Here is a 144,179-nt window from a genome sequence, read left to right as displayed (position 1 = left end):
CATTAAGGTAGAAAAAGACCACTAAGATCACCCAGTCCATCCGTCAACCCAACCCCACCATGCTCACTAACCACGTCCCTCAGTGCTACATCTCCACGATTCTTGGACACCTCCAGGGACAGCAACTCCACCACCTCCCTGGGCAGCCTGTTCTGATGCCTCACCACTTTTTCTGAGAATAAAATTTTCCTTATATCCAACCTGCACCTCCCCTGGCACAACTTGAGGCCATTTCCACTCATCCTATTGCTGATATCTGGCAGAAGAGGCCAATGCCCACTTCGCCACAGTCTCCTTTCAGGTAGTTATAGCGAGCTGTAAGGTCTCCCCTGAGCCTCCCCTTCTCCAGACTGAACAATCCCAGCTCCCCTTGGTTGCTCCTGAACTAGTCCACAGCTCAAGAAAGATACTGAATGATCTTAGGGCATTCAGAGAAAATGCCACGATAAATAATTGTTCACAGCAAGAATACCTAAGCAGTTCCCATCTGAGGTTCTGTGGAACAGGCTAGGTAGAAAGCTAGGTAGAAGAGGATGGCCTGCCCCAGAGAAAGTAGATATTTCTGCAGCTATCACAGCCTAAAGGTGTCTGTGCTGCAGAGATGTGGCAAAGGAATAGCAATAATAATGGTGGAGATCAAACACATCCGAGCTGTGGAGCCTAATGTTAGGAGCTATGAGGGTAGTTAGGCACTGGCACAGGTTGCCCAGAGAGGTGGCGGACTCCCCACCTTGGATATACTCAAGATCAGGCTGGACAGAGCTCTGAGCAACTTGATCGAGCTGTAGGTGTCCCTGTTCAGTGCAGGGGAGTTGGACTAAATGGCCTTTAAGGGTTCCTTCCAATGCAAATGATTGCATGGTTCTATGACTCTCATGTGGTGGAAGGGATTTATAAGACCGGGGCAGATCAGCTACATTCAGAGATCCGGCTGGTCATCCTAAGGTCCTTCAGGAAGAAAAAATTGATGTTCCCAGAGAGTCATCTAACATCCAAACAGACATCTAAAATCAGTCCAGTCACACCTCAGAGTGCCCATTTCTTGCCTCTGGTTATAAAGAGGGTCAGTAAAGTCCCTCACAGACAGATGCCTCATGTCTGAGCAGTGACATGAAGTGTTGCTCAAAGCAACAGGCAGGTTGTAAGCACTCGAGGTGCCCTGGAAGACTTTTTCTATAACCTGTGTTTCATAGAATCCTAGAATGGCTTGCATTGGAAGGGACCTCAAGGATCATCTATTTCCAGCTCCTTCATCTAGTTTTAGTTTCACTCTGGGCTTGGCCATGTTTTATCAAGGAACTGAATGTTCTCCTGGGCTTCAGTGATCTGGCAAAGGATGGCTTGACATGGCCATCTTAACCCACTCAATGGGTCTGGCAAACCTGGTATTCAGAGAAAATATCAAAACTTGGAAAAAGACGGAGAAATAAAAACACTCCTGTAAAGACACAGGAAAGGGAAGATACAAAGGAGAAGCTGAAGGGGAATGTGAAACAACATAGACTAAAATCAAAGGAGAAAAAAGGTGGCTAGGAATCTTAATTAGCACTGGCTGGAAAGATGAGAAGAAATGAAAAATGAAACAAAGAGCAACGCTAGTGCTTGGGAGGGAGAGAGAAGGGAGATGGTGGGGAAGAAGAAGCCCAGTAAATCAACAGAAATGCAGCAGTGCGTGCCACAGAGCACTCCTTCCAGCGGGCTCAGGGAAACAGCCTCCATTAAAGTTTCATAGGGAAGGCTCAGTGGGATTTTTAATATTTCAGAAGTGTTTCTGAAGGTAGCCAGGGGGAGAGGCACCACTAGCTGCTGAAAGGCATTAAGTCTTATTATGGCTTCAGAGAGCACTGGCCTGTGTCTGGCTCAGGGATGCTTTGAGAGCACTCACGACTTGCTTCTCTCCTTCCTCTCATTAAGATGCCTCAATTTGGGACATTTTAATTGGGTTTTTGGAGGTGTTTCCTTGACTTTTCTCCCTTGTGATCTCTGGTGAGCATGGAGTGGAAGGCAAGAGCTGGGAATCGCAGGGCTGCTGAAAGTCCCTTTGGTCCCTGCAGGAGGGTGGTGGTGTCCCTGCAGGATGATGGCAATGTCCTCGCTGGGTGGCGGCAGTGTCCCTGCAGGGCGGTGGCGGTGTCTCCGCAGGGTAATGGCCGAGTCCTTGCAGATGGCAGTGCCCCTCTAGGTGATGGCAGTGTCCCCCGCAGGGTGATGATGGTTTCCCCGCTGGGCGGTGGCGGTGTCCCCGCTGGGTGGCAGCAGCGGCCCGCTGATCGCCCGTCCCTCGGCCGAGGTGAAGAAGAGCTGAAACAGTTGGCTGACACAGCGCAACTCAAACCCCGAGCAGGCAGCGGATGAGCTCCTTTCCAGGCAGCTGAGAGCCGACTGCAGGCTCTGGCTGGCACCGATGCTCCCTTTGTTGCCAAGGGGTTCATTTTGCCGCACCTCCATTTATTTTGTGCGACCACAAATTCCAGAAGCATTAAACAACTTCTTATAAATAACTCATATATATATATATATATATATATATATATCCTTGTCCTGGCCTAAGCAGTTTAAATCACTCCTACTGCCTCACCTCTGGATTGCAAAACACTTGGTGGAAGGATCCAGCTCTAGAAGCTATTGTGCCAACTAGCACTTATGTGGGTTATCCCCTTTTTACAACAAAAGCATTCAGCCCGAGGAAAGCACCCGCGTGTAGATGTGTGCCTGCACACTGGGTGACACCCTGCAGTAACAGGGGCAAAACTGCGAATTCCAGTAAATAAATACATAAAATAATAATGAAAGTAACCACTAATCAATCGTTCTTAGAAAATGTGGTCTGAAAATTTTATAATCTTAATGATTGAAATTCAAACAAGACAACAAAACTTGAAACAACCCAGCAAAGGGCACTGAATGTGTTTCAAACTCTTTTCATCATAATCTGCCTTTCAGTGAGCAGCACTGAAACCTGTTCTCCTTAACATGATTTTCTCTGTGCAGTGCTTTCCTTTAGGTACCTACAAAGGTATATCCCCTGCATCAGGGGAGGTTCAGCTTGGATACTGGGAAAAATTTCTTCTCCGAAAGAGTGGCAGTGCATTGGAGCAGGCTGCCCAGGGAGGTGGTGGAGTCACCGTCCCTGGAGGTGTTCAAGGAAGTGGATGCAGCACTGAGGGACATGGTTAGTGGGTGTGGTGGGGGGGACAAATGGTAGAACTAGATGGTCTTAGTGGTCATTTCCAACCTTAATGATTCTATGATTCTATTAGATATTTTTACCTGCCAAACAGACAAGATTTGTCACCCTGCCCATGTGACATTGCTACCACCAAGGCAGAATGGTGCCTACCACAATGGAGATGTTTTCTCTCTGATGAGCTGAGTGGTTTTAACCCAAATTGTCACCCCTGGTTTGAGATAAGCATGGTCACAGAGCTTTGTGCTGAGGCTTGGGACCAGCTCTGGGCAGCCAGGATGCAGCATTTCATGGGGCTGGATGGGTTAGAGGAGCCTGGCATCTGCACAGTGAATCTGGAGGCATGGATAGAACTAACTCCAGGTACTTGAGCGTTTACAACCACAGCAGTGGATTTAATTATCACTTTACTGGGCTTTAAGTGAGCTGTAAGACTAATCTAAATTTAACTTGCATTACAGGGTCAGTAGCCTCTTTACAAGCTTCCTCAACAGACAAGTGTCAAATTAGGGCTATATCAATAGATAAAGGCAAAAACTAAAGCCATTGATAGCCATAGATTTCCTAGCTGATATCTTTATACTCTGCTATAAAAGCCTATCTCTGTTAATTTAAGGTGAAAATTGTTGACATCTCTTTCAAACGCTACTCATTAGGAAGCAACTTGAACTAAATATAATGAGAATCAAATAAAGCATGCATTTTATTGAGGAATAACAGCATTAAGAGAGGCAGCAAAACCTGATGGTATTTACTCTTCCAGATAATTCTCCTCGTTACCTGGGGACCAGATGCTGTATGGGAGTCCCTGTGGCCGTTATGTGAGCATTCCTAAGCCACCACCATGCCCAGACAAAAGTGCTGGTGTCATCAGGATACAGCGACGTGGCTGGGCATTTATTTTACAGCAGGTTTTGGAAAATGCACTATTTTGCTGGATGTAAATACCTCCCGCCCACATGGAGCCACCCAGCAGAACTTTGTGCTCCATAAAGGGCTGGACTTTGGTAAAACCCTGTCCTTGGACTTTCTTGCATCTGAACCTGCTGACCCAGCTCAGAGGAGTTTCCAGGTTGCGGTATCTATGAAAGAAGTGGGGTGCTTCTGGATCATCTCCCTGCGATTCAGGGGACAGTGCTGAGCCCTGCAGGGACAGCCAGGCTTGGGGGAGCCCAGCTCCTGCTCTGCTGCTCCAGGAAGGCACCAGAACCCAAGGGCTGTCCATATGAATGAAACCGCATCTGGCAGCAGAAGGAAAGGAGAGGCCCCTCGATTATGTGGGTTTATCTCTTCTGGTCAGTTCTTCATAGGACAGGACCCACACTACTCAAAGCAACTGGTCCAAGCCAGGTGTCTACCACTCTGCACAGCCACCAGATAGGGTTAGGTGCCTCCAGGGGGTTCCAAACCTGGTGTCATGAAGCACCTTCAGGGGACATCCATCTTTCTCCATCACTTGCTCAGAGAGCTCAGCCTAAGAACGAGCACATTCAATTTATTAGACAGAAGTTAGTTATCTAGTGAGATGAATGCTCTGTGAAAAGCACTACCTCACAGACACAAACTGCATAGGTCCTGCAAATTAATCATCTGGTTTAGCCCCCTCTATACATAACTCTCTATGAGAATATATCTAAGCCTAGCACTCAGCATACCCAACAAAACACTATCTACTTCTTCCTATCATCTCTTTATCCATTTCATCATTCTACTTACTGTACTCTTGCCATAAATTCCTCCCTTTGCAGAACTTAGGGAAGAAGTCCTTTATTGCTTATACAATCACAGAATCCTTTGAGTTGGACAGGACCCTTAAAGTCCATCTAGACCAACCCCCTGCAAAGAACAGGGTCACCTACAGCTCCATCAGGTGCTCAGAGCCCTGTCCAGCCTGACCTTGAGTGTCTCCAGGGACAGGGCATCCACCACCTCTCTGTGTAACCTGTGCCAGTGCCTCACCACCCTGACTGTAAAAAATGCTTTCCTTATAGAACTGTTTGAGTTGGAAGGCACCCTTAAAGGGCAACTAGTCCAAATCCTCTGCAACAAACAGGGATTATCAGAGGGCTGGCACAGAGAAGATGCTGGAACTGCCTGGATCTTTGCAGAGGGGCAAACCTGGCCCTCTGGAAGAGTTGAGCTTAGGCATGGTTTCTGCCTCCTTGTTATCTGTGACTTGAAAGGAGGAGTGTTCCCTGCATGAACTCCGTGCTCCTCATCTATTTGCATTGCTGAGAAGTACTTCTTATCTTTTGGACTTTCAGACCACTGAGTTTAAAGAAATACTGGAGAGAAATTATAGCTGTTTCTGACTGAGGTACTATCTTTAGGCTTCACTGTAACTGGGTTATGAACTCCAAAATATTTTTCACATAAACTTTCTCCCCTCCAAACTATCAGCTGAAATACCGAATTTATTCCATTGACTTCAGCCAAGCACAGTGAAATGTTGTTGGTTCTGTGTTGGCTGGTCCTACGCGACAGTCTCAAACCTAGAACTAACCATGAGAATACAGACAGTCAAAGAAAATGGCTGGTGAAAATATCCTAACTGTAAACCTCTTGGTTTGTCTGCTGACCAGAAGGAGCCATTTGGCTTCTGTCAGTTTCATCACTGTTGGTATGGAGATTTTTTAATTTTTTTTTTCTTTTCAGAAAAAGAAACATCCACAACATTTCAGTCATGTGAGACACATCACCCAAGGTGAAGTGCCTCAATGTAAATTCAGCTTGAAGGGATTTAATCCCAGGCCTCAGGTAAATATTTTAGGTAAAACAAGGTGGATAAAGCCCTGCTGAGCCAGCTGACCTTGGGGAAGGCAGAGAGCATGGTTATCTGAACTTCACTTATCTGAAGTCTCCTGTTATTTGATGTGGGATTACGTTGTCCACCTCAAAATGGGAGATGGGATTCTGTGTTCCATAACCAACAGAAGGTGCGTGACCTGGTGTTCACAGTTACACCTCAGGAAGGCAAGTCACCCTCTTGAGGAGAACAAAGTGTTTTAGAAATATAAAGAAAGAAAGTTTTCCAGAAATATATGCATCTGGATGCACACATGCAGTTATGAAGGGAAGAACCACACAGAGGAAAGAAGGGTGAGATCATTTTGAGTAGGAGTTGGTGAGGTGGTATGATAGCCCCCAGGCATTCAGAGAGACTTTTGTGTCTCTAGGGTTTTTCCAAGTGCTTTCTGAGTACTTTGTAACACCAGGACACGTATTCTGGGTATTCTATGATCACATTTTATCAGTTAGTTCTTGAGAGCCTGCTGGTCCTTCGCTCTATCACAGGAGCTACCCATCCCTATCTCCATCCCAAATTCCCATGGCTATGCCCAGCAGGACAACTCCTCCCTTGGTGAGCTTGAACCCAAGATGCATCAGTGTCAGCTAAACTAGGGTATAAAAGGGCCATGGTGAGTCCTCAGAACTGGAGAGTCAGTGCCATGGCTAGCCAGAGTCCACAGTGCTAAACCTTGCCCTTGAACCGTCACTGTCCCATCTGTACTGCCCACTGCATACCATCCCTGGGATGTGCTGTGCCCTCTGCCTTGCTTGGACACTGTTTGGGAGGTTTTTGGGTTTTATTTTTTTTAATGTTATTTTTAGTCCTTCTGGGAAAACCATGAAAATGGGGCCCAAGAGGCCCATAAGTCTGTGTCTTAACGTTTGAAACCATACATTTATCGGAGTCTGGTTTTGAGAGTCTGGATTTCTGTCACAGCCACTCAACTGATGTGGTGCAGAAAAGACACTGGATAAACCAGGGGCGTCTTAGGGCTTTTCCACACAGGAAGTCAGTGAGCAGCACTCGGTCAGAACTTTGGCCCCAGTGAAGGAAGTTACATTTCTGCATGCTCAGAGACTATGCAACCAGGTGCTATGTTGGGATCTGTTACATGATGTTGTTGGGCTTTAGGTTCCCCACACAGACTATCCACCACTCCCCCATGCCTAGCTCAGTTCATTCCTCCCTTGGAAGCTGGAACTGGAAAATGTCAGCCACCCCTGCCTAATTATCTCCAGGCAGGCCCATCATCCACCCAAGGCCAAGCATGATGGAGAGGCCATTTTAGCTTTTTTTTGCTCTAAAGTGGACCTCCATGAGTGAGTGCTGCTGTACCTGGGCACCTCTCATCTCCAAGGGCATCTCAGCANGGGCACCTCTCATCTCCAAGGGCATCTCAGCAAGTGTTTCCTGGGAATGTTATGTGAGCACAGATCTGCAGCTCAGCATATATGAAAGCAGATGAGATAAGAGACAGAAGACAAGAGCTGATCAATAACACACTCATCCAGCAGTCTGAGACCAAGCCTCAGGTGGGAACCTGGACTGCAGGTGGCCAGGCAGTAGGGGATAGGCATAGAATCATAGAATCATAGAATGGCATGGGTTGGAAGGGACCTTACAGCCCATCCAACCCCCATCCCCCGCTATGGGCTGGTTTCACCCTCCAGATCAGGCTGCCAGAGCCCCACCCATGGTGAGAGGCTTCATTTCAGCAGTGGGAAACTATAACTGAGATTAACACTGAATCAGACCTGTGGTTGCACGGAGATGTCCAGCTGTCTGCACACACCGGGGATGTGCTAATTGACCCACTCAGAGCTGCACTGTGACTCAGAGTCACCAAATATGTGACTCAAACATCTAGGAAAATATGTCACTGATGGCTTAAGCTGGAGTTTGCAGCATCTCAGTAGAAAATGGTGGTGTACCTGTGGAGCTTGTAGGCCTGGTGGTTTCTCCTCAAGGCACTGCTGATACAAAGCATTAAATATATTTTTAAAAATAAATAAATAAGCATTGAAGAATTATTGCTAATCCTCTTCTGATTCGGAAAAAATATATAAATTCCAATAAAATCTTCTCACAAAAGCAGCAGTAAAAGAAACAGTACAGTGTATTTACGATTAATTTCCAGTTTATGAAAGCACCTCCTAAATGTAATGTGTGTCTGAGCTGCAGGAGAGTCGAGAAGTGAGGAAAGACAATGCCAGCACAGGGAGAGCGGATTTATACAGTGTCTGCTGGTTGCCTTTCATTTTCTGAGCAGCAGGAGATTAATGATATTGTCTCAACAACATTAATGATGCTGTAAAATCATAAGGACAAAGAGAGCCAGGATTTGATAAAAGTGAGATTTACTGCTGCATCAGTCAATTTAATTATCTTTTACTAGGCTTAAACTAAGCAGTAAGACTAATCTCCAGTTAACATGTTTTACAGGGTCTGCAGGTGCTTTACAATCCTCCTCCATTCACAAGTGTCAAATTATGGCAATATTGATAAAAGAGTGGTGTAAATGGTTGTCTAGTCAATCCCACAACCAGTTAATATCTTTTTTACTGCATTGTAAAAGCCTATTACTCTCAAGTTTTGGAGTGAAATTTGCGGACAGTAATCTGAGTCGATAATGTTTAGGAAACAAGTGCAGAGGAGATAAAGATCCACGTCCATCTGCTGTGCTCACTATAAAAGCTGCTCTCGCTTTCTCCGCTTGGGTGCTGCTGCCTGCCCTCCAGCCCTGCAAAACCACCCCAACTGGGGCTGCTGCTCCTCCTGCAGCTGCAGCAGCTCCTTGGGGAGCATGAGGTGTTGAGGGAGCACTGGTGCTCAGAGGCTGCAGGGTCTCCTTGGAGATCTCAAAAGCTGCCTGGACATGGCCCTGGGCACCATGATAGGTGATATATCTTAGACTTCCATGTGCTGCTTTTGAAAACACAAGTTCCTCGGCTGCTACACTTGATTTTGTACTCTCCATCACTTTCTGGAGCAGCTTACATTTCCACAATGTGTGTGCAAAACCCAGCTTTTTCCATCTCTTTTATGGCCACCAAGACCTACCTTCCTACAGAAACATCTCTGAGCTATAGGGAAGAAAGCATCCAGCATCAGGGACAAAGGACAAATGCTTAACCTTACACTTTTTTTCTTGATCACCAATTTTCAATGAAACTGGAGAAAGTGTAACTCACAAAACATACGCCGACTCCCAGAAAAGTACTGTTTGACATTCAGCAGCTGGAGAAAATCTAAATCTTTCCTAACCAGACCAGGCTATCTTTTTCCCTGCTCTCCAGGCAGAGGACCATCACTCTCTCTATTGCCACGTATCATTGGCAGTGAAGAAATTGATTTTCTGCAATTTATTACCAGGTCTGGTTTGAAAACTCAAGGTTGGAAATTTAGATCCCACTTTACCTTCCTTTACTTCATGCTGCTGCCTGGCTTTAAGTGCTGTGGGTTAACTTATTGCTTTGAGCCATCTTTTCTGCTTCTCAGGTGGCTCTGAAGACTATTTCTGAGATACTACAGCCTTGCTAATGCATTTTATGGTACATATTTTGAGTATAAAGTCAAGCTTCCTGTGAAACAAAATTCTGGGTGCAGGCATGCCCTATGACATTGCATTATAGTTGTTCTGGTCACAGATTTCTTAATAAGGTCCACACAGATTTCTTAATAAGGTATACACAGAATCACTGAGCCCGCTGTTTCTACAGAATGTTATTTTTAGCTTTCTCAAAATTACTGCCTACAAATAATGAGAAGAAACTGAAAATGGTTCCCTTTCCAGGCAAGCAAAAGAGGCATGCATTTTTTAACAGTTCTCTCAGAAAGTTTACAGCAAAAGAGACTAACAGAAGTCTGCTGACTTAAGTTGTGTTTGAGACACTCTGCAGTCCTGCCCTATCATCTGCTTTCTTTAGCCTCCTAATGCATGTATTACCCTAAATCCCAGCATGTATTGCCTGCTTCTGACAGCACTCGGTGGCCCCTCTCATGCTGGAAATAGAGGCTCTGGTGGAGATGTTTCCTTCTGCAGTCCAAATACCACCTCAAACCTCAGCTCAGTCCAACCCCGGGTACATCCTGGGGATGGACTGTTAGAAAATCAGACCTGATAAAATCAGGCATGTTCTGTGTGATGGGCTCGGCCAGCCTCCTTCACACAGTCTGCAATCCCAGCTGCTGCCTTCATTGGGCCCAGGCCATGGGACACCACGAGACTTCAGAGCCTGCTCCACAGCACCACAGATAGGAGCAAGCCAGAGCTCTGCTATGGCTGGAGGACGGCCTTGTGCAAAAAAGCTTTGAAAAACTGGGGGAGGAAAGGCAAACTGATCTGATCCCACCAACACCACCATCACTTCGGAGCTCCTTTGTGCAGGGAGTCTCCTAAGGAGGAATTTCCAAGTGGTGGCTTGCCCTAAATCGACAATGTTTTCAAACTTCACTGTCCATTTCTAGGAATCTCCACAAAGCCCAGGAGAAGGGTTGTTGCCCAGAGGGACTGTGGGGTCTCCTCCTTGGACATCTCCCAAGGCCACCTGGACGTGGGCCTGGGCACCCTGCTCTGGGTGTCCCTGCTGGAGCAGGGGGTGGACAAGATGACCTCCAGAGGTCCCTTCCCACCTCAACCATCCTATGATTCTGTGAAATGGGTAGGAGTGTTGTCCAAACAAGGTATCAAGATAGAGCCCCCCGAGGCAGACTTGCTCTGTCAATAAGTTCTACAAAGTGCTTGTCACTGAAGGAAACAGGGGAAAAGTCAGCCCAGGATTCTTATCCATCCAATCTTATCAGGGTGGTAAATCTGGTCTTTGATCTTTTGTCAACAACGCACAAAGTTGGAGGCAGCTGCCACCACCCTGCTCAGCGATGCAGTCATCAGGGGCTCATAAAACATTTATGAAACCTGCAATAAACAAGGCTGATAAGCTGCAGGACACTGGGTTTCGGGAGTCAGCAGCTTCTTGGGGAAGATCTTCCTCCAACTCTGAGGCTCCTTTGTTTAAATAGCAAACACATGCCACCAATTGCACCCTGCCATAAAAGTTGGGAGCAGGGAATTTACACCAGTCCTCATGCTTGCTGAATTTGCATGGCAAGTACTGGGCTTTGGCATGTGCCTTTCCCACTCACCAACTGTAGGACAGAAGGAAGAAGAGGGGAAAAAGATGTAAACTGAATAACATTCTAATTGATGAAGGAAAGAGAAAGCTATCTACGGACAGTGGGGCTGTTTCTAGTATGAGGAAGAAACAGAAGTTTGAGATGAAATATTTTTGCTGCTTTTTTTTTTTTTTTTTTTTTTCTGGTCCTGATGAATTCTCTGAGATTCTCTGGGTTCAGTCCTGTGGCTGAGCATGGGATGGCAAATAATGAAACTGCCCTTCAGCTCCCACCGTCTCCAGAAAATGATGTGACACTGGACATGTCACAGTCCCTCTCTCTCCCTTATTCATGTTATAAGGAACCAAAGCTGGGCTTCCTTACACGCTCTCTGTTGTACCACATTTATTTCCAAGAAACAAAATCTCTAATGGAAAATTAGGTGCCCCAGGTGCCCACCCTGGGATATCTCAGAAACACGACCACACTGCAATCTGCGTTGTGCTTCAGCAGAATGGAGCACAGTGTCCACCTCAGCATAAAGACCTTCCTGAGCTATAAGTTAAATAGCTTTACCACTTTGGTGACCATGTTGATCACCAACTGGGCTACTTCTTGTTCTCTGGAAAAAAATAGCTTAGAAAAAGTTGGTGTGTATTCACATCTCAAAGCCCCACTTCTGGTTAGCACCAAGGTCAAACTGTTTTCCCTTTGGTGTCATAAGAACAGAGTTTTGTGGCTAATTCCAGCTATCTTTTTTTTTTTTTCTCTCCTCCAGAGACACAAAACAACATGTGAAATATTGCTTGGGACTCAGAAACATCAAGTATTACCTTTTAAATCAACTGGCCCACACGCTTCTTGTAATTTGCTTGTGTTTTCTGTGACGACATACTCGTGAAGTTGGGGTGCACACCACTTTTGGTTCCGATAGCTTATTTCAGCTTGTTTCTTAATGAGTAATTTAAAATGTACAGACTATTCTCTACCATAACAAGATGTATTTATAGCTACATATATATTTTATTGAGTAATCCTCATGAGATAAGCAGTTGCCATGTTCTGTATTATTGTATTATTTACCAAGTAAATGACTTAGAGTTTGGTGGTAGGATTGTCTTCACTACCTGTTAATTCAGTCTTGTTTTAGGCCATTGAAGTAAGTAATAAGAACAATTGTTCAGTGCTAGTAAGAAATTTATGTCAGGGCAATTCCAAACAGCAGAGATAGATGCAAAGATACCTTAATTAAATATGTGTTATCAGCTGCTTATAGTAATAAAGTACTAATTCAATCCATGCGTATAACCACAAAGTAACTGTAATAAATTTCAGATTTGGTAATAACCCACTACTATATACCTTAATTAGGTGATAAAATAACAGTGACTGCTTAGAAATATATCAAAAATACAAGAAGTTTCTCAGCCAAAATATTTATTAGCCTGTAAGGTTTTCAGTGAAAATTGCAGGGATATCACAGAGCTGTCTGTATTTTCCAATTTGCAGTACTGACTGATTGTGACACCTGTGCCACAAAGCATTTAGGTGACTCTGTTCTCCCTGCTTCATCGCAAGGGATCTCAGGACAGAAGAATCTCCTCTCACCACAGCTTGATGTAATTAGTTGATTGATCAAACACTGTCGCTCTGTAGCACATCTGTTCTATCTAAAAAGTCTTTTAAAGGTTCACACATTACCTAACACCTCTTAGAGGGATGCAGGCAATACACGTTCTCTGTCTTATGGCTGTTTAAAGAAAATAGGTCAAATACAGCCTTTTGTGCAAACTGTGTGCCCATTGCCCTGCATAGGTGGCCTCCCAAGTGATTCTCAGTGGTCTGAAAGTGACCACAGATCATGAAATTACACTTCTCCCAGGTAACAGCAATAGGATGAGAGGAAATGGCCTCAACCTGCACCAAATTTGGGTTGGACATTAGGAAAAATTTATTTTTCAAAAGAGTGTCAATGCATTGGAACAGGCTGCCCAGGGAGGTGGTGCAGTCACTGTCCCTGGAGGTGTTTGAGAACCACGGAGATGTGGCACTGAGGGATGTGGTCAGGGGGCATGGTGGAGATGGGTTGGTGATTGGACTAGATGATCTTAGAGGTTCTTTCCAACCTTAATGATTCTGTGACTCTGTAATTCTAGGGTTTGCTCTTGGGTTTGAAAGACGGGTCTGAGATAACTAAGCTGATGAAGAAATGGGAACATCCCTCTGTGAACAGCGTGACTGCAGCCAGTCCATGCCAAGCAGGGCTTTCCACTTCCACTGGGATGTGGGATCACAACATCACATTAAATCACCCGCATGAAAAATCCCGTGTACCATGAAGGTGATCTATGCACAATGAGCAAGATGTCTAGAGACAATAATTTTAACATTGGTACAGATTCTAGACAACGAACAGCTACAGTGTGTCTTCTGAATGCAGAAGCAATGGGTGGTGCTGTGCCGTGATGCGGGGATAGCAGGTACATCCGAAGGAGGTCTGCAATGGGAACAGGAGGGCTCCTGCATGATGATGGCACAAGCACTTCCTGCACTATGACCAGGCAGTTCTGAAAAATCAGAGTGCTGTGTGACTAAGCAGTTATATGAGTCCTATAAATAGATGGGCCACTGCTATCTATTCCTCTTTTTTTTCCCCCTCTTTTCAGCTCTTCTCTCCTCCCTCTTTTTAAATAAATCAGCTACCAAAATTGCCCTTTGCTTTCCTCAGTCTCTTACTCACATCCAGACTTCCACATCTCAGTGTCTAATTTGTCTCCTTCTCTTCACATCCTGCATTATCTCAGCATTATCTTGTCTCTGATACCATTTCTCCCACTTTCTCCCCTTAAACCACCCATAGGCTTTCTTGCCTCTATCCCTCTACAATGAAGTGGGCTACACTACGGGCTGCATCGAGGCTGCTTGCTCAAAAAGCCCTATTTAAGTGTGCATTGACTGAAGAGGGTAATGTCCGTCAGCCCTGGAGGGCAGTCTGGTTTCCTTGTCAGCCTCAGCCTCAGACACGGTGCTGGCCACAATAACTGAGCTCAGCACATGTGGTAGAAATGCAGAGGTTTTTTGCACATTGTGCACTGCAGTGTACACCTACAGTACTCCCTCCTCAGGGGCAGAGATAAGCAACATGTTACACCTGGGCTATCCCCTCTTCCCATATGACTCTCAGTGGCATCACCGAGTTTCCCCACACCTCCAGAAGTTTAGTGCAGTGTGGGTCATTTTCTGCTTTGCTACATGCCAAGAGGGTCTCTGTGCAAAGTCCAAGTGAAAGTGGGTGGTTAAGGTATCCAGAATCAGTGTGGCGTGTTGTCCCACCAGGCAGCAGCCCAGATGAGTCAGGATTCACAGAGTTGCCAGAGTTTGCTCATTTAAAAGCAGAATTTGGAGATATTTGCAAAGGACTCACAGCTCTCTGTTTAGACCAGCTTGACAAGGACACACCAACCATTTTGTTCTGCTGTTGTACAGCACAAAACAGCTCCATCTTCAAGATCTAAAAGCAGATTCAGGCAAGGCTTTATACCCTGTGTGGGTACAGAAACATGCTGCGTTTTCTTAGGCACCAGAGAACCCACAGAGCAGAGAGATGCTGGCAGTGAGCTTTGTTCTTGCATTCATGAAACAGCTCTTAATTTGCCCAAATTGCTCTTTCCTGGGCACACGCTGCATTCATCTATTATTGACTGCAGTAAAAGAAGCCTTCACTGAAAATGTATATTTTACACCTAAAGATGATTGCCTGTGATGTAGTTGGTAAAATGAAGTGGAAGTACAAATGAATTACATTCATTAATGAGTAAAATTTGCTTACCACCAACTTCTGAGTAACACCAAAGATTACGGATAAATGCAACCCAAGTGATTCAGCTCTCAAAACTGCAGAGGTTTTCAGAATACGTACCCAGACTGCTGGCTGTAAGTGATGAAAAGGCTTTTGTCAGTAGCGCACAGCATTCTTTGTACCAGTTAGTTCCTAGTGATTTCATACAGCACAGAACTGTCATTTTGGTAAAACGCTGGGATTTGAACCAGCAGAGTATGCTCAACATTTTTACAGGTCTCATGAAAACGTCATACCTTTCTGTGGTTTGAAAAGAGCAGGATTATAGCCGACAGTATCCTGAGTACAGCACATGCTTCCCACTTCCCTGGCCCCATGGAAACCGTCCCCTTTAATGGGCTCTGGCCAGCTGCAATGCTCACTATGCAACACCTGATAATCTACGGAAGCTCTGCAGTGCTTTGATTAACCCAAGCAGAAGTGAGTCTGCTTGGTCTAACCAACAGGTCTGGGCTTGGTTTCATTCTGGGATTACTGCCTGCTGCTTCATGCTTGTGCCTATCAGAGCCCTTATGCCTTGTGCAGACAGCGCACAAGTTGGTGGACCATAAAATCTGCAAGGATGGAGATACAACAAAACCACTGAAACTGGGTGATGGTGGTAAATAAATATCCTTCTACTTCCCAATATCTTCTTCATAAATGTAAAAGAATAAAAGTCTGGCCTTAGTGGCTGGTCACTAGTCACAATAGAGCTTCAGAGGGCAGCCAGGCTCCATGGGCTCCTGTGTCAGAAAGAGCTCATTCTACTCTGGATGAAAATGAAGACCTTCCGGAGACTTCTCTATATGCATGAATCTTGTAAGAATTAAGCCTGAGATGTGCTTACAACAGTCAGAATTGTATTTGTTTTTGGAATCAGCTACAACCCTCCCAGCAATTTCAAAGCCGGGGCAGAAGTACTAACTGTGGCTGCAAGCTGCAGCTGGTGTGTGTTCAGGACATGCCATCAGGCGCCGAGTTCCACTCGCCCACACAATTTTACACTAGGCCTCCGACGGCTGATGTAAAACGTTGACCTCCTGATCACCCGAGCCTGCTCCTTCCTCCTCACCCCGTGTCCTCTGGGCCCACTGCTGCTGGGCTGGCAGGAGCAGGAGTGGCTCCAGGTCCCCAAGAGGCCAAGCAGTGCCCATGGGCCGTCCCGCAGTGCCAGGTATTGCTGAGCTCTGAACTGCAGCCAGCTGGCTGGCTGTCAGCACACAATCCAAACACTGGCCAAGGCTGCGCTGGCTTCAATAAAACCTTCAGGGCTGCAAAACAGGTCAGAGATCTCAAAGAATACAGCTCTACCTCAGTAATGATTAACAGGATGGTGGCAAAAGTCCCTGAGGCTTTGACTGGCTCTGTATGCACACGTGAATACACCAATGGGAAAAACGATCCCAGAGAACCCCTTTGCAGGAGCAAAGCCTCCCTCATGGTGGGCTATCCTCAGTAGATACCATGGCCGAGTGCCCCTGGTTCCTTCTGGGATCACAGAGAATGCCCCAGTGTTGCATTCAAACCAAAGAAGAGAAGCAAGGATGGGAAGTCAGGCAGGGTTGCTATTTCCCTCACTTGCAGAGTGCACCAATATGCTAGACAAGATTCCAGCCTCCAGTTCACAAATGTAAGTCTGGAGCTTTATGAATTCATAACCCCTGACTGAAAGTAGAATCTGCAAATCTGACTTGAACTGATACAACATAAACTTTGAGTGCTGTGTTACACATCAGTGCATAACCAAAAAACAAGTGGTTACCTGTGAAATTCCTTATTTACAAAGGGAAATAACTTCCCAGTTGATGGTGGATCCCATACAAATATTTGCCTTGTTCATAACTTTTACTCGTTATATTTTGAACATTGTAAAATAAGTCTAGAAAATTGTCCCATGTTTTGCAAAGTACATCATCCAATCTTTTAGGAAAATTTGTTTTTAAAAGAATACAGCTGTACTGCACTAACTGGTTATTTTTTTACATATAACTATGGATGTGTCTGTGTATATATATACTCATATAATAGGTTTATAGAGGCATGTAAGTGTGTTCTGTTGTTAGATTTACTATCAGAAAGAATAACATTCATAAAGAGATCTGAATCATTAAAAGTACCTATTGTTACTCTCCCTCTATATTAAAAAATCTTCCAAAAGGTGAAACTCTGGGGAACAAAGCATGATGGAGGCAGAATTTCCTCCTGACCCTTCTCAGCTTCCCTTTGGTCTAGCGGTCAGCTGAAGACACATGAAGAAACATCTGTGGTTCAAGCCCAGTTCTCTTTGCAGTGATTAGAGACATCAAGAGCAAGCGTAGAGTCTTACACCTGGGGAATAATAACCGCATGCATTAGTACAGGTTGGGGGCTGATCTGATGAAGAGGAGTTCTGCAGAGAAGGACCTGAGTGTTCTATTGGACAGCAGGTCAGCCATGAGTCAGTAGTGTGCCCTTGTGGCCAAGAAGGCCAACGGGATCCTGGGGTGCATTAAAAAGAGCGTGGCCAGCAGGTCAAGGGAAGTGATCCTCCTCCTCTACTCTGCCCTGGTGAGGCCACATCTGGAGTACTGTGTCCAGTTCTGGGCTCCCCAGTCCAAAAAAGACCAGGATCTCCTAGAAGGAGTCCAGCGGAGGGCCACAAAGATTATAAAGGGCCTGGAGCATCTCCCTTGTGAGGAAAGACTGAGTAACCTGGGTCTGTTCAGCCTGGGAAAAAGAAGACTGAGGGAGATCTGATTGATGTTTATAAGTATCTGAAGGTAGGTGGGAGAGAAAAGAATGAGGCCAGGCTCATTTAAGTGGTGTGTAGTGATAGGACAAGGAGCAATGGCCTAAAAGTTGAACATAGCAAGTTCCATACAAACATGCAGAAGAACTTCTTTCGGTAAGGGTGATGGAGCACTGGAACAAGCTGCCCAGAGAGGTTGTGGAGTCTTATTCTACGGAGATCTTCAAGACCCATTGGGAAGCCTATTGTGCAACCTATTGTAGGGAACCTACTTTAGCTGGAGGGTTGTACTCAATGATCTCTTGAGGTCCCTTCCAACCCCAGCAACTCTGTGCTTCTGTGATTTCTATGATTTCTGCTTGTTCTTTCTGTTGAAACTGCCCAAGCGTGGCTCTGCTCTGTGCTCCCAAGGCACCTAAAGCAGACAGTGGGGCGTTGAGAAGCATGAAGAATGCCAAGTCAGTCCCACAGCAATCAACGTTTCTTTCCTTTGTCAGGATCTTGACTGGCAATCTGATCTTTGCATGAGTTTCCTCTACCCCAAGCCAGTGTCAATAGAAAAGCAAATGGATAAAATGTAAATACACACCACAAAACTCCCGAGTTGAAGTGGATAACATTCCTTGACCTTCCCACTCATAAAGCTGCTTTACTTCCTCCTCTACAATGAAGATTAGATGTTATATAGTGTTTACATTCGTTTATATGGCTACATCCTCCAATCCTTTATTCAGCTAAGCCTCTGCCAAAGCCCAGGTGCACGTTTGAAAGGCGGTAGAAGTTGTGGCCTCCCGTTAACACCTCCTGCCCTGGCCTTCAGCCTTGCTCATGTGCTCACCTGAGACTGGAAGGCTGCTACAGAGGAAAAGACAGTGATTGCTGGGCTGGGGCAATTCAGCTCCAAAAAAGACCACTTTGTTTAGCTCAGGAAAGCAAGAGGAGGGAACAGAAATGCAGCTGAACCCAATCTCAGCATCAGACTATTTTTGTGCATATTGTTAAACCTTCTTTTGTATGCGTATAAAAGAGCAAGACAATAGCTGAAGAAGCAATCACTGGAATTGTGACTCCAGCTCTCCAAGCACTTATGCCAGTTTGAAAAAGCAGCTCTTTGGAAACAATGGGCCAATGTTGGTGAAACACTGAAGGGAAAAAACAAGCCATCCAAATTAACGGGATGCAGCCATTCCATTTGTTCTGCACTTGTCCTTAGCAGAAATACCAAGAAATTTCTTTAGTATGGCAAAATAAATTGAATACAGAAACAATTTCCTCTTTTAAATAAATAGTGTAAGAGGGAACTGATCATTAGTGTCTTAACTCTGCTTACAAGTTTATCTCTATGTAGATAAATAATTTAATTTGCTTTATGGTATTATTTAGATTAACTAGCTGGTGCTTGCATGGCACACTAAATATGTAGAACACTATAAATGTTCATATCGTAGAATATTCCGAGTTGTAAGGGACCTACAAGGATCACTGAGTCCAATCCCTGGCTCCACACAGCACTACCCAACACTCAAACCTTATGCCTGAGAATGTTGTCCAAACACTTTCTAGAAGTCATTTCATGCAGCTTGGAGTTCTTTCAGAGTATTTGACATGAAAGGTTAAAACGTTCTGGACTCCATTCTTTTCTTTGCTGAGGATCAAATGGATGTTTCAGACACCTCACTGATTACTTAAGTATTGTCCAATAATAAATGTAATAGGAAAAAAAATAATGTTGTTTCAGACAGACAATATTACATGTTCACACACCCCACATCCTCCCCTAGCCTTCCAGGAAAATCTCCAAGAAGGAGCTGAAGTCACTATAGAATTGTTTTTCAGTTACTTGCTCATTTCTGCTTTGTAATTAAAACATTTATTGACTACAACTGTGTGTTAGGTCCTCAAAGAAAAATGGGTTCAGGATCTTTCTGAAAGCAAGGCTTTAAACTTTGTAGTATCTGATTTTAGGCAACTATGAGCATATCTTCTTCCTTCCTTCCATAAGCTGTGCTTGTGTTTTCTCTGGCTGCCTGTATTTTGCATTTTTCAGCCTCTTCATCTGCTTCTTAGCAACACATTTTCAGAGTAACAGCACCCACACTTTTGCCATTACGCCTCAATATTCAGTGTGTAAGGACAAAAGAATACAGTTTTCAGTTTAGTTGACCTTTATGTCATGGTAAGAAAAGCAACTAGAGAGGAAATAACAGCATATCCAGGCACAAGAAAGAAGCAATGCTGACCACCTAGAACCAGAAACAGCACCTCTGTCTTAATTCTACGATTCTGTAGTTGCCGGAGCCTAAGGAGCATTTGGACATTGCTCGCAGACATAGGGTTTGGATTTTGCATTGTCCTGTATGGAGCCAGGAGCTGGACTCAATGATCCTTGTGGTCCTCTTCCAACTGGGGATACTCTATGATTCTGTGACTCTAATTCCTACCATGCCTCTAAGATGGTGATCTTTCCCCCTGCCTCCTTCAGATGCTACATTGTTAGAGCTCTTTGTAAGGACCAGCCTTCTGGGACACTGGGAAGGGCTCACTCAACCAGATGACGGGCTACGTCTGAGCCTTGAGGATCCTCCTGCAGAGCACAGACAGAACAGTCCCATCCAGCTCCATGTATAGCAAAGCCAGCTACAACAGGTCAGAAGAATCGTTCCCAAGAAAGACCTTTTCTTCTCCAAAATGCTCAAGCACCAATTTAATTTAAAAGGCTCAAAGTCTCTTCCCTTTTCCAATAAGACACTCACTGAAGCCCTTGGAGACATGCTTACATCACTGGTGGGTTCACATTTCCCATTTAATTCCCACTTCCACTAGTATTTAAACTGTTCTGTCACACGTTCTTCCCTTTGGTCTGACTTTATTCCGCTGTGCAGAGGTTTCATTGAAAGACCTTGGGCCTGGGTAGATTGAAAAAGGGAAGAAATTGGCTGTGCATTAAATAGAAAAGGAAAGAATCAAATGGTCCAGTTCCCTCTTTGGTATTTTACTCAGAAGCTGCTCAGTGAGAAATACAGAAGGAGTTACTAATGCTGAACCTAGGAGTGCTTCATTGCACTCTTTTTTCTAATGCAGAGGAAACAGCTGCAAGGCAGCCCGTACAAACCTTCTGGGAAGACAGGGATGTGGGTTGATGTTCATTCAGGCAGGGACTGGACTTGCACCTCCTCCACCCTCGAGGTGAGCACTAAGCACAGAGCAGGGCAGGCAAAACTGGGGAAAGCATTCGAGGAAGGTGTTGTGGTTTGGTTTGTGGTGCCACTATTGGATGGTGTCTGTAAAGACACCTTCAGCAGCAGATATCTTTCCTAGCTCTAGGAGGTAAAAAAGAGCTACCATTTGGGTATAAAAGTGTCATTTTTCTGTAGTTATACAGTGACACGTTCTATATGAGGCTGCTGCATCGTATGAACAATGACACCAGACTCGACACACCTGGAGGTTTTCCCCTGCATAACCCAGGCCCTGCATGTAGACCTGACATAGACCTTGTGTACCATAGTGTCATGGTAGCTCTGCTGTGTAAAGGGCTCTTGGCTCTTGATTTCTTCCTGAAGTGGAGATGGTAGAAAAAAGAAGCAGCAGTATTGGAGTGGATATGGATGTGGAAATGGATCCATTCCCATCTGCTTCACAGGCCCCACAGCCTGTCTTCTAAAATGGGAATTGTATGTCTACCCGTGGACTGGGAATTTAAGGTAGGTGCTTAAACACTGAATTTACCTGTAAGTGCCAGCACAGGCTCCTTGTATTTCCTTGCACACATTTGGAGCTTACAGACTGGTTTAGCCCTCAGGTGCAGCTTGACCTCCAGGTTCAGGTTCACAGGAGCCCTAGAAATGCCGTTTGTCACTCTAGGGATCTTTCCAAGGTGTTCAGCAGTTGTTCTCCAGTGCTCAATGCAGATAACTATTTAAGACTTTATTGTGCCTAGTCTGCCATGATCAGAGAAATATGTCAGCTGCAGTCACTTGTCCCTTGTTCCTAATGAGGCAACACAGAACATTTCAGCGATCGTTATTGCCCAGAGGATTTGTTGCTCGTTGTTTTTTCCTAATGCATTTCAGTAACAGTGTTTGAGCCACTTTCTCATTGAGCCTTAATGCGGTATTTCGTATTTCTTATTGGTTATTCCAGGCTGCATCAGGATGCTATGTCCTTGCTTACTCTCCTGTCCTAGAGAAACTGCTTCCTTCCTTCCACTCTGGTTTCCACTATCTGCTCTGAACCCACACTGTCATTCACGGGGATGCACTTTGTGTGCACCTTTGTGTTGCAGGGTTCACACATCTCTAAAAGATTTCCTTTGGGCTTAATGAATAGTACACACTGGCCTCACTTAGCATTTACACAGCATTAACAGACAGGAGACAGAGGATATTGCTTTATGGCTAGAAAGATACAGGGAAGGCTGACAAAGGTGATCAAAGGTACAGAGAGGCTTCTGTGCATGGAAAAAACAGGTTGAGAGAGCTCCTCAGCCTCCTGTTCCTCCCTCCCCCCAAAAAACCAGTCATGAGGATCAACTAGAGAGTTACAAAATACAATCAACACAAAGAAGATGAAGAAGGAACTACTTGTCACCTTTTCTTAGTGCAAGAACTAAAGAGATTCAAACAAAACCAGCAAGCCGCAATTTCCAGAGAAAACAAAAAGAGATTTATTTTATACAGACTGGAATTTATACAGATGCACCGTGTTTAAACGTGTAGAGCTCTCTGTGACAGAATGTATGGTAAATGTACACTGGTTCCAATCCATTTTGGACACCCTCCTGGAGAAGGAGTCTATCCCATGTACTAAGCCCCCAAAGCCCCTGAGACATAAACTGCTGCATGCTGGAACAGATTTATTTTGAAACATCTGAATATTATTATTTGGTTCTAATTTTCCTTGAGGCACTTCTGTTGGTTTTCTCCTTTGCAACAGGGCATCAGCACAACCTTAACAAAAATAAATGTCCTTCTCTCTTCAGCCACTGCTGGGGACAGGACACTGGGCTGGCTGGGGCTCGCTCAGTGCAGCCATCCCTACCTTTTCACCCTGCTTTAGCGGCAAGCAGGCCTCTTCTAAATATATTGAGAATGGCCCAGTGACTTCAGGAGCTGGGCCAGGGAACTCCCACGATACCATTTTACAGCTGCTTGACAGACTGCTAACTGCAAATAATCACGAAGTTGAAAATAGGATTGTACAGAGCTGTGCTCTTACCATCTTGTGACTGGCTGTGCTCCTTGCACCCCGAGATGCGAAGGAACAGGGAGGGGAACACAGCCCCCTCATCCTCTACTCCTGCCTCCTCAGCCTCAGCAAAAGGCAGTACGAGCTCCTTAATATATGATTTCCCCTTTGCCTCTCCATCGTCTCTTTTTCTCATCCACATGCTCCACGACATTCATGCACAATGGCCATCATGGCAGAGCAGCAGCCACTAGGCCAGCAAATTTTTAGGAGCAGGTGGCCAGTGATGTTGGGTAAGATAAAACTATTTTGTTTCTGCACAAAAACACAGCAGCTTGGAGCTGAGTGCTGTTTTCTTTCATTCTTATTTCCCCTGAAAGCAAATACTCTGCAACATCAGCAAAACGTCCATTATATTTTACCCTTGCAGCAACCTATGATCACAACTCTCGTAATCATTAAATCCACTTGAGTTTGGCCTCCAGCGCTGGCTTCTCAATCCCACTATTTAATACAAACGATAAGATGTAATCACCATCCTGCCTGAGCTGCCCCCATCACTGCTCTCAGTGCAGCTGCCAAGAAAATCACAGCACAGAAGCTCAAAAAAGCAAATGTAGCTGTTAAATGGAGGTTTGGGTGAGAGCAGCAGCTGTGAGAGCCCACAGCTATGTGACACCTCTGGAGCAGGCACAAACAGACATGGATTTGCTTCATGTAGGGTGAAGCTGTTTCTACTGCAATAGCAACCACCCAGCAGCCCCCACATGATCAGCATCATGTCCTCATTGCGGAGCGAGGCTCATCGCTTTCCGTTCCTTTTGACTAAATGGCTGCTTTGGAGCCTGTCCAGGCTGGGGCTCTCCCATACAAAGGAGATACAATGGTGGCAAGGCTGTTTTGGAGCTGCTCCAGGAGCTGTGCCTTCCTGCCTGCAACTGACTTGTGGCACTGAGGGACATGGTTAGCAGGCATGGTGGGAATGGGTTGATAGTTGGACTAGATGATCTTAGAGGTCTTTTCCAACCTCAATTATTCTATGATCCCATGGCTTCAGTACTGAGTAAGGTAATGCCTGACTCAAGCTCTTCTTCCAGCTGGAGGGTCCATAAGAGCTCTCCCTTGTGCAGGTGCTCTGTAGTCCAGCAGGCTGAGAGCCCAGCTACACCTATTTGCCCTGCAAAGTTACCTAAAAATGTTGTTGTCTCTATCTGGCTAGCTATTTTAATAACACTTACAGAGACATGATTTTCTTTGAAAGCTCTGTCTCACTGCCAGGTCAGGCTGAACTCAGACCATTCAACACAGCGGGGACACCGAGAGCTCAACTGTTCTGCATGCTCAGACCAAGCAAGGATAATCAGTAGTTGCAACAAGTAGCTTCCCAACTTGTACACACTAAGTAATGCCTAACGTGGGTCTGCCCTGAGTAGGTGTCATCTGTGTGGTCATGGGTAAAGGGCACCCTTATAAAACTGGCCCGTGTCAGCAAACCAGGAGGAGTGCTTTGGAAGAGGGAATTAGGATGTCAGATGATCTGGACTGACTGCAGAAATGGTCTGAAATCAGGAGGATTCAATTCATGCAAAATAATGTGCAGTATGGCACTCTTGAGGAAGACATCTGAGGGTCATATAGCAAGAGCTTTCAGGCAAGTAGAAGGTCCTTACAGAAAGTATAGTGAGTATATTCCGTTTCTACCAACAATGGGACAAAATAATCAGGCTTCTGCAAATACTGTGGGACACAGGAACACTTCCCAGGCTCGTGCATCACCTACAGGCTGTCATGGGATCTGGGTGTACATTCCTTTTATTTGACAATGTCTTGGTTTTGGAAGGCTGGCCAGGTGCAAGGAACAAGGAGATGTCACTGATCCCAGCAGCTTCTAGCTTCACTGCTCGCACACAGCCTGGTATAAAAAGCAATTTGCTTTTGAATTCAGGACTGTTTCCCTTGGGTACTAATGACTCAAGGGAAATTGTAGAATCCATATAAACACCACAGTAGGCCAATTGGAGGCCTTTGAAAATCAGGCTAGACAAAAAAAATATCATATCCCACTACATTCAACTTGCCTTTGACTTCGGGAAATCATGATAATGCTGGGAACTTCTCTGTTAATTCTATCAGTGCTTGGAAACCAATTACCTTGGGGCCTTAAAAATGCCATCATCAGACAGCCTAAATAGATAAACAGACATCATGAACCAGAAGGTTGGCAGGATGTATTTGGTAGAAAAGTCTTTAAAAAAGAGATTGTCTTTAATAAAAGACAATTATAACAACATGTGACCATAGCAACACCAAACAGATCTGCAGAATGGAAGAGGTAAATATTCCCTTTAGCAGATGGATAGCTCTCCTGCCTTCCATTGAAATTGTCTGCTGAAAGGCTAACATCAAAGATTTGTTCAGAAAATTGTTATCTCCGAACTCCCTGCGCACACTCATTTCCCCTGGGCCTCAGAAAAGCTTTTTTTCTTTTTACAGTGTGAGTGCTATTTCATGGGGATGCATTTGTATTAGTTTTTAGATAGCAGCCTTGGGAAATCTGCGTGATAGCAAAGCTGCCTCTTGTTCAATCCTGCAGCAATGAAGCCTGGTCTTCCCTCCCTCCTCGAGGAGATCCCAGCAGCCCACTCCTTTGAGCAGCTGTGAACAGTGTTTGGGACTCTAAATTTCTGCTTAACATCGCCAAGCTGGTGTGAAAAAAAAAAAAAAAAAAAGATCATATAAACAGGAACAGGGAATTCTAAGAGATATAAATAATATAGGTGTGTGTTTTGTTCAGTGCTACATTTGTTCCTTTTTGAAAGAAAGAGTTCATTTTCCTGTGAGAACCAGAGCCATCAGCCACGAGGCCAGGTCCACCGTTTCCACACAAGCAGAGAAAAAACTGTCCTACTAATCCCGTGGGCCTTTGGTTCAGTATTTACTTTTCCCTTTCGATTCCCTGCATGAAGTATTTTCAGGTGACCCTGTGTGGGTCAATAAATAATATATCATCCTCTAAAGAAAAAACCTAGCTACGTCAAAGGCGCCTTTCAGTCTGAAGCTGGCTGGAGTTTATCTCTTACCTTCAACTGGCAGTTTAGAAACATTATGACAATCAGATAAACAGAAATGAATAAGCACTTCGATGGTTCAATATCTCACCCCACAAGTGACAATAAAAAGCTCATAACTTTTCAAATGGCACATTTATACGCGCTGCACGCAGAGGAAGGGGACTTGCCCTGAGGAAGCAGAGTGGCAGTGCACTGCGCTGAGCCCAAGGAAGTGGCACACACTGCCCACACGCAGCTTACACAGCTGCAGCTAAAGGGAGAACCCACAGATACAGTTCTCCACTAAATGGTTAAGTCCCACTGGTAGGACTTCAGACCGTGCCTCTGCAGCAGCCAACATTTTTACTTGCAGATCTCATGAAGCCGTAGGAAAAAGGGGCTCCCTTGTTCTTACTATTTTGCTGCTGGAAGTAATGAAGGTGGGGCAGGACAAGATCAGAATCCAGAACTTGTGAACGCTCGTGCTGTCCCTCCCTGTGTCCCAAGTCTGTATCCTCCATCTGATTACCCTGAATTCTCATGAGACCTGCAATAGGAGTTTTATAAAATCTCAAGGAAATAGGTAAAGACGTTTCAAATAAAAATGGAATGGTGTGGATTTTAACAGGCTATGATCATCCCTGATGCAAGCAAGAGAGCAGGAGATCTGCAACAGCTCTGGCAGTCATGAGCTTAATTTCCCTCTCTGTGCAGATATGCTGCATACAGAAAGCAATACTTGAAGCAGAGGAGATGACAATCTCACCATGCTCCAAGAAGTGCTCCTTGGGCTTCTGCAGGAAGTATGCTGGCTGAGATTTTTGTTAGGGTAATTTCACTGGCTTCAAGGGATCTACAGCAGAAAAGCCTTTTGTCTGCATTATTGCTAAGTCATTGCTGATCCTCCTCAGCACTTCCACCTGTACGGAAGAAAATATTATACACATTTTATTAGCAAAGATGTTGATTTTCAAGGCAACCTTTTCAGGTTTCGGGTGTGGGAGAAGTTGGTGACTTCTTGAATGGCAAATGGGAACCAGTTTTTTCATGCCTAGCTCTCCTCTTGCCAAACAATGGTGTTAGTGTGACCCCAAGGCCAAGTTTCTCTCCAAACTGATGTGCAGAGCTGGGGAATGGCAGTGGGTTAAGACAAGACCACATTCTACAAGTACATGTGCCACATTGTCCATCGCTACAATACAGGAGGTGGGGATTAGAATCACAGAATTTTTAAGGTTGGAAAACACCTCCGAGATCATCAGGTACAACCCCAACCCATCCCCACCATGCCCACTGACCACGCCTCTTAGCACCACATCCACCTTGTTCTTGAACGCCTCCAGGGACGGTGACTGCACCACCTCCCTGGGCAGCCTGTGCAGAGCAGAAATTTTTTCTAATATCCAACCTGAACCTTCCCTGTCACAATTTAAGGCCATTCCCTCTCATCCTGCTGCTGTTACATGGGAGAAGAGCCCCACCCCACCTCATCACACTCTCCCTTCAGGCAGTTGTAGAGAGCGATAAGGTCTCCCCTGAGCCTCCTGTTCTCCAGACTGAACAATCCCAGCTCCCTCAGCCGCTCCCCATCAGACTTGTGCTTCAGACCCCTCACAGCTGCGTTGTCCTTCTCCAGACACATTCATCACACTAGTGATGAATACGTGTTCTCCAGGTGGTACGTTTCCAGGAGTCTCAAGTCCCATATTGATTTGCAGAAAGTACTGAGACAGCACAAGATACAGCGGGCACAGCCCCGCCCCGGCGAGGACGAGGCGGGTCAGGGTGGCACCCGCTTGCTCGGATTTGTCGCTGCGGGTTACCAGCTGCGGTGGCCTGAAGATGCCCGGCAGCCACATGCTCCCGGGGAGCGCCCGTGCCCTTTGGACCGGGGTGCGACCGCTGAGTCGGGGGGACGGCGCGCACAAAGGCGCTGGGGCGAACCACCCGGTCCGATCGGCACCTGGAGGCCCTCGGGCCGCCACCGGCTTCAAGCACGTTCCCCCGGGCCGAGGCCCGCGCCCTCGGGGCTCTTGAGGCGCGGCGGCAGCGCTGCCCGGCGGCAGCCCCGCGTTGGAGGCCGGGGCGTGGCAGCACCGCCTGCGTGGCGCCGGCTGCCGGCAGGGGGAGCCGTTGGGCCGCGGCCGGGCGGAGGCAGCCCGCAGCGCCCGGGGGCCCGGAGCCTGCCGATCCTGCGCTCGGCTGCTCGGGTTTTACCTGGCAGAGCGACGAGGGTTGTTCGCGGTCAGCGTGTACACACCCCGCGCCTTTCATTAAATCGCCTTCCTAAGCTTCATCCTGCAGTTAAAGCACGGCCACGACTGTCCTCACGCGCTCTTGTTAAGGCGATCCCAGTGCAGGGCGCTGGTGCCTGGCTGGGAGTTTCTGCTCTGCCTTGGTGAGGCCGCGTCGGGAGCACCGTGCCCAGTTCTGGCTGCCCAGTTCAAGAAAGACAGGGAACGACCGGAGAGAGCCCAGCAGAGAGCCACAAAGATGATTGGGGCCTGGAGCATCTCCCTTACGAGAAAAGGCTGAGACCTGAGGCTGTTCGGCCTGGGAAACACTGAGAAAGGATCTCATCCGTGCTTACAAGTATCTGAAGAGTGGATGCCAGTTGATGGGGCCAGGCTCTTTTCAGAAGTGCCCAGCGACAGAATGTGGGGCAGCGGGCACAAACAGGAACACAGGGAGTTCCATACTAACACAAGGAAGAACTCTTTTACTGTGAGGGGCACAGAGCACTGGAACAGGCTGCCCAGACGGGTGGTGGAGACTCCTTCTCTGCAGACATTCAAAACCTACCTGGATGTTTTCTGGTGTAATCTGCTGTAGGGAACCTGCTGTAGCAGGGGGTTGGACCTAATGAGATCCCTTCCAACCCCTATGATTTTGTGATTCTCTGAGTTGCCAGTGCCTCTGGTTCAAAAGAAGCTTGAAGAAGCTTCACGAGTCTTGGGCCCCTCAGAGCCACAGTCACCCAGGCCTTCTCCTCCGGCCCCGCCAGAAAAAGCAGGAGTTTCACGTGTGACTTCAAGCTGTTTGCAGGACACCTCCTGTCTCTCTGACATCTCTGTTGGCCTCCCTACAGCAGCAGGGACATGCTTTTGGGGTGCCAAGAGGGGTGGCGTGAGTGGCTATGGCCTTCCCCTGCAAAGAACACCAAGACAAGTAGAGCTGCCATGAAAGGAAGTAATTGGAAGGTGGTGAGGCACTGGCACAGGCTGCCCAAAGAGGCTTTGGATGCCTCATCCCTGGAGGTGTTCAAGGCCAGGCTGGATGGGGCTTTGGGCAGCCTGATCCAGTGGAAAGCATCCCTGCCTATGGCAGGGGGTTGGATCTGGATGAGCTTGAAAGTCTCTTTCAACCCAACCCATTCTCTGATCTGTGAGTCTATGAAAGGACTCAGACATGACTGTGTAATGTTATTGCTGCACACATGCACACACGTGTATGCATACTGACCGATTTGATGGAGGTGAAGGAGAATGCCAGCAGACAGAGGAAGAAAGAGAAGGGGAAGAAGAAAAATGTCAACACAGTGTTGGAAGGCAGAAAGAGAGGAAGGCAGAAAATGTTTCCCAAAAGCCAAGGTGGGTGGCCAAAACCAGATGGGCACAAGAAAGCTGTAAGGAGAACAAGAGATGGAATTTGTGAGGTGGGGCTTCCTAGGGCTTGCGGGGAGACAAGTGGCTGCGGCTGGTAGATCTGCCTCCCCAGAAGTACTTTTTTTTTTTTTTTTTGCATGGTTTTGTACCAGCATCTCCATAATGCTGCTGTTTATGAAAGCAACTGTCTTCTAGATCTGTTCTGTTCTGGTNGCGGGGAGACAAGTGGCTGCGGCTGGTAGATCTGCCTCCCCAGAAGTACTTTTTTTTTTTTTTTTTTTTTGGCTCTGCATGGTTTCTTTGGATAAAACAAGCACAGATATATCTTGAAGTGATAGGAGTATGTGAGGTCTGAAATATTGTTCTGTTACCTGAGCATAGGTCCCCATACTCCTTTTAAGACTGCACCAGCACAATAAAGGCATCAGCAAGCACTTGAGAAACCCATTTTCATTTTCAGCAACTGGGAGTCTTTTCTGGAGAATCATAAAAACTTGTTGAAGGAAAGGCCTGTAGATGTTATAATCTGTCTTTCTGCCAGTGCTGGATTATTCTTAGAGCACATTCCTATAGCTTTATTTAGTTACATTTTAAATGGTCAATAAAACAAATTTACTCTCTAATCCATCTTCCTGAAAGCTCTGCTGATATGCAGCTTAAGTTTGAGTTTTGCAGCTCCCACAAGTATTTCTTGTTCTCTTTGAGATAACTTGGGTTTAGGGTTGAGCAAAACAAGAACAAAGTAGACAGATAACTGGATTCTCAGTCTGGATTTTAAATACTGGCAAAATACTGCTGTTGTTTAAGTGCAGTCTGCTGCAATAACTAACATACAGTAACATGTGTAAAAATATTCAGTGTTGCAAATACAAGCAGTAGGAAAACGAGGAAAAAATCAATTAACTCTGACTGTCAAGCTGTTGCTTCTTTGAGGAATCGCCTATTAGCATAGAGGCTGCCCTCTGTTTAGTGCATGATGGATACTTGCCTTTGGAAAGCCCAAGAGTAAATAGGCTTGAACTTGTACGAGTTTAGGCTGGTAATCAGAATTAGAAGTGTGCTCTGAAAAGTGTCAGTCCGGGACAGAGTCTGCCTGTATGAGTAGGGAGAGAGAAACTTGAGTTGTTCTATGATGCAGCCAGAATGACTTGTGGAAAGGATTAAGAAACAGCCAGCTGTGACAGCAGGAGACTTGCTGTAGGCCTCCACTTCTGGAGTCACTCAGGTGTACTGGTTAAAGAACCAGTTTTCTTGAATAAGGAATAAAATGAAAAAGAATTGTTCCTATTCTCTTAGGAATGGAACGGAGGTCATGTGGGTGCTGGTATTTCCCAGATGCTGTTATTGTGCTCAGCAGTTTCTTCTCTGTCATTTCACAGGGTCTGTATGAAAGCAGTTTGTACAACGCCCTCTCCCCCTCCTCTCCTCCCCTTGCTTTTCCAAGCACGTGTCAGCAGCAATTGCACTTTACTGAACCCCAGGGGCCTCCCACGAGCTTCCAGCAGGGATGTGCTGCTGACAACTGGATGGATGTGTGGCCAAGAAGCTGCCGCAGAGCCCACGGGGGATGTCCCCATGCCAGTGCTCGTGCTGCCTGACCGCTAGCCTGATGCTGTCTCCACCAGCTGATGGCAGAGATGTTGCTGGCTGCAGAGGAATGTAAAGACTTGCCAGTACTGGGTCCTGTTCCAGGTTTCAAGAAAGGAGTGTGCTGTGCTGGTTACAGGCTGTTCTTCATCTGTTTATCCCCTCTGAGCAAGCTTGACCCCTTCTGCCCCTGCTGTCTCCAGTCTGTCTGTCTCCTAGTGCCTTCCTCCCCCCACACCTTTTATCCTTGGATGAACTTAGTGCTGTCAGGCATGCTAATGAAGATATTTCCTTTCCCTCCTTGCTTCTCCGTGCCAACAGGAGAAGTGTCAAAAGCAGAGGATTGAGAGGCTTTCGGCCTCTGCTCCTTGGCACCCGGCAGCTGAAATATAGCACTGCGAAAGAAGTCCTGCTCAGACATTGACCTGTGGAGCAAGCATGGGTCATTGTCTGTCGAGGTGGTCCGTGCACAGGATAGTCAATGCAGCAGGGACGTGGTGGGGCACAGCAGGATCAATGTAGGCATAAAATATCCCCAGATACTCTGATTTCTAAGAATTCTCTGGGGAACATGAGGAAAGAGAAATCAGAGCCTTATAAATTTCAAAAACATTGATGATTTGTGGTGGTGTTATGAGCCCAAGACCTCTGCTACTACATCTTGCAATATACAAAACAGTCATCTGCAAAACATTTTCTTCTAATTTAGTTCCTGGAAACAGCTGAAACACCACAGTCCTTCCACAAACAACGAGCTTGAGGCAGACCACCAGCATGGGAAAATTCAGTTCAAATGTTCTCTACACTGCAAAATTGTAAAGCCACCAAAATCCTGGTGATAGTGTAAATGAGAGCCTAAGCTACAGGTGGCAGTGGTTGGAATACGCTCAGAAGTTATAGCTACAATTCTGCTGGATAAGGTAGTGCCGTAATGCTTGCTTCATCCTTGACATCCACTAGCACTGAGTCAGTAATGGCAATTATTTAAATTTCCAGAAAAAAAAGCAACACAACAACTAAACAGCCTTTCATTAAGTCATCAGAAAGCACATTTTTCCCAGCTGAGTCGCCCCTGAATGACTGTCCTTCTGAGTAATGAGATTCCTATGCCACAGTCCCTGCTGCAGGATCCCTGCTCCGCAGATCTTTCTGCTGCCTTGCTCATCCCTTGCAGGCCTCCCAAAGGAAGCAAGGCAAAGCCTCACTGCTGGATTTCCATCAGAGCAGTCTGCTTTGTCCTCTTGCTTGTTTGAGGAAGCTCGTGGCTGACTGGGACAGTCCTTGCAGGCAAGGCTGGGCCTTTCCTCCCTGTACAGGCACCTCCTGTCCTTAAGTTTTTATTTGTGTCTCAATTTATCAGCTTTAACTCTGTGCTGACTTACTTCATGGTTGGCATTACAGGTGTACTTCATGGAACAAACTGAGCTAAAATTGTTCCGCTCCATTCCCAAGCATGAAATAGGAGAAACTACCACAGCTATCAGCATTACCAACTTCAGAGAACCTGCTTCTGGAGAAGCTTTTTCATCCCTGCTGCTGCTGGCTGACATGACTTGTGTCTAAAGAGTACTCATACTGCTTTTGAATGCTGCACAGCTTGGGCCAGCTCCTCAGCTTCAGCTCACACTTGTTCAGCAGGGAGGTCTCAGGAGCAAGTAGACCCCAGCCTTATCCTCCCTGAGACTGGTACGGTCCAAAACATCCCTATGCACAGCTTTACATCCCCGTATCCACTGCTAGCTCCTCCCTTATAACCAGAGTCACCATCCCAAGTGGCTGGGCTTGAGCTCTGAGCCAGCAGGTTCTCCCCAGCCACTCCATGACTCTCCTGGCTGACTCAGGTTGTTGCCTGGAATTCCATAAGAGTAAATTTTCCCAGCAGGGCTGCAGGCAAGGATTGGAGGACAGCCCTGGGAACTGCAGAGGAGGCTGGTTGAAGTGGCCTGGATTCAGATGACAAGGACTGGCTGTGTAGGTGAGCTGGGTGAAATGGTGCCAGTGAGTGAGGTGGCAGAAACACTGGGGATGGTGACGCGTGGGATGGTGAAAAGGAGTGTGGGGATACTGGGAGGAACAAGGGCTGCTAAGAGTTACTGGCACAGACAGCCTTCAAGTTATGTTTGCTAGCTTCTTAGTAACCTGAATGTTCTTCTACCTGAGTGGCTTCATTACATGTTTTTTTTTGCGTAATAAATTTTCTCAAATGATCTCTTGGAGTATTTCCTGCAAGGGTTGAGTGTAGTGGTCTGAGTGCTGTTTACTAGGACCAGCTTTTGAAGGGATAAGATGTGCTTTCAACTAATTGCCTGTGTGCTCAAATTCTCTCCTCGTTTCTGAGCTCATCAAGCAGTGGCCTTATCAGAAGGGCAGAAGTACTTGTTAGAGGTTTCAAAGAAATGATACAAGGAATGGACTGACATTGTTGCCACCCATACAGAAAAAAGTCTATTTCGAATAACATCATTAAAGGCTCCAGTAATTAATTACACCATATTTGGTGGTGGTGCAAGTTTTCTGAAGAAGAAGCATATGTAGAACTATTGCTTATTCCAAGTCCACAGCACTAAGCACTGCTATGCATACTCTGTTAGTACTTGTGATGTATGACTGAAGGCTAGCAGCAGCTAATGAAAGCATGGTCTTTCTGAGACAGACAGATCTCTTCCTTCTTTTTCTCTATTTTTCCCTGTGCAGTGAAAACATCAGTAGGAGTCCCACATTTCCATTAACATATATGGGCACTGCCAGAGGTTTTAAAATCTTTGCTCATCTGAAGATAGAACAAAGCACCCGGTGCTTGTCTGTAAAAGCTGCAGTAAATCCTACTAAAAGGGCACGTGTGCAATCACATAATCTCTATCTTGAGGTCCTGAAATATTCTAGAAGACTCAGACTTCTGGTCTCTTAATACAATTATCAAGGTATCTGTAACAATTCTGATTGTTCAGGAAGTTACAATTTGATCTGCATCGTCTGTTTCAGTGTTGGAAGAGTTCCAGGACATGTGTCTTACCTGGCAATACTCTCTTTTGTTTTTCTTTTTGTGTATGAATGTGTGTGTGTCGGAGGTGGGTTGGTTGGTTGTTTTCTGCTGGGGGTTGTGACTTGCGTCCTCCTAGGCAAGTGACCTAAACATCCAGTTTCAGTGAACTGCACCTACAGCAGGGATTCTTCTTTCTCACAGCATCACAAAGGCAGCTGAGCTTGGGAGGGACCTCTGGAGGACATGTCGTCCAACCCTCATTCAAGCAGAGTCAGTTGCCCATGAAAAATGTTTACTCATGAAAAACATGGAAAACATGTTTCTCTCAGATTCTCTTCCTGAAGTTTTTTTTCATTTTGCAGCAAAAATGTAAATGTTTCTTTGGGCTGGCAAGAATGGGAAGAGGAGGCATAAGCTCTTCCCTTGAGCTTTGTTTGCCTCATAGAGAACTATATGTAGCGTCAACCTCAGTGAAGTTAGAAGTACCTGTGATATATCAGCCAGTCTCCCTGAGTATACACATCTTTAATCTTACACCTGTTAAAAACAACAACAAAAACAGCAAAAACATTAATATATGGAACATCTGAGGCAAGTTAGACAAGAGATCTGGGGAATTCAAAGGTTACCTGTGATTTCACCCAAGGAAACAAAGGTTTAAGCTAAGGCAGGACTTCAAGTTGCTTGTGTCATTTGTTACTGGGTTTCCTTTCTCAGCAGACCATACTGTAATGATATTGCTCATTGAGTTCCGTGCTGAGACTTCTCTGGAAGGAGGCATTTTCAAGGACAGAATTGGCCATGATTGTGAGCAGCTGTTGCTCAGCCTTGGATTCCCCCTTGTATTTCTCTGTCTGTCCCTGCACAAGTAAATCTTGTCCGGTGCAGAAGAGATTGCTGGCTGCTCACTGAGTGTGCTCAATTTGCCCAGCATCTCATATATAACGATCTGTCCTTATTGGCATTAATAGCATTTTCCATAGAAACAAGAAGTGTACATGCTTGTTGTGAAATCACAGATGCTCCTGTTTGCTTGTTTAATGCAGCAGAGCTGCTGGCAGCCTGCATCTCACATGCATCGCATGAGCCATGCCTCTGCCATTCCCGTGTGCCTCTGGTAGGGACTTGCATTCCTGCACTGCCCATGTCCCCATGAGCAGCATCTGTGGGCTAACGGGAGGCAGCAACATGGGCACAAGGAGTGCTCTTGAGCCCCATCAGAGACCATGTGGGGTTTTCCCTTCCCAAGGGAAGGAAGGAGGAGGTGTTGTGGGAGGAGAGTGAGGCTCCCTGCACCCTTCTGCTGCCTGCCTCAGGGATGAATATGCCTGCACAGCTCTCGCATTTCTGAAGCTGCTGAGAAACTATTTCCTATTGAGTAGATGCACTTATGAAAGCAAAACTATCACCTAGATCCCTGAAAGCAGGAAGACACAAACACAATTTAAAGTCTGCCAGTTATGAGCAATGTGCTTCACACCTCCAAAGAATGCAACTCGGGGCTTATTTCTGAACCCAGGAAGCTCCAAGTAATATTTTCTGCAGCATCGTATTCCTGACAGAGCCACTGTGCGCCCCCACTCCTTGCTAATTCTTTCTGCTGGTGAAAATTATTAAAATACGGTTTTAAAAAATTCTAAGCAAATGAATGGGAAAAAAAAAAGCCGTGACATCAGCAAAACATACTAATAGACTGGTATCAAGGCTTCAGCTATGCTCTTCAAATACTGTTGACGTCAATCTGGGGCATATTTTAGCCTCGAATGCTTTGCATTTAGGAAGCTGAAGCCCATTACATATAATTGGTTCCACCTACATGTAATTTGTTGAGGAGGAAAGCAACAAGATGCAGATTCTCACCAGGACTGCAGGCACGAGGCGTGTTCCTGACAGCCTCGCAGCTCTCCTGCAGACTGGCCTAGGTGGGTGCCCATGGGGAGCAAGGAGCTGCCACTGCCTCGTGGTCCTTCCCTGCCTGCTCCAGGGGCTGGATTCACTATGCACCCCTGTACGTTCCTGTATCTTCATACTGCACGCAGTGGGTGAAGAATGCAGTTCCTGCTTGTATTTTTGGCTTGGAAGTTGAGCACATGGCATCTCAAATGTTACAGATTGCAGAAGGAAGTACTGATATTGCCCAAAAAGACCCCAGTGCCGATGCTGGCTTGATCATTCTAATCAGAAATTAGGTTTGTAGTAATAAACACTATTGCTATAGTACTTAGAGCCTTGCTACTGCCATCCCAGCAGGCAGGTCGGGAGCCCATGTGAACCAGTGGGAGGAAAGGGAGGCAGATGGGAGCATGATGCTTTCCCAGAGGAGAGGAGCAGGGGCTGCTCTTAGCCAGAGGCTTCATGCTGGGTGGCAGCTGGCAAGTGCTCTGCTTTGCCAGTGTCCCTAGCTCCCATGAGGTCAGGGCATAAATGTGTTTTGGACCACTCCAAAACCTAAAACTTCTTGAAGAAGAGTGCAAGATAGCCACAAACTCATTGGTGAATTCGATGAACCCTTTTGTTCATATGGATACAATAAAACAACTGGTATTTGCCTCCTGCAGAGCCATGGAGAGAAGGCTTGGTGTGGTATGGACCAGGGCTCTGATTTCATGTCCCCCAGGAGCTCACGGCCTTTCTGTGTCCAGCAGGAGGTGCAGGCAGGTCGGAGCTTTAAAAATGATGATAGATGTGGCACTGAGGAACATGGTTTAGTGGGCATGGTGGTGGTGGGCTGGTGGTTGGACTAGATAAGTGAGAGGTCTTTTCCAACTTCAATGATTCTATGATTCTATGAAACACGGATCTTGCAGTCTTCGGCTGCATCTGAAGAGGGAGGAATGAAGTTACATTTGTGCTGAACCTGACCTACTCAACCAAACTGCCTACTGCAGGCACTGCATTATCATATCATTGCCTTAATCTTCCCTCCTACAGACTCAGATTTCAAAAAAATTTTGAAAAACCTCTCCTGTAAGTCTTACTGAATCTTTTACATATCTGTGCCTTAAAATAAACATCCAGCTTTAGAGAGGCTGGGCTGGATCTGAGTAGCCAGTTTCTTTGGGGAAATTCTTGCTGATGCTCAGGAAGGGAACACCACCACTGCCCTCCCACCAGAGGAGATGCTCACTCTTTGGATGGGAACTTGGGTGCTGAGGTGGGGGCACCAGGCAGGAGCAGTGACCTCAGGGGCACAGAAATGTGCCCGATACGTGCCCACCCAGATGGCCCCTGTGGGCACTCACTACTGCAGCACCAGACCACTCGTCCTTTAATTAAACCTCTCGCATCATATACCTGATATAAGAACATCTCATGTGAAGTGGAAATAATACACAGAAAGCTCCCTTGAGTGCCCGAGGCACTTGCAACTCAGATTCCCAGCATCTGTCCCCGCTTTTCTCTCTGTTCCCAGCAGAACAAAATGAGCAGGGCAGGAAACAGTTCAGACACAGGGCTGCAAGTCCTGTCTGCCCAGCAACATGCAGCAAGCAGAGAAGTTTGCAGAGAGCAGCTCTCTGCATTTCCAGTACAGGCTGCTGCTCAGAGAGGCTCTGCCAGGGGAGAGCACAGCCTGCAGCTCTGCTGAGAGCTGTTTGCTCAGATCAGCCCACAGGCCTTTTTTTGCAGTCCTTGTTGTATTTCTGCCTTGAATAACAGAATCATCTGTCTTTATGTCTTTATGTCCTGGCAATTTGCAAGACATCGGTCAGTTAACTAAAATGTTAATTGACCATGAGGACCTGAGATGTGCCAGCCTGTTCTATTGCTGCCTGCAGAGCTTCTCCTCTTTGCCCTGGTGCTTCCCTGCTCCTGCTGACCCTCTAGAAGTGTTTGCCAGAGGAATAGGTCATGTTAGTCAGAGTTAGAGAGGGGAAAAGTCACTTCTGCTTGCAACAGCACACGGTCCTCAGTGCCTGGAGAGCAACGAGGAGCCCCAGTCCCATCTCTGCTGCGCAGAACTGATGCTGTCCTTCTGTCTTTCCCTCCTGTGTGTTCCTCAGATGTGCCGTGGGGCTTACATAACCCTGCTGATGCAGGCTGTGCCAGAGAGATCCTCAAATGCGGTCAGGGAGGGTTTGGGACCAGAAGGCCAAGTCACTGCCTGCTTCAAACAGGCCAACTATAGAAGAGTGTGTAAGTAATTCATACTAAATAGAAAGGTATTTGTGGTTGCAGCTACAAAATCCTTCCACAGGTCTATCATCAACTCCAGAAATAAATGATTGCCTCCTTGGCTCATTTTCCTTTGATTACAGCTATGATGTTTTGGGACATGAATACTTTTAACTCAGAAGCAAGAGCTGCGATGTGATGGGTGAGAGTAGCACCTGAAGATGTGTAGGCTGTGGCCAAGATGCTGCGCTAGGATGCAGATGCTGACTGCAATTTCAGTGACACTGTCCTCTGCACAGGGCTTGGAGATAATGCCAGCTTCCATCCGCTGGGATACTTGCTCACATAGCTGGTTCAGGATGTCTGTAGGAGTTAAACACCAGCAGAGCACTGCAGGGCAGGTTGGCCAGAGCTCTGACCCCTGTGCTGCTACCAGCATTAATATTTTCATATCAACCCAGGAACCAAAACATCCTGTGGTTAACGAGCCCTGCCCCACCTGTGGTCATTCTAATGGAAGCTTCTCAGAAAAGACCCAGCGTAAACATAATGAAAGGCTGTAAATAATCAGCAAAAATGAGCAGAGATGTGTGTTTTGATAGAGCTATTGGAGGAAGAATTTGTTTTTAATGGAAAATATACTCTAGGATGGAAAGAACAAGATTCAACCTTCCTAAAGCACAGGTCCCTCTCGACTGGAGGAAGTGCTATAATAAAAACCCAAACCAGCTGGAGAGTGTGGGAGGAAAGTGTTGTGCAGGAGACCTGGGCCTGGGCACCCTGCTCTGGGTGTCCCTGCTGGAGTTGGGATTGGGCCAGGTGAGCCCAGAGGTCCCTGCCAACCCCAACCGTTTACAGTTTTAATATCCAAAACTTGAAATGTTGAGGTCTTCTGGCTCAGGGGACCATTCCAACACTTGTATATTTTTTTCTCATATGGAATAGAAAGGAAATAAAACCTAAATAAAACCTCCTACAAGATGGTGACATCCATTTTGACTGACACAACCAGAACCAAAACTGTTACAGCGAGGACCAACATCCAAAGTCTTCAATCCAACCTACAAATCAGAAAGCGTGGTGTGCTTGTGCCTGCTTGAATTAATGCCGGGCAATTAGCACGGCCCTGCAGTAATGCTGCACGGGCACCAGCTGGGGCGATAAATTACAGCTCTGGAATTGATTTCCCCAACAAGCTGTGGCGTGCAAGCAGCACAGGCTGGGGCTGGAGGGTGGCCAGGTAGGGAAGCAATGCTGCTGCCGTGGGCTGTGGGGAAACAACGAGTGCAATTTTCAGTAACTGTTTATGAGGGAGAGAGCAATGCATTTTTGTGTTTCAGTGTAATTGGAATGAGTCCTCTTGACTTTGCCAGAGACCGTTCTTAGATGTATAATGGCTTAAAATGAATGGGCTTTGCCATAACTTCAGGCAATTATAACCAAATGTCACTTTATTTATCCTTCAGGGTGCATTTGTCAGGGGAATAATACCATGTTTTGAATTACCACTGCAGAGAGATGTGCTGACAACTGTGCTCAGATTTTTAGTACCCAATTAGCAGTGCGCTCCTCTCATTACTCGTTATCACAGATTCATTTCATTTCACAAAGAATTAGTGCAATGTTTACCAAGCCCTTCCTCCACTGACAAGCACTGTGTCCGACTGGATCAGTGTTTGGGCTGTACTGCCTCACACCAATGGTCCTGTTAGGCACACGCCGAAATAGCAATGCACTGCATTGAGCCGAGGACTGGGAATCCCATAGCAGATGGAAATCAGCACCGCCACCATTAAAGGAGGTGGAAATAAAGGAATCAGAAATAATACCAAATCAGTATCATCACAAAATTTAAAAAAAACGCAGTTTCCATCACCGCAGTGGGGCATGCAACAACAGTTATGAGCTGAAGAGACATGAATGCCTCCTGTATGGACATCTGACATCCTCTCTATATAAGGGTTGCTATGGCTGTTCTTCCACAGTGTGCAGGGCCCCAGCCCTCTGGGCTCATGCTATATAAACAGATGGCAGTTACCTGGTTTCCCCTACAATTTAAGGATAAGAAAATAACCTACCGGGACATATAAATGGATGAGAGAGGAGCAAATTTAGGAGTAGAAATTGAGAAAATTGTGGTATTATTAGCAGCAGACACCATACATCTGGTGCCTCTGAATTTCTTGGCCCTACACAGGCATCATTTTGAAGGTGAGTTTCAAGTTTAATTTTGCTTTGGAAGATAACAAAGTGGTCTTAGTGATGCACTTGGTTAACAAATGACTAATTTTTAAGCAGAGAGCTCATAGTATGCATAAATAGATAGGAAGGAGGAGGTATGGTGACTTTATTAGGGAAATGATGCTGACATTCTGTCCAAGCATCAGGGAACAAATCTCAGACCAGCACCAGAGGCGAAGAGAGAGAGAACAAGGGGAGGATGGGAACTGTCAGGGTGTCTGGAAAGGGAAGGGAATGGAGAGTGGGACCATGTGGGAGGTAGGATCTGCCCTGAGAAGCAAGTATGAGTTAGGAGGTGGGGAGTGGGTCAGATGGAACCTGGGGCTCTCACCTCTGAGAAACTGGGGCCTGTGGGGAGAGGATGGTGAATATGTGCGCGAGGTGGGAGAAGCAAGACAGATGGGAGAGGAGGTAATGGCTGATTGAGACTGACCTATGTGAGACAACAGGAAAAGTGTGGAGGCTGGAAAGGCAGCAAGAAGAGAGTACTGAGTTCAGGTAGGTAGCCTAGTTAGAAACAGTAGCAAGAGGCACCTTAAGGGAATAGCCATGTGCCCCACAGGACCAGCTGGATGTAAATTATAGGTCTGTGGTACGCAAGAGGTTACATTAAATAATAGCCATTCTTTGGCTTTAAAACTGAAAATGGAAGACAGGCTATTCTCTTAGGGTATGGCGGGAGAAGAAGAGATAATTGTCATGAACTAAGGAGAGAAAAGTTCAAACTCATAAAGAGAAAACTCCACCGTGAGGACATTCTGGCAGTGGCACAGGCACATGTTGCCCTGCAGGGTCTCCACCTCGGGCATTTTCAAGATACAAATGTAGAAATCCCCAAGATCCTGGTCTCACCATAGACACTGAACAGAATTTCGGGAAGAGTCATTATTTAGTCATTCATTAACTGACTACTCAGTTTTCCAGAGTTCAAAGCAAACAAGAGGATGGCATAGGAAAATAAGAAATAAAAACCAGCATAGGATAGTTAAGCAGGGAACCTCCCCCTCTGGCCTGGGGAATCAGAAGCTTTCTCCAAGCTCACGTTTTCTTCAGAAAGTCACTATAAAGCCCACAGGCAGCAACACACGGCTCACCTCTTTTCATACCAGACTGTTCAGAAGATCATCCTGTCTCTTGCTCTGTTAGCTCAAGTGCCTGGCACTTTCACACAGATCCAGTGTTTCCAGTCCTAGGGAGTGATAAATAATGAACACTTCTGCTGCTCCCTGTTGGCTTTTATTAAAGTCCAGAAAGCTACAAAGAAACTTCAGTGAATATTATCAAGTTTGCAAAGTCAAGCAGGCCAAGGGCAGGAATGGGAGGAAGCCTCTCTTCATCCAGCTTCCAATGCATATGCTGTGACATTTAAATAGTTGGACTGAAGCCACTGTAGCACATGAGCGCCTTAAGCCACCCCAGTGGCCTCAAGGTATTTACACGGGCTGAAAGCCTCCTGACAACCTCGCAGCCTGGCAGACTAAGGGCTCCACCAGGTGGGATCTCCTGATGCTGAAGCGTTCCTAACAGAGCCATACCAGAGCCCTAAAATCTGCGCTCCTTGTAACCCGTCAGATGAGCTGGCAGGCAAGTAACAGATTGAGCTCTGAGCTCTGCAGCTGTTGCACCAGAAACTGGTGGATGACATTCCCACAAAGCATTTCAGCTTTCACAAATGATTGATTTCTGACAAAATGCTCTCTGCTGTCAATTTCCTTCCCAGCTGTAGCTCTGAAGAGAAAACCGCACAGTGGAGCGGGAGCTGTCCCTCCGCAGAAGTGCTGTCCCCACCAGTGGTGTTTAACCTGGCCGCGGGCAGGTCAGTTCTCTCCATTACTGTGGGCTCTAACCACAGGAAGATCAGATTTGAGAAGCGTAGGCAAATTCCATGGGAGCTCGGAAGATCTCTAGCAGTGTATTGGGCCTGAGCCAGCACCTTGCTGCTATTTTTACTATGGTGGGTGCTTGGTAGGTGGCCCGCTGCACGCCCAACAAGCCGGAGCTTCTTCAAAACTCCAACTGCAGTTCCGCTGTTTGCCCAAGCAGACGGCAGGATTCCATTTTTCGACACTGAGGGAGAAGAACATGTTTCAACAGAACAAGACCCCCTCTTCTCTCTGAGCTTCTTGGGTAGCTCTGCTTCTAAAACCACGTACATGACATGAACCGAACTGCTTTTTTTTTTTCCCCCTCACAATAGTGCTCTAAAACAAGTGAACAAAAATCCCTGACACAAATTTTGCCATCAGAGAAACTGCAGATGACATCCAACCAGCTGGCCCCCACCTCCCCTGTTGGCTCTGCGTGGCGTGGAAGCAGCTGAAGGTGGGTCCCAGGGTGAGCCTTCAGCTGCCTGATCGTGAAATTAGGAACTCGGTAAATCTGCTCCGCAACCGTAGTGTTTCAGTTGGTCTTGTTCTTGAATACTATGAGGCAGCGCTAAACTTTGTATGAGATGGAGTACATGCATTGCCCACAGTGGCCAGTATGCCTCCTTGTTTACCAGTTCTAATGCAGCAAGAGAAACACTATATTTTGGTTTCGATCTTGGGCCTCTTTGAAAATAGCACAAGAGAGGCATTAGGGAAAGGCCAATATTTACATCTGGCAACCAAAACACTGTACACAACCAAACCAAACCGCAAACCCTCCCATCAGCCATTTTACAGCTCAGAATCACATTTCATTAAATCGTCTTTATTTCAATATTTTATCAAAGGCATATCCGGTTTCACAATTATGTGTGTATTTTTGTAAAGTTATCATTTTAATTTAGTTGATTACATGTTGCAGAAGGGGAGCTTTTCTCCTCGAACACCATACGTGCTTATCAAAGCCAAAAACCTAAGGGCAACAGTAAACAGGAGCAGCACTGTTCTCGAAGCCCTGCTAATTCAGTTCTGAAGCTCTACATGTCTGTTTGCAATAAGAAAACTGTTAGTGAACTGTGAATGAATTAATCATAACCACGTTTGGCTTTATTCTTCAACTCAGTTTTAATTTGAAAAATCGTTGATTTGCGTTTAGAAAGGAACAAAAAATGTTTTCAAAGAGACTATCTAAAGAAGACCGAGCTTGTCTCCCACACTTAGTATGTGAAGGCTCTTGCTGTTGATGTTGGTATTTCTGTATGAATAGCATTAATCATCCATAAACACAAATCTGCCTCACATAGGTTTGAATGTGCTGTGCAATTATGGCACGCAGAACATTTCTAAAGCTTTGACCACTGCTATTGTTAGCCCCGATAATTTTAAGAAAACGAGCATTTAATTACCCCAAAAAGTCTTTTCAGTCGTATGTAGCTGTGCATTTTCATTGTGACCCATGAGATGAATCTTTTATCTTACGTGAAGCTGCTGAAAACCTCTATTAATAAATCGAGACTGAATTGTCAAGTCTGTGTAAGAAGTTATGCTTCCAAGCTTTTATTAGGTACCTACATTAGAATGACCTCCAACCTCTTTCAAAGACACTGAGAGTATGTATGAGGGCTGCTCCGAAAGTAATGCCTCCATTTTATGTTGTTGGCCCACAATGTAGAGGGAGATGTTGGTGGTATGGCAGTAGAGGCTGAACCTTCCCACCAATATTCTGATACATGCTGTTGCTGTGTGACAGATGGCAGCACAGGGACAATCTGACAGAATGAAGTCTGACATGGGAGCGGGTATGGAGCAAAGGTGTTTCACTGAGTTCCTCCATGCAGGAAAAAATGGCACTTATTGACATTCATCGATGCTTCCTGAACATTTATGAAGACCAAGCAGTGGATGTGAGCACAGTGAGGCGGTGGGTGGTGCGTTTCAGCAGTGGTGACAGTGACAGTGGGGCACCTCCACCGGTGCAGATTGTTATGAGTATGGCGTGCAGGCTCTTGTTCATCGCTGGTGAAAGTGCAGAGCTTATGGCAGTGACTATGTTGAAAAAGAGTGTTTTGTAGCTGAGATTTTGCTCTATCAAACAGTGTTACTGTGCTCTTTGTATCTGTTGTAGTTTCCATGGAAACAGATAGGAGGCATTACTTTTGGAGTCACCTGTACGGCTTCTTTTCATTTCCGGGGATTTTTATTGTAAACACTGAAAAAGTATTCAGAATGTTAATTCCTAGTGAGACAATTAGCCTCAGGCACTTGGGTTTCAAAAGGTTTTGTTTTTAAATACACAGTCAGTGTGTGCTAGTAAAAAGGAACAGTTTGAGAATGTCCATGTTTAGACACTGCAGAGTTGAAGCATTTACACATCTACAATCAACTTACATTTGTACGAATATGTCAAAATGTTTTTTAATTCCTCCTCACGCATTAGGAGAAACATTCAGGAGCTGACAAATGTGTGGAAAATAACCCTCAAGTTGGCCCTTAGCAAGAATCAGGGATTTCCATATGATTACCTAAACCTGCACAACAGACCGATCCACCAAATGCACAGAATGCTAATGTCAACGCTGACTTCCAACCTCCACATCTCCCTTCCTATAACTAAAAAAGCAACAGCAACAGTAGGAAACCAGCACTGATATGAGCAGATCTAGAACTTCATTCACCAAAATTAGCAGTCCATGCGAAGTTCTTCAGTAAATTATTGATTACGTAGCTTCAAACCAATTTTAAACGAGGAAATAGCTTCAGCCTTAAAATTACAGAATGAGAAAAATGGCTGAAGCCGTTTGCATTGGATCCATATCCCAAGGATGAGGCAGGGGGAGAGCTGTAGTTCCGTGAGGGTCCATGTGCTCTTATGGAGCACTCAAAATGTTTGCTCTCTCAAATATTCAGGAACACAAACTTCAGTACTCGTAGCTTCTGCACTATGCTATCTGTTCTGTATCAACAAAGGTATGCAAAATATGTAACTCCTACTGAATTTAATGATTAATTGGATTTTTCTAATTGCTCTGCATGTTGACCCCTACAGTCTTTGCCAGCTCTTGAGGGAGCTAACAAGAAAAGGCAGTGTTGCTCCTAACACGTGCATGACTAGCCATGAAATATCAGAAAGTCACAGAATCATAGAATAGAATCCTAGAATCCTTAGAGTTGGAAGGGACCTTTAAAGGCCATCCAGCCCAACTCCCCTGCAATGAACAGGGAAACCACAGCTCAATCAGGTTGCTCAGGGCCTGATCCAGCCTTGCCTTGAAAGCTGCCAGGGATGGGGCATCCATCACAAGACTGGGAAACCTGTTCCAGTGCCTCACCACCCTCCCTGTAAAAGACTTTTTCCTCATACCAACCTAAATCTACTCTCTTTGAGCTTGAAGCCATTTCCCCTTGTTCTATCAGTACAGACCCTGCTAAGGAGTTTGTCCCCTTCTTTCCTATAGCTTGGCTCTAAATATTGAAAGTCCTTACTATTCAACCACTGCCAGCAGTGGGCAATGGAGTCAGAACACAGTGTAATGAAATTACCTTTGTGAGCAGATGCTAAATACCCCTCAGTGAGAAACCACCACATTGAGCATGTCACAGTGAGGATGACTTGAATGCAAAAAACTGCAAGGATGTACCTAAATCCTATATGCTGCTGTATCTGTTGCACACGAGCAGAAGAGAAAGCAGCCCATTTATGCAGCATTGTGCCCAGTCTTACTGCTAACTTTGTAAGCATTGTTTTGCAAGACAGAATTTTTACGTGCACTTCATGTATGGGCACAGTGTCAAATTCAACAGTCACTGCTATGTTAGACTACAGGCAAGAGTCCTCAGCAGAAGATTTTTGACGGTTCTCTGAAACATAATTTTCTTGAAGGGAAACACTGAAGCAGAACTGGATTTTGCAGGACTCTGCAGTGACACTCTTAGTGGCTGGAAAAGGGGAAACATAACCCCAATTTCTTACAAGGGAAAAAAAAAGGAAGACCCAGAGAACTACAGGCCGGACAGTCACACTCCTGTGTCCAGCAACACCATGGAACGGATCCTTCTGGGAACTACGCTACGGCAAGTGGAAGAAAGGGAGGTGATTTGTGACAGCCAACATGGCTTCAGAAGTGCAAATCATCCCTGACAAAACTGATGGGCTTCTATGGCTGGGTTGCAGTGTTACTGGATAAAGGAAGAGCAATTGGTATCATCTGCCTGGACTTGTGCAAAGCATTTGACATTGTACCACACAATATCCTTGTCTGCAAACTGGAGACATGGATTTAGTAGATGAATTGTGCAGTGGATAAGGAATTGGTTGAATGGTCACACTCAGAACAGTTGTGGTCAATGGCTCAATGCCCAGATGGAGATCGATGCTGTGTTGTGTTCCTCAGGGGCTGGTGTTCAGATCAGTGCTATTTAACATCTTTGTCAGTGATGTAGGCAGTGGGGTTGACTGCACTCTCAGCAAGTCTGCAGATGACACCGTGCTGAGTGGTGCAATTGACATGCAGGAGGGATGCCATCCAGAGGGGCCCAGACCGGCTGGAGACCTGGGCCTGTGCAAACCTCCTTACATTCAGCAAAACCAGGTGCGAGATCCTTCAATCCCAAGACAAATACAGATGTGTGATGAGTGGATTGAGAGAAACCCTGCAGAGAAGACTTGGGGAGAGTGGTGGACTCGACATGAGCCAGCAATGAGCCCTCACAGCCCAGAAAGCCAACCGTATCCTGGGCTGAATCCAAAGCAGCATGGCCAGCAGAGCAAGGGAGTGATCCTGCCCCTCTGCTCTGTGCTGCTGAGGCCTCACCTGGAGTACTGCCTTCAGCTCTGGGGCCTTCAGCACAAGGACAAGACCTGCTGGACCTGGTCCAGAGGAGGCCATGGAGATGAAAAGGGTAAAGGCTTTAAACTAAAAGAGAGTAGAACAAGATTAGATATAAGGAAGACATTATTTCTTCTGAAGATGGCGAGGCTCTGGCACAGGCTGCCCAGAGAAGCTGTGGATGCCCCATCCCTGAAAGCATTCAGGGCCAGGCTGGATGGGGCCCCGCACAGCCTGAGTTGGTGGGTGGCAACCAGCCCATGGCAGAGTCTTGGGACTGGATGTGCTTTAAGGTCTCTTCCAGCCCAAATCATTCAGTGATTCTGTGACACTAAGCAGCCCCAGAAAGCCATGATTTCTCATTTTCAGTGACACATAGCAGCTGTGTTTTCACATTTCCTACACTGAAGCTGACGTTTGTGTAGTTAAAGACAAACATTCATGCATTGTAACTATTATCACATATGTTCCTTAGGAAAGTTTTCCACTGAATGAACGGCTGTGGCTGCTGGTGTGTTTGCATGTATCATAGCACAAACAATAAAAGATGCCCGTGTTTAGACCTGCAGTCCTGTCGTGCAGACTGATAGTCCGTATACTACAAACTTCCTCCTATCAGCCTGCACAGCCAATTTTCTTCTCCCTCCCACCCTCCCAGATTCTTGAGTCCGGGGCTTTCTTCATCTCACTCTAATATGTATTAAAAAACTTACAATATTCTTGTTAGCTTCATATTTAAAAGTTACCAAATTTAGCCAAGAGCAATGTTCTGCTGCTTTATGTTCTTGAACAATTACTATTACTCACTGAAGCACAACAACTATCATGCATATTTTTTAAAAAATGCCAAAGTTCTTTTTTAAGCTTTTTTCTCCAAATATATACTTGCTCACAACCCCATAATGCAGAAAGAAAAACAACAGCTTAGAAACAGAGTGGCTTTTGTCTCACTTCTCCACTGGTGAATTATGAATATTCTGCATGTAGTATAATAGAAGAAAAAAGGCTAATTAGTGCTTTGATATGTAAGTGTGGAAAATAGCTCATGGTCTTCGACTGGGGTCCCTCCTCCTAATTTGCAATTCAGAAAAACTTATCAGAAAGTTACAACAAAAAAGTGAGCAACTATCACAGCTGTGCCTTTAACATAGCCTTCCTGATTTCTAAAAAAGGGAATGAAAAGGCGCAGCGGCCAGTCTCAAAGCCTTGCACATACATAGCGGTATACTTCTGTCGAATGCATGTTTCCTCCAGAAAGCTCTTGGTGGCTGCCCTGCGAGTACCATGGGACCAGTTTAACAATCTTTGTAGGTGACATGGACTGTGGGATTGAATGCACCCTCAGCAAGTTTGCAGATGACACCAAGCTGAGTGGTGCAGCTGAGAATCCAGGGAAGGGATGCCATCCAGAGGGACCTGGACAGGCTTGAGAGGTAGGCCCATGCCAATCTCAGGAAGTTCAGAAAGGCTGAGTGCAAGGTCCTGCACCTGGATCAGGGCAATCCCAAGCACAGATACAGGTTTGGCAGAGAATGGCTTGAGAGCAGCTGTGAGGAGAAGGATTTGGTGGTGTCAGTTGATGAAAGACTCAACAAGTGCGCGCTTGCAGCCCAGAATGCCAAACCATTTCCTGGGTTGCATCAAGAGAAGCATGACCAACAGGGCGAGGGAGGTGATTCTGCCCCTCTACTCCGCTCTCATGAGACCCCACCCAGAGTACTGCTTCCAGTTCTCGGGTCCTCAGCACAAGGACATCAAACTGGTGGAGTGGGTCCAGAGGAGGGCCACGAAGATGATCAGAGGGCTGGAGCACTTTCCTTATGAGGACAGGCTGAGAGAGCTGGGACTCTTCAGCCTGGAGGAGACTCTGAAGGGACCTTATAGCAGCCTTCTGGTACCTGAAGGGGCCTACAGGAAAGCTGGGGAGGGACTTTTTATAAAGGCAGGAAGCAACAGGACAGAGGGAAATGGCTTTAAACTGGAAGAGGGTAGATTTAGACTAGGTACTACAAAGACATTCTTCACTGTGAGGGAGGTGAGACACTGGAACAGGTTGCCCAGCGAGGTTGTGGATGCCCCCTCTCCCTGGAGGCATTCAAGGCCAGGCTGGATGGGGCTGTGAGCAACCTGGTCTAGAGGGAGGTGTCCCTGCCTATAGCAGGGGGGCTGGAACTGGACAACCTTAAAGGTCCCTTCCAACGCAAACCACTCTATTATTCTATGGAAATATACTTTAGTAAAATCTAGGTCCTATCAGTACTGTGCTTGGTAATCCCAGCATATTCTCTCTCCTTGGTATCTAGATCCTAATGGTTCTGTTGCTCATTCTGATAATATTGTAATATTGCCACGTTGCCATGCTAAACTCAAGCAATCTCAAAAATAATCTGAAGCTACTTTCTATAAAACAAACGTTTCATTTTCCAAATATGTTTCAGGTTCTGTAACAATGTTAGGGAGAAACACAGAATGGCTTCCAGAGTCTCTTCAAAAATACGATGAGAGGAGTACATCAGAATTGTGCCATTTATTCAATCCCATGACTTCAAGTACGTTTGCTTTTGAAGAAAACTTCCACCAGAGAGGCATAAGGATTAGAAGACAAAACAGCTCCAGCTCTTTTCAGTGCAAGAAATCCATTGATCTCCACTCTCAGGTACAGTTCACTAATTTAGCAGACCTAAAGAACAACTTAAATGGACACATAAAGGCATGATTCTTTAACAAGGAACAAAAGCCTAGAGGATGGTAGGGTGTTTTGAATACACTCTAAATCGTCCAAAACACTACAAATCTGTATTAAATGTAATATTTTACCTTTTAGGATTTTTTTTTCAATTACTTATGAAAGTACTGGATAAAAGTTCCTCTCCACATTCTCTGCACGATCTGTGCTAGGCATCCGCTCCTGGATTACCTAACCTGTGGAATGCAGATCAAAGGCATGATCCTCCTGTAATTAAAGCTCCCTGATGCTGCCAGCAGGAGTTCTATACAAAGAGCTGGGGCACAGCATCTCTGTCCTTAAAATCTCTTATGCAGAGCCAATCACAAGCCATTAGAGGGAAAGGAAGAATATCTTTCATTTGAGCTTCTGGGAAGAAAGGGGAAGATATTATTCAGTTCCTTTTAACGCTGGTGATATCTGCAAACAATCTTCCTTATATATCCAACATGTACTTAAACGAGCTCCCCCAAAAGGAACTCATCAGCCACTATAGCAGATTCTGAGGTTTAGCACACTTCACAAAGGAAGAGGCAGACTGTTTTGCAGATGTTTTGAATACAGACCAAACCAAGTTTATTTCTGCCTCATCAGACTCCATTATTAAAACCGGAAACAGATCTCAGAGCTCTCAGTAAAAGATGATGTGTGTTTGCATGGCAGTTGACCTGCATAGCTCAGCTGTAACAATCAATCAGAAGCAAAGCTCCAGCAAAATGGACAGCCCTTGAATACAGATGATGGAGAATAGTAATTTCAGTAATAATTGAGTACCTGGAGGCTTGCATGTAAAGGCACTGATGTATTATACATTTCACATCATTCTGTGAGGTTAGAGGGCTTTGAAGCCTCACAAGTTAGAGCTCCTAAAACGTTCGCATTGTATTATCAAGAGGGAAAGCAAGGAATGATTTAAGATGTATGACCTTAAGATCAACCCAGACAAACAGGAGGGGAAAAACTGAACAACTTAGACTGTAAAGCAACTCTATGAGAGCAAACAAGCTGCATCTGGATTACCTAAACTCCCAGAAAAGAAGTCGCATACTTATCTACTTATCTTGAAATACAGCTCAGTAATTTTTGCTAAACAGAAGATTTCACATATCAAAATTCCTTTTAAGAAGTTGCCTATACTGGTCACCTTCAGCCTACAGCTGAGAGACTGGACCAAATAACACAAGATGAAGTTCTTTTCATTTTAATGAATTGTGAAATTAGCTAGTGGCCTCACATTCATCAGGTTTACAAACATCACCACAAAAAAAAAAAAGTAATATAAACTTTCATGTGTATATGCACCAAGAAGAGCACATGTGATAAGAGCACATGGAAACGCTGAGACAGAGACATAGGGAGCGAGCCATGATGTCCTGGCCAGCATTAAGCTGCTGCTCCAGAAGGACGCAGACCTTCAAATCCCCATGTGCTAACAACTGAATTTCACCTGAAGAAACGCAACCAGATACACGACAAACTTCTGACAACACAATTCAAATTTTTAGGTGCATGTACGAATGATTAAGTCCCTATTCCATACAGTGAAAGGCCATGGATGTGGTCATCACAACTTCAAATGCAGCAGGGTACAATCTGTTTGTAAATAGTACATTATTCATTACAAACAGTAGAATATAGTCCAAGTGGAGGATGACTCGAAACCAAATCACAATGGATTTAGTCATCAGCTGCATCTCTGTTCCTTCTGATGTTGGACTCCAGTTCTTTGGTCAGTCACTTCTCTCTTATGCTAGCTCTGTAAATACTCTGATTTTTCATTCCTTCTGCTTCCCCTCCCAAAGTGGCAATCCTTTAGGTAACCTGGATGAATACTTTTATACAAAGGTTCTGCTTTTTAGAGGAAATGGAAGTCAAGAAGAACAGTATTTCAAAACATTCCGTACTTAAACGCATTCTCCTTCCACAGCTCAGGGCCGTCAGCCTAGCACAGGACACTCTAGATACTTAAGGTCTGAAAACACTGAAGAGCACAGAAGACAGCACACGGACCGTGAGGGCTCTGCAAAGGGTGCAGTACTTACCTTTAGAGAACATACTTTATTTAATAGAAGTTTTTGCTCCAATATACAAAATAGAGGACTGTAGTCCCAGTTAACATTTTACATAGTTACAGAGCAAATCATTTCCACCATTTACAACAACTGACAACTTTCCCAAACTCCCCACTGTATTACAGGCAAGAAAGAATCCCATACTGCTTTACATACCAACAATTATATTTTGCACTTCCCTGCTTCTTTACTTTTTCTAATGAAGTCGCAGTTTCTGATAATAGTTTAATTGAGAAATTACAATTATTTCAGCTGTAAAAAAAAAGCAAAGTGAAATATATAATTTGGAATACTATCTCAAAAACCCTACGCAAAATAAAAGTCGATGTCTTACAAAAGTACGTTGCAGCAGTAAAACCAGTGAATCAAACACAAGTGTTTGACATTTTGTTAGGGTATAAAGTATTTCGCAACCAGACTCAGCTTTGAGCTACACCACAAAAAAAAAAAAAAAAAAAAAAGAAGGACCAAACATTTATCAATTAGTAAAAAAGTAACATGACAGTTCTTTAGTTCTTTTACAGTACTGTACCTTTAGTACGCAAAGGACTTCATCCTTTAACGTGCACCATTAACCAACTGCCTCACCCTTTAGCCCTTTTCCCACAGAAAGCTGAAAAAAGGTTTTAAAATTATTTTAATTCCTTAAGAAAAATCCAATCATATTTTCTGCATCCCCCACAACATTGAAGCTTTACTTTACAATGCTGGTACTTCGATAGTTTGCTCGCTATAAATGATTTTATATAAAAGTATCCTAGCCTCGCCAGGGCTTTAGAAACTTTGAGTGTTACAAAAGCAGTTTGTTACAGTATGACAGTTGCTAAATAGCCCAATTTATTCAGTGACCCTGTTAAAGATTTGTTCAGCTGAGTGAATAGGTGAAGTCATTTCCTGAGCTAAAAGATACAGGTAAGTAAATAGTTATAGCAGCAGACAGGAGACATTCTTTCTAGAGTTTGCAACAGTATCAATAAAATAACCTTAGAAAACTACAATAAAGTACAAATCACTAGCTGAAGAGGAGTGACAAGGACATTCGAGACTTGATTGCCATCATCTGGAATGAATATCCCCTGACTTTCCAGAAGTTACATTCAGCTACTGTCAGACAAAGTACTGTTAAGTGGAAGAATGTCAAATCACAGCAGTTCACATTTATTACAGATCAGGTGTTTTGTCAAGATTTAATTCTTAATGCTATTTCATAAACCTAAAGCAAAGTAAAATCAGTCCGTTTCACCCCAAAGGTGAAAAATTCTCTTCTTTATACTACTTCTAAAGGAATGTAGTATATCTCCACTCTCATGAAATTCTAAGCCTATTTCTTTTTATTGCTTAGACACAATTTGTACTTGAGACCTTGAGTGGTTTTTGAGATAGTCACCCACGTTATTGGTAGTGTAAGTGGATCCATTTTTAGGAGAGGGAATGATATTCTGAAAATGGTTCCAATTTGCTTAGAGCGCAAGACATTAACAAACGATTAAAGAACTATCAAGACTGGTATACCACCACTGCACCATCTTTTTCTTCTGATATGCATTCTTAAAAGTCTTCCATGTATTATTTCGATCGCTTTTTTCACACGTTAATGGAAAGATAATATTCTAATTTAATTAAATAAAGTACTTCACTTAGATACCAGTTCCTCCAGAAGGAAATCTCTCTATGTTACTCGTTTTTAAAGACATTGTAGGCATTGCTTTTAGACTTTATATCAGCTCTTTTCCTAAACATTTAAACATAATTCGTTTTAATTCAAATTAATACATAAAATCCCCAATACTGGCTAGAATAAAGGACAATACACAAGATCCTAAGTTACAATAATTTATAAATAAAAAATATACTATTACAAACCAAATCTTTCCCCATACGGAGACTAAAAGCCATAATCTTGACTGATTGTTCCCGATCATACATTATAAATAACGTAAGCTTCTTCAGAGAAGCAAAACATACTTGCCTCCCTGACACTAGTTTGTGTCTTCTGTTAAACTACTACCATCAAGAAGGCAATTGGGCCCAGATACATCTTTTTGCTTACATGTGAACATTCCAGCCTCATTCTTTCAAATTTAAGCACAGGAAATTAAGTTTACGAAGAGTCCTTTACTTCTTACGTGTGAAGTCTGTATAAAATAGAGATCGCTAATGCTCCTATTGCACCAATCTGGCAGCGCTGTTAGAATCTGATTCAAATTCCACTGAAGTCCATGAAAGGTTCTCCAGTGACATTAAGAGGCTTTGAATTAGGACCACGGAGACAGTATTTCCTAACAGAAAGCTCCTGCAAGAGTGGCTGGTATCTCTTTTTGCTTACGGGATGCAGTGGATATGTGTAATCAGCATGACACCTGAGCAAATAAAATGAAAGTGATACAAAGGTTTTAAAAATCCCAAATTCTTTGCTTAGTCGTGTGCAAACTGTGCTACTGCCCCTGGAGCTTCCAGCTTTCCTTTTTTTCAGTGCTTGCTCCAATCCAAGATAGAGAAGATGTGAGGCGTAACAATCTCTCTTCAGTACAGCAGCCCCTCAATCCCGAGACTGATAGAAGAGAATGTAACCAGACTCAGAGTTCTTTGAGATGTCTGACGTCAACCCGTAGAATTCTTCAATAGCTTGTGCATCAATTTTCTGCATGTAAAATCCCAGAAATTTGATGTAAGAATATCTTATATAACATATATATCATATTAAGTTCCACTCTAGAATCTGTTTTCAAACAACTTCCACATATTATATAAATCCAAAATCCAAACCATTCTTCAATTTATTAGATTTTGGTTTCCTACCTGCCATCAGCTGCACAGATGGTAGCAGATACATAGATTTATGTACATACGTGTGTTCACTTTTAAGGATTAAGTGAACCTATGAATGCAACCATAGGTGCACTGCTTGCACAAGTTTCATATGGAATAATTTTAAAGAGAGCAATATCTCACTGAGACTTTTAATTCAGTATACAGAATGTATGTACAAAATTATCATTTCTAACCCTAAACACCGTAAGCCGATCAACTGCAGATGAGAATAATTTGAACTCATAGAATGAAGTTCAAATTTTTTTCTCAGTCCTTCATTCAATTTTGGGGGAAAGATTTAAAACATCTGGAATTGAAGAGAGTACATTCTGGTTTTCAATTTCATCATCTTTGCATACAAAAGAAACAAACTAAAAGCAAGCTACCTTGCCACATTTTAAGCCAAGGGCAACTAGGCTACAAACAATAAAAAGGTTGAAAGGTAAATCTTCCTTCACTTAGACAGACTTCATTTAATCTCATTTCCATTATAAGAATGGGAATCTTTCTCAAGAAGGAAAAAGTCATTCCAACTTAACTAATCATGGGCCTAACAGATTGCAAGATGTTTTAGATCTGTGAGGAGAAAAAATTCTTTCCTTCCTCCTTAGAAGGGCTCAGAGAAAAAAAAAAAAAAAAGAAAAACCACAAGAAATTGCCAGGTGTTACTGCTTCGGAACTGGAAAGATTGTGCTTCATGTTTGTGAAATGATATGAGATCTACCACAGCAGCTCCTCTTTTCCCTGGAGGAAAGTGAACTTTTGACCCTATCAAGGTATTTCAATTTACAGTGCATCTTGATAAGACATACAGGCAATCCTTTTACTTTCCCCAGCAACCCTGCATATTTCCATGTTTGGTATTTCCTATGTGAAAAACAATCCATAATGTGGCTTGGAGATAAGAAATTCTTACTACCCTTGACTTGTCCTGTCAATTAACACTGTAAGTCTAATACCTGTCTCACTCATTTTTCTTTTTAATTATGCAGTTCTTGTATATCACAAGGAAGAACTTAAATTATTCATTGTACAGGCTTAATTAAATTTAATAAAGGACTTGGACAGCACAATCATACTCCTGTTCCTGCATAAGTAAGACAAGGTGGAGAAAAAGACGACAGAACAAGCAAAAAACCAGAAACTGTCTAAAACACAGACTGCTCTTTCCCTCAATAAAGAATAAAACGTAACTGATGAAATAAAGTTGATGAAATCAAGACTGGTGAAGGAAATCCAGTTGTTCCAAGGTTTAGTTAAAAGCTTCTTTTCTTTTGAGTAACTTGTTAGGAATTCTTGAAATCCTAGAAGCATGGCTACTATTAGCAACAATATCATAAGCAAAAGACTTCTGTTTCAAGGACTAACTTTTAGATTTTACATGGCAACCTAACAGCTCTCAGTCTACTTTGACACTCACTGCAGCTTTTTCTGAAACCAACTAGGACGCTCCATCCAACAGATTACCAGACTGATCCATTCCAACAATTCATAGCTTCTCAGACAATACGAATAAATATCTTGCACCAAGAAATTGTTTACTCTAAGAGCGGTGGTAAAATCAGTTCACCCATACCTCTATTTGCCACATGCTCTGGCCAAAGGAACAGCTTACCAAACGAAGGTGAAAGACACTGGCAATAAAGAAGCTTATTTTAAGAAGTATAAAAAGTAAAATGCAATTCAAATTATTGTACAGTCAATCTGTAAGGCATGGCTCTGCACTCACAGTTCTTGCTCATTTGGAATGGGCGTTAGCATGACAGTCCTTTATGTCATTGAGCAGCAAGTAGGGGTGCAAGTGCTCTGGTAAGTATGAGAAAAAAATCCAGGGTTACACAAAGCTTACCTCAACAATATCATCATCAAAAAGCAACCAAAAATCGTGACTCTTCACTATTGCAATATAGTGTCCTCTGTTAGGGCCACTGTAAAATACAATTTAAAGAAGAATACAAATCATAACGCACACAAATGTACAAATATATTTCATTAAAGTGTTTTTTTTCTTGTAGAAAAGTAATATTTAACACTAATTAAAACGGCTACCAAACAATTTCCATTTGGATGTTTCTTTTCCAACTCAACTATATCTCAACTCCAACTCAAATAATTTTCACAGCAATGTCATAGAATGAGTTACAGAATCATGTCTTACCTATCTACATTTTATATACAAAGTTAAGGACTAAGCAGCACAGGCATGAAGATGTAAATGAAGGGAAGTAAAAGAGAAACAGAGATGTGAAATAAATAAATTATTCTGATCTTCATAATGACTGAACAGATCTGAAAGCATTTTATGATCTTCATAAAGAAAAACACTGGGTTCAACTACAGTCTCAATAAGATAACAGTCAAACAGATAAAGAGATAAGGAAAAAATAAAGAAAAAAACAACTGAGTTAAACTGATAATTTAAGAGATGCCACGTTCAGGCTGGACGTGACTCTGGGCAGCCTGGTCTAGTGGTTGGCAACCCTGCACTCAGCAGGGGGGTTGAGACTAGATGATCTTTGAGGTCCTTTTCAACCCAGGAAAAATTTTTTTTTAAGGAAAAATCCTTACAGCAATGAAAGGGTTTCCCATTTAAACTAAAACAGTTATAATGCAGCACTCTTCAGTTTATGGCAGACAAGAAAATTCTCCATAACTGCAATAGGAACAAAGAACTCTAAGAGCATCCCACTTTTTAGACAGATTTCAGGTAAGGAAATGATACACTTACCTGAACCTCAGAATTGAAAGTCAACAAGTACTTAATGCAGTTTTGCAACTGCCTTAACCTGCTAACAACACACAGAATTTGTACTTCTGGATTAGGGAGAAACTGTTATTAGATTTATATGATACGGGACATGTTTTATCTTTTTTTTGACATAGTTAGGCTTACACAAATACTCATACGAATACACTGTTACTGCTTTCCAAAGTGAACTATCATGGCAACAAGGCCACCTATTCCGCCAGGATTAGTGGCGCCTCCTCACAATGCTTTCCTTTCTAAGAAACTTTTCAGAGATCTTTAAATGCTGTTTGCGATTTGGGGAGTTTCTTTCCTTTTCTTCTTTTTTCTTCATTTAAAAAAAACAAGAACACTTTAGCTTTATACAAAAATCTCTTAGATAATATACCCTTATTACCTTCCGCAATGAACTACCACGGCAACAAGGTCATACATTCTGTCAGGATTGGTGGCATCTCCTGAGGTGTTAAATAAACGAAGCTCTAAAGGAAAAACTACTCTATAAGAGAGTTTCGTATATCTGTGCAGCTGATCCATGTATTTAAATCTCTTCAAATGGAGAGCTAGAATCATAGGCAGCTTTTTCACTTTCATCCTGAAAAAAACAGACAAAAAACAGCATTTCCAATATTGAGGCAAACCATTCTGCTGATATTAACAGGGAACTTATCTACTGAAGTCTTTAAAAAAAAATTTGCAAGTATTAAAAAGGTGCTCAAATCATCATCCAGGTAACAAATACTGAACTTGTCCTGCATTGCTAAACTAAAATGGGATTTTAACAATGGAGATAACTGCAAATATAATTAATACAGAAGCTAAATGAATACCTGGCAACAACCCACATAGTGATTTAGGCATAAAGGCTTGTATTAGGTTTACATAGCAAAGTTTTGGAAATGGGTGGGCTGCAGGGGTGGCCTCCGTGAGCAGAGCACAGCATTGCCCTGTGTCAGATCAGAGCCAGCTCCAGCTGCTCCAAAAGGGAGGTGCTGATGGCCAAAGCTGAGCCATGAGTGATGCTGGACACACGACTGGAGAGCAGATCTAAGGAAGGGAAGAACTGCTGCACAACAGCAACTGGGAGAGAGGAGTGAGAAATGGGAGAGAAGCAACCCTGCAGCCCCCAAGGTCAGTGTAGCAGAGCAGCAGCTCCCTGCAGTGCTGGAGAGGCTCCTGGAGGAGCAGACTGTTCCCCCACAGCTCACAGGCACCACGCAGAGCAGATCTGCACATGCAGCCATGGAGGAGCCCATGGTGCAGCAGTGGATGTGATCTGAAGGAGGTACAGCCCACGGAGAGCCCCTCCAGAGCAGCCCCAGGCCAGAGCTGCAACCCATGGAGAGGAGCCTGTGGTAGGGCTGGGGGAGCTGCCGTCCATGGGGACCTGCACTGGAGCAGTGCCTGAAGCATGGGCACCGTGGTACAGAATCATGTTGGAGCAGTGTTTGGAGAGCTAGAGCCTGTGGGAAGCCCATGCGGGATCAGTTTGGGAAGGACTGCATCCATGGGAGGGAGCCCATGTGGAGCAGGGCGGAGAGGGATCACAGAGGAGCAGCAGAGACAGGCATCAGGGACTGACCACAGCCCCATGCCCTGTGCTGCGCTGGGGGAGGTGGTACAAGAGGGTGGATAGGGGAAAGTGGTTTGTAGTTTGGTTTTAGTTTCTCGCTGCTCTAGTCTGTTAGCAATAAGCAATAAATTCCATTAATCTCCCTTGTGCCAAGTGTCTTTTGTCTGATCTCCCTGTTCTTACCTCAATGCATGAAATTTTTCAACATATTTTCTCCCCCTGTCCTGAGGAGGGGGAACAAGAGTGCAAAGCGGTGGTGTTTAGCTACCTACCAGTGTTAAACCACCACAGAAAATGCAGCTTTTAGACATACCTCCCTAGAGCTTCCCCGAGTTTCCAAAAGCAAACCTAGGCACCACTCAGCATACAGGGGAGGTAGTGCAACAAAGTTGTTCCAGAGATTCTGTTACAGTTCAATTTCCCCTTAAACTGGCCAAGTCAAACTAGCATTTCAGAAAAGGCAATACCAGTTTGTCACATTTATATTACTTCAAGTTTTCATATCAAGCTATTCATTTCACATTGCCAAGGGATACAGACAGACAACACTGTTGTTCCCCACACCTCACGCTCCCAAAACAAGATAATGCTAAGCTCCAGCACAGTAATTTTGCACAAAGGTTGCACCATTATTTTCTTGAAGTCAAAGCCTGGAAGCGATAACCTAGTTGTACTGACGGCTCGCTGGCCCCTTTCCCTAGTTTGAGGTAGTGAGATTTTGCATCAGTGCCTACAAATTCACATCAGCCAACTACAGCTGATCTGGCAACAAAGACTTTAACTCTCTGGGAGATAAACTTGCCCATACTAATAGCAACCATGCTAGAGTTCTCTGCTTCTGTGCCTTAGATCAGCATTGCACAGAATTTTATCAAACTGCCTTGAGCCATCAAAAGTAGCTCCAAAGTGTCAACAGTACAGCCCAATGAAGGTTTCAGATGTGTCTACTAAGACTGTATTTTTACAACGTCGGTAAATACGTTTGTATGGCATAATCCTTTTTCAAAAGATAAGGGACCGGGGACAAAATCCTTCCTTCCCTTTTTCTCATTAAACGTAGACTTGATAGTAACTGTGGAAACCCTGCTAGACTCAATTTTTCTCCTTTGTCTGCGAGGAAACTAGGAAATGAGAAATGCTGGAGAAGGGCTGACAGATGACAGAAGTACAGTTACTTTTTAGGATATTACTGAGATATGGATATAATTTCTGCTGATTCTTTTTGCAAAATTAAAGTTCTCTTTTAATAAAAGAATTGTGTTTGACAATAGGAGCTCTTTCAATGGCAAAGAAAGTCACCTCTGCTAGTTGAGTAGACACAATCATGGATAAACTTCATGCTATAGAGATGGAAGAAAATTATGATTGCAGTGAAACTGGTCACAATGAAAACAAGAAAAGGCTCTGTTTTGCCAGTATTTCCATACCTACAGTACAGGCTTATGTCAAGATAACTTATTGTTGGTTAGAGATCACATTACCTCCCACACAGAAGAAGAGCTAAGGCAACAGAAAACAACTGGACAGACTTTGCTTCACAAGCCCCTCATACACAGCAATTAAGCTTAGGCAACATGCGAATGCATGCTTTGCAGATAAGACATGCCAAAAGCCATGTGTTGAATCTATGGTAAACTAAATAACCAGAGCCAGTGGTATAACCAGTACGGCACGTCCCCATCTCCATGTTCCCATCACTTCAACTCATCCATAAGCTGACAAATACTTTCTCAGATTAAAAAAAAAAAATACAGTACAGTACACAAAATCAAGAGGTTTTTTTCCAAGTTGTAAGCAATATTAGACAAATATTTTACACAAAATAAACTCTAGGTTTCCATGGAGCTTCTGATGCTTTCCACGAGCACTGCCACACAGATGTTTACCACAGCTAATTAAAAACTCAGTTAAAAAGTGACATTACAAACATAATTCTGACTGAATTGGCAAAAAAAGTCTTATGAAACCGCTGCTTCCAGCAATTGTAAAAATTATTTAATTATTCAGAGGAAAATAATTGTATAGAGTCCCATAAAATCAGTGAAATTTCATCACTATCCACAATTCTTCCTTAATCACTGATAGTCTAACTTCTCTTTTTATTTTATTTTGGTCTTAAGAACATTATTTTTCTCGTTCTACAAATAAACAATAATCGAAGGCCTCCAAAAACACTCTCAGTGGATTCGCACTACTCATGGAAGGAGGCTCACTGAATTCAAGTAAGAGGAATGAAACCAAGTTACTCCTTAGAGGAAGAAGAGAGAGATCATTTAAGAGAGAAAGCACTTTCTCCTCCTGCCTCATACACACACAAACACACACAGAAATACAAGAGCATTTTCATGAAAATATTTGTGTTGTTTTTCCTTCCTTGAGTCTGACCTACCTTTTATGTGCTTCTTGCTTACTGCGACATTCTTCGCAGTAATATTTGTATTCACTACACAGAGTTTCTGTATTGCTGAAACCCCTGAAAGAAAAAAAAAAGATATTACAGAGATACAAGCTTCTTACCTGAAATACACATATAAATGCATGCAAAAAAACCCATCATTTTATTAAGTTTATGTAAACTAAAATTTTCTCAAGTCAGATGACTGTGAGCTTTTACTTTTACTTCCTTCTTTCAAGGTCAAAAAAGACAGGCAAAATATATAAGTTCAGATTTTTGCATCTACCTCAAGCAATGAGTAATTGAAGTATTTTGTTCTACATCAACAGACAGATCTAAGAAGTCTTCATCTTTGCTGCTTATCTGCAGGAAAAAAAAAAAAAAGATGAGCACATTGCAGTTTAAACCTGTTAAACTCATTCAACTCTTTTTCAGCACCGTTTTCTCCTGACAGAATATATCTTCTACCTTATAATAGCTTTCCAAAAATTGTTACAAGTGAAATGTCTTAACACGTCAGATATTTGCTAGATCTGTTTCTAATTTTGTTCAGAAAGAGGAAGATGGAGATGTATATCTGCCCAAGGAGGTAAATGTAATCAAAGAAGAAATTTCATCACAAATTCAGAAAAATGGTGATGGATGAAACCCATAGCGGTCCTGATAATCAGCAAGGTTATTTAAATGTTTATGAAATAGCTAGTGTCTCCCCTTCAGCATCTGGTAGTGTTTCTTCTTTGTACCTAGAGATACTCAATATCACTGGTGAGAATGATTATTGCCTTTTATGACTCCTACATACAAAAGTGAATGTTCGGAGAAAAGATGCCTGGTTGCAGTATTGAAAAGTTGTTCTCTGACTCAAGAGACAAGGGCACAGTTGCTAAGGGCAGCACACATGGAGAATAAAAATACAGCTGCTCAAGACAAGAACTTCTGAGAACTAATATAACTGGGGGAAAAAAAAAAGCTTATGGAGTTAAGTTAGAACCTTCTGCTAATATATGTGAGAGGACTTGAGAAAGATTCCTCTCGCTAGTCTACAGTGAATTTTTCCAAGAATGAGCGTAAATACAGAAAATGGACCACTATGCCACTACCCATCACATCCACAATATCATTAAAATGCTTCAGTTTAGACTTCCAGAAATGTTTCAAGATGGGAAAGAAAGCCCCCTGCATCTTCAGGGATGTACTACAGTTTAGGTGTACTGAGATGGAAAATTTTCCAACATAACCCATTGCAAACATGAATGGTACACAAAGGAGTCTAGCGGAAATCCTAGGGGAAGGGGACACAACCAGGACAGCTGACCTAAACTGGCCAAAAGGATATTCCATACCATAAGACATCATTGGAAAAAAAAAATTACAAAACTGAGGGGGGGTTGGCCAGGGGCTTGCAGCTGCTGCTTGGGGATTGGCTGGCTATCAGTCAGTGGGTGAGCAATTGTTTTGTGTGTGTATATATGTGTATATTTATCATTATTTCTGTCTTTCTTTTCTGTTTTAGCAAATATTTATCTCAACCTACGAATTCCACTTCTTTTTCCCCCAATTCTCTCCTCTATCCCACTGGCAAAGGTGGGAGAAAATGAAAGCCTGCACAACAACTGGCTGTTGCACATTTCAGATCATGAAGAGCCATTACATGGTTTACCAAGCGCGTTTTTTCCATTTATATTGATAGTTTAGAAATAGCTATTATTCATTTTTAATATTTCTTAGCCATTAGTATTTGAACTGCCAATTTACTCAGAGTTTTACTAAAAAAAAGAAAATTTTAAAATTAACCTCACACTCTAAGCATGCCCCCTCCTTCTCCAGAGGTTCTATCTCCAATAAACATCACTATTTTATTGTAAATCATGTAGTTATTTCCAATAAACATCAATTCCTCAGACTAAAGTAATCTTCTCTTCAATGCTATGTATTCCAACTGTACATAGAACATAAAGATGGACGTGGTCAGAAAACCTCATCATTTGCAAAATCAAGTCCCAGTCTGCTCAAAAAGTCTCGTGAGTGCTCCTAACGCAATATATGCAGCAGAACAGTGGTAAAGACATGAGGCATTCCAACATTCTAGCTAAAGGGACCACACCTTGTTCTCATACCCCGGACTTAATTTTGCACGCAGATTGCTCACCCGCAGTCTGATGGCTAATGCCAGAGACATAACTCAGAATGCTAACACAAAAATCTGTATTACTTTCTGTTTGGAATTTCACTAGCAATATGCTGTAGCTCACAGACAAAAAGGCTTTTGCAGTTGTAGGCTCCCATGTATGCTAAGACAGAAACTATTTTTCAGTGAAGCTGAAAGAAAGGGCACGATTTATTGAGAGGGAGGAAGAGAGAGAGCAGGACATAGTTAAGTTTCTGTACCGCTCCTGTAAGAGACAGCACCGAGCTTTTCCTTATTGTTACTCGTCAGCCCAAAGTAGAACTTTCTATCTTGAAGAGCTATGTGAAAGAGTAAAACCAACTGCTAAAAAAGAAAACCATTATCAGTTCAGTCTGATGCTTTTGGCCCAAGACTGTTTCCCCTTTGTCACTAACATTATTTTCTGTTTCTCTGATATTCTTCCCTGAAATTTTGAGGAAAACACTGTAAAACCAGTGAACTTCTACATTTTTTTAATCAATTATCCACAACGAAAATGCAATATTCACTTAGTCATACTTCTTATCTTTATCACAGAAGGGGAAAGAATCATGACAAGGTACAACATCAAAAGAACACAAAGACAATTTACAGTTTCCTAACTTATTTATAGTGTAGCTTGATCCAAGACAAATCTTTTTTAAGAGTCGTATCTATGTTTTTTTATACTCCACTATATTCCATGTTTAAACTGAGGATTAATCTCTAAAATAGTCAGTTAAATAAAAGGGCTAATGAGACTGTGCATCCTGGAAAGAAGCTTTTTTTTTTTTCTATAATTAGGACAATCAAAATTACAATGAAATCTTGCTAGGTTGGTTTTTAGAAAGATTGCACTGTTTTGAACTGTTAGAAGATGTTCATTCCCATGTGGAAGAAAAAATATAAAACAAAATACACCTAAGTATGCATTAAATTCCACATTTAAGTAAAAACAACAACAAACAACTAAGGTTATTGTCTTATCACTAAGAAGCACTAATTCACCTCTTGCTGTATAAGCTGCTACACAGCATTTTCAGTTACATTTCTAAAAGACTCTAAATGCCAACACCTTCAATAAGCATTAAAGCAACCATGAAAGTTCACTGTATTTGAAAATAAGACACTATTCACAGTAATATTACATACATACTATGTCTAAGTGCGTTTCTTTCTAAGTGCCTATTTTCAGGTCACTGTGTTTTAATCAGACAGAAGCTGTTATACTTAGTAGATAGACAGCTGACAAAATAGTTTCCAGATTGTAAGGGGCTGGGATACAAAAGTCCTAGCATACAAATAAACAATGTGCATTACAAAATTTTCCATCGATGATATTCTTTAAAATTCAGCTAGCCAGCTTTGAACAGATGTAGCAGATCCTGTTCAGCAACAGCTAGCACAAAAACAGAACTAAGCAATATTAGAAAAGCTCGAAACTGTGACAGGTCTGGTAACTAATAAAATAATGCTGGCAAAGAATACTTCAGCATTTTTAGATTGTGTTAAGGACTCTACGTAGATCAAAATCCTGACACGAATAATGCACAATGCCACAGTGAGGAACAGTAACGACATCAGTCCTATTAAGAGACTAGAATAAACATGTATTTCATGATAAAATAAATAGAAAAAAACAGTACAAGAACTAAAGAAAAGTAATTTACAGTTGCCAAGAAGTAATAACTATAGAGGAGAAACCAGAAATAAAAGGCAGTAGGCAGAAATCAGCACTTAAATTACTGAAAATATCAGGATCTATTGAAGTCTGCAGTTGCATTACATATGACATTAGGAAGCTTTTTTTGTTGTTTTTTTTTCCACATCAAAGAGGTGATATTTCTAGAAGACAGAAAAAGTACATGTGAAGTATATAGCTTTAATCTAATTCCCCCTTTCCAATGTCGTGTTGAAATACGTGCATTATGTAATTAAGGAAATAGGTATAGAGAGTCACATAAAAAATACAGTCATTTACCTTTTTACAATATCTAAGGCACAGGCCATGAGAGAATTACTGTAATTTTCATATTGTGCTGCTTTTTCTCAAGCAGGTAAAATTCAATTACAAGTTTCTCTCCAAAATAGTGTATTCCTTTTACCGTAGAACTACTCTCCAAGAAAATTTTAGCACAGCTCACTTAAAAATGAAGCTTATTTCTCAGGGTCCAGTAAGAGAAGAATTTCTGTGGACAGACATTTAAGAGGAAACCACAGTATCTTGATTTCAGTTGATTTAATTTTTAAAACTAGAAGTCTATGGAAACCAATTCAGAATATTTATTTCTGGAACATATGACTAAATATGACATAAGTCTTTAAGACATTATATTGAAGAAAAACTCCCCACCTCTAAGTAGCAGGCTTCATTGCTCCTACAAATATATCAATTTAGACTTCTCTAACCTAAATTTTGAAGTTGAGTACGACTACACAGACAAAATTCAACTGGACATCCTCCTAATACTGACCAATACCTTTTTCCTACAAATTATGCATCTGCTGCTGGAAATTTCTCACTGACAAATTAAAAACAAAAACGTTCATATACCCATAAGATTTCTGAAGAAAAAAATCTAATCTGCTAGTCTGTTGTGATAAAGGAATCATGAAACAATGTTCTGGAACATGAAGATTTGCTTTATGAAGTAAATACGGACTTACAGTTTCACACGTAAGACATCTGGTTTCATTTGTTAATGTTCCCTGAAAAATTTCATGAACCCACGTTGGGTCTGGTGGGCTGTTATTTTCATTATCAATATTGCCATTGGGTAAGCGACCATTTTGCTTCTCTTGTTTTCTTTCCTCTTGCAATATATCCGCAATTGTATTTAATAGGTAGTTTAAGAACTCATGGGCATCCTGCTGCATGTAGTTATCAAAAAGCTCTGCAAGATTAAAAGAAAAGAAACAGGAGATTTTTAAAATGAATTAGTTAGTGCTATACTATAGGCAAGTTTTTTTAAAAAGGAAAATTTCAAAGTTAGTCTTTGTTTCAGGTTTTGAATCGCTTGTGACAATACAACACCAAAATCAGGACTTCAACAGTGCTTGGGGGTGCAGAAAGACTAAGTTTACATTCATGTAAATATCTCAGCTGATTAGAATTACCAGAACAGTGAACTATACTGAAAGAAAACTTGGCCATTACTCTGCTACCTAAACACTGGTGTACCTGTAGTGCCACCTGAAATTTTATAGCTTGGCTTGGACCATCCTCCAGTAGCCTGTCCATAAGGATTTGGATCTCCTACAGGGGTTTTCTGCTTCTGACAAGCTTAGACCAATGTCCTGGATAACAAAGGGCATTTCAAATGGCATTAGATGTTGATATTTTCACAAATGAACTCAGAACTTATATAAACCACTGGAATATTTCCCGTTATGTTCTATTATGATTAACATGAACAACAAATGTTCAAAGCATTCCTTTACTAATTTTTACTTTTAAGGTTTGACACAGCAAGGATGAACTTTAAAAGTGCATTGCCATCAGAACTAGAATTAAAAGATGAAGAACTTAAAGATACTGACATTTTTAAGTAATTATTACTTTTCTCAGATCTCTTTAGGTAAGGCAGTATTTGTAGGAGCCATGTCAAACTAGCCTAAATATCTAGCCAACGCAAGAACAGGCTACAAATTAGGTCCAGTCCTTCCAATTTCCTTTTAGCGCAAGGATATACTAAGAGACAGGCCTTCCCTGGAAGGATAATTTCCAGAATTGGAAAGATAAACATAAAAAATCCTCAGTGAAGTTTAAGTTTAGAATTGCATACGGGGACTACATCATAGCTTTACCATCATACATTTGATTGCATCCAGATGTAAACTTGAAATTGAAATAAATAAAAACCTGAATTACTAGCAATTTAGGGAGAAGGTGATGCTAATCTGTATCATTTGGAGAGCTGCAATGAAGCAGCCAAGCATATGAATCAAGTAACTTATTTAATGAACACCTACAATATTATTTTTGAGAAGAAAAAGTTCAACTCTGAATCTAACCACCTACAAAATCTTTATTTAATCAAGTACATCAAGGCTGCAAGTCTCTCGAGGTTAAACACTCCAGAGATTCTTCATCATGCCACATCACAAATCCCTTAGGGATATCTGTTCAGTCGGTAAATTAACAAGTAAAACACATTGTTCATTTTATGATTAGAAGAAATTTAAGCAAACATGACAGTATACCTTCAGCTGACTTCAAGCCAGTAGCTGCTTCCCAGTCAGTTAAGCTTCAAGGTCATAAATAGATGTATGTTGGATTCAGGCTTAGAAAACAAAGACTGAATAGCAGCATTGTAATGTGGAATACATGAAGATTATGTTTTCAGACATCACCCTGGTACAGATGGATACTGACTGGAACAGAATTTAGGTTGGTATCGCATACCTATCTGATACTCTCTTACATTAACTCTTCTCTAAAGCTCAAAATTGTATACCTTCACAACAAGCAAGTAATAGCATATATGATGCCCATGTTACACTGCTCAAAAAATTTTACCCATTTAATTCTGTAGAAAAGGTGAGAGTATCATCATCAACACAAAAAGCAAACAAGCTGAACTTTCACATCTGATCTCTCTACAAAAAATATTTTTTCCACTTGCCTTCTCCTGCTTAGAATTTCAGTGCCATTAAATAATTGAACATTACAAACAACACTTCATTAAAGAAAAGTAATGGTTCCTGTGCTTTACTTTCTGCTTTCCATTTGAACTGTTCTCTACCTTTGTTAGCCAACATTCACTGATTAACTAGTGAAAGAATATTCATAATACCCTAATATAATTCATTTATTTCTACAAACGCATTGAAATACAAACACATTCAAGTACACATACTGAAGAACTGAACGACAGGTTACTATTCTGCACAGGTCAGAGATAAGAACCTCATTTTTTGGATAAGAAATAAAATGTTAAAAATCTCTGGAAATCTCTTAAAATTCGGGATATCTATTACACTAAAAAGTTAGATAAAACTACTTACTGATTTGAAAATGCATTAATTATTTAAGAAGTAGATCAAGCTAAGTAATGCAAAAAAAGCTAACAATTAAAAAGTGCATAGGATTTTAAGCTAGATTATGGAAGTGATTTCTCAATGTGCATTCCATACAGTCAATCTGGCAAACTGATCACTGCATTCAAAGCAAAACGATATTTTAAGAAAAAATAAAAGCTTTAGAGTGAGTTTTCCTTATAAAAATACAGTTCTTAGACAAAACTAGCACGCAATTTCAGAAGCAGACACTGACAAAAGACTCAGTTATATACAAAGAGAGACGATGATTCTTTCTGGACAGCTCCAAGGTTACGCTCTTATTCTAGGGTTACATCTACTTCACACTACAGCACAAAGAACACTTTTCATCCCTAATATGTCGATATTCCACTATTTCAACTTCAGAACTAAGTCATACTTGCTACATAACATAAGAAAAAAAGTTACCATTTTCTTTTCGTAATCTTGTTATAAATTTCTTGGGAGGTATAACTCCAACTTTTTTCTTCTGGGTGGCTATACTGTGGAAGAGATCAGCTAAGCATGTAAGGAGATTCTCTTTTTTTCTTGGTTGACTCTTGTATGCTAAGACTTTGTCTCGAAATGGACGACAAAAATAAAGTGCCTGAAGAACTGAATTGCAGTAGCATGTGTTCCCAAACTACAAAATAAGAGAGAGATTTATTAGCTTGCGCTGTATTACTGTAGAGAAGTAAAATTTAATCGAAAGTACAAAAAAATTCACAAACGTTGGCAAATTTTCTGCAAGTCATTTCTTCTTGACTTTTAAGACCACCAAACAGAAACATGCTTTACCATGGAATAAGAAGTATGCTGTACGTAAATGCAAAAAAAAAAAGTAGTGAATTTGATCAACACTATAATTTTATCTTCCTGTAAATTTATTAATAGAATTATGCATTAACTTGGTTCAAAACAAATACCACCAATTTCACAGCTCCCCAGATATGCCCAGCTAAAAATATCTATCCATTTATCACATCTATTCATCTAGCCACAACGGTACAGAATAGGTACAGTATGACTTCGTACTGCGAGAAGCGATCTCAGACACTTCAGAAATTGGTTTCTCCAAATCTTCTTAGCTGTGATCAACGTCAGAAATAGCTGCTTTAACTTGTTCTTATGTTTTCAGTTTTCATTTTAGGGTGACAGGACTGCCATTCTGAAGTTTTCCTAAAACAGTGAATTGTGGCTTACTGAGGATTTGAAGCTACGTCAAAGGTTGAGGTTTCACTGAAAGGAACAGAACTGACAATTTGGATATGGGCATTTTGAATGAGGTAGGCCACTGAATTGAAACGGTACAAACAGGGACAGCTCTAAGAGCATCCACAATTCCTTTCGTGCCAGGACACTGTACATTCTTCTTCCCCAGACTCCTTCCAGGTCTTAGGCACAGCTTCCCTCGAGTCTTGCAATCACTGACACTGTCTCTAACCCATCCCCATGTGACAAACTTCCCCATCGCTTCTGTGAAGGCAACATGAAATGTCAGCGGAGAGTTACTTGCATTTCATACAGCCCCCCTGCAGTAAAACCCATTATCTAACACAAAGTGACAACGTTCTTCACAAGGCTGTCAGCAACTAATCAAACCTTTCAGCAGTAGTCACTCAGACTGCAAATTGAAGCACATACCTACTATGCACCTCCTGTAACATATGAAAATAATGTTCTTATTCATGTTTTTTTATGAATTATTAGCAAATAGAGGCACAAAATTCTAAGAATGTACTGTGAAGGGGAGAGTTTTAAGAACAGGTTCTACCAACAGAGAAAAAAGATGAAAAGCACTACATCTTAGGCGTAACAGGAAAGCACCTGTTTTCTGCTCTCTACCAATTGAGTGACAAACAAGAGCACTATGCAATTTAATCAGGAAGCTGGCAAGGAAATTGTTTATATTAAAAAATAAACAAAAAAAGAAATATGAAGTACCGCTTACTGAACACACAAAATACACTGAAAGAAATCAATAAAAAGACTGCAAGAACAATTAATAAAAAGACAGACATGATCCTGCTAATGAGTCTGTCTCCTTCTTTCTTATAGCCCCCGTTTGTATACTGGAAGGCCATTATCAGGTCTTCATTCCTCAGATTATTTTTGTGGCCCTCCTCTGGAGGCACTCCAACAGGTCTGTATCTCTGAGATAGTTCTGAGTTTTCTGTACTGAGGACTCCACATCTGGACACAGTGCTCCACATGAAGCCTCACCAGCACAGAGCAGAGGCAGGATCACTCCCTTGCCCTGCTGGCCACGCTGCTTTGGATGCAGCCCAGGATGCAGTTGGCTTTCTGGGCTGCAAAGCCACATTGCCGGCTCATGTCCAGCTTCCTATCCACCAGCACTCCAAAGTGCTGTGCTCAATCCTTTCATCCCCCAGCTTGCACTGATAGTGGGGGCTGAAACAACCTGAGTGCACTTGGCTTTGTTGAACGTCATGAGGTTCTCCCGGGCCCACTGCTCCAACCTGCCTAGGCCTCTCTGGACGGCTGAAAGTGCTGCCTGGTTCTCAGAGGGAACCTCCTGCGTGCCAGCCCATGTGTCCCTGCTGCCTTTTGTTCTGGCACTGGGCAACAATGATAACTGTCAATCTGTCCTCTTGGCACCATAGAGGGCCCTGAACTGGACACAGTGCTCCAGCTTCAGCCTCACCAAAGTAGATGAGAAAGGTCTTGATTTGCTGGCTGTGCTTTGCCTAATAAAGCCAAGAATACCAACAGCCTTCTTAGCACATCACTGGCTCACGTTCAACTCAATGTCCACCAAGAACTCCAGGCCCTTTTCGAGAGTGCCTCTGTCCAGCTGGGTGCTGCCAGCACATCCTGGTGCCTGGGGCTGTTCCTCCCCAGGAAAAGGACTCTGCACTTAATCTCCATGAGGCTCCTGACAGGCCCTCTCCAGCCCTGCTGAAGTTCCTCTGGATCATAGAATTATAGAATTGCTCAGGTTGGAAAGGACCTTCAAGATCATCAAGTCCAAGCGCAAACAACATGGCTGGTGGACGGCGTGTCACGGATGGTGACACGGCTCTCTAGTGAGTTTCATGTTATCTTGTATTCGTGTTTACTGAGGACATTAAACAAGACTGGATCCTGTATCGATCCCTAGGGTATTCTGTTCCTTACTGGCCTTCAACCAGACTTTGCACCATTGACAAATGCCCTCTGAATCCAGTCATTCAGCCAGTTTTAAATCCACCTCACCATCTGCTCATCCAGGCCATACTTCAACAGGTTCTCTCTGTCAACATTATGGTACTCCATACACTGTATTTCATCTTTTAAGAAAAACAATGCACCATTTCAACTTCTATGAGAAAGGAAAAAATGACTAATTTAAGTCACGATACTTGAGCTGCATCTAAGTCAGCTTATCAGTAAGAATGTTTAATGGCTGTACAGCATATACCAGGATTTTAGACTCCTAAACCATATCAGTACTAAGAACCTGGAGGCAGAGATACATGTTGTAGTAGCAGGACAGCATCACAAGTCATTAGTTTCGTTACAAAAAGCAAGATGATAGATCATGTTAAATCAACCTTGTTTTAGTATAATTTGCAAAGTATCCCCAAATAAAATATTTAATAATTAATTTTAGACAGAATCATAGAATTTCTAACAAGATATGTTTTCCATGGGTAACACCAGAAATGTAATTTAAAATTATTACTGAAAACTAATCATCAAATTGAACAATTCCGTATGATTTTCCACACTTGCTTTCCCCTTCAGGCTTAGTATTTTTTCACATCTCAATAAAAATGGCAGATGTGAAGACTTAACATTACCAACAGTTTCACACAGACTTTTTCCCTGTACTGTATTTATCCACTTAAGTTGGCATATAACCAACTACAAGCCATATATTCTAAATAGTTTTTTGTTTTTTAACATTGTCATAATTTATATGCAAGATATATTGCAATATAATGCAAGAAAGTGTTTAATAACTACCCTATAGTAAGTAAAATGAAATAAAATAAATTATTAGCTCAATTTCAACTATTATTTCATTAAGATATTTTAACAAATACGCTGAGTATTTAAATACATTTCAAAATGTATATTCAATGACTATATCATTCAGTGTTTTAACTATTCACTTAGTGGCAAACTTGTAATTGAACCAATCCAGTCATAACATTTCAAAGCAATAGAATTATGAACTGAAACTTACATTAACTAAACCAAAATAGTGTTCATTGACTGGAAATTGTTCTGGACCAATCTCTTTCTCCAAAGCTGAGGCATTGGCGCCCTAGGAAATCAAAAGCAGTAAAATATTAATGTTGCAACTATGCACACAGTGAGTTTAACTAGTTGAGAAAAAAAAAAATGAAGTGAGGTTTTTTTGCAAGGTTTTTTTGCCTTTCCTCCAAAGACTTTAAAATGAACAAGTACAGCTATGAGTGGCAGCTCACACACATTGCAGGCATCTACAACACAATCACAACTACGAGTCTGACCACAGCACACATATAGGGCAACAAGCCATTGTTCAAGAATCAGCTGTTTTGTCAAAACACGCGTACTGAGATATAATTACACATTTCATGTGATATTTCAATCTTGATTCTCATATATGTATACTGTACAGTTACTTCAGTCAAAGGTATTTATCCCCAAGCAATTGCTGATTTACTTTGACTTGACTACACGCACGCGCACACACACACACACACACAATTAATGGTCACAGCTGTAGACTTTGTTAACACCAAACCTGTCTCTTTTGATCTCAGATTGTAAGACTCAGGTTTCACTGAACTTCATGCATGCTGAAGCAATCCCCCTAGTCAGGACGTAGGAAAACAAAAATAAGTTGGAAACTATATAGAGAATGGATGAAACACCCTTCTGCCTGTAGCCTGAAGGGTGGAGGCAGTGGAGTTTGTGATCCAATTCATCAATCATACATGGCAAATTAACTAAACGTGTTTAATTAGCCTGTTTCTTAATCCAAAGGCAAGCACACAGGCAAGATAATATTAGCCACGAATGCAGGAAAACCAGTCCTTTGAGTTCTGCTGATTTGCACTCTCAGGATGTTTAGATTGGCCACAAAATCATTTCACACAGATCTGAAAGCAGACAGGTCACCCAGCAAGTCTTCTGCGCCATAATACTTACATGCTTACAATAAAAGAATCCAGCACCCTTTCACCACCAGAAAGTTATTTAAATGGAATCCAAAATGCCCTAGAGATACGGGTTTCCAGATACGTTCTGTTCAAAAACCATCCCAAAGTTGTATCATTTTTATGCATTTCTAATGGAATTAAACTCTTTTAGTGTACTGTATTTATTAGTTTCAAAGTGCAACTTCTTCAGCAACAACTACATTCATACAGAATTGCAAAGCAGATGATACAAGGCCAAACGGTGAGTTACACTCCAGGAGTGTAGTTCTCAGACTACGCAACATATCCAACAAAAGTTAAGAAACACAGATCATTCACAGAAAGCAGAGACAGGGCCGTTCCACTTGCAATGGAAATACAAAATGCTCAAGGTGCTTTGTTACGGACCTTGACTTCTGTGAAATTAAACGACAACACAGTACAGCTAGCACTGGTCTGCACTAGAAATACTGCAGGCGTTGCCCAGCAAATCTGTTATGATGCTCCAAGAAGAGTCTGAGAAAGTCACTTTGGTTACCCTCTGCTTCGAACTGATGCAACTGGTGCGATGAACAGCAGACTTCAAAGGACGTAGAATTTTTTTTAATTATTATTTAGACATATAAAAACCTATACTCTGGAAGATACAGAGAACAATCAGCTTTCTGCAGGTCTTGCGCTAATTGCCTTCAGTGAAAATCAAATGCATCCAGTCCTGTAACACTTCTGTTGCATACAACATCTCTCTTTCTCTGTCTCTCTCTATATACATAATACACACCCTCTATTAAACTAACATATGAGCATATTCCAGTGTAAAGTCAGGCCTAAGTAAATCAAAAATAGGACATATTACACAGCAAAGGATCTTAAAAACAGGTATGACTCCTTCCCAACTATATCTTTCTTTACATTAAAGATGTAGCAATTGGTCGCGGACTTTATAACAATGAAATTGAATTAAAATGATAAAAATGCATTAAAAATAGCTCTTAAGATTTCACAGCTGCTCTCAAATTGTAATGCTAGTGGTAAGGAGAACGGGTATAAAATCTTGTTTAGGATTATAGCACTCCATGATTACTGAATGCTTGGTTTTGCAGCCTTACTGAAATACCCCTGACTTCTGGCAAGGGGGGGTGTTATTTACAAACAAATCAGAAAGAAAGGAACTGAGGAGGCCACTTATCCTATTGTTCAAATCTCTACTTCACAAAAAAATAAATAAATTCTAGAACAGGTTTTTAGGAAATTCTCTGTTTTCGAAGGGTGGAGTGGCTGCTTTATTCTAGCTTTGGAAGGGAGAATATTGTGATCGAAACTTTGATGTTTCTGTTTGTACAGACCCAAACATTATATTTAGATTTCTAGCACAATAAATATCCTGACATGTTAGTAAGTAAAATATGCTAAGATATGCGTATATTAACAATGCAATTTTCTCATTATTCAAGGTTATTTCTCTCAAGGTTCAAACATTCACATGATTTCAGCGGATGACATTACTCTCATTTGAATGCAGTTGTTTATGAATGTTTTATCAGTACAAACCAGCACGGATGTTTTAAACCAATATAAAACCCTGCAAGCTATTCAGACTTCCCTCTACAGCTCCCTTTTTGTCTGTCATAAAGGATGTCATTCCTTCCCACAAATAAATAATTTACACTGTGCATTAGTTGCAGAGGCAGGACACAGCATGCAGCAGGGGCTTGAAAGTATGTTAAAACTCATGTTCACATCTGACATGTAACAACTATTTTAATATCTAAGTATCCCTCCCTCTGAAAGGTTTCTTGTGAACTATTACGGTAAGCATTATCAGTCCTAGCTGATCCTCCCATTATGCAAATACAGATATAGAGGGGAAGCACTGTGATACCAGCTGTTACAGTATCATAAGATCTTTCGGACAAGAGGTCAGCAGAGGAATAAAGCACAAGTGGAGCCATAGCTCTTTACCTCAACCATGAAAGATTGGAGTTGGGATCAGGCCTTGAGAGATTTCACTTAAAGATGTTTATGGCAGAGTATAAAAACTCTTCCTCTGCCATCTAACCGGGATGCGGGAAGATCCCAAAAATGAGCCTCTACTTTTTGGGGCTCACTGAGCAACCCGTACAACAGATGCTCAGTCTCCCACAGAGCAGCTTAGCTTTGACACCGTGCAGATGAGAGATGGGAACATCAACTTTAGTTAGTACACCCCAGGACTGGTTTCCCCACATGTGCCCAGAGGTGGGAACAAACAGAATCACGGCACAGTTGGGTTGGCAGGGCCTCTGGGCCCACCTGGCCCAAGCCCTGCTCCAGCAGGGACACCCAGAGCAGGGTGCCCAGGGCCACGTCCAGGTGGCTTTGGAAGACCTCCAGGGAGGTGACTCCACAGCCTCCAGGCAGCCTGTGCCAGTGCTCAAACTGCTACTGCCCAGGCAGTCTGCTTCAGAGGCACAAAAGATGTCAAAAACAAAGAAACAGTAAAAGCTAATAACGCAATACTACTGGTATTTACCCATTTTTGCATCATATTAGTACCTTCATATCACACCACCTATATATCACCATATCAGCACCTACATACCTATGTATCACCAAACACAGCTTCACATCACCCGCCTTCCAACACAGTGACATAATTCCATATGACATACTGGCATACAGAACACTACACACAGCACGGCCTTATAGTGAAAACTTCAGCAAGTAAGGCATGTGAGAACATAATATGAAATCTTAATGTGCATCTACCTTGGTGTCCTACCGTTTAGCACTGGAACAGGTAGTAACAGCAAAACTTAACTAACTTCATCTGAATCAGACTACTTGAAGCACGTGTTAAAAGAGCAGATGGAAAATAACACCATGATGTAACAGGTGTTTGAAAATATCAAAATATTGACTGTGACCTATTAAACTCTGAGATTATTTCTATGTAGAAGAAAGAACTCCAACAAACACCAAAGAAGCCAAATACATAATGAAACACATTTCAAGTTCTGTGCGTACTTGCTCATAATTGTAAAGATAAACTACGCTACATCACTATGAAGGCACTGTGAAAAGTCACCCACCTTGCTGAAGCAACAGCATTGCTATTATTTTCACTTTTATTATTGCCCTTTCTTGCTGCCCCAGTGGTCTACAGTTTCAGTTCACACTTTTGAAATACTTGTAATGTTATTTTTCTTCACTAACTGGCTTAAGATATAGTCCTACGTATTCTAATCACACGCAGCTGAGAAGAAATGTTTTCTTAGTGAGCACAAAGTGAAACATCCCTGCACAGGCAAAGATGACAACAGCACGGCACAAAATTACCTTCACATTTGTTATATCTACCACACGGACCTTTTTGAGCCCCACTGAGCACAGATAATGTATTTTCCTTCACAGCAGCTGGACAGACAGTCATACTTCCCTCTGTTTTGAACATGGAAGGCAAAGATAAATTACTCGCGAATATGAACCCAAGGCTCCAAGAATTGGCTCTACACCTCGTCTTCCACTGAATGGATCTTCAAAACACAGAAAGGTGCAATTTTTCTCAAGCTGCTGCCACACGTAAAATGGATTTTGTCAATTACCCTCAATATAGAAGGAAATCATATCACACACACACAAAAAAAGAAATACTGCCAACAGTATAAGTTGTATTTATCTTCTATAATTCCAGAACATTCCTGAGGGAACGCTGCTTACAATACCTGGTGATTCTGCTTCAGCTTCCTCCGATCAGAAGGATTTTACCAGTAGCAGTACAACACATCTCACCATGATGTTTAGTAGGCAGGATCACTAAAGGTCAGCACTACTACCTTCACAGACTCACAGCGAAAGGTTGAATTATACTAATGGACCAGACAGGAAGTCTGTGAAACGAATTTAAAAGAGGATTTGATGGTGACATTAGAAATCTTTCACTGCTTAGAAAGTACAAGCAGTTAGAAGCATTATACTCATCTTCAAAAAACAAGCAGATAAGAAAACCACTTACCAAATCACCCAAAACACCGAGGGCGAAAAATACAGTAACACATTTGCTCACTTTTGTAAATAAACAGCACACTGTGCAATGCTTAAAATACACTTAATCCACAAAAATTGCTGTTTCATGAAAACAAAATGTTGCTTTTCCTATTTTCATAGACTAAAACTTCTTGAAATTACAAAAAGTGGTAAAAATATTCTTCAGCTCTGGTATATTTATATTGATACACCATTTTAATGTACTTATGCTAATACACTAAATCATTATGGTTATATACTACAAAAATTATCTAGGGTTGAGCGTGTTTTCTTCTTCATGTTTGTCAAGATTGAAAGATCAGATAGATCTGATTTGAAATACATCATTGGTTAGAAGCATTTTACTTTAAGAAACTTCCTAAAGTAGGAAAACAAAAGTTGATCCCTACACAGGCCTTCTATACTCTTCCTTCCTTCAACAGATACGCAAGAGAAAAGTAAACAATCTTAATTAAGGGACAGACATTCTTCTCCCACATTTTTACAAAATCATTCCTACAAGTCTTGATGCAAATTACTTGTTTTGCAGATTTAAAAAGAAACAAAGCCCACATAAATGACCATCTGAATAATCAACCTTTGTGTAGTAATGGGATCAGCTGGTCCCACTGACACAGCTGAAAATTCACTGCTGGCAAAGACTAGAGTCCAAGTTGGTATTCCATTGTTTCTTTGTGCTTAGAACTTGATAAATGAATGTTTACATGTAAGTCAAATGACAAAGGCACATTTATATAATTGAAATTATCCATCTAGGTAATAAGCCAACTAAGTAATTCTCTGTGCTGCGACAAGTATTGCTTTCCAGCTACACAACTTCAGCGCTTTTTCCTTCATGTTTCCTACTTCACATTTGTTTGACTCTAAATGTGACTAAAAATTCATATTAAACGTGTCTAAATTAATTGGTGCATTTTAAGCACTGTCTCAAACCCAGCATTTTAAACAGCAAATGTGCAGCCTTATTTTTTTTTACTACTATATTGTAACACATAACACACTGCATCTACAAAAATGATGATGACAAATGCCACAATTGTGGCTTCAGTCTTAGTGTCATAATCATTATGAAAAATTCTCCCTATTGCAACTCCAACCAACGAGTGAACCTCCCTGCAGTGGTATAGGCTCTTGAACTAACTGTCTAACACACACTTCTCCAAAATTGAATGTGCTTGCAACAGAATCAGGAAAACAGAACACAAGCCAGAACACTCCAGTCCACTGATCAAGGCAGATTCAGGTCACAATGCCAAAGTGAAATGGAGTGGCTGAGACACAGCACATGCTCCTTCTTGCCAACCTTGCTACATAAGCAAGCCAGACAGCTGGATAAAGGAACACCACAATGCTGCTATTTTCCCTGCGTCAGCTCTCTCACCCTCTGCTTTCTTTTCTGTCACCGCCTCACTTTGAAGCAATGTTTTTCCTTGCTGCAACTCTCAATTCTCACTCCTTTGAGCACTCCTTATGCTTTCCTGCAGAATCTGTAAAAACTGATAATCGATTACTGTTTAAGTATTACAATTCGTGCTTGAGAGAAGAGTGCAAACAAAAGGAACAGGAGTGAGTACATAACAGCCATTTCCGTCTGACTGCAAACTCTGGCAAACATCAGTTTACATTAAGTGCAGATTTCACAATTAGCTTTGAAAAACCTACTGTAAACAAACAGTTCCTTGAGCAGTAATGAAGCCCATACATGCATACCTATCTCAAAGTTTACTATAAACTTTGCCTGCAATTAAGTGTTTTTATAAAACCTCTCCACTATGACACCTGTGGCGGGTTGCACTGCCGCCTTTCCTAAGCTGGGCACTCTGTCTTTTTCCCCTCAACAGCCTTTTTCCCCACGTGCTTGTATTTACGTTAGCATCTACAAGACCTCTTCACCCCTGTCAAATGTGACTGAAACAGGCAGAATGGTACTGGTGGGATAAGAAGAGAGGAAGGAAAAGGACGGTAGGCAACCACTCACAGCATGACTGGTGTGTGCATATGGTGCATTCAAAAATAAACCTAAAACCAAAAATTTGTGCTGTAAGATACACACAAACTCCTCAGGCAGAACACACTATTGCATCACTAAATCTACATCTAGCTGCAGACTATGTGTTTGATGGCATTTTTGGAAATATGAATTAGTCACTGAGGACTCTCTAAAGTAATACTAGCCAAGTACATTGACCCTGCATATAAGATGCTCAACTAGAAGACAGAGAACAATTAAACAAAAGCCTGAAACATTAAGCAAAAGATTTTCATGTCTAATGCTACAGCTGATAGATTAGCATCACATTTAAATTTCATTATGGTTTTTCAGGTTGTGCTAACATAATCGACCAATTTCTAGAAGAAACACTGAAAAACAAGTACTGGCTCTACTACCACAACTTCCTTCTGTATGTCTGAGATGGACACCTCCGTAGCTTTTAATCTACAAAGGTAGTTTCTATCCTCTGTACTCCAGCCACTCAAGGACTGATAAGTGTTTGCTGGACTCTGGACAGCAGAAGTGAAGTCAGAAGCACTATATTCAACTTTAATTTTACGTGAGTATAGCTTGGGGCACATATTCGTTGAAGGTTGCATGGGTTATTTTACCACTTCCCAAACATGCACAAAGCCTCCTAACATTCAGTCAAGTAAGACTTGGATCACAGTTTAATGCATGGATGAGGGTAAAATGCCAGGTTTTACACTTCTACTGCAAAGACATTTAAACAAACCAACCAACCCAACCACCCATACCCTAATCCATTTTGCAAAAGGAACAGCACAGTGCATAAGCCACGCAAGAGAGAAGTTGTTTTCCAGTCCTCATCTGCAATCTTGAGCCTTGTAATTAAGGCTTACTACAACACAGGAGTAGTGATAGGGGGAAAAGAAGTCCAAAGAACCCTGAAGGGGTAGAACAGGAAGAGCTGCAGTACCACTGATAGAAACACTGCAGTAGAGATGTAGCATAAACTAATGAAGCAAAAAAAAAAATCCTTTTGTAGACCAAATGTGCTTCTGCAAGATCATCTCAAAAGGCACTGTGGCCTTTTTGACATCACTCTTCACCACATCCAATCAGCCAGTGCTGGAAAATCCAGTTTATTACCTTCCAGTATTGAGAGCTTAAACAACAAGGAAAGGATGCATTAAATTTAAGTGAGTAAGCAGGAGTGAAACTTGAATTTGGATACAAAAATAGAAGTCATGAAATGCAGGACTGAGATGGAAGAGCTTATTCAGCATAGCTCCAGATAGCTCTGTTACAGGCCACCAGTATACAAGGTGTGCCTTAGGTTTGAGAAGACAATGCAGAAACTGTCTCTCAGCAAAAATTGCCTGCTACTTGTTTTGTACTACCCAGACATAAGGTGAGAATCAACCACCTGAGAATTCTTCCAACAGGCAAGGGGGAAAAGGCAAGGAAGCGATCTGAGAATCTTTAGAAAATTGTCTGAGAGTTTATCAAATGGAAGGTTGTCACTAAGAAGAATTGCCAGGAAAAAAAAAAAAGTAAAGATGTATTACTCAGCATTTATATTCTTGTTTCTAGAAAATTAATACTTACACATGATTATTATGACTTTCTTAACATTTAAAAGACCTGCCTGACCATAACCACGTTGTTCCCAGCAATTCCTGTGTAAATATCTAGTACCTCTCCATGCTATCATCATCGAAACAGCTAATTCCTATATTAGTACTGCTAAACTTTTACAGGGTGTATCCTGAGCCAGCTGTCCTCACTCTCAGTACTATTAAAGCTTAAGCACCAGAAAAGGCACAGGAAAAGCTTCACGGTTGGAGCTTATCCACCTCAGCATACACAATTACAACCAGACAAAGAATACCTCATTGACATCAGAATTTCATATTCGTGGGTACAGACAATTAATCATAAGGTTTTTAGTTGAAAAAATTGTTTAGGTACTGACCTGTATGCTAGTGACAGAACGCCATTTCTAACAACCACACACACAGGAAATCTTCAACTAGCTGCTTGGGCGATCCAGACCTACAGCTTCCACACTGTCACAAGTAAAGAAGTGAGGTCCCATACTGGGCCTAAACCACAGGACTGGCACTGAGTCTATGACAACACAACACAATGTCCAGCGGGCAGCTGTGCGTAAAACCCGTTAGCTACGACTGCAGCAAAGGCAGACCGTCCTAGCTCGAGGATCAGTCACAGCCTAGTCTGAAACATAACTGCTTCAGAGAATTAAAACTGCTGGTCCTTCATTTGGCCACACAAAGACCTTGGTGTACTGCTCACGAGTTCAGGGAACTGGACCCTTGGAGTTGAAATGAGAAGCTGCCGTCTCCTGCATTGCAAAGAGCACTGCTCCAGCTGGTGGGCGGCCACCTGAGCCATCTCCGCAGGCGTTCGCTCCAAATTCTCACAGGCCACCTGTGAAACGCTTGCTGGAGACATTAAAGCCTCTCTGCGGTAAGGTGCACGAAAACTGTAAACCAGCATCCAGAATGCACCCATCAGCATTTTCCACTGCTCGAAATCACGGCACGTTATAATGCCCATCCAGCACACTAACAACCAGGATGGCAGAGGGGATTTTTCCCCTCCGCTCTCTCTCTTCCCTTCCCCCGTGGGAGCAGTGAGACGGCAGCCACAGTTCGGAGCCTCCTCAGGACGCGGCGCGGTGCCAACGCGTCCCAGCACGTGCCGAGGGACGGCGCCCAGGCGGGACGCTGCTGCGCGCCTGGGCTCGGCGTGCTCCCGAGGAGACCCTGTCCTAAGCGCCTCCGTCGGAAAGCCTCCAAGCGCTGCCCAGCCCAGCCCAACCCCGCCGGGTTCAGTCTTTCAAAGCCGATTAACTGCGCTCGCTCCCGATCCCCGCCCCCGATCCCCACCCCCGGGACACGGCTCTGCCCCACCGCCCGCCCCACAGACCCCACCGAGCGGTGCGGTCCGGCCCCACACTCACTCATTCACTCACTCACCATGGTACAGATGGAGGCGATTTTGGAGACTGTCATTAGGATTTCCATCCGCCCAGCGCCATCTTCCGCCCAATCACAGCGCCGTGCGGGGCCGGGCCGGGCCGGGCGGAGGTAGGAGGGGATGGGGAGGGCAGCGCGCACCGCCCCCGCCAGCGCCCACCGCGGGGCTCGCGCAGCCCAACGGGCCCCCAACGGGCTTACGGGCGACCCGCAACGGGCGCAACACACGCTGGTCACGGCACAGCCCCACCACGCCGCCTCCCGCCGGGCCCTCGCGCCGCCGGGTCACCGGCCGCCTCCCGCCCCTCCGCCCGGCCCCGCCCCCGAGCCGGCTCCCGCCGCGCCGAGCGCCGCCGGGCACGCATGCGCGGGGCGGGGCCTCGGGCGCCTGCGGCGTGGGCGTCGCGCTTCGGGGTGTGGGGCTGTCGTGGGAGGTATGGCCGCTCTGTGGGGGCTCTAAGTTTTGCTTTTCCGGGTGTTTCTGGACCTCTCTGTTTCCCTTTTTCTTGAACTGTCTCTAGATTAACGGCTCAGAGGTTTCAGTGAGTCTGGGATTGCCTCCCCCGGCCTCGGTCGTTTCCAAAATAAAGTTGACCTGTAGAGTCGTTGCTTACATCAGCTGCTCAAGGTGTCTGCTTAGGGATGAGATGAATCATCTCCTCCATGTGTTTCTTCATCTGTGGACTGCAGTGGCAATCTGGATGAGTCGTTTGAGATGTTTATGTCTACATTAGCTGTGTTCCACCCTGTCTTTTTACATACACGGGAGCCATGGAACAGATTGAGATGCACTATAATTTGTAATGATATCTAAGACAACCTAAGTCATAAAGACATACTTTCACTGTAAAAAATATATATTAATGTCTATAAAATTAAATTATGATACGTTTTTCAGGTTGGATATTAGGGAAGGGGTCTGCACTAGAAGGTGGTGGGCACGGCCCTGAGCTGCTGGAGATCAGGGAGCATTTGGACAGTGCTCTGAGACACTGGGTTTGGTTTAGGTGTTCCTGTGTGGAGCCACAGTTTGGACTTGATGATCTTTCTGGGGTCCTTTCAACTCAGGATATTCTGTGATTTTATAATTCCATGATCCTCCGAATCATAGAATCCTAGAATCACAAGGTTGGAAAGGACTTACAAGATCATCTAGTCCAACTGTAAACATTCCTTAGCAACTAAATTAATGGGTGCAAAGAATAAGTTTTCCTTCAGCTAAAACATAAAGAATGTGACTTTAAAAAGTGTTTATGTCTGAACTCTCTATTGCGAACTGAAATACTCTCAAGCTTTTATATACTGGCTGTGGTCTAGAAGTATATATTTCAAAAGTATAGTATTTGAGAAAATTAATGCCTCTTGGATGACTACGTTCAGATACTGTTGCCACAGAAACAATGGGGGAGGACAGCATCAAGGGAATGAGAAATAGAAACAAAAGAAGTGGATTGGTCATCTATGAGCAAAAAAAAAGCAAGAAAGGATATTTGACCAGCTAGACACGTCAAGCCTTCAGATATCCAGCAGTTCATCTACAGAAATTCAAAGCTGCAAGGTAAATTTGTAGGAGGACTCCTTTAAGTATTAGTCAGACATGCTGCAAGAGGTACTCCTGTATAACCCTGGGTGAACAAAGTGCTCAAAGATGACACAAGGACAATGTGATGGCATTGAAGCAAAAATGCAAAATGTTATTTCACTATTGCAGAAGTTTGTAAGATTAGTTGGGATATAACTCAGTTTACAACCAGTTATGTGACTTTGAGTGAAACTGTGCAGGCCATAGAAAACTGAAGGAATCTTGAAAGATACTCATGGAAAGCCAGAGATCGTCTTGAAGTTTCTATCTGTACATAAATTAGAGAAAGAGGGCAGAATATAGTTGGAAACACAGAGCAGTTCACACCAAGGGAAAATTTAAAGATTGTGCAATTGGTCTAGATTTCCAAAAACTGGGGGGGATGCATGACTACGCTGGCCTGTATCTGACAGGTGTGAGTCTAATTGTGGCTGGAGACTACGCAGGGGAGCTGGAAAGATGTTGAATTAGTACAGACAGATTGATTGAAAACAGCAACACTTTGTAAACTGAGATGCTGCATTATGGTCAAATTGGAATCATGCAGAGATTGGACATTATCACTTAATTGTCATGATTAAGCCCCTTAGGGCAAATGGAATTTTAAGTTACTAATCCTTCTTTTTTTTTTTTTTTTTTACCTGTTCAAATAGGGATTGTGTGTGAGTGTGTGTGCACATGCACACTTGTGGAGGCAGACCTTTGAGAGCAGTTACAGAGTTCTGGTAGTGCGTACAGATCAGTACAATAACTAACCCCGTCTGAAAGAAGACATCAGTTGTATCCTGTATCCCCAAGGAGAGACCAATCCACCTGATAAAGCGAGACAAGAGCATCTTTCCCAGCTGGACAGCCAGCCTGAAGAGAGCTTTCAACAAGGAACAGGGAAGGGAGATTGCAACACAGGGAAGAGAAGAAATAGTAGTCAAGGGCGGTAAGAAAATAGTGCTGCATGTTGGGAATAAGAGACCTCAGGAATGATGAAACAGGGTGTGAGAGGCCACCCACCTCAAGGGTATGCACACTTACACCTACAGCCTGGGAAGCAAGCAGGAGAAACTATCGCTCTGCAAGCATGACGTGGTGGGAGTTTGCTACAGATTGCCGCATCAGGCAAATTATGTCTTCTATAAGGAATTTGAGGGAGTCTCAGATCCCAGACTGATGAGGGATTTCAGCCTACCTGACCTCTGCTATAAACACAACACATCACAATCCAAGCAGTCGAGATTTCTGAAAGGTATTGAGGATGATTTATTGATACTGGATGGGCCAACCACAGGTGATCACAGCTGGATCTGCCACGTCAGCAAGGCAGAACCATGGGATGTGGCAGTCAGTAGTTTGGTCATCAAAGCCTTGGCTGCAGTGACTGAGGAAAGGTGTTTGTGATCCTGAGGAGACCAAGGGACGATAGCAGCAGACTACAGACCCTGTGCTTCAGGAGAGCATACTTCAGCTTATTCAGGAAACTGGTAGGTGGGATCCACTGAGCAGCAGCTCTGAAGGGAGAGCTGGCAAGTGAGCATGAGGATTGTCCATCCTAATACTGAGGAAAACAAATAGTATTCATATTTTCAGCAATGGAAAAGCAAAATTGATGTGATCTAAAGAAGAGAAAAAGAGTGGCTAAATGGGAAATTAAATTAAGGCCAGGGTTATCATAAGATCTGTATTGCTTGGTAAATTCATTCCAGTCAAATGTTTTAATATAAGCACAAGCAGAGTTACTTAAAAATATGGTGAACAGGTCACGCCTGCAGATGTGAGCTGTGTTATGGAGAAGTAAATGAAAAGAAATTAAGAGTTCACAATGGGCAACCTAGCAAAAATCAGTTTCCAACCTAATGTTACAGTACAGGATACGGCAAGTAGGATGAGATGTTATTTTGCCTCTGTGTATGGCATTGGTGACATTTTTGTGGTAATACTGTACCCACCTCTGGTGTCCTCATTGTCAAAAGAATACTGAGAAATTACTTGAGGCTGGAGAAAATTCTCTGCATGGAGAGACTTAAAGAGCACGATCTGTTTGACTTCTCAGAAAGAAGACTGGAAAGTGACTACAGAGATCTTCAATCTCACACAGTGAGAAGCATAACTACAAAAAATACCTATAAACTGAAATCAAACAAATTTGAATTGGAAATTACACACATTCTTAAAAAGTGGAAGACTCTAATGGTTGAAGTATTTTGCCAAGCAAAAGGGTACATTCAGTATCTCCTAAGGGTTTCAGTTGAAGAATAGATGCTTTTGTCACAGAAGTGCATTAGCTGAACAGATGGAATTCTTTACCTGCCTTTAAAGTCTCTCACAGTCTACAACTGTGTAGCTGTTGTTATAAAATATTTGAATTACCATGATGCCTAGAAACACAACTCAGAGGCCAAAGCCCTTTGCCTAATTAGTCTCTATGTAAGACACTGAGAGAAAATCCATTCTGTCTTCTGAAGATTTTATAATCCAAATGGATAGAGGCACCAATTGAAACAGAAGAGCAAAGAGAAAATGTAACGAGTGTGAACTGCTGCCACTCACCCTGTGCCTCTCCTTGTTTCATAATCTCATGGTTTGGCAGCCACCCAGTTTACTCAAGGGTGTGTGGGTCGGCTGGTTTTAAAAATTGAAGAGCAGCATGGTACAGGTATGTTTGTGCCTGTATCATCTCTGCAACAGTAGGAGGCTTTGCTGAGTCTGAAGAACGTCAGGTTTTTATTAATGTTGCTTGTCAACAGCATTGGTCCCATGAATCTCTTTCCTCACTCCACTAACAAGTCAAACCACCAGTCAGACTTTTGCTGCAGTGTCTGAATGCAGACAGATTGCATCTGTTGTTGGACTAGTATATAGTATGACCAAAAGATGATAGCATAGTAGGACCATAAAATAGTAGGATAGTTCTGGTTGGAAGGGACCTCTGAAGGTCTCTGGCCCAACCTCCTGCTCACAGCAGAGTTGACTGTCAAGTCAGAAGGTTGCTTTGTGTATGTACCTCTTTATTTGCTTTGGAAACTCTTAATTTTGGATCCAAATAGTCCTTGCAAAAAGACCATGTGAATTCACCAGCTGGATTTTGATTGACACATAGCCCAGTGAAGGTCATCCACCATCCTCATGGTGGAGTAACCAGCCCCACTCTAAAAATACACTTTAACTTGTAGGCAACAAATATTACAGGATTTATGCTACAAGGTAATAGAGTGGGACATAAAAGATTTTTTTCCCAATTTGTATTTCATAATTTCAAGAAAAACTGAAACAGAATGCAAATTAAACAGAACTGGAAACTTAACACATTACACAAGTGAAATTGGATCCTTCTTGGGAACACGAAACGCTAACAATAAATATATTTCAAAAGTCCTGTTACATCAAATCATCTTGGACTGACTGAAAAATACTTAAATATCTGTATTAGTAGATGAATATTTGTAAATTATGGTTCCAGTACATTTCCAGGAAATAAAGCTTTTTTCAGGACAGCTGTACATGCTATCTGGGCACCATGACAGGGAGTGATGGTAGGCAGACTGAAAATGGGAGGACTTAGGCAAGCAGTTCAACAGGTGAGGCGACACATTTTATTCATTGTTTCAAAATAATAAATTCAATCTCACTTATAAACAAGGCATTAATAAATTGTTATCACAGGAAACTGTACAATTATGGAAAACTATAAAATTTATGAAAACTAAGCTTGTACTTAAGATAAATATTATTTTATTCCTTACCACTTTTCATCAATAAATCTTGGAATATTTCACATGTAAGTATATTGTGTATATTTTGGGTCCCAGTGATCTCGACAGGATGAGAGGACACAAACTGGGCATTAAAACAATAACCATGTGCTTTTTGACATTGTTCCAAACACTGCTGAGGCCTCTGCAGATTTCTTTGGAGAAATAGGGCCACTGTTTATTCAGAAATAAGGTTGTTTAATATTGTAATGAAATACTACTATTGATTAAAAAAAAAAAAATGGATTTGATCCTTGACACATGCACTAGAGGAACCACTGTTATCAGCTCACTCTCTATGGAAATCAGTGACTGTTCATTTGCATGCTCAACCTAACTTGACAGATCCATTACTAGAAGTGAGGTATAGGATGCTTCTTCAGTGTGTGTTCACCACCAGAACACCTAGCAAAGCTTCCCACTGCAGTCAGCAAGACAGTATTTTTGTGATCTTTGCATCATTTCTCCAAAAGCAAGATTAGCTGTCATGTAATAACAACATTGACGCACAATATGACAACAGGCAGCCCCCAGGTAAAGAGTCTTTGTACAATTTCAGCCTTCAGCCTCCCCCACTAATCAGTTCTCTACAGTACCAAGATGTAAAAGGAGCTGAGGAGGAATGAGTAAAACAGCATGCACATAGCAGATAGTACAAAAAAAATGATCAATAGGGGGTGGAAAAATTACTCAAAACAGCTTTGCGGAAGTAATCAAGTTGTTTAAAGAGCATTTACTGTTAATAGCCTGTGCTTTTCATTAAACTAATGGGTGGTTCATTATTTTTAATTGAAACATATGTCACAGTTAGCAATATTTTGTGCTTCCACTGATCTGAAGCTATTGTTCAAGTGTGTGTTGCAGTCAGCTCTCAAACAATGCCCTCTTTGTCAGCAATACAGAAGTAGAGTGATTTTAATTTTTTCTCTTAAAAGATTTACACCCTGGAAAACTCATAGTTCCCCTCTTCACTTGCATGTGGTCAATTAAATACTCTCATCTGGTTATACTTATAATTTAGGTTTTTCTACAAAGAAAAACCAGTGACATAGGTTCTTGCATGTACATCAGAACTGATAATGCTTAATTTTGTATGTATTAGTACCCTGTGTCTTTACAGTGCAGTAACCCAGGCATCACCACTTTGTCCCTAATGACCTCATTGCCTCCTTCCATTTCTGCTGCGATTTCATTTCTCTTCTCCTCCTGCAGCACTTCTTCTTGCCATTTGCCCTTTATATCCTTTTCCCCATTTTGCCCCTCTTCCTGCATTACCTCTTTCCCACGGATAAGCTATGGCTGCCTTAGAACAGCACGGATGCTGTTTAGCTCACATTACTATTTTGCATATTCCATTAAGGACTCCATAGCATTTCACAGATACTAATGGACTGATTTTTAACAGTAGCCTTGCTCCATAAATACATGCCATTATTCCCATTATACATATGGGAAAGCTGGTCTAGGTTATTTTCGGTTGGTCATAGCTTGGTCAATCTTATCCTTTGTTAATTCTCAGTTTCACTTCTCCTTGACTCACCATTACTTTGTTCTTTTCTGGCTGTACATATTTGTTCAGTGCAGCTGTTGTCTCATTGACAGGGGTTGTCAGAGTGTAGCCAACTCTCATTATGTTATCACAAGCCTTGTGATATCTGATAATTCCCTTCATAGATCCCAGTCCCTAGGGTAAGGTGATGAAGATTACTTGAGTTTCTAGTCAATAAGCTAGAAAACTGAAAGATGTGATAACAGAATACTGAAAATGTTCAAAACAGGATGAAAATAAAAGTACATGTAATTTTTTTTAAATGCAACTATTCTGCTGTATTTTGTGATATCATGCATTCTGTTTTGGGTTGATGATTTTAGAAACTGACATGTATAGGACTGCAAATGTTAAGGATCATTTCCCATTTTGGAAAGGAGGCTGGCTGCAAAAAGGAAAATGCTCAATGAAGGCTAATGCATACTTAGCACAAATTTCAACTTGGCAAAAGCACCTAGGAAAAAGTATAAGTGGAATTGTAATCGTATGTGAAATGCCTTAATGCAGCACATTTTTTTTTCTTTCTCCTGTAATTTCTGTATTTGATTCTTCTTTCGAGAAGAGGCTACAAAGGCAGAAGAGGATTTTCTTTACTCATCCAAAGATATGTACAACTACAGGAAGATGTTTGCTGAGAGACTGTTATAACAATCTGCACAGCAGTTGACTTTGCAATAACTCTGGTTATGTCATACATTATTAAAAAGAGCATTTGGTAGCACTTAAAATGAAAATCATTCAACTTTGTCTTTACGTACTCATACAGAAAAGTGAATTTTATTTGGTGTATTTTGAAGATAGAATTTATGTTTACTGGAATTCAGCTAAGACTAAGTAGAAAACGTTTCTTTACTTGAAATAAAACTAGAAATATTTTAGAAGGCCCTTTCTCCAGCAAGATTCTATGCCATTTCATAAGCAATTAAAGACAGTGATGTTAGGGGTCCTGCCTACAATTAATGAGAAATATCAATGGCTACCTTGGATGCCAATATACCAGTACAGATTCATAGAGTGCCTATAAAATAGAGGATTATTCCGCAAACGTTCTTACTTTATCAATGTTAAAAAGTTGGAATCATAGACTAACACAATCTCTGGTACCTATGGAGGTCATAAGTCCAATATTCTGCTTAAAAACAGGTCCAGCTAGATCAGGTTGAACAGGGCCGTGTCCAGTCAAGTTTTAAATAGATCCAAGGATGTAAATTTCACCATCTCTCTTGGCAATCTGGCTCAGTTTTGGACAATCTTTACATTAGAAATGTTTTCATTATTTTGAGTCAGAAATTTCCCATATTCTAACCTGTGTCCATTGCCTCTCATCCTTCTATAAACAGGCGTATGAACAGGAGGGGGATCGATTGTTTGTGAGGGTAGATAGCGATAGGACAAGGGGGAATGGTTTTAAGCTGAGACAGGGGAGATTTAGGTTAGATGTTAGGAGGAAGTTTTTCACTCAGAGGGTGGTGACGCACTGGAACAGGTTGCCCAGGGAGGTTGTGGATGCCCCGTCTCTGGAGGTGTTCAAGGCCAGGCTGGACGTGGCTCTGGGCAGCCTGGTCTAGTGGTTGGCGACCCTGCACTTGGCAGGGGGCGTTGAGACTCAATGATCTTTGAGGTCCTTTTCAACCCAGGCCATTCTATGATTCTATGATTCTATGATTCTATGATTTTACTGCGCACCGTGAGAGTTCTCTGGCTCCACCTTCTCTATACTCTCCCACTACACAGTGGAAAACAGACAAAAGATCCCCTTTGCCTTCTCTACTAGTGGAACAAAGCTAGCCCTCTCAGCTTTTCCTATGTCCCTGTGCTTTAGTCTGTGAATGTCTTAGTGGCCCTCTGCTGGGCTTGCTCCTGTATATCTTCGTCTTCGTGTCCTAGGGAGGCCAGAACTAGACATGGTACTCCAGATGTGGTCTCACAAGTGCAAAAACAGAGATAAATAGATCCTTGCTGTGCTGGCCAATGTCCTGTTAATAGTCCTGGATGTAGCTGAGTTTGCAGCAAGGGCACATTGCTATTGTCTGCCAGGATCCTTGGGTGTTTTTCATAGAATGAATTATATAATCATAGAATGGCTTAGCTTGGAGTGGACCTTAAAGTTCATCTAGTTCCAGCCCCTCTGTCATGGGCAGAAATTGTTAGAATAGTTGCCAGCCACTAGACCAGGCTGCCCAGGATCTCATCCAACCTGGCCCCGAATGCCTCCAGAGATGGAGCATCCACAACCTCTCTGGGCAGCCTGTTCCAGTGGCTCACCACCCTCTGAGTAAAAAATGTCTTCTTAACATCTAGCATAAATTTCCCCTCTTTTAGTTTAAAGCCATTTCCCCTTGTCCTATCACTATCAGACTGTGTAAAAAGTTGGTCCCCTCCTGCTCGTATGCTCCTTTCATGTACTCAAATGCTGCAATGAGGTCTCCCTGCAGCCTTCTCTTCTCCAAGCTAAACAAGCCCAACTCTCTCAACCTATCTTCATAAGAGAAGTGCTCCAGCCCATTGATCATTTTTGTGCCCCTCTTCTGGACATGCTCCAACAGCTCCGCATCCCTTCTGTACTGGGGGCCCCAGGCCTGGAAGCAGTCCTCCAGATGAACGGCAGACTAGAAGGGGATGATCCCATCCCTCTCTCTGCTGGCCACCCCTCTTTTGATGCAGCCCTGGACATTGCTGGCCTTCTGGGCTGCAGAAACATACTGCTGGCTCATGTCCAGCTTTTCATCCATCAGGACCTCCAAATCCTTCTCCACAGGGCTGCTCTCAATGTGTACTTCTCCCAGTCTGTACTCATATCTGGGATTGCTTTGACCCAAGTGCAACACCTAGCACTTGGACTTGTTAAACCTCATTAGATTTTCATGCACCCACTTTTTGAGATTGTCCAGCTCCCTCTGGATGGCATCCCTTCCTTCTGTTGTGTCAACTGCACCATGCAGCTTAGTGTCATCAGCAAACTTGCTGAGGGTAAGCTCAATCCCACTGTTTATGTCATTGATAAAGATGCTGAAGAGCACCGTTCCCAAGACGGACCCCTGGCGGACAACACTTGTGACCAGCCTCCACCTCCACATAGAGCTATTAACAACAACCCCTCTGGCTGAGACCATCAAACCAATTCTTTATCCACCTGATTGTTCAGCCTTCAAATCCATAGCTCTCCAATTTAGAGATAAGGATGCGGTGCGGGACCATGTCAAAGGCCTTGCACAAGTCCAGTTGTCTTCCCTTTGTCCACCAGTGCTGTCACTCCATCACAGAAGGCCACCAGATTGGACAGGCATGATCTGCCCTTGGTGAAGCCATGCTAGCTGTCTTGGATCACCTCCTCATCTTGTGAGTGCTTTTCAGCAAAGCCACTTTCCATGCAGTCAGCTCTTAGCCTGTTCTGTTGCATGGGATTATTAAAATCCAAGTGCAGGACTTTGCATTTGTCTATCCTCAGTCTCAATGTCCCTGTCATCCCATTTCTCCAGCCCCTGTCAGTCCCTCTCAATAGCAGCCCTGTCCTCCAACGATTTGACCATGTTCAACAATTACATATAATGAGCAAGCGCATCTGAGAATTAGCATGAAACAAAAGAAAACAAAACACCACACTTGTTTTTATAATATAGTTTCAGTGAGATTTCATCAGTTCAAACTCAGTGGGCCATTAGAATAAACTATTCTTATATACGATGCTCCATGTCATGTATTACACTTCAGATGTCAGATATTACATTTCAGCAGCACATTCAGATCTATGTAAAGCTGAATCTCTTTTCCCTCCAAAGTTAAGCCTGTCTTGAAAAAAAAAATAATTGGCGTAGGTTGAGCTCTGTTAAAATTATACTTTATAGTGAATAAATAGCCACATGCTAGAAATCAGATAAGAAAAAGGTCAACTAAGACTGGCCCCTTCCAGCCAGCCTGCATTTTTTCCTAGTGTACTTGTTTTGCTTTAGCCAATCAATTTTATACTGATTAACAGTCAATTCTGTCCATGCCTGTTTATTCCTTACAGAAAAAAAATCTTTAAATAGACACCAAGAGTTTAGTCTAAGCAAAATCATTAATATTTAAGAACTGACTTGGTGCCACTGCAATCACCAGGAGACCTGCCACTGCATGAACATTAGATTAAAAAATTGTCTCTTCGTTCCCAGTTATCCAGTTAAGGCCAATCATGGAAACATTTAGAGACAAATAAATAAATAAATAAATAAATAAATAAATAAATAGACAGATAATCAGCCCCTGGAGCTTCATATTTCATGGATTTGCTAGTAACAGGAAATGTCTCAGAAATAATCAGTGTACTGTAAGATAACTGGATTGTTTTATACAATTCTGATCACTGATATTCAAGAGCAATGAGTAGGAATGGCAACAAATCAGTGGAGCTTGCTGTGCATTTGGAGGCTCCAAGAGCCTGGATTATGTAGCTTAGTGGAACAGAGGTACAAGGGAGACATCATTCTTCTATATAAATAATTACAGAAAAAGAATCAGGGCAGTTTCTTCAGGCTGTTCATAACAGTTCAGACATAAACAAATGAAAAGAAAACAGCAGTATAATACCAACTATTAAGCCCTTTACTTCCCAAACTGTAGTCAGTAGCTGCCCTGGAGGGTCGGGAAGGACTTAAGGGCAACTGTGAAAAATTAGATTAAAAAAAAAAAAAAGAATTAATTAATTATATATTTCAATACCTTATATACTTCAGTACATTATCAAAACAGCATGCCAACAAAAATCCCTGCATTATACAGATTCACTGCTGGCAGCAGGTCAGTTTCCACTACAACAGAACAGTAAAAAGTATCTGGCTGGCAGAGCTAGTAATTGCCACGAGTGGTTTGTCACCTTTACTCTAAACTACATACACAGTGAAGCTGATGCTAACATCACGAGGTGTTGTTTGTTCCTGGTTAGATGGGTTGGGCTCAGGGGAGGTTACACAGAGATAGGTGACCTCAAAAACACAGCAGCACTTAGGAGAAGTTTGAGACAAAAATTGCATTAATGACTGGTTTTCTCAGAAGCCACTCCACTTGTAAGGGAGGAAAGGATCACTAATTGCTTTTCAAATGAAGTTTGATAAGTGGACTATATGCTTTGGTACCCATGAGAAGCTGGTTCCAGTTACACAAGTTCCTTGCATGTTCCTAATGATTATATTCCTAATGATTCTTAATGATCAATAATGCAGTTTTTGCTGATGTATATATGTACACAGAATGCCGTGTTATTCGAATAAGCTCCTCAATGACAGAATTTGTTCAATATTTCAGATTTTATGCAGCAGTCATGAGATAATGGTGAAATAATTTGTTTGGCTTCACTACATCTACCTCTGCCTAGTAACATTTTGAATTAGCAAGTAATGTACAAGTAACAGCAGTGTACAGAACACTTTCACCAATGTGTGATGTGCTGGCCTCGTCACAATTTTTGGTCTGTATTTCTTGCCCTTCCTTTTCTCTCAAGGGCACATTGTCACTGTTTTGTGTTCCTCTCTCCATGAAATGCCTCACTGGTGATGCAGCTCAGTTACTGCACCCACGTTGGCACTTAGGCAACTCCACAGTGAGCCGTTCAAGGAGTTTGTCTGTACAGTCATCTTTGGAGGTGATTGGTTGCTTTGAGACAAATATTATTGACTTAAACTCCCAGGAAACTAGGCTCTGGATTTTAATATTTACAGAATGGGTTTCATGGAGGAGTTGGACATATTACTAGAAATAAGAAGGCTGTTAGAACCAGAATCATTGAGGGGCTAAAGAGTCTTATGAAAGGGAACAGAAGTATGACCTTGAGATGTCATTTAAGAGGATCTTTTTGAAAGGAGGGAACACTAGAATGAGAGGATCAACCTCAGAGCTTACATATAACTTTGGACAGTAACTTTTTGATCAATAGTGCAAGGCAAATGCAGCACTTCTGTGGATGGGAGCCTGCTATGTGGTAAACAATCAATTTCATAATCTAGATTTCCCATTTAAACTCTTGGTTTTGGCTTGCCATCACATCAGAACTGCAGATTTCAATATCCTTTATTTGACACCTGATCTCAGTTATTTTTAAAACTTTTGCTCCAGCCATAATCAGCTGTTTTTGTTTGTTTTCTGTTTTGTTTGTTTTTCATATAATGAATGTGTTAAGTGAGACACATGGGAAATCTACACCCTAATGAAGGGGAATATATTTTTCACATCAAAGCACTTCACAAACTCTCATTTATTTAAATTCCTTACACACATCCAATGAATAACCTAATGAAAATGGATGTCACACTCCAGATCTTTGTACCAGTCGGTCTTCTGAGATTAAGAAGAAGCTAGATTCCACTGCGCATTCAGAAACTCAGTGAAGACTTCCTGGCAACTCACAAGCAGAATCATCGTAGCTCATTTATTCTTCAGAGAGAGCTGTTGTCCAGGCAGATGCTGCAAGGAAGTGTCAGGAAAAAAAAAAAAATAGGAAAATGGAACTCTCCCAAAGAAGATATCAGAATCCTGACTCTGGGAACTTGGTGACTGGAAATGTTTTTCCGGCATGTTTTCCACTTTGAAAAACAGTCATGTTTACCTAGTCCCCGTACCTCTCACTTCGAATGGGTCCTACCTTTCAAGCTCCTTTTCCCAGCAAGTTTGAAATTTGCTCCACCTCCAACTCAGTGAGACAAGGACAGAAATTTGGTCTTATCAGCATGTGGTAAGATTTCCAAAGCACAGCAATGGGTAGAGCACCAGCCTGCAATCTTCATGGGACTTTAGATCTTCATGCTAAGCTGGGCATTGCCACTCGTGTTCATCCTGATCTTGAGGCTGCTGCATTTCTGAAGCAGAACCAGCTTCTTAATGTATGATGTAGGATAAACTGGAATTGGCATCCTACAACTGCAGTTTGACCTACTGCAGTTCAGGCTAGGTTTCTGAGGTGATGAATCAAAGCAGTATGGGAAGCACATGCAGTCAGGATATGGAGCTGTAGCTCTCCCCTACATCTGCTTGCCTGCTGGCTCCTGCTTCAAGACCAGAACTCGCCCCACAACTTGTGCAACTTGATTTGCTGGAGACAGCCACTATTAACAAGTCTTTTTATAAACAACATACAAATGTGCTGCAGGCTTTAAGTTTTCAGCGGCGACAGTTTGGTGAAAACATGTACAACATTGGTAGGTAGGATGGACTTCTGGATCAGACCCTGACAGAATGACCAGTAAATGATTCTATGGTAACAAATTCTGAAACATAACTGTTTCTTTGAAATGTTGAGTATCAAAATAAATTTTACAAATGAGAACATTATTGAAATTTAAAATAAACCCACCATGCAATTTATTCCGGAAAAAAAAATGTAGCAAATCCTGAATGTCTGACTGGATCCCAAATAAAGCAGAGTTCAATTCAGTTCACAGTTGCTGCTCCTTTATGAATTACACTTACATGCTTTGTACGCCAAAATAAGTTTCAACGTGTGGGGTTTCTTTCTCATTCTTTCCTGCTTGATGTGGAAATTTATCCTTTATGTAAATCACTGGCAAGAGCAAGGAGTTCAGCTCACTGAAGATACTGATCTTTCTTTATTCAGTAATGCCTTAGGATTGGATCTCACAGAATCACAGAATTGTAGGGGTTGGAAGGGACCTCTAGAGATCATCGAGTCCAACCCCTCTGCCAAAACAGAATCCCTAGACCAGGTTACACAGGTAGGCATCCAGACAGGTCTTGAATGTCTCCAGAGAAGGAGAATCCACAGCGTCTCTGGGCAGCCTGTTCCAGTGCTCTGTCACCCTCACTGTGAAGAAGTTCCTTTGCATATTGTTGCGGAACTTCCTATGCTCAAGTTTATGGCCGTTTCGCCTTGTCCTGTCCCCACAGACCGCTGAAAGGAGGTTGGCCAAGTCCTTTTGACTCCCACACTTAAGATATTTACAAACACTAATAAGATAACCTCTCAGAGTTCTTTTCCCCGGGCTGAACAGACCCAGGTCACCCAGCCTTTCCTCATAGGGCAAATGCTCCAGGCCCTTTATCATTTTTGTGGCCCTCTGCTGATCTCTCTCCAGGAGATCCCCGTCTTTTTTTGTACCGGGGAGCCCAGAACTGGGCACAGTACTCCAGGTGAGGCCTGACCACGGCAAAGTAGAGGGGGAGGATCACCACCCTTGACCTGCTGGCCACACTCCTTTTAATGCACCCCAAGATCCTCTTGGCCTTCTTGGCCACCAGGGCACACTCCTGGCTTCCCATCTTCACTCTGCTTGATGACCTTCCTGACATTTCTCTCTATTGCCAATACATTTCTTCACTTAAGAGCCATTCCAGCTTCCTCCAGGTCTGGAAGCGTTTCCCGGCAACTGGGCTGAATGATTATTGAATGGTACAGATTTCCCCTGCATAGGTATCATAGATATCAGGTTGGTGTGGTTTTTTTTTTATATGGTGCGGAGCTGGAATGCAGACCATGTGTTTCCAAATACAACAATTTAATAGATATTGTACACAGACAGCACCCTTCTGTGTCAGAACACGCTCCACCAGCTAGTTCTTCAGGCAGAACCTGACAGCACACCACATCCCCCACAACCACTGCGACCCATAAACTCGCTGTAAATGTTGACAGAAAGGGCTTAGGCCTACGTTTTGCAAGACAACATCAGAATAACTGTGAAGTTAGTCGGGGGATCAAAAATGTTTTTATCTACTGCTTTAAGTAACAACCATTCAGTCCCCCGCCCCCCCACACACAGTTTGCGCAGGCCGGCAGGCAGGCAGCGGGCAGCCCGCACACTTTCTCTCAGGCGCAGGGCGGGCAGCCCCGCCGAGGCCCCGCTGTTAAGGGCGGCCGCGGCACCGCCTCTCTCCTTTCGGCCCGCGCCGCCATCTTGTGAGTGTGCGGGGAGCCGCGCTGAACCGTGGTGGCCGCTTTCAGGTGGCTCTGTGGCTCCGGGGAGGCGACGGGAAAGCGGCTGGAGGGGCCGTGGTGGCGGTGGGGTGGCTGGGGACGGCAGAGCCCCACGGGTGGGGATCGCTGGGGAAGCAGGGAGACCGCGGCCTGCAGGGCGCGATGTGAAGCGCCGGGCCGGGCCGGGCCGCGAGGTTGCGGAGGGGAAGGAGCGTTAGAAGGGCTGTGGAAAGGACGGGGACAGATTCTTCAGCAGGGCCTGTTGTGATAGGAAGAGGGAAAATGGTTTCAAGTTAAGAGATAAAAGCTTTAGGTTGAATATAAGGAAAACGTTTTTTCCAGTTAGGGTGGTGAGGCACTGGCATGGATTGCCCAGAGAGGTGGTGGATGCCCCGTCCCTGGAGACACTCAGGGTCAGGCTGGTCGGGGCTCTGAGCACCTGATGGAGCTGTAGGTGCCCCTGCTCACTGCAGGGTGTTGGACTAGATGGCCTTTAAGGATCTCTTCCAACTGAGGCGATTGTATGATGAGTGGCATAAGTCAAAATGAGAGCAGTTCCAACTGGATATGGAGAAACATTTTTGTCATAAGATCAGGCCTCCAAACACACTGCACAGAGAGGCTGTGCTGTAGTTTGCCTTCATCCCTAAAGAGTTTCAAAATGACCAGGCAAAGGCCTGAGTAACATCTGCTGTTTTGAGAAGGCAAAGCTAGACAACTTTCTAACATCCCATGTAACCTCTGTTACAATCTTATACAGATACCGTTTTTTTTTTCATTTCAGTTTCTAGTAATATTTGGTTTGACCCTGCAATTTGGAAGTGGTATCATTCTGAACAGACTTAAGTGCTTCATTTTTCTGAATTTCCTGGAAATGTCATTGGTCACATTTTTAATGAATGAGCTAGTCATCCTGATTAATTTGCATTCATTTTTACAGTAATCAGCCAAAATGACGAACACAAAGGGAAAGAGGAGGGGAACTCGTTATATGTTCTCAAGGCCCTTTCGCAAACATGGTGAGTATACCTTGTAGTAATAGCGCTGTTTTAAGTTACTGACCTGCTGGGTGTCAACAGCTCCCAGGTAGGATATAGAACCACCAGATTATGCCAGAAGGTATCTGACAACTTAGACCAAGACTTACAGCATGATTTGCAAGTAAACTTGCAGCTCCGACAGCTGATGTGTTGGCATTCTGAGTACCATCACTTGAAAATGATTTTGAAGGTGAAGAGAATACCTAAAAATTCATTTTTATTTAAAATGTACGGTTTTCCTCTCAGCAATGAGCAGTGATAGCAGCTGTTTTCAGTGATTTAGTAAATAGGTGTAAAGCTTTTTCAACTTATATATTAGGATTTAGATTAGAGTTGTAGTTTCTATTCAGCTTGATTTTTATTTTTTTTAATTTGCAGTATGTAAAGAGGTAATTACTGCTTAAAAGAAGTTTGATTTCTGTTTTACCTTCTTGAAATTTAATTTTGAACTTGAATTTTATTTTTAATGAAATCTTTTAGAATGCGTCATCTGTTCCTGCTGAACCTAATGAGGTTCAACAAGGCCAAGTGCAGGGTGCTGCACTTGGGCCAGGGCAATCCCAGGTATTTATACAACTTGGGGGAAGAAGTACGTGAAAGCAGCCCTGCGGAGAGGGACTTGGGGGTCCTGGTGGACGAGAAGCTGGACATGAGCCAGCAGTGTGCGCTGGCAGCCCAGAGGGCCAACTGTGTTCTGGGCTGCATTAAAAGAGGAGTGGTCAGCAGGGAGAGGGAGGTGGTGGTCCCCCTCTACTCGGCTCTTGTGAGGCCCCATCTGGAGTACTGTGTCCAGGCCTGGGGGCCCCACCACAAGAAAGATGCAGAGCTCTTGAAACGAGTGCAGAGGAGGGCGACCAAGATGATCAGAGGGCTGGAGCACCTCTCCTATGAGGAAAGGTTGAGGGAACTGGGCTTGTTTAGTTTGGAGAAGAGAAGGCTCCGGGGAGACCTCATTGTGGCCTTCCAATACTTGAAGGGAGCGTATAAACAGGAGGGGGATCGATCGTTTGTGAGGGTGGATAGCGATAGGACAAGGGGGAATGGTTTTAAGCTGAGACAGGGGAGATTTAGGTTAGATATTAGGAGGAAGTTTTTCACACAGAGGGTGGTGACGCACTGGAACAGGTTGCCCAAGGAGGTTGTGGATGCCCCGTCCCTGGAGGCATTCAAGGCCAGACTGGACGTGGCTCTGGGCAGCCTGGTCTAGTGGTTGGCGACCCTGCACTTGGCGGGGGGGTTGAGACTTGATGATCTTTGAGGTCCTTTTCAACCCAAGCCATTCTATGATTCTGTGATGATTCCTCTCTTCCTCCCCTATTTTTGTGTGTGCAAAATGTGAGCTTCATAGTATCCACGTTTGTGTCTCTCAACAGGAGTTGTCCCTCTGGCTACCTACATGCGCATCTACAAGAAAGGCGATATAGTTGATATCAAGGTACTTTCTGCAATGCGGTGTGATTAAAAATACCTGAAGCAGTGTGATCACTTCAATTTCTAGCTTTTTTGTGGTAGTCTTTCTGTTATTTGTGTCATGTGTGTCAACACAAGTACCTGTTTCTTACTTTTGATGTAGTACTGGAACAACAGTGCTGTTCAACCAATATTAGTGTTTCAATGTCATCTATTTTTACACGTGTAATGTGTATTAGACTGCGCACTGTCAGTTCAGCTGAAAAAAGGTGTGTGGAATATGCCATGTCTAATAGTTGGGTTATTGCATTTTGCCTACTGGCACTGCTTGCCCATCTGTCATACTAGTAGTTATTCAGTTTTGCCTGATTTGCATGTGTTGTTGTGAAGAGCCGTAGTTTATGCTGCGTAATTTATGCGGTATCATTTCCCATTAATTATTTTCTAGTTGATTTTAAATGACATGCCCTATACTTTCAAAAGTATGTTGTATTAGCTCTGAAAGTGTTTCGCTGAGAATTCCTGCTCTGTTGAATCCTTTAGTTTCCATTTGAAACACCAAGTTATTAGCCACATGGAAGTTGGCATGTCATTTATGGGGTTGACTCTTGGAGAACCATGCCATTCAAAATATCTGCTTCTTGACATTCTGGAGCTTGATGATGATTGTCTCCTATGATTGCTTGCTGAAAGCAAAGTGATCAAATCATTTCACCGGCACTGAAAGCAACTGGAATGATCACAGAAGAATTCAGTAGTTTCTAGGTGTAACGTGTAGCTATAAATTCAAAGGTATCAACAAAAAAGGAGCACTTTTGAATAAGTCTTGAATAATTTGATATTTCTGTTTCGCATAACTTCTGAAAGAAAAGCCCCTGGCATTGCTTGAATGTTTTTAAGCTATAAAGCTTGTGAAGCTTAGCCTTCATTCTTGTTTTACCTCTTAACAGGGTATGGGTACAGTTCAACAAGGTATGCCTCACAAGTGTTACCATGGCAAGACTGGAAGGGTATATAATGTTACTCAACACGCTGTGGGCGTTATTGTTAACAAGAAGGTTAAGTAAGTAACAAAACTCTTAGTATAAAAACTTTGGTTTTGGGGAAGTCGATGTGTAATGGCACCCTCCTTTCACTTTGCCAGTTAGACACTTTTTTGTCTTTATTGGTCATTCAAGGTGGGTAAAGTATGTGTCCTTTTAAAACCCAAGCAAATGGTGGTCGTTTGTCTTGGATCCTGTCAGAGGAAACAGCTCTTTATTCTTCTGAGCAGCACTTAATGACATAACCTAATGAGGATTTTCAGCTGACTTGCATTTACACTGAAGACAGTTCTAAATACTATTCTGCAGCTGTATCCAGCTGTATTCATCTGATTTTCATACAGTTTTGTCAGAAAAAGATATATATTTTTTTTGAGTGGGACTGAAGTACAGTGGTAATAGTTAACTCGTTTGTGTAGTACAAGGTTAAGGTTACTTGTTCTCCAGCAACTTAATCCAAAATTGTCAACATGTTATTGTATATTGATAAGCTTTCACTTACGTAAATAATGTCCAATTTACATCTGCAGCAATGTATTCTGAATGATTGCCACTTGAAGAAAAATGATCTGTAGTTGAGCTTATAGGGTTACTTACGTAAATGCATTAAAACTAGCTTTGAAATGGATGTTTTTCAAGTGCAGTAAACTAAAAACTGATGCTTTTTTCTTAGGGGTAAGATTCTTGCCAAGAGAATTAATGTGCGTATTGAGCATATTAAACATTCCAAGAGCAGAGACAGCTTTCTGCAGCGTGTGAAGGAGAATGAAAAGAAGAAAAAGGAAGCAAAAGAAAAAGGCATTTGGGTTCAACTGAAACGCCAGGTAAAATTTTTATTGTAGTTGATAACATTTTTGGTTCAATTTGCTAATAAGAAACTAAAGCAAAACAAAGCATGAAACCAGAAAACCACCTAGAACCAAATCAATAGACTAAAATGTTGTTCTCTTCCAAAACAACAAAGCATTATGCTGTCAACAGAACTTTTGATCTGTTTATAAAAAACAAAACAACAAAACATGCTCATGGAGCTGAAATCCAGGGCTGTGGCAGATGGTGTTGGAGGTGTCTGTAACCACCCTCACTTGTTTGTATTCCTTTTGTAGGAGGTTCCTTCTTCTTTTAGAGTAGAGTGACAGCATTCAGTGTCTCCATCTGAGCTGTCTAACATGCTTGCTGGCTGAACGGAACTGCGCTGTTCCTGGATGAAATAATGCCCTTGGCTATGAGCAAAGGGACAGATGCTTCCCATTTGGGCATCGCTACTAGAGGGTTGCTAATCAGCAGCAGGAGCTGTGGCTGATTTCTGGAAGTGATGATGTCTTTGGTTTAGTTGAATTGAGCTGCAGCGGTTTCTGGTACAACCAGTTAAGAATGAATAACTAGACTTCAGAGGGAAGGTAATAGCTGTTGCTTCTGGAACTTCAGGGTACTTTTTGTTGACTTGGATTAGTGACTCGCAGAGGCTGAATTGTAGTTCTCTTCATTCAGCAGGAAAACTCAAATCTTACAGCGGATCCCTTTTACGGCTAATCACATTTTAGAGAGACTAGGAATGATAAAATTGCTGTGATGTTTGCATGATAATACGTTAAACTTTGTTGATGTGAATTTTGTGTAAGGTTTCTTTTGAGCTTTTGTGCCATGAGGTCTTTCTGTTCTTGTTGACAGCCTGCTCCACCAAGAGAAGCACACTTTGTGAGAACTAACGGAAAGGATCCAGAGCTGCTGGAGCCAATTCCCTATGAATTCATGGCGTAATGCACGTTTGAAAAATAAATTAAAGATCTGCTTTTGGACAAGTGTATGTGATTGTCGCTGATTCCTTGGCAGTAGTGCTTGGATGTTAAAATGCTGGGCGCTTTTTGCTCATCAGTTGGTCATGTAGACCATAAACCTTGGGGACACTGACATTTGCTGTTGCTCGATGATGATCATCCTCCTTTGATTACCTAGTGTGGTAATATGAGAGGACATGGAATAATTTCACCGGCGAACTGAGAGCAAATAGCAAGAACTGTACGGTGTCTCTGGAGGGTTTCATTTTTTTTTAGTGGGAAAACAGATAGTTGGTTTCGCATTTCATCAATAGAAGCTTTTGGCTGAAGGGCCTCAGTTTAATACCAAGGAAAAATTGGGGAAACAATTTTTTAGAGCTGTTCTTGAGAAATGGCTGTGGGAACGCAGTTGTGTTTCATCACTGCAGCCTGAAAAAGAAGGATTTTTAGAGCACCCCAGGGCCAAAGTTTAGAAACAAAGCCTTAATTTCAAAATGTGCATTTGTCGTTTGTTTCTTATTTCTGCAATTGACACACATTTTATACATTTATTGCACATATTTGTGTGAGTTTTGCTTGTAACAGTGGTTAAGCTCACTGAAGAATCTGCTGAAAGCAGCCTGCTTGGTTAGCTTTCAGAACGAGCTCGAGCTCAGCTTTCTTACTGTTATGTATTGTCTTTTACAGAATGGTGGGGGTTGGAAGGGACCTCTGGAAATCGTCTGTTCCAACCCCCTGCTAAATCAGGTTCCCTAGAGTAGGTTACACAGGAAAGCGTCCAGGCAGATTTTGAGTATCTCTGGAGAAGGAGACTGCACCACCTCACTGGAAAGCTACTTCCAGTGCTCGGAATGCTTCACCTTACTGAGTCTGATGTAATGAGTCTGTGATTGTACGAAGCAGTGCTTAGTAAATGGTGCAAAAATAATGTCCACTTGGACGGAGAGTAAAATAAAAAGGAGGGATGATGAGGTTTGCTTTAATTCTGAGGTGTTGTAAGCAGAAGTTTCAGACTGCGTGCAGGTAACTTAAAAATGAAGAGATTAGTGGCTGTTTAACTGAATGCTTAAAGTCCCCTGATGAAGATGGAACAGTTCTTACCCATTAGTGTGCTGACAGGATGGCAGTACGGTACTTTGACGTTGCCATCACTGAAAAGAAGCAGACTGACCTTAACTCTCGCTGTTGCTCTATGCACTCAGCTTTCATGAACAAATGCATTTTGCTTGGAGCACTTGGATGTGTATATTAAACCGTAAACCGTTACCAGCTTATTTGACTTGTGAACTTCTACAGCAAATCTAAAATAAATACTTGACTTGTAAGGTAGGTGTTTTCCATTACGCTTTGTGTCTGAAAGAGTTAAATGGGATGCTTTAATGGGAGTGGTCTTTGGGGATGGTATTTTCATCCCTTTTCCTCCTGATGCATGCTTGTGCGAGTTATTTTATACTTTACTGTCAAGACTCAAGTGGATTTGCTCTAGAATCCTGATGAAAGCATTAACAACCATGAATAAGTGGTGGGTAGTTTTATACTTCTGATTTTTTTTTCAGCAGCTTGGAATAATAGGAACAGGCGGTATGCAGAGGCCTTGTGTGAGGGCTGTGCTTCTGGAGTTTTCCACTTCATCTTGGTGATTTTGAAGGTCGCTGTGCAGGCAGTAGCTGCTTATGAGCGCCTGTTTGGAATCTGTGGGCTGGGAGGGGAGGGAGAGGATGCTTCCCTTGGTCTGGATTCCCAGAAGTGATGGAAGATGAAACTGGGTTTGTGAAGGAAGAGAGCCTTTTTAGGTTTTTTGGGACGTTTGGGGGGACAGGCTGGCAAAGGCTTAACCTTGTCATGGGTTTGTAGGCGCTACCTTTTGGTTATTGCTGGGGTGCTATGGACCCACAAGCTGCGGTCAGCAGTTAGCTGTCCTGAGGCTGTGCCTACCGAGCAGAGCCTTGCAGCAAGCGTGCCAGCTGCAGGTTACATGCTTTTCTCTTGCTGCTTACCGTAACAGGCTTCAGGGAATTTTGTTCTCTTCCACAATGATTTTGGAAAACTGGTGAAGATTGCAGAGCTATAGATTTCTTTGATAACAGCGAGTGCAATTCAGTTTTGCAGAAATTCAGTACTGTTACCCGTCCTGACATTCGGGTTTATCATTCTGAAGCTGGTGGTCAGATTGCCCCTGTGCCACACATGGAGAGTGGAGTGCTCATGGATCAGCACAAGCTGTTACACTTCAGAATGGTGCTTTGCATTCCACTGAGGTGTCTCAGTCCTTACTGCCTTGAACCACTACAGCTGATTCCCTTCCTCCTCTGCTAAAAACTCAGATGCAGGAAAACCTGAGCTGTCACCTTCATCTTGTAGCGCATCGCTCATGCCAAGAGCTGAGCTTTCCTGTGGGCTGTGTAGGCAGTATTAGTGCATGGTAATGCTGTGTGTGACTGGGAAGGGTCAATGAAAGGGCAGTAAGGACTGGTGAAGAGAGTCTGTGCCTGGGGAGTGAGGAAGATGCAGACACCTCTCCTGTTCCTGGGGGTAGGCAGGTAGGCAGCTGCCCCAAGGGCGTACAAACTGATGCTTCTGTAGCCTTCCCACTGTACGTGATAGAAGAAAAGCCCTGACGTGCGTTGTCTTGTCCTTGATCCAGTCTGTGCCTCACTGTGTGTGTAGGCATCATGATCTGAAGGGCAGATGGGATCCTGCTTGGGTACTGTGTTGGGATGGCCCCAGCTGGGCCAGAGGGCGTCGAGAGCTGTGTAACCGCACCTGTCAGAGAATGTGGTCCTGCTTGTCCTGGCGCGGGTGCTCCCATGCATCCTTGCAGAGACTTTAAGGTGCAGTGGGCTCCCATAATCCATGGTTTGTGGGGAGAGGACACGGTTTGGCTGGGCTTGCCATTTGTCTGGGGAGTATGTCGTGATTCAGGAGTGCTGCTGGTATTTCCCATGGTGCAGTGGCTCTGTGCTGCTGCAAATTTGCCATTGTGTGAGAAGAAGGTACGAACAACTCTGATTTGGAGGGTGATGCATCTTGCTCCCTCAGTGGCTGTGCTACCTATGCCTGTTTGAGAATCAAGTTGCAGCCGCTGGGTATCGTGTAGTCATAACTGTCCTAGCTCAAGAATTGTGTAGGGACGTGCAATCCTCAGCATCCATACAGCTCAGGAGCCCAGAAACTGCCAAGCTCTGGGTGAAGCTCTAATTTCACTTTCCACTGTCTGGCTTTGGGTGATGGCCCTTAAGCTGTCAGCCACCGTTTTGCCCATGCTTACTCCAAACTGACCAGCCACTGACCAGTGGGAATTGAGGAGTGGGAAGGATAGCTGTGCTCAAGTAGGAGCTTGTGCTCCTGCAAGCTCCTAGGAGCATGGTGAAGGCATGCTAGCTCCCAGCAAAGGTTCTCACCAGTGTTTCTGCACATGGGGAGCTTTGTGGCTGCTGCTCATTACCCCACATCCTCAAGACAACATGGCACTGGCAGCTGAGCCCAGAGCTTGTAGCTGCCATCCCCGGAGGTGCTTAAGGCCAGGAGTCCTGGGGGCTTGGGGTGGGAATGCAACTGGGACTGGTCTTTGTATGAAAGACCTTACAGAGACTGTAGGGTTGGTGGCATGGGATGTCTGCATGGAGCAGGTGAAAGTACAGAGTGGTGCTCCCAAGTAGGGCCTGCAGCTGAGGACTGAGACTCCTTGGAATGGCTTTGAAGCCCATGTGTCTAAGGGAGTGCTCGGTCTGCAGGCGTAGCTGATCTGCCATGTGAAGAACCTGAGCCCAAACTGCTTCAGCCACAGCAAGGAGTTGCTTTGAGGTGTGTCATGCCTTGGTTTGTGCGGTCATGTCAGTGTGTGACCATCACCCCTTGTGCTTTGGAGTGCCAGCATTGGGCAGGGCACCATGAGCCCTGCAACTGCCCAGGAACCAGAGAAGCTCAAGTTTTGGGCGTATTTAATGCTGCTCTCACAGCTCAGCACCTGGCAATCATCTGCTTGGAATGGACTCATTTGAATGCTGTTCATTCAAGGGCGTGCTGGATGTACCCAGATAGCTCTTTTATAAGGGAATGTTTAAATATAGGCTGTGTTTGCAGTGTGCACAAGGCCAAAGACAAGTGGTGGTGCATGACAATGGGAGCAGATGACTAGCATGAGCCTCTGGAAACCAAAAGCTTTTATTGATAGAGGAGAAACCTTGTTTATGAAAGGAAAACTGCTTGGTGGGGAGTGTTGATGGGGAGATTTCAGAGGCAATCAGTTTCTGTGGCTAAAAATGGCCTTGATGCTCCTGTATGGGTTCTTGGGCACTGGAGTAATACAAACAATAACAAGCTTCCACAGATACTGCTTTAACTGATGGTGTTAATTGCTGGGAATCACTTGTGGCCCTTCAGTACAGAGCAGTGGCGTTGTTATCAGGCGGAGTTTCTGAGGCACAAGGGGAGAATTGAAGTGGGGTAGAACATGGCTTTTGGGGGGCCTGTTGGTGCTGGGGGGGTGCAGGGAGCCCTTGCCATCCTCATCCCAGCGGTGCCAGGGGTTGGCTTATCTTGGGAGCACCTCTGTGATGGCTGAGCAGAGTGGGTGGTGTTGCACTGGCAGCCTTACCCTGAGCTCTCGAGTCACCAGGCATTCCCAAAGAAGTGCTGAGCAGGTATGGCACCTGGGCTCTTGCTTGGGCTTAGGGAGAAAGTGGGAGGGAGGATGAGAGAAAAGTCAGGAACACTGTGACCTGTTGTCATCATGTACTTGGTGCCCTCAGAGGGAGGCAGACGATTTGAGAGCGGTGCCTGCCATGTGAAGAAAAGTGCCATCCTCTGCGCTTTTTCTTACTGGCTGGTGTTATCTCCCCGATAACAGTAAAAATAAAGTGTTCCTTGAGTGAACTATTTAACTTGTCGAGACTTGTATGCTTGTAAAGCGCCGTGTTGTAGGGGTGGTGGAGGGGATACCAAGGCAATGGTTTGCACAGGGATTTGGGCTGTTGATGGGTTCGAGGCTCCTTTACCTGCCAGGCTGTGAGCTCAGGCCCGCAGTGGAGCACCTTTCCTCGGAAACTTTATTTCTCTTTAGAAAAGCAAAGGCTCAAGTGGAGTGTTTGGAGCTGGTTGGTTCCTGATCTGCGAGCTGGGACTTCAGGCTTTGGGATCTTGGCACCAGAGGGATGCCTCCAGATGCACAATGAGGGATGACTCCAGATGCACAACTGAGAGAAAAGACTAAATCGTTTCCCTTGTCTAGTGACTCGAGTCCCCATCTGCAGGGCTGACACATGATGCAGGACCTGTGGGAGCCAGGAGTTGGACTCGGTGATTCTTATGAGTCCCTTCCAACTAGAGATATTCTGTGATTCTGTGGCCCCATGGAGTGTCATGGGCTGGAGCCACGCCCTGCAATCTCACCGAGATCCCAAAGCTGCCCCTCCGCTGTGGGCCGCATCGCTGCCCAGGCTTCCCCGCTATCCCTGGGGTCTACACCCACCGGGCGCTATGGGGACGGGGGCACGCAACCGGGATCCGCCGCGAGCCGGGCTCCCTCAGCGCGGGGAGGCGGGGGGCGGGGCAGGGCGGGGCGGTGCTGCCGGGGGCGGCCGCGGGGCGGTGCCGGCGGAGCCTTTAAAAGCGGGCGGTGGGCGCTGAGCCGGGCGCTGCCGAGCCGAGGGGGCCGATCCGCGCCGAGCCGGGCCCCATGCGCCTGCCGGGCATGTCCCAGCCCTTCCTGCTGGCGCCCATCGCCGAGTGCTCCCCGGGGCCGTCCGGCGCCGAGCTGCGGCTGGCAGTGCTGGGGGCCCGCGGGGTCGGCAAGAGCGGTGAGTGCGGGCTGTCCATCCCTCCGTCCTCCCCTCCGTCCCTCTGTCCCTCCGTCCTAACGCGGCCGTTCTGTTTCAGCGCTGATCGTGCGGTTCCTGACCAAGCGCTTCATCGGGGACTACGAGCCCAACACGGGCAGCCTGTACTCGCGCCTGGTGCGGCTGGACGGGGAGCAGGTGGCCGTGCACATCCAGGACACGCCGGGCTGCCTCCAGGTACGGGCTGCTGCGGCCTAGACCCGCGAGGATCGGGGAGCGGGGGATCGAAAATCGTCGGGGTGGGGTCACGGAGGCTCCCAGCGCCCATCGCCGGGCTGGGCTGTACAGCTCAGAACCCGTGTTTTAGACAGATTTAGCTCTCAGCCCTTTTTCCTGCTACCCACTGAGCCACATCTGCTCAAGGGATGCCCCGCACTGTGCTTTGCTTAACTTCGATCTGTTCTCTGCTGCTGGAGAGCTCAGCTTATAAGCCTCCGTTTCCTAAAAAGGAAACAGCTGGGCTGAGTCCCCCAGGAGACAGCTCAGCCTCCTTAGCGGGGCTCCGTGCTGGGCTGGGTGCTCCCAGCCCCACTCCGAGTCCCGTGCCAAGCCCCGGCTGTGTCTCGCTACAGGTGCAGGACTGCGAGCAGGCACCGGATGCGCTGTCGAGGTGCATGAAGTGGGCAGAGGGCTTCCTCGTGGTCTACTCCATCACAGACCCCGGCAGCTACCAGGCGGTCCGGCCCCTCCACCAGCACATCCGCCAGCTGCACCCTGACGCCCGGATCCCCATTGTCGTGGTGGGGAACAAAGCGGACCTCCTCCACGCTAGGCAAGTCCAGGCCAAAGAGGGGCTGCAGTTGGCCAGTGAACTGGGCAGCCTCTTCCTGGAGATCTCCACCAGCGAGAGCTCGCAGGGCGTCTGTGAGGTGTTCCAGTACCTGTGCCGGGAGGTCAGCAAGCTGCAGCACGCCGAGCGTCGCCGTCCGACCGTCATCCCGCGGCCGCGCTCCCCCAACATGCAGGACCTGAAGAGACGCTTCAAGCAGGCGCTGTCGCCCAGAGTCAAATAGAGCTGCTGCTGGGGTCTAGGGGGATGCCATAGACTTTATATTTTTGTAAACTAGTGAATAAATAATAAAAGAAATCTTTATTTTTGTACTAATGCCAACAGTATGGAAGTAAGTATGTTGGAGCTTGCGTTTCCTTCTCGTTCTCTTTTGTTTGTGATGGGTTATTTTTACAAAAAAAAAAAAAAAAGAAGAAGAAGAAAAAGAGAGAGAATGCTGCATAGCAACTGAATGGAGGTGGCTGGAGAAGGGGATTTGCCAGGAGGTTTCGTTCTGCTCTCTTGTGGGCTGGGCTGTACTCTGCTCCACTGAGTTCTTTGGGCATCAGTTTCCTGCTTGTAAAATGGGAATGGTGCTGATGCAGCACTCATATGAAATGCTCAGACAGCCTTTGGAGGAAAAAGAAAAAAAAGCTGTATTAAACATGAAAAGATAAAACTGTAAGAATTCCGGTTATCGTAGGATCTCTTTCCTCCTTCTTGCTCCTGTGATCAGCTGAATGATGATATGCACTTAGCAGCACGCTGGCTTCTGATCTGCTGCGCTGTAGATCCATCCCACAGTGCCCTGGGCCCCGGTGCTGAGCAGGAGGGGGGTCTGCCACCCATCACTGTGGGACGAAGCTGAGCAATCCACGGTGGAGGTGTGTGGGACTGCTGCTGCTCTCTCTGGAGACATGCAATTGAGGGGACCGATGCGTGGGCTCCGTTAGAGAAAATAGCTCATTTAGAGGGAATTACATCTCCATCCTCCCCAGGGCAATTTTGTAGCCATTTGGAAACAGGTCGGACTATATACTCTGATTTTACGTAAGCCCTACACCGATCAGAGTGTTTTTCAGTAACAGTTTGCTGGCTGTCTAAGCACAGAACGTGGGCTTTGCACTTCAAATGTGCCTCTGAAGTATGTGCGTTGTGTTGGTAAAAATAAAACTGCTCCATGCTGAGTGGAAAATGTGGAAGTGGAGCAATCCGTGCAGGGGAAGGCTTGCTGGGCACACACAGAGAACTCTGCGAAGGGGTTGATTGACCCAAGCACCGCACCCTTCCCAGGGCACGTGTGCAATGTGGGCCCTACAAAGGAAACTGGGGGGGCTGAAGGGAGGCAGCTCGAGACCTGCAGGGTCAGACCTAAACTGGGAACACCAAGTGGGTCTGAACCTCTTGAGCTGATTATCAGAAGAGCCAAAGGCTCTTGAAATACACTGGAAAGATTTATTCACTGTAACAGCTGCTCTGCCAGGTCCAGGACTCTGGCCTGGGGGCTTGGAGGTAGCAGGGTATACGCTTAATGGAGGCAGGCACTGTCCTAGTGACAGTGACATCAATGCACATCACACACATTCATAGGGAAATTTGAAGGGGAACTTCACTGTCCTGAATCTGGAGGAACACATGTGCGTCCAGACAGTGTGCTAAAAGTCTGAGTGTTGTCTATGGAACTCTGCCTCTCCCTGCAGCTGTCTAGGAGTGAGGGAGAGCAGTGGGCACTGAGCTTGGTGTCTGCTGCCCCTGCTGAGTTGGAGCTGGGGATGTGGCCATGGTACTGGGGCAGCTTTGTCAGGAGGTGGCTGTTTTTCCAGCCCTTGTGGCTTCAGGAGCATGGCAGGGCACAGCCTGGCCTTTCTTTGTGATCAGAGGGAAGGATGAATCTGTTTCCTTCCTCCTACTGCCTCCGCAATGGAAAAGAATTATAGCGATTTCCCCCGATAGGAAGGATGAGTGGGTTTTCAGAGGTGGCATCATGCACTATAATGGCTGCTACTACATCAGCATCTCCACCTGTTGGGCTATTTTGTCTAGTTATCTCCCAGAAATGAAATCATCCTGCAATGCTTTAAGTCTTCACAAATTTCAAAATAGCTGATGCCATCAACCTACTGTGTGTGATTCCATTCAGGAGCCACGGATCCCAAGGTAGAGCTACATACACTTCGTGCAGGTTCCCCTCTCCTACTGCCCTGGTTGAGCATCCTGGACCCAGGCTGCTTCCTCATTGCCTCTTGTCACACATGGTGTACAGTGCTGCACATCCACATTGTATTTCTATGGTGTGTTTTGATGAGGGACCATGGACGAGAAGGACCATGGACAAGAAGGACCACTCTGACCCCATAGGCAAGAGCTGACTGCCAGCTTTGGCTGAGGAGCAGAAGTGGCCAAGGCTTGTATGGAGGAGCAACTAAAAGCACATCCATATCCCCTGCCCAGACTTCTGATAAAACATTAGTCCTGGTGGATTTCAGTAGCTTTTGATGGAGATGCTGTTTGTTTAGGAAGGTCTGAACAAGCTCAGAATGAAGCCCTTCAGGGAAAGATGCCCTTTTGTGGCAGCGGCTACACATGGCACATACCCATTGGTGCTGCCCACAAGTAGGAATAGGGTCTCTCCACTCATTCCTAAACCCAGGGCACTGACCATTCAACAGAGATATCTCCAGAGTGACAGCCCCAAAGGGTTTGTTATGAGTTAGAGCACAGCTCACAAAATAGCAGATCAGCTTCAGTTTTGGATAAGTGACAGTTCAGACTTCCAAAAAGCCCCACCAATTCTCAACTGTACTATTAATCCACTTTCCTCTCTCCACATATCTGAAAAAAAAAAGGAGAAATCAATTCCTTTTTATTGAAAAAGGTTCTGAGATAACTGGTCTATGAATTTTTCTCACCACTCATTGCTTATTGCTCCTGACTGAAAGAAGCAGGATCAGATATCTAAGTACTAATCGTGGCTTGCTATGCTAGTGCAGCTATACCCCATCTTACCACACTGCCAAGAGAAAAATAAAGGTATAGAAACTGAGCACCCGCTACACTGACCTACAATATTTCCTTTACAGCTGAAAAGCAATGTAGAAAATTTGGCACAATAATTACAGTACAGTTACAGCTGTGGTGTTAAGAGATGCCCTTGGAGATTTGCTATCCTGGACTGATGATAACAATCCACACGAGAAATCTTCACCCAGAGGCCTCACGGTGTGCAATGCTGTGAACTGCTGCGGTCCCCCAGCATCCCCTGCCCTTTGCTGGGTAAGCATTGGGCCACAGGGCTCTGCCCACGGGCCTGGGCTTGGTGAACAGTGTTTCACCCTTGAGCTGTGCACAACACTGCCATTAATATGCATCTGTCCAGGAAATTGCACAAGGTTATTTAATAGTTCAGCCCACATTACTGGGAAGTAGCAATAAATCCTTAAAGCTGGAATATTTCTACTGTAAGCTATTTGGCTCTATTCCCATTACTAAAAACATCCTTTGCTTGGGTTGCAAATGGTCCTGGAAAACATTGCATCCCCTCTCGGGATGGTAAGGCAGTATCACCAGTTATCGCTGCTCAGCTCAGCTCAGCTCTGGGAAGAGGAGGCTGAGCCCCGCTTGCCGGGTGGATCACAGCACCCTTCCTGCAGCCGACGCCCCCCGGCCCACTGCAAACAAATCCCAGATCAGGCAAAATGTCTTGCCTACTGCAAAGCCTTCCAGAAGCCTTTAGAAACAAGATTTTAGTTGAACCACTCTCAGCAGGCAGATTTGCCACTCACACCTTTTCTAGAATGAAGAAGACCCAATGGCTCCTTAGTCCTGGGAGGCAGAACTGGCAAGAGCCCAAGGAGTGCAGAAATGATGGAGAAGTCACAGCAACTGCAGCACTGTGTCGGCAGTCGCTAGGATTTGCAGCAGCTAGGGATGTGTTGCAGGCAATCAGAACGGATGTGATCATGCTGGTTTGGGTGAAAGTGGGTGGGTTGCCCTCAGCTTCTGGGAGGAAAAGAGCTGCTAAAGGACTGTTCTGTGGTTTTCATGCAACAAGAATAAGGGCTTTGGCTTTTATTTAGAGTGTGAGGGTTAGATACAGTGACTGCCCTGTGCTAGGGGCTCCCCAGCACTTGGCCAGCCCAGAGAGAAAGGCTGTGTTGTTTAAGGACAGCCTTGAGACAGGACTGGTGCTTCTGGGGTGAACCCAGGCAGGTACAACTCTGCAGGTGGGTTTGGTTGCATTTTCATCGAAATAGGACCCAGCAAGTTCAGAACTGATCTCTTCTTAAAAGGCTATATAAAATGTCAGGTTTGGAGGTTTACATAGTTCTCCAGCACATAGCAAATGGATGCAGATGGAGCATTACTCCTGGAGTCCCTTTAATACTTAAATGGGATGGGCCAAATGTATGAGGTAGTCTGAGTCTCATGTGCCTCTCATGTCAGTGATCTTGGCACAGAAGAGCCCACTGAGAATTATAGGGTTTTGGTAGGAGGCAGAGGCTGGTGCTAATTTGGGCTTGTACCTTGAAGATAAAATATGCATCTGGTTGTTGAGATGCCTGCTAATTTTAACTGTGGTTCTGAATAATGGAATAGTGTTATTAGTCTGATGTAAAACTGCCCATATTTTTTATGCAAAATTGCTGTCTCTGTAGTGAAACAGTCTGCTTTGATTTGCCCAGATACTAAGGAACAGCAGACAATAAATATGCATGCAATTAGGCTAATTTCAATAAATAAATAGACGTATTGCCTAATATACCTAAATTCCAAGAATTCATGCAATAAGATGCAATGAATTGTTTTCCACATCTTTTGATTGTTTCAGGGATCTCTGAGCAAGCTTGCTTAGAAGATGTTAGAGTCCATTTACTTTTGTTAATGAGAGGCTCAGATACAAAGCTGGTGAAATGGAAGCAAGATGTGAAGCAGAACTGAGTCATTTTAACCTGGGCAATGAGCTGTCTTGCTGACTGCATCATCCTCTTACATGGTGAGGGGAAAACACTGGAGGAAGCTGGCACTTCCACGTGTGTAACACTGCATTCCACCTTTCGCTTTTTGCGCCCTCCCTGGTCTTCACCGTCCTGCTAATTCAGATCCTAGTTACCAGATCCCAAGTTTCTCAAGTTCCTCCTGGAGCAAAGCTCTACCAGCTCTGCCAAATGGAGATGGAGATCATCTCTTCTAATCTGTTATCATCTGCAAATGTGCTGTAAGCGTCCTCTGTGTCATCAGCTTGGTGACTGATGGAAATATCGAACAATATCAGCTCTTGTGTCATTCCCTGGGGTCCTTTGTTCATTACTGGCAGCCAGATGGCCCATCACATCATTGATTATTATTCTTTGACCTAACGGTCCAGCCAATGTTCCATTTATCTAACAGTTTATTCATCCAACTTACGCTTACTGAGTTTTTGCAAAGAGTCCAGTTGTCTGAGCTGTCCCTGTGAGTTTCCAAAGATGGGCAGCAGCCATAAGGTCACATCAGCATCCTTTGGTGAATCCCATCTGGTCACCTGGATCTGAATACTTGCAGCTTCTCTTGGTGGACCCTCACTTGTTGCTCCTGCTGTTGGCTGTCCCTCCACTTCACAAATCATTTTGGACATGTGAAGATCTGGCAGTAGGCTTTGCTGATTAAAACTTATGTAAGAAGGGCATTGAATACTTTGGTCTTTTACTTATCATCTGCCATTGGGTTGTCTCTCCTACACATTACCCACAGTTTCTCCGGAATTCCTCTTGCTGTGGGCATGTGTAACATCCCTTCATGTTTCTCTTTGTCCCCAGCCAATCTTAGCTCCAACTGGGCTTTGGCTTTCCTGATTTCATCTCAGAAGGAATAAACAATGCTTTCACTCTCCCTTTTGTTGCTTTCCCATAATTCTGCTTGCTGCAAACTCATTCTGATTTCATTTCACAACAAGCAAACAAAGACACAGTTTTCTTATGAGCGCTCGTTTTCACACGCACCCAATCTGCTCTCAGCCATGGTTACTATTCTCAGATCTGCCAAGCCTTCAGCTGGGCTGAGCTGCCAGCTCAGATCCCACCTCGTCTGTGAGAGCCACAGCCTTGGTACTGAGGAGCCCTCCTGTCTTCAGGCATTTTCGCAGCTCAGCTTCTCTCTCTGGGGCTTGTATTCTCTCCTTCACATTTAAGCTGCAGCATAGGGGTTTAGGCTGGGAATTTGGAAATATTCTCAAAGAGTCTGGACAGTTAACTATGGAAGAGGAGTCCAGCATACCCATAAGATCTCACCCTCCAGAATTTTAAGAATAGTCTAGAGATACATACCAATAAACAAACAAATAAGCAAGCAAACAAGAAAAAATAAAAAGCATGATGGATAGCTGTTCTGAAGCTGGCAAAGCTGGATGAATTCCTGAGCCCTACTCAGATCTAATTTTCTATGACCTCTTCTGTGCACTGCCTAATTTGTTCATCTGTGAGTCTCTGGCACTTTCAGCTCCTCCCTCCGAGGCCAGGTCCCCAGGAGCCCTACCCAAACCTCCTGTTTTTCAGCACCCTCTCACTGCCCACGGGGGCAGCTGCTCTGGGGTGAACCACCCTGATACACAGATCTGCCTCAGGTCCCCATTGCACCTTCAAGGGTCACCATCACAAAAGGGCAGGAGCTACCTCCCCCTGCAATACCACCATTCTCTTCCTGGAAAGCAGCAGCACTTGGTGGCTCCTTGCCAGGAAAAACAGTGACATCTAATCAGATTTATGAGAGCATCCCAAGTCTGAAAGACTCCTACAGCACTATGAGCAGTATAAACAAGCTGGCACGAACATGGCACTACCTCCCTTCCCAAGCCCTCCTGAAGTTCAGGTCTGGCAGCCAAGGATCTGGATGCTCACTGCCACCTCAAGTCACACACGCAGCAATTGCATCTGCCCCTGTTAACTCAGGCCCAATGTGATAAATGCAAAACAAACCGCATTCCTTGGTGAGCTTGTGCAACCTGCAGCTTCACAGCTCTTCTAAAGAGGTTTCTGGAAGTATTAACACATGGGTGTTCCATGCTTAGCTTTAGTTCCCAGTGAAAACTCTGAATTTGCTACAAAACCACAGATAAGGTGGGATCTCATTTCGGGCTGGTATTTTGCACATTACGAAGTGTGAGAGAAAGACAATGTCTCTTTCATTAGGTGAATATTGTACATACATAGAAATGCAGTCAAACAAGCAAGTTGCAGACCTTACAACGCCACTGTGTTGTATAATAGTGTATTAAGCAGCATTTAAAACTGGTAAATGTGGGGAGGCCTCCTGCAGCTTGTCAGCACCCATTTTTGTCCCAGAGAAACTCCAGGAGCAGCAAACTCCTGGCAGAAAGCTTGCCCCAAATGAAAGGAAACTCAGAAGCCTTGTGTTTTTTCCTTTCTGTTCCTGATCATAAGCTCTGCACAACTTATCTGCCAGCTGGCTGACTGAGAGATTTATTACTGACACACACTCACAGTGTCTCTCCTGCCTGAATAGTGAAAACGTGCAGCCACTGCTGCCTGCTCTCAGGAAAATGCAGTTCTCCTCAACACAAAGCCTTCACAAAGCTAAGCCAGATTTCCTTCCTTATTCATTTTTCTAAATTATTTCTAATATTATATGTTATTGTGCTCACAGTCTAAGTCCCATGGTATGACTTTTACTTAAGAACACTGCCCGCTAGAGATGAATCTCTGCTGTCATTCAAGAAACGTTTCTAGCCTTCACGCTTGAAAAGATAAGTGATGAGCTGTGATCTAATGTGACCCCAAGGCTCAGAGAATGAGAAGGCATCCTTGAGCACCACAGTTTATTTTTCAAATTGTACAATTTTTAAATCATTCCGCTGATGAGAAGACAGAAGTTGAAAGGAGGGAGGATGGTTGGTGGTGATTTTCTCCTGTCAGCAACATTTCTGTATTTAAAGGAAATGTCCATGGACCAGTGAGTCCAGCCCCTGGCTCCACACAGCACCATCCAAAATCAACCCCTGTGTCTGAGAGCGCTGTCGAAACGCTCCCTGAGCTCCAGCAGCTCGTGGCCGTGCCCACTGCCCTGGGCAGCCTGTTCCATGCCCCCCGCCCTTTGGTGCAGACTCTTTCCCTAACCCCCACCTGCCCCTCCCCAAGCTACATACACTCAGTTACACTGCCCCAGATACAGAACACAGCATTTTCTCCCATCAACTTTGGTGATCACCCAGCACTCTGATACATCAAGATCTCTCTGTCAGTCCTCTCTTATCAGCAGCTTTGTGGTGCAGCAGCTTCGGATTAAAAAAGGATGGGCAAGGAATTCAGGAAGCTTTTCCTGACCTGATCATGATCAAGACAGGTGAGCAGTGCTGCATACTCCTTGTTTTGCAAGCAGTGACGGCTGGTGACCCAGAGGAGGAGGTGGATGTGGTGGCTGGATGTGGCAGCTGGAAGAGCAGCGGGACAGACTGAGGTTGGTCCTGGCAGCCTCCCATCTGAGAAATCTCAGCAGAGACATGCAGTAATTTCTGCTCTGCTTTGGGAAAGGAGTGCCTGGTTACATCACCCTGCTTGTTTTCCTGTTGCACTTCTCTTCCTCCAGGATTACTGAGATGCTTGATTCATCCCTTATGCTCAGAGCAAATGTTGCTCACTGAGAACTTGGACAGCTCTGTTCAGTCTTCCTGGGGTTGTCTTTGGATGCTTGAGCAAGCTATTACTAGCGGTGTCTATGATCTGAACCAGGCCCTTCACACTATCTATTAAAATATGGCAGAGGGCTGCACTCAACTGGGAGAGCCAGAAGATGCAGCTGAGAAGGAAACCTGAAGGAAGAAGAAACCTTGTGAGCACGAGCATTGGTTTGGTGGAATGTGAGTAGTAGTCCTGTTTCCTGAAATCATCTCAATGAGCACCACAGGGATGCGTGACATGGGAGCAACCAGAGGAGGCTCTTAGACCACAGCTAGCAGGATCCAGTGTCACCAGAAATGTGTCATGCTCAGTAAGTCTTATAAAGGCTGCTCTGAAAGCAATGCCTCCTATTTTATGATGTTGGAACACAATGTCAGAGAGAGATGGTGGTGGTAAGGCCTTAGAGTTTGAACCCTCTTGCCAATATTCCATAAAATTTTGTTGCTGTGCAACAGCTGGCAGCAGAGGGGCAGTCTAAGTAATACATAACTGTATTTCTTTGTGTGATATTGTTGTTTTAAATGTATGCACAACACTTTCTCTTGAGCTTTCCACCAAGCGGAGGCACTGGCTCCAGGCCTGCTGAAAGCAAAACTGTGGTGCCCACAGTGGGGTGCAGGACAGCACCTTGTACTTGTGTCCTTCCCTATCGTGAGTTATTAGGGTGGGAGGCTAGTGGTTTTTCCTCCTGGAGAAGGAGATTAATGAGATCAGCAGGTAATTGGGTTTGACCCTACTGCAGTAGCCCACTTGTGTGATGGATGGCCTGGCCACAGTGGAAGGCAAAGCACCTGTCCTCTCGTCACCCCTCCCTTACTCTTCCTGAGGGAAAGGGTTTGAAGAAGGCAGTTCCTAGGAGCCTCCAGGACCGCGCCCAGTCACCTGAGCATCCTCCACAAGGTAACAAGTGCTCAGCGGGGATAGCTAGGTTTGGTGAGTGCCAGCTTCCCTTGGACCTTCCTGTTCTGGGCTGCACAACTCCCAGTACAGTCTGGAAGTGCTGGCTGATGTTTATTTTCCCTTCAGATGCATTAGACAGCCTTCAGTAAGGTTTGTAAACCTCATGAATGCTGGATCCTTCCCTTGACCAGAGCTGCTTTTGACACATGGCTGCTGCTTATTTTTGTTAGGGCAGGGTTACATGCCTGTGGAGCCTCAACTTTCCCTTTTCTATCAGGAGAATCTGCCAGCCAGCCCCCCCAGCTGCTTCACTTGGCCCTCCAGAAATTTCCACTGGTGAGTAACTTGTTGGGTTAACTTTCACCTTCCCATGGATTACTTTGTGGGCACCAATCAAGATGCAAGTGGATAGAGGATTTTTGGTGCTACAGGATTTTGGAAGCATGGCTGCAGATGCTTGGTTGTGCAGCTGAGCCAGTGAAGCTGGGAGAGAGAGTGGTAAAAGCTGGGAAATGCTACTGTGAGCCATTTCACTGCTGCTTCCCTGCAGAGGCAAACATCACTTCTCTAGCCTAATTTCTTTATTCATCTGCCCACCACAGGAGCCCTGCCAGGACATCGCATAGGATGAGTGGTTTGAGGAAAATCTTCAGTTCCGGAGCTCCTCTCTGCTGTCCTCTGCTGAATCACTTGTTGCCAAGAGCAAGTGCTGACGATGGCATCAGTGACCACAGCCACGGGGGTGTGCCCAGTCCCTGGCACTTTCCATCCTCGGCATTGCATCCTTACACATGCACTGGGGAGGCTGCTTGGAACAAACGTTTTCCACTTAAAGCAGTGAAACAGACTCTTGACGACATCACTTGTCAAGCAGCTGCACACAGAGCTTTTTGTTGCTGTTTTTTTTAAAAAAGTGCCACACATTGTTTTCCTCTCATCACACCCAAGCACACCCCACATGGGCGCTGCATTCAGTGCTGTAGGACCAAGGGTGCTGGGGCAGGGTTGTGTGCTCAGAGCTGTCACAAATGTGCCATGTATTAACATGGGTAATAACCTAGCTGGTGTGCCCGTATATCCACACACTGCTGGAGGATTTGGCTTCTTTCCTCCCTTTCCCTACGTAGTGTGAGTAACTGGAAGAACAGGATTGTCCAACCAGCCCCTGTCTGCTGCTGTTTCCAAGCAAAATCTCCCAAACCTCCAAACAGCCCATAAGAAGAGTAAAGGAGTGGATCAAGGGGCTTGGGGGACGTTGCTGATCATAGAATTTACCTTATGTCTGTTGAGATGCTGACATTCCTAAATGGATATTCTGCCTTTCCAACATCCAGTCAACTCTGGAGCTGGTAAAATCAGAGCAAGTATGTTCCAAATCCATACGGAATTGCTGTGGTTGCCCAGCAGGGCTCAGCCTCCCTGCCTGCTTGGCTGAGAAGCTGGACCCTGAGCTGCAATGCAGAGCAACACCTTCATCCCAGAGGCCATGATACACTCTGCAGAGATGCACTCTGCTAGCACTGTATCATTTCTAAAATTTGTTCTCTGTAAGAGCAGGAAATCTTACATTTCTCATGGTTGCTTGAGAAGCATAATTTTGCTGAATTGTGGTATCTGACCTTTACAAAGCACAGAAACATGCACACGAGATATGAGCTACTATGAAGACCTAAGTTCCAAAATTAAAGTTTTATTACAAATACATTTTTGTGTCTTCTGCAAAGATTTAAATTTGTAGAGGCAAAGATAAATTTAAGCTTATGCTTAATGTGTTTTCTCATTTTTTATTATTTTCAGATTACTCCCACATGCAGACTGATAGCTGTGCCGTGTCTTCTTGAAGTCACTGACTGACTGCATCATGAACACCTCTGTTGTGTTCACAGCTGTACGTAAAAGTGAACAGCAAAGTCAGAGTTTGTCACAAAGAGAATGTCAGAGCATGGATACTTAGGTTAGCTTTTTTTTTTTTTAATAGCCTTTATTTTTTGGGAACAGTAAAGAGCAAAGTTATTATGATTCTTTTATGAGAATGCCAATAAAAAGTCACTGATTATGGTTAAGAATTAGATCCAAGAAAAATCTTTAAAACCATTAAGTATACACCTTTTTTCACGCTATTGCTCGTTTCACAAGAGCTTGCTGAGCAGGGCACTCTCTGAAGCAACCTGAGGGAGAGAAGGCTTACTTAATCCACACCAAGATGACAAAAATGCTTTAAATGTTTAGTTTGGTGGGTTTTGTGTGTGGTTTTTTTTTGGTGTTTTTTTTTTTTTTTCTTTTTTGAGAACAACTGAATCTTCATCGATTTTTCTGGGGATCGAAGCTGAACATACATAACTGAAAAGAATAGCCCTAGGGAGAGCAGAAAAAAGAAAGACATGACACTTTACATTGATTTAGCCATTATGTTGTACTGGACAAATGGAATATAGCAAGAAAAGCCATTACACAGTTGTTCCCAAAGGTGGCTTTGATATTTACAAGTACTTACACACAATTACAGCTTTAAGTACAATATCTCTGCCCTTCCCTCTTCACCTTTTAAGCCATAAAATTACACACCACTTCTTAGTCATCCAAAGTATGCCACAGAGGTGGGCAAAGCATCGCTGCGCTCCTTTTTGTAGTGGAAGTACTGAAAGGATGGAGTGAAAAAAAAGAAAAAAAAAGAAAAAAAAAGAAAAAAAAAAGAAAAGAAAAAGAGAAGAAAACCTAAGTAGATACAAAAAAAGAAGGCAGAGGCTTTTTCCACACTGAAGAGTTGCTCATCCTGGTCTTACTGGCTGCTGGGAGCCGAACCTTCCAAAAATCCTCAAAGTCCCAATTCCTGAGGAACACCCTGAAGATAATGTCTGAGGCTCCGAAGAAGGGATTAGGGCTTGAACAGGGTTTGTCATTTCCAGCTTCACATTTTGGGCAGTGGAGCATGACAGAATCAGCTTGCTGTTGAAAAATCTCTCACGAACAGAAGAAAATGTTATATGAGGATTACTTAAGATCCATCCAGTGGTTTTAGAGAGTTGCCATCAACTGTTTCTTGTCTTACTTCTCCTTCCCAATGGAGAAGGGATGAACACCACTGACTTTGGCTTGGTGAAAACCTAACTCCCCCATCACCCTCCCCTGACGCAGCTCCACGCTGTTCCCTTGGGTCCTGTCGCTGTCCCAGAGAGCAGAGCTCAGTGCTGCCCCACCGCTCCCTGTGAGGAGCTGCAGCCGCCATGAGGCCTCCCCTCAGCCTGCTCTGCTCTGGGATGAGCACACCAGGGCCCTCAGCTGCTCCTCACACACCTTGCCCTCCAGACCCTTCCCCATATTTGTAGCCCCTTCTCTTTCCTGGACACCCTCTCGGGGTTGATAAAACAGGAGCTCCTATGAAGCACCTTTCTGCTTTGCTCTGTGGACATCACGGGGCAGGTGGTAAGGCCCCGAGTGCTGCTGCCTTCTGCCCCAGATAGAATCATAGAATCATAGAATTGCTCAGGTTGGAAAAGAGCTTAAAGATCATCAAGTCCAAGATCTCCCTGCTCCTCTCTGCCTGAGTCATGGAGCCCTGTTTCAGATGGACCTCTGTGCTATGAAGACTTCATTCGCACTGTAGTTTTGTTCTTTTCCAAGTGGCTTCTGTGTTTCCTCTCTGTTGTGCTGTGGCAAGATCTTTATTGTGGGGAGCTAAAATGTTTGCTAACAACTCCAGCGTTTGGGAGGCAGTGGCACAATTGCTCTCTCTACTTTACAGATTGCAAAGTAAAACCATTAATTTCTTTGGCTGACTTGGCCTGGTTTGTTGACAGCCTGTGATTTTGGAGAGGCCTCTAATTTTTAAGGAATGTTCTGAGTTTGACAGAATCTTCTCCTGGGCTGCATCCTCCGTCCACTGCTGGTGAGCTGCACTTCTCACACAGCACCTAAGGAGGTGTCCCAGCAACTCTTGAGAAGGAACATGGCATGGTTTAGATCTCAGCTTCTCCAGCGCACTTCTGTCCATGTGATTTCTTTTTTTTTCTCTAAGTGAAACTTTCAATGAATATCTGCTCGGGTATAAAACAATAACCTACCTCATAAACAGTTTCCAGTTTAATTACCCATGTTTGTGTGGGAGTGTTTTCTTTTCCTCTGGCAAAGAGTCCTTATAAGGAGTAATAACACTGAAGAATCTGTTAGAGAAAACTGTTTACCGAAGCTTTACTATTTCGCAGGTTTTTCTGTAGAATCATTTACGCAAAGCTGTGAGTCACAAGCTGAAGTTCAGTGTCTGAAATTGCTGGCAGAGTGAATGAATTTTGTGCATCACAAAGAGATCAGTAATCTGCATGCATTACAGTCAATTCATAATTGCTTTAAAACCACATGGCAAATGATTATAATTAGGACAAGAGCTGTTAAAATCAAGAACAAAAGGAGGCCAGAACCTGAAGTTATTTGCTGCTACATTTCTTCTCCTTGAAGGTTTGTGAAAGACATCCTAACTCCTAACTGGAAAAGGCAATTTAAATCATCAGTGACCCTTCCAGCCACTTCGATGTTGGTAAATTTGGCCAGAATGTCTCCAAAGTGCAACTGTTAGTCATGGTACCATGTCACAGGGACCTGGGCATGGAGACCCAAAATGGATAGGTCTTGACAGTAGTAATGTCATTGCCCTGCCTGGATGGCTGAGCCTACCTAGCAAATTGAAATGACCTCTGCCTACAGCTGCTCTGTCTGCTCTGCATCCAGGGCCAGCAATATCTGCTGGTACAGACCTTTATTTAAGAGGTCCTCTTTCCAACAGCAAAGAGGAGGGCTGTCTGTGTGTGATGAACATCTCTGTGGGTGAAAGTTGCCCTGGGGAAGTTTATGTCACTCTTGAAAGAGGTGGCTATCCATCAGCTAAGGAACTGCAAAGAACAAAACAGGATGAAAATCTTGAAAAGAGGTATTTTTGTGGTAAGAGGCTAAGAGCAAGCAACCCGCGGCAGTACAGACAGTGATTGAGCTCAGAAGCTGTCAGAGCAAAGATGAGTTTTTAAGTGAGACTTAACTGCAAGCCATGGCTGTTGCCAGTGGGTATCTGTGCTTTCTCCATGCACAACGGGCAGAGCAGCAGTGCCCATGTCAGCTCCTTCACGGGAGCAAGAAACTTTCTGAAGATGGCTCTGCGCATAAGGATGCTGACTGCAGCGTGCGTGGGCATAAGTGAATCAAAGAGGTGAACTCAGCCAGTTTGTGGCAGCTGGTACAGATCATTATTTAACTGAATCAGAGCTCAGCAAATACTTCCTATCCTATAAATCCAGATGAGCTTGAAAAAAAATCCATCTTGATTTTGTTATCAGGATATTATATTTCTGTTTCATTTGAGGATTTTTTGGAAGGTCCTTTCCGACAAGGCCAGCTGTTGTGCCCAGCCTACTCTCTCACCTTTTTGGCTAACCCTAACAGGGATGTTCACTTTGTGGGCATGGCTTGGTGACGTCAGCCTAGAGTGTGAGACCACAGGAAGGGCAGCATTGATCCCCATGCTGGTCTGCGCAGTAGACCAGCCCAAAAGGGCTAGGGCTTCCTGACTTTGACCTACTCTTAAACACAACTTCCACCACACACACACAAAAGAAAAAAAAGCCCAAGAGAGGACCAGTATTTTCTCCTCCTCACAGGTGAGACAGAAGCCACATGAACAGGCAGTTGCTGCTGCTGCCAGGAAAGCCTGAATCTGCCAGCCGGGGGTCTGCTGAAGACCCTCTGACAAGGGAGTTTTCTCTCTTCCAGTGACTCCTGGAGGACACAGCAACCTCTTTTCCCTGATAGCCTGCAGTTCACATGAGAACTGCTTAAGGCCTTCTGGATCACTCCAACTTGTTGCTCTCTGCAAACCAAAGGAGGCAACAATCCTGCCAGGATTTCCCTTCCTTCTGCCATACAGGAATGGCTAATTTGTGCCTGCATGAGGCAGAGGCCCTTCTTTTCCTAGAATTAAGAATACTCAGATGTTTTGGAGGATAATTTAAAATCTTCCTGAATAACAGAAGGAGCAATATATCAGGGCCCAAAAGCATAATAACCAGTATAATCAAGCATGTCATCATGATTTATAGGCCAGATTTCGCCTCCTGTCAGCCATAAAAGAGCTAGAGAAAAGAAACTTCAGTAGGACCAGTGCATTTTCACTGATACCAAATCTAGACAACACAGGATACAGGATGATGCTTTTCAAGATACATGTGCAGGTCTCAATGCAGCTGTTACCAAGGTAGGAAGAGTCTGGAGTGATGCCCAGAGGTCAATGTGCCCATGCTCTGACACAGCTCAGCAGCAGTGAGGGCATACAATGTGGTGACTATGGAGACAATGCTAGCTAGGAAGAAAGATGTGTTTTGTCAATTGCCAGTGTGAAACCAGATGTTGCTAGCTTACACATGCAGCTGGTTGGCTGACCAAGCAACAAATCCTATTCATCTGCTGGAATAAAAGTGTTTGGCATACAGCTATCTCTTTCAGCGTAGCAAGGAAGAAGCCTGATGTGTCTCAATTAAATGATTAAGTGCAGGGTAAGGCCAAGGAATTCACAGAACTGAGATCAAAACTGCTAAGTGCGAAGAGGAGCTATAGATTCCAGGTGCTTCAAAGTTGTGTGTTTCGTTTCCCTAGCTAAATATAAAACAATCTGGCTCTAAGTTTATCCTCTGAACACATACTATGCTGTGCAAAACCTCTGAGCAAAAAACCAGAAGGGTTCTATGTGAAGGCTCCAGGAAGTACTTCCTCTGGGCTGGCTTATGAGCCGCATAGTGGGCTCAGATGTGAGCAGCCAGGAAGAAGATCTGTAGCTCTGAAGGTTGTTCAAAGTCACATATCCTAAAGACTAGACACCTGGGCGGTTGTTCATTGCTGGGATTGTGTGGTTATCAGTTAAGACCAGAAGGGGTGGTTGGGAAGGCTTTTCCCATTTATGGCCTTATCAAAATCCTTATATGTCTTTCTTAAGCCTCTCTTGCAGGCCAACAATTTTGTTATAGCTCTGGTGCTTATTTCTTCTCTTTTCCTCAGGTCTTTAAGGAGATTAGTCTCCAGTGGGATGTGCTAATTTTGTGAGAGGAAAATGGTAGTCTAGGGCAACTTTAATTCTAAACTCACAATATTTTATGGGCTCTACTCATGGAGTAGAAACACCAAAAGTCAGAAAAAGAGGCACAGGTGATGAGTTATATCATGGTATCTATAGCAGGAGCTAAAGACAGGTGCTCATGAAGTCCAGCCATGTTTTCAGTATGCATTTGGAGCCACTGGACCTTTCTTTTCTTCTGGAGAAGTAAGAGTCCCACAAGACTCTTCTAAAAGTAAGAGTCCCACAAATTAATGGGATGGGATATCTACATCTCACATGACAGCAGATCAGCAAAAGTTCATCAACAGTTCTTATGACCTCAGCTGCATCCTTCAAATTAGATAAGTGTGGCTTGAACAAACTGGGACTGGGCATATGCTTGTCCAGAGGGACATTAAGGCTGCAGTGGGAAGCAAGGAAGCAGCAATAAATGCTATAGAGAACTCTTCATGAGCACTTCAGCAGCTGAACCTTTAAAACTGAGTTTGTCTTTATTCTCTGACTTCCTCACAAGACAGGAGAAGATGGCTACAAAAATAAAAGCCCCAAAGAAGTCCGACTGAAAGAGGTCACATCAGAGTGCATTTGGCCTCTCATTGCCAGAGAGAAGGTGAGATGTCAGACTTCATGTAAATACTTGACAAGGATCGCATCTCATGGGTAAGTTGTCATGTGGAAATCACTAGTGCTTCTTGAAACTTGGCATGAAAAAGAAGTTCCTCCCAGGATATCAATTTTTATCCATCTAGTGGGACAGACAATTCCAGGGAAATTCCTGCGCAGGGCATCTTCAGTTGTGGTGGAAGATGCAGTCCAGTTGTTTATTCAATGGACACGTCATTAGAAAAGTCACACTGGTGAAATAGCTGTGTCATTTGCTGGACTTATGCAGACTTACCACCAACTTGTTTGTCTCCTGTCAGCAAGCTTTCCAGTCTCACATACCAGCACAGTTCACATGCTGGGTAGATTTATTGAATTTCTCTCAGCTAGAGGCTACCCAACCTCATTTGTTTTAGCTTTAGGTTTTCCTTGGGGGGGAAGGTGCAGATTTCTGCATTTTTGAAGAATGTTTAAGCAATTTCCAGGAAACAGATACTGATCAGGACGTGCTCTAGCTTTACCTAAATGATCCTTAAGAAATAGGCAGCAGATGTTTTAAGATAGAAAATCCCAGCATTTCACAAACAGTCTCAATTCTGTTTATTTAAAGAATGGAGTTGATAAGTCCATTGTGAGCATAATCATAAATAAAGTAAACTGGATGCATTTGCTATGACACTTTTAGCTGGAACTCTTCTGGAGTTTGTTTTCTTTGGAGTGCAGTGCTAGCTGAAGACCCAAAAAGTTGACCTTCATAATTCATTAATCATCACAAACCTCTTCCTTGAGGGAAAAAAAAATATGTAAGGCATGTGCAGTGCTGTGAGGGCGTCTTGCTTCAGAGGAGATTTGAGGGCTTGGGATCTGAGCCAGAGGATGGTTTTTCTTAAAGAAATAGTCCATCCAGCCCCTGTGTGCATAGCCGATCCACCTAGCCCTTGTACGCACTGCCCTCTCTCCTTCACTCTTCACTCTCCACCTAGCCTGACAAATCCTCACTCTTTAAGGGTCAGTAGGTCACCTCTCAGCAGATCAAATGAAATCTAGGGAATGGTGGCTTGGCCTGGCACTCCAGCTATGGCTTCATACTAACTCTCTTACCACTTTCATAGACAGTTCCCAGCACAGCCCATCTCCTTATGGGCATCCTTTTGATCTCTAGCTACAGATTGGAACTGTGGAAGTACTTGTGGAAGTAAATGAGCCAGGGACAGGACATAAGCTTTGACCACCAGCCTGCAGCTGTAATGATTAGATGCCTATCAGCGCATTCCCTGCGTGGTTTTGGACTTTGGCAGATACTCCTCTATGCTGCAAATGTCTAGGCACAGTTAAGGGACAGCAGAGACCAAGGACTATTCCCAGTAGACCCAAAGAATATATAGACCCAACAAACTGTAGGATCTACACTTTAGTTGAAGGTGAGGTCAGGTTAGCCAAGCAGAAGCAAGCTGTGCTGTGCCTCTTGCCCTCAGAGGCTAGAGGAGATACCCTGAATATGTTCAGTTAACACATTAAGTTGCAGTCATTGGGGTCCATTCTTCTGTGCTCTCCTCACACTAGGTTTCTCTGAAGACATCTGGAGAAAATCTGTTCTGGTACCAAAGAGATGGAAGGAGCCCACTAGAAATAAACTTTTTTGGCTTCCTTTCTCAAAAACATGAGACTTATGAGGTCTCAATTTACAATAAAATATGCCCAACAGAAGCGCTATCTTACGAGAGCAGACGAAGCCTGTGGTGAGCATTGCAACTGGTCACGTGATCTCCTAGAATTCAAACACACTGATATTGTTTCTCCCTCATGTCACAGATGTCATGTCTTTAACCAGCGCTATTTGGAACCGCTGCCAATATCTGCCTCACCAGTGTTGTACCACTGGATGCAAGGAGGCTCAGATCTTTGTTGCGTGTTTTCATCAGAGAACATGTCCCAAAGAGTAAATCTGTAGAACTAATGTCACACTCCTGCAGTCCACAGTTGGACATCTAAATAGAACAGATCAGTCTTTATGGGCACTTAACACCTTAGGTCTCCCTGGTTTTGTCAGAGGTGTTTAGCTGAAAGGAACCAGAATGGGATTAGCATGGTACAGCTCTTCGTAACTCACTGATTATCTTGGCATAAATCCTTGTTTTCTCAAACAAATCTTTTTTCAGCCTAGTTTGCTACAGAGATGGGATGCTTGCAGTACCATGGCTTAGGCAGGAGAGCATATATGCAGGCATTCCTCCTTATTCGTACACTCCTTGTTTCTACACTATCAGATAGCAATAATGTGAGCCAGTATGTCCCAGAGCTCAGTTTTCACAAGCTTCACAAAAATGAATGGTTAAGTAAAGGAGAAGTAAGAGATTCTGTGAATGGCTCTGTGAAGACAAGAGGGAACTAAAGTCTTCATGGATACCACGGAAACCCTTGGGGAGAGGGAAATGAGCCCTCCCTCAACCACTGGAAAAAGTCTTGGAGTTTGCACAACATAATCTAGCGACACAGCAGAACCCCCCGAGGAAACAAGTCCCACACTTCCCAGCTTCCTGCCAGCTACTGGGAGCACTTCACCCACATTTCTAGCACTAGTCATATTTCTCAGAGCAACCTCACTGCTAAAGGTATCTTCCCCCAATTTTCCAACTGCTCTTTTTAATATGGATAGGAGATAACAAAAAATGTTGCTTTGCTTGGAAGAGTGTGAGCCAGTTCTTGGAGTACACATAAGCCCTGAACTTCTGCAGGGAGAAGTACAAATACGACAGCATACCTGGGAGATACAAGAGTGATGGTGGGCAGCAAATCAGAGAAATGTCTGCAAGAAAACACTCTTGGAGTGCCATTCATACGCATGCATTATGTTGTAGAAGAACAGGTGAAAATTGCTTTTTTAATAGGCTTGGTGCAGAATAGGCAGAGCGCTCTGGTCCCACGCCAGCACTGCGGCATCAGAGCAAGGCTTTATTTTAAGGGCATGTGTAATCTCTATAAAACAAGTAGGATTACTCTTGTGCTTAAAGTTAAGCACAGGCTGAAAATTGCTTCTCGGACTGTGGGCCAGAGTGCTTCCCATGCAGGTTGCCCTTGGTGCCTTAACAGCTCTGCTCGGCTGCCTTGGGGCCTGCCACCACCACCTCGACAGAGTCCAGAATAGAGCAACAATGCTGGGAGAAGACCAGGGATACTGACTGGTGAGGGGAAAGTCCTGAGAGCAAATAGAGTTTGTCAAAGATAGGTACAATGCTGTACGGGCAGAAGTGAAAATAGTCTGTAGATATCTGAGGAGAGTAAACATCATTGATTGAGAAAAATTGCTTAGGCAACCACTCTGGCAGCATAATAATGGTAAATGAGAGGAAATTAAGAAAAGGAAAATTGAAATTAAACACTGGGACTGTACTATAGACAAGAGAGTTGATACGACGACCCTGCTGCCTGCAGTTTTGCTAACTTTTGTGCTTCCAGTTCTCATAAACTCATCAGTCTGGAATTGAACAAGTTAATGTCAATCTGTGGCTTTTGCTTTTGTTTTAGTTTTAATTGAAGTGTCCTTGCATGGTTTGATGTACTTCTGTTACACATCAGACCACTCAGCGTCACGTCTGCAAGAAGAGAGATAATGAGCCAAATTCCACTCTGAATAATACCAGTGTTCATCTTCATTACCCTTACTGGTTTTGGGATAGTGCTGTTAGAGCAATGGAGATCATGGAATCATAAAATATCCTGAGTTGCAAAGGACCCCCAAGGATCATCGAGTCCAACTCCTGTTCAGATGTTCCTGGATCAGATGCTGTTCCAGGCTGTTCAGGTTTAGGTGATGTAACACATTTTGGATGCCTACATAATTTTTTTTTAATCTTCAAAGATCTTGTTGTTTCTTCACATAATTACTTCTACTTGACATTTTGCAAAATCATTCAAGCAGCTCTGTCACATGGTGAAGCAAACCACACGCTGAGACATTGATGTGAGCAGTCTGTCCAACTTGTGTGTGTCACCAAGGGAGAACCAAACACTGCAGTCCTGATGCCGCAGTGTGAAGGTGGGTCCTTTGCTACCCATGGGTTTGAGTTTCAGGTGGCTGCTGGCTTTGCTTCCACAGAGGACATGTTGCTGGGCTCATGCCCTGAATCCAGACCCACGGGACAATTTGGTCTCCATGAGAGGACTCCAAATGCCTGTGTTTAGCTAAATAATGGTGTATAGAAAACTTTGTGATGAGGCCATCATCCCTTGGCAGCACTGCTTTGCAGCTTGATTAATTGCTGCAGCTCTTCCTTTCTATTTTCCTCCTTGTGGTTGGTAGAAGGAGATGCCATCAGAGCAAGGCTGGAGGCTTTGTTTATCTTCCATGGGAATCTTTTCCTTGGCAAATGCACCTTCCATCTCCACAAGCATTTGCTGGCTGAGCAAATGATTTAAAGTAAGCTCAGTTTCTGAGGAAGCATTGCATGTGCCCCTTACTGTAACGCTCCATAAACACTGGTGTCTCCACGAGATCGGACGGCATTGCCGCGTTTCATGATAAACACAGATGGTGTTTGTATTTAAATATGCCAAATGTGGTAATCAGAGCAAACTTCGAAAGGATTTATTTTTATGTTGTTTCCATTCTGGCCTCTGATAATGAAGGCTGCTGTGACCTGCCTTTGAGAGGAGGCAAATATATTTATGCAGTGCTATTCAGCTTTCTAAAATAACTCAGGGAGGTTTTGTTTGTTTTTGCTAAAGGACACTGAGCTCCTGTTTCCCAGAAGGTTTTATTGCCCTGTCTTGAAAACTGTAGACCATGGTTTGCAGAGGTAGTGTGGCTACTGCCGTATGGATGTCTTAACTGCTTCTAAAGAATATTTTTTCCTTCCTTCTTTCCTTCTTTCTTTCTTTCTTTCTTGCTTGCTTTCTTGCTTGCTTTCTTTCTTGCTTTCTTTCTTGCTTTCTTTCTTGCTTGCTTGCTTTTTCTTTCTTTCCCTCCTTTCTTTCTCTCCTTCTTTCTCTCTTTTTCTCTCTTTCTTTGTCTTTCTCTCTTTCTTTCTCTATTTCTCTTCCCTTCTCTCTTTCTTTCTTTCTATCTAGAGAATGGGGTTAATATAATGACTGGGAAAGTTTTCCTCTGTTCTGTGTGGGGCTTCGTGCTATGCTCGTGCCATTGCATTGAGCCCCAGTGAGTAGTGTGCTCAGCCATGCAGCTGGAGCATGTCTTCTCTCATTTTCTCTGGAGGCAAGCATGCTGGGAAGCCCAGTTTTCAGATAAATGCTAGTACTAGCATGTATGTCACAGGTGCCTCTCTGGAGGCAGAGAGCAGACATATTTATCTTCTGTCTTTAGGCCAGCATATGGGGCATTGTTCAGAGCCAGTGCAACCTTGTGCCACCAACACTGGTGATGCTTTGACTGAAAGAAATGGGGCAGCATGGAAAAGATACTCATGTGGCACATTCAGCAGTGACAGACAGCTGCAGGGGGGTCTCTGCCAAGGCTCAGAACCAGCCACGTTCCCCGTGGGCTCTCAGGATTTACATTTTGATCCTTGTTATCCCGCTCTTTTTTTACACTAAAGGTCACTGACTTCCAGGCACCTTTTTTCTTATCAAATATAACTCATGGTAGAGACTCTTAAAAAATGATCTTTTAAATGCCTCTGCCCAAATGTCACTTATCTCTGCACCCAGTTAGGGCAGGGAGCAGCAGGGAGAGCAAACTAAGCAGAATAAAAGAAAAAAAAAGTATATTTTCTTTATAGTTTTTAAATTTTTGAAATCTTCTTGAGGTGATCACATCATGCAAACAGCCTTTGAACTTTTTGAACTTTGGAGAATGTTGTCTTCTTTGACAGTAACAAGTCTCACTGCATATTCTGTGTCTCTGAGATATAATAGTGTTTAAAATCTTGAGAGCTTACAAGCAGGAGGGGGCTGACTTTTTACACAGTCTGATAGTGATAGGGTAAGAAATAGCTTTGAACTAAAAGAGGGGAGATTTAGGTCAGATGCTAGGAAGAAATTTTGTACTTAGAGGGCAGTGAGGCACTAGAACAGGCTGCCCAGAGAGGTTGTGGATGCTCCAACCCTGGAGGTATTCCAGGCCAGGTTGGATGGGGCCCTGGGCAGCCTGATCTGCTGGGATGCAGCACTGTCCATGGCAGGGGGTTGGGGCAGGATGATCTTAAAAAGGTACTCTCCAACTTAAGCCATTCTATGATTTTATGATTATTTTATTCTCCCTTCCTTTCGCATGAAGATATAGCGAGGAAGATGTTAGGGTGCTTGTTTTCTTCTACAATTGTTACCATTATGGCCAACAAGAGCTATGTTATGGTCTGTATGAATCTATAAGACAGCAGCTGTGTTAGAGGAGGCAGCTGTATCTGTTTTCTTTGCTTCAGCTTGACATCTATAGCTGTATTTATAAGCTTACATTTCCTGCACTGCCAAGCCTGCTCAGGTTCCACCTTTGAAAACAAGTAATTACGTACACTGCCTGGTTGAGTAACAGGGCTGAGCTCAGGGAGCAGGAAATGTCAGCTTCCATGGCTGCCTCAGCATCACAGCACCAACCAGCAAGGCTCCCAAATGCAAACCACAGGGCAGGAACTGCTGATCATGCTCTTTTCCTTATCAGTGCTGTGCATGAGCCTACAGGATGCTATTGGTCTACAGAGTCTGTTTCCATTAAGATCTGACACAGCTGAGACATTAACAGACATTAGACATTAACATTCTTCAGATCAATACAAACAATGCTGTTGAAATGATGACTGATCACCTAAAAGAAGGTGGTGTAGACATAGAGGAGTTGCATGCATCGAGTAACCTGTGATGAAAGCTTATTTATAGGTTAACTTTAGAGGAGACCAGTGGCAAAGGCCTGGCAAACCGGCCATTTACCGGGGCAAGATTAAAACCAAAATCCAGTTAGTTGGCCAATGAGTTGGTTGTTCAAGTAGTAGGTGGAATACTCAAAATTCCTTGGAGGAATCTGCACAACACTGACTGAAAGACTGAAGAAACTTGGGTCTTTCAGTCTGTGTTGTGCAGAATCTTCCAAGACCTTTAGCAACTGACCTTGCACTGAGATAGTATCACCACACTTCAGGTATTTAATCATCACTGGACAGAGAAGGACACTTCAGAACTCATTCATCCTCCTGGTCTCCAGGAGGTTTTCCCTGCAGATACACGTGTGCCGTCAAAGCCAGTGGCACGGTGGTGGACCATATCAGTTGTGTGCTTTTATGGGTCGGTTGATATCTTTCTGGTACTGTAGAACCCAAAACTGGACACCAAATTGAGATGTGGTCTAATTCTTCTCTCAACGTACTGTAATGCTTGCGTTATTTCAGCTGGTATGAGCAAAGCCTGAGGAATGGTTTGTGAACCTTGTCCTTTTTCCCCTCAAGATGCCCATGATGTAAATACAGAACTCAGAACAACTGATTTCTTAAAAGAAACACTGGCTTTTGGTTTGATTTTATAAGGACTAATAAAAATAGTCACAGCCGAGTGTTAATCCAAAAGAAATGAGGCATGAAGAATTAAGACACGGAGATCATTACATTTTTCCGCATCACTTAATATTAAACACTTGTTATGAACTAGAGAAGACAGCAGAAGTGCTTGTCTTTTTAGAAAAATAAAATTTTTGAGGGGATGCCAACTGCCCTGCAGCATCTTGAGCTGGGTCCTAACAGCGGCGATTGAAGCGCAGCGCAGAAACGTGTGGAATATTTGAAGGGCAGTTAGAAGAGTTTGGAATCAGAGTCCCTTTCCATAAGCAGAGAGAAGAGGTCCGGTCGAGAGGAAGGCCCGGGGGTGCCAACCAGAGGCACTCATGGCTTGAGGCAGCCCCAGGATGCGTGCAGCTGGCGTGTTCGGGTCACCGCGCTCCCTGCAGTCGGAGCCATCCCCTCGCCCCGGCCTGCCCTCGTTTCTCCTGACCGCGGGCTCCATCTGGTGGCATCCGGACCACGGCTCATCTCAGAGCTCACCTAAAGGCAGATCAGGTATTCCCCCGTCCGCGGAGTCTCTTCCTCTGCAGGAATGAAAAATGCTTTAAATGAGTGGGCAAAGCAAAACGGGAGCAAACAATATTCCATCACTCAGAGCACCTTTATTAGGAACTATCCGTCAAAATGACTCGCCATAATCTCTTTCCTATCCTAACCAGTCACACTGCAGTTTTATCTGAACTCCTGCTAACACCAAGGCTAGGCAGCTGTCCAAGATTTTCACATATACGGAATATCCCTGACATTTATACAGCTGTAAATTCCAAAGGACTTTAAAAGCAATAATTTTAAAGCACCTCTAAATTGTCTCTGTCAAGAGAGTGTCACTGGGGATTGGTGAGCAGAACATCTGATAGGAGAAGTGAGAGCGTTGCCAAAGGACATATAAGCTAAACCTTACTGTAAAAAAAAATAGTACAGGATCTTAAAATTAATGAGCTTTCCTTATAGGACATTGCACAAAAGAACACCACGAAATAATCTGCGTTGAAGTTCAGCAAGCCTAGCTTTCAACTAAACACTCTTCTTCCGCATGGGCAACAGTGTGAAAAAATCGTTTTCTGCATGATTGCCATTCTTATATCTCCTGAAGGCCTTTTTTTTTTTCCTATTTCACAAGATGAGGCATAGCATTACTCATTGGTATCACATGTAAAACACAACATGCTGGCTTATGGTGTTCCAGTTTAGAGTGCTGGCTGCTAACTATGGGGGAGTAGTGAGTAATAGACGAGCTAACAGCCTGCTTTGGAGCACAGGGAAGCTTTCCTGGAGATCAGATGGAGGCAATCTGGAGATATTTAGGTTAGGAAAAGGTATAACAGAGCTTACAAAGGCAAAACAAATGGGTTTAGCAGCAGCAATGGAGACTGATAAATCTGCAGAAGGTGTAACGAAGGAGGGCTGAGTCAAGGGCACTCAGAAGGGGTGAGGGGACTGGGGAAACCATGGGCACACCAGACTGCACCTGCCAGCATGCAAAACCTCCGGTGAAATTATGAAGGGCTGAATAATGACAGCCAAGGAATTGAGTGTGTAGCAGGAATAAAAAAGAACGTGGAAGTGTAAAAACGCACTATTCCTCAAGGCCTGGAGTTAGACAAAATTCTCCTGGTGCCCATGGCAGATAACAGGTCCCATCCACAGGGGACGCTACCTGGAGGTGCCTCATGACTCAGGAGGGTCAGAGCACTGCAAGGCAAGAACCAGTGGTTCTCAGTGAGGTTGTACTCAGCTGTATTGAATGGAGAGTCACACACTTGGGAAGAGATGCTGAGAAATTGATGAGTGCTCATCTTTTGGTAGTGGCCAGCACTGAAAAAGATGTGGTATTGCAGGGTCCATCTACATGTATGGCACTGCAAACATTGCAGTGGCTGTGAGTGGTGTTACTCTGTGTGGATGCCAAAGCACTCCTTGTGCAGCAGCCTCACCTTGCCCAAACATGCACACATTACATGCCAGGTTCCTAAATAATAACAGGCTTAAAAATCACAGCATTTTAAAGAACAAATGATGTTTGCTTTCAATTCACCATTTAATGTGTTGTGGAGGTGTTTTTATTTCTTGTTATTTGTTTGTTTTAGAAGTTAAGCACGGGTTTTCTTTTTGTAATATTAGTTTCTACCCTTCAAAGATTAAAAAAAAAATTGGAGAAACAACCATTATTCTGTCACTTTGAACCAAATCCTGGGGCCAATGGCACTTTCTCCATGCAGAAAACATCACCCTTTGTTTGGTGTGCTCACTTGCTCCAATCCGGTTGCTAATTTTCAGTGGAAGGAACAGCTCCAAGGTCTAATCATAACCAGGGAGGAATAAATCTCTGCCCACGTCTAAAGATTTCCTGCACCGCTCCATTTGAAGCCCATTCTTGGCCTCTAGTCAGAAACATGACGGGGCTTCTGATACGGCACGCACATTCTTCATGTAGTTATAGAAGGATTTATCAGCTCTCACCTTGGGACAGGTAAACAGGCAGTTACACCAGCGCGCGGGCTCGAGTATCGTTTTATGGGCACGGCATTATCTACAGCCATAAAAGTGCGCCGAGAGGTTGAAGATTGCTGCTGAGGGACCGAGTGGCAGCAATGAGCGCTATGTCGTATAGCCGTCGGTGGAGGGTGATGTTGTCCACAAAAAGCCTTGAACGTGGAGCTTCGGGCCGTTTTCCAGCTCCTCCTGGGCTGTGACGCTGTGCAGGGCTCCCACGGACAGCAGATGTCACCTACGCAGCCAAAGCCCCCGCCAGTCACAGCCACTGTTTCATTTCTCTAATTCAGCTCAAGTCGGATGCAGGCAGTTACCGAAAAGTTTGTTTTTAGAAAGGATCCCAAGGTTTAGCTCCTGTGGCAGCTGAACCAGCCACGGGGAAATCCCTTGGTTCACACGGTTCATCTCTACCCTGGCGATGCCTTCCTACTGCTGCCTAGCCCACTCATCACATAGACGACTATTTAATTGCTCTTTGCTTCAATGAGAAACACATGGCCTGGCCTTCAAGCAGCTGCCAGTAAACCAACAACCTGCTTCTCAGCCACGTCCCAGCATGGTGACCAGTCTGGGAAAACCAACAGAACACGGCAGCTGCTGCTACACAGGAACCACCTAGCCCTGGGTTGCCCTGCATGGTGCTGAGAGCAGAAATTCGTGAGCTGGGTACACACGCTATAACGAATAAAACCTTACAAAAAAAAAATTTACTATTATTATTGCTGCTTTTAAATAGCAACACAACTATTATGAACATTCACATGCTTGGCACTCGATGAGAGGTAACGGTCTCAAGTTGTGCCAAGGGAGGTTCAGGTTGGATATCAGGAAAAAATTATTCTCCGAAAGAGTAGTAATGCACTGGAACAAGCTGCCCAGGGATTTGGTAGAGTCACTGACCCCGGAGGTGTTCAAGAACTGTGTATACATGGTACTTAGGGACATGTTTACTGGGCATGGTGGGGATGGGTCGACAGTTGGACTAGATGATCTAGAGGTCTTTTTCAGCTTTAATGATTCTATGGCACTGAGTTATGGGAGAGGAAGACATAGGCATCTCCCATGCCAAGCTGTCATGCTGTGTACCCCTGGGGCCATGAGCAGCCTTGTTTCTGCAGTCACATTTCAGAAATACCCACCTTAGGGGTCTCAGAATCACCCGAGTTGAGATACAGCCCTTAATTAGAACAGCTGATGAGGCAGACAGCAGCAGGTAAGTATGCATCTGATGAGCATAGCCTGAGGCTACTTCCAGGAGCAGTCAAAGTGAAAAGTGCTTTTTGCAAATACAAGCTCTGAGCTGGCACTCAGACTGGGTCTGCAGGGTCAGATTCTGGGATGTGCTGGGCACCTTTCCCCCCCCAGGTACTAAGGGTGTTCAACCAAGGCAAGAAGCTTCATGCAAAAGCGTGTTCCTAGCAGGAATTATTTGCTTCAGGCAGCAGTCTCACAGACACAGGCATTTTCCCCATTTCCTTGCACTTGATATGAGCCATGTTAACATCCCAGTAAACATGTTTTCTTTTCAGCTACAGTGCTTGTAACACTATTTGCCTGAATTAGAGTGAGTTTGTTCTGCAAACTGCATTTACCTTTCCCAGATACAGAGCAGCTGTTCCCTGTACGCTCTCCCAAGGTCCTTGTTTGCACAGACTTTTGTCAGCAAATATACCCCCCTAAACAAGCCACTCACTTAGACTTTCCAGCACTGATAGGGGAGTTGTGAGCCCTGCAAGACACTTTCCTCCTTGCCTTTTTCTTTCATTAATAGGCACTTGCCTTCGAGACGGCGCCAACAAGGGTTTGCTCATGTCATCAGCCATGGCCATCAATCAGTGTTCAATTGTGAGCCTTCCAGAAGTGTGAAAGAAAGCAGCAGATGTTATTAATTCCTTCTTGGGTGAAAGCTCTTCGATCACTCCCCTCTGACACCTGCTACCTATCCCCACCAGCACAAACATGAAGGTCACCAGCTCCCAGCTGGTACCCAACAGAAAATATCTTCGCCATGGCTCCCTCCAATGGATGTCCCACAGAATATTTTGGTTTTGGTGTGAACGAAGAGGGAACACCAATGGGTATTCATGTTGTCTGCTGTGGAAATCACGTTAAACTGAAGTTCAGAACATCTCTTGGAACCTCCTTCCTAAAAAGCCTATGGAGGAGGTGGCCCTAATGGGGGTTAATTAGAGCATTAATCACTACCGTAGCAAAAGTTAAGGATTATTCAGGCTTCTTCCTGAAGATGCCTAAATAAGATGCATCTAATTAATCTAGAATCTCATTAGATTCTTCAGATGGCTTACTGAAGATGCCATTACACCTTTCTCCCTACATGCATTGCAGAGTCTTCCAGCTATGTCAAGTAGGTGCTCTGCTCACCACCATTCTCATGCATCACACACAAGAGAAAGTCATAAATGCAGCTCTAAAGGACCTGCCCAAATTGTCAGGGAGAACTTGTAGCAGAGCCAGCAATTGTGCTTTCATCTCTTAAGTCCCCACTTCATGCCTCAACTTGAAGATCGTCATTCCTCACAAATAGTTGTTTCTCATGACTGGGCTGTGTGAATGAAACCCGATGAGAGAGGAGGTGAGGTGCTGGCAAACATGTGATTAACGTAGCCCTTTGCACAGTTTCTCTAAAGCTTGGGACTGAGAGATCCAGGTGTCTGAGATGTGTGTTCTGGAATAGATGGCCTCAGCTATGCAATAGGGGGACTTGGCATGGTTTAAATGAAGTCCCCATAAGAACATGCTGCTTATGAGGGACCTGGTGTGACAGTGCTGAGGAGTGGAGTGACACAGAATCACAGAGTCGTTGAGTTGTAATGGACCCTTAAAGGCCATCTGGTACAACTCCCCTGCAATGGACAGGGACAACTACAGCCCTTGATCAGGTGCTCAGAGCCTCTTCCAGCCTGACCTTGAATGTGTCCAGGGACGGGGAATCCATCACCTCTCTCGGTGACCACCCTTATTGTAAAGAACCTTTTCCTTATATCCCTACACCAAGGGAAGCTCCTGACTTTGGCCAGTCTGCCTCAGCTGGCCACAGCAGGGGATCTTGTTCTTGTCTTCCTACTCCTAAGGAAGTCCAATTTAGTCCTTCTCTGCTTTTAGGTGCAGGCGTCCCTACAGATCTGCATCTTCTGACCCAAACCGGAGTTGGCAGCAAACAATGTTTCTTATAAATGTGTAAAAAATGTTAGTCTCAATCAAAGTCAAGTTGCTGCCTAAAATAAGAATGCAGGTTATTTCGGTGTCCATGGTACAGCAGTTTCAAGCCTGTTGCCACTAAATTATCTGCCCCAAGATTCCTTGTAGAACAAAAGCAGATCCCCTGGCAGAGAAGTACTTGGAAACGACACTCAGGTCAGGTCCAGCTTTTAGAGAGATGTGGGAGATCAGTCATCTCATACAGGCAGCGCTCAATGTGCCTTCTCAGAACATGTATTTTCCTTGCTCTGAGCTTCCTGCCATGAGAGATCTCCACTGCCCTATGGCTATAGAGAGTTGGCCATGGGTGCTTTTAGACTTCAGAGGACATGAAAGCAAGACACGGTTCTCTTCCTGGAAAGTGCCTGCGGCAACCCCACCCTGTGAGTTGTCTCAATGCTATTTGAAGTCATTTAAGCTTACATTGCATGGGTAAAGAATGTTACACATCAACCACACATGAAAAGACAGCACAGTAATGGTCCTTGACTTCATCTTCAATGGCCTTAGCTGTTGTATCTGGCCTATCTTGGGCTGGGGACACGTCCCCATCTCTTGATAGCAGTCAGGTGCAAAGCTATTACAACAGTGATTCATGCCTTCAGCTAACTCCACAGCTATTTCCAGGTTCAACAGTACTAAGCCTAACTGTTCTGAAACAGGCAGAGTTATCTTGGAGGCCCCCTCTGACCATGATCCATTGAGAGATGGACCATGGACAGAAGAAGCCATGGCTGCAGCTGCTCTCAGGTAAGGGCTGTGGTCTGTGGAGCTATGCAGAATGATAAAGGTGTTTTTTTACACTAATCATTCAATGATAGGAAGAAACCATGGTGATTTTACCTCCTATTAAATGATGTGGATGAGCTAGATAGGTCAAATGAAGCTGCACCTGGAATCTAGAGTGACATTTCACTAAAGAATTTAGAGAAACTTGGGTGAGTAGAGAGGGGTAATATTTGCTGTCTGATGAAGGCAGAGTGACTTCAATCCAAATCCACTAATCCATCAGAGCTGGCATTCGTATGTGGCCCAGCCAGCTCCCAGCACAGGCCTACTGCCCATAGAGGCTTGCAGCCTGCAGCTCAAACCTACATGAGACCCCTTGGGCCTGGAGCATGCTAGCAAGGACTTATTCTGGTTCACGTATCTGACTCTGTCAACAAGGGATGTTGTAGGAGCAGTGTGGTGAGATTGCATAAAGGTCATGTGGCATTTCTTGCTCTACTGAAAAGGTTATCTCAGCAGAAAAGCTCTGACTCGGTGTGTCTCCAAGGAATATATTCCCGTGCTATAGATAAAACATTCCACTAGATGTTGTCTTATTTTCATCATGTGTTAGTTCTTTTGAGGGAAGATTGAGTTTGCTATTAAGGGAGATAGCTGTCTGGCTTTATTACCACTGTCTTCTCACTATTCAGACCTGTTAAGCTGACAGAGCACCAGAGAGACATAACCAAATGACCAGTGGAGGGAAACTGAGCCAACCCTAACTGAAGGCTGTATCAGCTACATCAAGAAATCTATGAAAGAGGCACAAAACCTGCTTACCATGTTATCGCTTCTTATCAGGATTTGCTTTGTGCGCAACAATTCAGTTTAACATGATAGTCAACGGTGAAGAAAGGAGGGGAACGTGGTGACAGTCACAGTAGCATGGAAAGGCTTTAAAATGAACCAATGAATCCAGAAAAGGGGAATGAAGAATGAGGGAAGTACAACATGGAACACAAACTGTTTGCGTAGTCTTTAGGAGAGTTATATTTACTGAGTAATCTTGGTTATCTATGCACATGGGCAGGGCACAGCTCTTATTATCTGTCCAAACAGCACCTGGCAAAATGGCACGTAAATATCACTGATGAAAATTTTATGTTAACAACTACAAGCACAAAAGCAATGGAAGGTGATGTCTGCATGCTGGAGGCCCTTCACAAGAGCGGATGGCAAAGTTTTAAGCTAGGTGGCCAGAAGGATGCAGACAGCATTCAAAAGAATATAGGAGAACTCCAACATTGGTGTTACTTTCCAGCACAGATGCAAAAAGCTTAAAAAATGTGCCACAGGCTTTCAATTTAAAAAGAATAGCACCTACATCTATACTGGAAATAAATCTTTTAAACTGATTTTTGAAAAAGAAAGATTAGATTTCCTCTTTTATGATAAAGGAAGTCTAATAGTTACAGATTTTGAATGTTACCACAGATTAATTTAATTTCAATAAAGATCTTTGATGGCTACGGAAATGGCAGCTACTTTTCATCACACTATGGTAAAGAGAGAAAGTATCAGAAACATTACTATTTTTTATTATTTTCCTTTATTGGTATGAATAATGTCATTCAAAGACATTGGCTACAAAAGGAAGTTTCAGATACATCATGAGGGCGGCAGGTAAAGCCATCTGTTAATCTGTAACAGTGACAGAGTGTGGCTGTCTTCCGATTATGTAGCTTCCTACAAGGGAGGAAAGGCTTTCCTGAGCTTTCAGTAGGTGACAAATTGTAGTTGCTATGCCCAGATCTGCCCAGTCTCAGTGCTTCTGCCTGAGATTTTTAGGTGAGCCTCACCTGAAATCTGATGATTGGTGCCAAAAGGAGACAATGACACACCTGGGACTTTTGAGTTTTACGGACTGTTAACTAAGGTAAAAAGTCACAAAACTTAACATTTAATACCCACCTCCTTCCAAACCCGATGTACTCACACTTGAAGTTGTATCATTCTCAAATCTGCTGCTTTAAAAACACCAATCTCAACGCAAGAAGAGGCATGAACACCCTTCTAAATGCAGGACTGTGTCTATGAGTGGTTATTCACACATTTTCCCACGTAACAGAAGAAATAAAGTAGTGCTGGAGAGATGCTCTGAACATAGCCTGGGGAGATGCATTGTAAGAGAAGGAATGATGTGCTTCCTTTCTGGGAGGTGTGTGTATACTCTACTTTGGGCCTCCTGGCAGGGAGATGACATCTCCCTGTTTCTTGCTGCCCTGCGGAGTGGGTGCATGCTACAAGACCAGCACCACCAAATCTCTGCACAGGGAAGCAGCCCTCCATTCCTGCCCCAGCCTCACGCACCCCATCAGAGGAGAACAGCAAAGTGAGTGTGTGGTTCCTATGAAGTAGATATGATATTTACAGCTGGAAAGAGCCCACTTTCCTCTCTTCATACGAAAGCTTATAAAATGTAGGCACTAAATGTTGCTGTCTGGTCAGTGGGTGGGATGGCAGTATCTGCTGAGACTGATAGGTGCTGAGAGGCAGTGAGAACCAAGCGGCGTTCCCCTACAAATGGTATTGATTTCC

General features: G+C 43.9%; 3 protein-coding genes and 2 long non-coding RNA genes across 9 annotated transcripts in view; 3 read left to right on the top strand and 2 right to left on the bottom strand.

Moving 5' to 3' along the window:
- On the bottom strand, positions 49,632-83,057 carry USP12 (ubiquitin specific peptidase 12). 4 transcript variants are annotated; one of them, XM_021378895.1, is made up of 9 exons: positions 82,748-83,057; positions 72,820-72,900; positions 69,057-69,270; positions 66,255-66,481; positions 61,728-61,804; positions 61,436-61,519; positions 57,871-58,068; positions 56,577-56,655; positions 49,632-54,557 (listed from the first exon to the last, which is right to left on the bottom strand). In XM_021378895.1, exons 1-9 carry the CDS (start codon positions 82,793-82,795, stop codon positions 54,456-54,458), a joined length of 1,110 nt encoding a protein of 369 aa, XP_021234570.1. In that variant the 5' UTR covers positions 82,796-83,057; the 3' UTR covers positions 49,632-54,455. The 4 variants fall into 4 exon arrangements, with proteins under 4 accessions (XP_021234570.1, XP_021234579.1, XP_021234589.1 ...); XM_021378904.1 differs by lacking the exons at positions 72,820-72,900; positions 82,748-83,057 and adding an exon at positions 66,769-66,884 and having other exon boundaries at positions 69,057-69,185; XM_021378914.1 differs by lacking the exons at positions 69,057-69,270; positions 72,820-72,900; positions 82,748-83,057 and adding exons at positions 66,769-66,884; positions 67,791-69,028.
- On the top strand, positions 83,124-88,102 carry LOC110389011. Its single transcript, XR_002433037.1, has 3 exons — positions 83,124-83,181; positions 84,128-84,305; positions 84,983-88,102. It is a non-coding gene; the product is annotated as an uncharacterized LOC110389011 (long non-coding RNA).
- On the top strand, positions 98,408-103,820 carry RPL21 (ribosomal protein L21). Of its 2 annotated transcripts, none has more exons than XM_021378869.1 (6): positions 98,408-98,547; positions 99,461-99,539; positions 100,934-100,995; positions 101,921-102,033; positions 102,687-102,837; positions 103,685-103,820. In XM_021378869.1, exons 2-6 carry the CDS (start codon positions 99,473-99,475, stop codon positions 103,772-103,774), a joined length of 483 nt encoding a protein of 160 aa, XP_021234544.1. In that variant the 5' UTR covers positions 98,408-98,547; positions 99,461-99,472; the 3' UTR covers positions 103,775-103,820. The 2 variants fall into 2 exon arrangements, with proteins under 2 accessions (XP_021234544.1, XP_021234553.1); XM_021378878.1 differs by having other exon boundaries at positions 98,422-98,502.
- Positions 109,412-110,739, top strand: RASL11A (RAS like family 11 member A). Its single transcript, XM_021378854.1, has 3 exons — positions 109,412-109,589; positions 109,669-109,805; positions 110,201-110,739. Exons 1-3 carry the CDS (start codon positions 109,469-109,471, stop codon positions 110,639-110,641), a joined length of 699 nt encoding a protein of 232 aa, XP_021234529.1. The 5' UTR covers positions 109,412-109,468; the 3' UTR covers positions 110,642-110,739.
- Positions 135,203-144,179, bottom strand: part of LOC110388989 — a 23,360-nt gene continuing 14,383 nt past the window's right edge. Inside the window, exon 3 of the long non-coding RNA XR_002433034.1 lies at positions 135,203-135,682. This is a non-coding gene — a long non-coding RNA (uncharacterized LOC110388989). The remainder of the gene's footprint in view (positions 135,683-144,179) is intronic.

Source organism: Numida meleagris, chromosome 1, assembly GCF_002078875.1.
Source record: "Numida meleagris isolate 19003 breed g44 Domestic line chromosome 1, NumMel1.0, whole genome shotgun sequence".
NCBI classification, from domain to species: Eukaryota; Metazoa; Chordata; class Aves; order Galliformes; family Numididae; genus Numida; species Numida meleagris.
This window is presented reverse-complemented; position numbering and strand designations above follow the sequence as displayed.

What these genes read in the sequence shown, in the direction of transcription:
- USP12 (XM_021378895.1), bottom strand. Translation starts at nt 82,795, where the DNA reads ATGGAAATCCTAATGACAGTCTCCAAAATCGCCTCCATCTGTACCATG. An exon ending in ACTATTTTGGTTTAGTTAAT is followed by an intron (nt 69,271 to 72,819) that starts GTAAGTTTCAGT and finishes CTTATTTTGTAG; the next exon opens with TTTGGGAACACATGCTACTG. An exon ending in TTGATGATGATATTGTTGAG is followed by an intron (nt 54,558 to 56,576) that starts GTAAGCTTTGTG and finishes TTTTACATGCAG; the next exon opens with AAAATTGATGCACAAGCTAT.
- RASL11A (XM_021378854.1), top strand. Translation starts at nt 109,469, where the DNA reads ATGCGCCTGCCGGGCATGTCCCAGCCCTTCCTGCTGGCGCCCATCGCC. An exon ending in CCGCGGGGTCGGCAAGAGCG is followed by an intron (nt 109,590 to 109,668) that starts GTGAGTGCGGGC and finishes GTTCTGTTTCAG; the next exon opens with CGCTGATCGTGCGGTTCCTG. An exon ending in ACACGCCGGGCTGCCTCCAG is followed by an intron (nt 109,806 to 110,200) that starts GTACGGGCTGCT and finishes GTCTCGCTACAG; the next exon opens with GTGCAGGACTGCGAGCAGGC.
- RPL21 (XM_021378869.1), top strand. Translation starts at nt 99,473, where the DNA reads ATGACGAACACAAAGGGAAAGAGGAGGGGAACTCGTTATATGTTCTCA. An exon ending in GCGATATAGTTGATATCAAG is followed by an intron (nt 100,996 to 101,920) that starts GTACTTTCTGCA and finishes ACCTCTTAACAG; the next exon opens with GGTATGGGTACAGTTCAACA. An exon ending in ATTGTTAACAAGAAGGTTAA is followed by an intron (nt 102,034 to 102,686) that starts GTAAGTAACAAA and finishes CTTTTTTCTTAG; the next exon opens with GGGTAAGATTCTTGCCAAGA.